The 141,623-nt window shown below is 40.4% G+C and overlaps 12 protein-coding genes and 1 pseudogene across 13 annotated transcripts; 2 read left to right on the top strand and 11 right to left on the bottom strand.

Moving 5' to 3' along the window:
- Positions 1-11,559: 11,559 nt before the first annotated feature.
- On the bottom strand, positions 11,560-18,062 carry cd8b (cd8 beta). Its single transcript, XM_030768007.1, has 5 exons — positions 18,017-18,062; positions 15,977-16,321; positions 14,805-14,894; positions 14,416-14,441; positions 11,560-11,676 (listed from the first exon to the last, which is right to left on the bottom strand). The coding sequence occupies exons 1-5, from the start codon at positions 18,060-18,062 to the stop codon at positions 11,560-11,562; spliced, it is 624 nt and encodes a 207-aa protein (XP_030623867.1).
- Positions 18,063-22,553: 4,491 nt separating this feature from the next.
- On the bottom strand, positions 22,554-27,082 carry zmat1 (zinc finger matrin-type 1). Its single transcript, XM_030769760.1, has 7 exons — positions 26,929-27,082; positions 25,257-25,363; positions 24,853-24,936; positions 24,602-24,737; positions 24,222-24,485; positions 23,804-23,894; positions 22,554-23,691 (listed from the first exon to the last, which is right to left on the bottom strand). The coding sequence occupies exons 1-7, from the start codon at positions 27,080-27,082 to the stop codon at positions 22,611-22,613; spliced, it is 1,917 nt and encodes a 638-aa protein (XP_030625620.1). The 3' UTR covers positions 22,554-22,610.
- Positions 27,083-28,297: 1,215 nt separating this feature from the next.
- gnrh2 (gonadotropin-releasing hormone 2) lies at positions 28,298-28,991 on the bottom strand. The gene is made up of 3 exons (XM_030768525.1): positions 28,854-28,991; positions 28,470-28,553; positions 28,298-28,336 (listed from the first exon to the last, which is right to left on the bottom strand). The coding sequence occupies exons 1-3, from the start codon at positions 28,989-28,991 to the stop codon at positions 28,298-28,300; spliced, it is 261 nt and encodes an 86-aa protein (XP_030624385.1).
- Positions 28,992-34,397: 5,406 nt separating this feature from the next.
- On the bottom strand, positions 34,398-53,829 carry ptpra (protein tyrosine phosphatase receptor type A). The gene is made up of 23 exons (XM_030768247.1): positions 53,523-53,829; positions 44,413-44,459; positions 44,006-44,096; positions 43,264-43,683; positions 42,753-42,779; positions 42,113-42,203; positions 41,707-41,780; positions 41,047-41,183; positions 40,287-40,377; positions 39,956-40,032; positions 39,810-39,846; positions 39,593-39,690; positions 39,039-39,158; positions 38,704-38,870; positions 38,373-38,508; positions 37,796-37,945; positions 37,068-37,161; positions 36,813-36,889; positions 36,118-36,252; positions 35,756-35,881; positions 35,364-35,515; positions 35,117-35,252; positions 34,398-34,882 (listed from the first exon to the last, which is right to left on the bottom strand). The coding sequence occupies exons 2-23, from the start codon at positions 44,431-44,433 to the stop codon at positions 34,808-34,810; spliced, it is 2,532 nt and encodes an 843-aa protein (XP_030624107.1). The 5' UTR covers positions 44,434-44,459; positions 53,523-53,829; the 3' UTR covers positions 34,398-34,807.
- A 1,210-nt stretch (positions 53,830-55,039) lies between these two features.
- LOC115807133 (perforin-1-like) lies at positions 55,040-56,787 on the bottom strand (annotated as a pseudogene).
- A 575-nt stretch (positions 56,788-57,362) lies between these two features.
- Positions 57,363-63,614, bottom strand: idh3b (isocitrate dehydrogenase (NAD(+)) 3 non-catalytic subunit beta). Of its 2 annotated transcripts, none has more exons than XM_030768509.1 (11): positions 63,520-63,614; positions 62,793-62,966; positions 62,410-62,530; positions 62,170-62,230; positions 61,851-61,983; positions 61,481-61,614; positions 61,287-61,389; positions 61,052-61,198; positions 60,771-60,865; positions 60,339-60,399; positions 57,363-57,774 (listed from the first exon to the last, which is right to left on the bottom strand). In XM_030768509.1, exons 1-11 carry the CDS (start codon positions 63,562-63,564, stop codon positions 57,697-57,699), a joined length of 1,152 nt encoding a protein of 383 aa, XP_030624369.1. In that variant the 5' UTR covers positions 63,565-63,614; the 3' UTR covers positions 57,363-57,696. The 2 variants fall into 2 exon arrangements, with proteins under 2 accessions (XP_030624369.1, XP_030624368.1); XM_030768508.1 differs by lacking the exon at positions 57,363-57,774 and adding an exon at positions 58,171-59,533.
- Positions 63,615-63,793: 179 nt separating this feature from the next.
- p2rx4a (purinergic receptor P2X, ligand-gated ion channel, 4a) lies at positions 63,794-68,704 on the bottom strand. The gene is made up of 12 exons (XM_030768156.1): positions 68,550-68,704; positions 67,933-68,080; positions 67,177-67,248; positions 66,694-66,766; positions 66,239-66,335; positions 65,963-66,043; positions 65,688-65,829; positions 65,350-65,486; positions 65,172-65,265; positions 64,934-64,999; positions 64,593-64,688; positions 63,794-64,362 (listed from the first exon to the last, which is right to left on the bottom strand). Exons 1-12 carry the CDS (start codon positions 68,690-68,692, stop codon positions 64,339-64,341), a joined length of 1,173 nt encoding a protein of 390 aa, XP_030624016.1. The 5' UTR covers positions 68,693-68,704; the 3' UTR covers positions 63,794-64,338.
- A 1,799-nt stretch (positions 68,705-70,503) lies between these two features.
- Positions 70,504-74,294, bottom strand: gstt1b (glutathione S-transferase theta 1b). Its single transcript, XM_030767485.1, has 5 exons — positions 74,115-74,294; positions 73,028-73,115; positions 72,607-72,757; positions 72,199-72,375; positions 70,504-71,817 (listed from the first exon to the last, which is right to left on the bottom strand). Exons 1-5 carry the CDS (start codon positions 74,218-74,220, stop codon positions 71,620-71,622), a joined length of 720 nt encoding a protein of 239 aa, XP_030623345.1. The 5' UTR covers positions 74,221-74,294; the 3' UTR covers positions 70,504-71,619.
- A 470-nt stretch (positions 74,295-74,764) lies between these two features.
- Positions 74,765-76,438, bottom strand: ddt (D-dopachrome tautomerase). The gene is made up of 3 exons (XM_030768612.1): positions 76,277-76,438; positions 75,810-75,985; positions 74,765-75,346 (listed from the first exon to the last, which is right to left on the bottom strand). Exons 1-3 carry the CDS (start codon positions 76,382-76,384, stop codon positions 75,274-75,276), a joined length of 357 nt encoding a protein of 118 aa, XP_030624472.1. The 5' UTR covers positions 76,385-76,438; the 3' UTR covers positions 74,765-75,273.
- A 590-nt stretch (positions 76,439-77,028) lies between these two features.
- chchd10 (coiled-coil-helix-coiled-coil-helix domain containing 10) lies at positions 77,029-79,186 on the bottom strand. The gene is made up of 4 exons (XM_030769496.1): positions 79,039-79,186; positions 78,187-78,412; positions 77,493-77,634; positions 77,029-77,231 (listed from the first exon to the last, which is right to left on the bottom strand). Exons 1-4 carry the CDS (start codon positions 79,077-79,079, stop codon positions 77,212-77,214), a joined length of 429 nt encoding a protein of 142 aa, XP_030625356.1. The 5' UTR covers positions 79,080-79,186; the 3' UTR covers positions 77,029-77,211.
- Positions 79,187-90,227: 11,041 nt separating this feature from the next.
- On the top strand, positions 90,228-107,107 carry mmp11b (matrix metallopeptidase 11b). Its single transcript, XM_030769860.1, has 8 exons — positions 90,228-90,338; positions 98,741-99,033; positions 101,797-101,940; positions 103,986-104,119; positions 104,441-105,078; positions 105,235-105,439; positions 106,439-106,699; positions 106,980-107,107. Exons 1-8 carry the CDS (start codon positions 90,228-90,230, stop codon positions 107,105-107,107), a joined length of 1,914 nt encoding a protein of 637 aa, XP_030625720.1.
- A 5,656-nt stretch (positions 107,108-112,763) lies between these two features.
- On the bottom strand, positions 112,764-120,497 carry smarcb1b (SWI/SNF related BAF chromatin remodeling complex subunit B1b). Its single transcript, XM_030768786.1, has 9 exons — positions 120,411-120,497; positions 119,832-119,943; positions 119,512-119,641; positions 119,283-119,420; positions 117,587-117,714; positions 117,173-117,339; positions 116,167-116,357; positions 113,399-113,530; positions 112,764-113,211 (listed from the first exon to the last, which is right to left on the bottom strand). The coding sequence occupies exons 1-9, from the start codon at positions 120,492-120,494 to the stop codon at positions 113,172-113,174; spliced, it is 1,122 nt and encodes a 373-aa protein (XP_030624646.1). The 5' UTR covers positions 120,495-120,497; the 3' UTR covers positions 112,764-113,171.
- A 10,872-nt stretch (positions 120,498-131,369) lies between these two features.
- On the top strand, positions 131,370-133,380 carry LOC115808345 (beta-1,3-galactosyl-O-glycosyl-glycoprotein beta-1,6-N-acetylglucosaminyltransferase 4-like). Its single transcript, XM_030769686.1, has 3 exons — positions 131,370-131,409; positions 131,807-131,873; positions 132,102-133,380. The coding sequence occupies exon 3, from the start codon at positions 132,103-132,105 to the stop codon at positions 133,366-133,368; it is 1,266 nt and encodes a 421-aa protein (XP_030625546.1). The 5' UTR covers positions 131,370-131,409; positions 131,807-131,873; position 132,102; the 3' UTR covers positions 133,369-133,380.
- The last annotated feature ends 8,243 nt before the right edge of the window (positions 133,381-141,623 follow it).

Below are 141,623 nucleotides of genomic sequence, written 5' to 3'. Positions count from 1 at the left end.
GGAGGCGATGTCAGCATAAATTAAAATAGTACATTCGCTGACGTTGGCCAACATTTTGTATCAGATTAACGAGAACCTCATGTTCTGCAACGGCTGTGGTCATCAGATATTTGTCGTCTTATTCTAATGTTTGGCAAGCTAGCAGTTCAACCCATGTGATTAACCAGTTGATAGTCACGTTAAGATTCCACTGAGTTACGTTGTACGCACGCTATTATTTCTCGATACCTCTTAGTGTTCGTGTGATCATGCTTCGCTCAAACGATCAAAGATGAACTGGGTTTTCAATGATCTGGTAAATGGGTTTATGCCAAAACAAAATGATCTGTTTTGTTGGTTTGCCTCAGGTATGTTTGTTTCAGTGAGTAAGTAACTTAATCCATTAAAATACTTACAGGTACATTAAGACTTAAGTTTGTGAGACTATGAATTGCACCATTACAATTAAATGTTTCTGTACTTTGACTCAAGAATGATAATCAAATACTTTTACCAGCACTCTAAATAAGTAACATACATACTTTACCTCAAACATGATCGTTCCGGTGATCCGTTTTATAGGTAGGCCTATATAAATCAATTTAACGTCGTCTTACAAGATAAGTATGCACTGCTTTAAAAAATAAAAATAAAAAAGCTCTCGCTACTGCGTTACACTAAAAACGGATATTCGTGTTAAAATACGGACTCCCTCTCTCTTACTCTCCGAGTAAGTCGCAGTAACCTAAAGCACTGGAAGTCAATGTTTTGAACAGCAACCTAATCTACATCCCGTGCCCTCTTCAAAATAACAATCACCTGTGGTATCCCAAATGTCAGACATAAATTCTAATTCACCAATCAGATAGGGATACAGCTACGTAAATAGCCTACTAAATTCAATTGACTACCGACCACCCGCTGTTGTTACTACTTTGCGTTGGGTGATTTGAAGTTTCGGGTGATTTGAAGATTTGTGAAGGGAGCAATACCTGCAATATACATCTTTATAACAGCCTAACGTCTGACTTCGCCTCATCATGCTCACACAGATGTAATGAGTCAGTTAACACGTCGCGGGTAATTTGATAATTAAATGTCCGTCTGTGAAGTGTCTTTAGGAGCATGATGTAGGCTAATTTATATCAAATAGGGTGCATCTCCCCTGGTTTGGTAACTTAATAAGTGGCAATATATACAGGACAAGCACGGTTTTTATTTGTAAAAATAAACATAAATAAATAAAATAATAATAAAAACTTCAGATAATCAAATAGCCTACCCATTTTCTGAAATGGACCTTTACCGGTGCTAGTGTCAGCAAACACCGAGACTCATGACACTTTGTGAAACCACTCACTCAGACGTTATAAATTTAGAAAATTCAAAGCTATCATAATTCTGCGCTGATAACTTTCACAGGTCTCAAATGTGCTGTCCATAAGTAAGTTTATTATATTTGTTCAGTCTCATGAGGTCTTCTTTGACCTCACTTTTCCAAAGATGCTGTCCAGGCTACACATTTTAGTAACCAGTTGTTTAGTAAATCTGTCGCCAAAAATCGATGAATATGTGTTAAAGCCACAAAACACAAAATGAGCTTTTCAGCTGACTGCGTTGACCTTGGCTTGTTATGAGCGTTAACGTTGTCCTATTTCTCCCGATATGTGCAAGGGATGCTCAACTGCTCTCCTGAAACGTTTGTGGCAACTCTCTAACGTTCCAGGGTCAAACTTGACAGCAGTCCACCATATATTATGGCACACACGGGCAAACTGCATAGGAATTCTGCCCACCACGAACATGGGGAAAGACACAAGAATATGAGAAAAAATCTCAAACATTTTATAGTTCGTCAAAGCACCATTTCACGACGAGACATGACGCACATACTCCCTTGAACGAAGTTTTTACAGAAAACTGCAATACCAAGCTTACACTGATGACATGCTGCGAATTTAGCGAGTTAATAATAATAATAATAATAATAATAATAATAATAATAATAATAATACGGCTACTACATACTACTGTGTACTGTAATATTTATTATAAACATTCCTTCATGTGTTAACAGAAAAATTCTGCTGTACACCACTAGATGGCAGTAATACTCAATGCAAATCGTTAAAAAACCACATTTGAAAGTTGAAGTGAAACTAACAACAGTTTTCAGCTTCGACATAACTGTAAAATCACAACAGAAAGACATATATGGATATGTTTACAGAGAAGACAATTTGAAAGAATTTGTGAAAAGTAATTAAGAAACTGTCTCATATTACTGTCTGGAGTAACCCCCTCACCCACCCACCTAGAAAGGAAAAAAACCAGGAGGGAATATACACAGGGGCACGAGGGACTCTAACTATGCTATCACCTAAATTTCTTACTGACTGAGAAACTTTTTCCAACTTTTTGGCATTTTTTGGCAAAGTATTGGTTTACATCACATTACAGATATTAATGGAAAAACACAATAGTTAAATGGATTGGGTTTTTGTTACAATATAAATGGGTTGTTATTATTATTATTGTTATCATTATTATTATACTATATATCCGAAATAACATTAAACACATCTAATAACATTTATTTTAAAGCTATTTATTTACAGTGAAAATTTTAAGCAAACTATATAGCATCATTTAGTCTAAAAACTCTTTGAATGGTTAAAAAGATGTTTTAAAAGGTTCTCTAGTACAGATGTGTGCAGAGGGCAACATAAGAGCTGGTATAGAATTATTCTCAGGATGCAATGAATACTCGCGTAAAAGCCTCAGTGCCCAGTAAGAATTTAACAATGTTTTTCACGTGCAATGCAAGTTGAGACGTATTTTGCATTTGTTAGTATCAAAGTATGTTGTTGGTATGTCTGAAACCCCCTGTGGATCACTCAGGACTGACTCGCACAGATCACAGTGTTGAAAGAATCGAGTTGAAAGAATCAATAATCGTCTCTGAAAGGGGCAGCTCCTTCTAGATTGGAAAGAGAACAATACATTGATATGTGTCATCCACGATGCCAAATTACAGATGAAAAACATTTTAAATCAAAGAAAAATGGAAAAATGATTGAAAATCAACAGTCTGAACTTGTCAAATCAGGAACAATTTTACATCTGTATGAACAAAATTAACTATTTGACAAAAAGAAAAAAAAAACTCAAAACAAAGCAGAAATAATTCTTAACTGTTTTTCTTTGGGTGTGGTTTGTGTGTGTGCGTGCGTGCGTGTGTGTGTGTGAAAAGTTTCTCACACAAATACACCCACATCTACATACAAATAATGATTTTTGATGTACCTGACTCGACACCTTCAGTTTGGGCTCCAAGACTCTTATTTAATAATGAATGATAATTTCACATTTGATCATTTTATAAGCTTATCAACGGTTCATTTTCATACCTAATAGGCGGGATTTGGCACAACTTGGAGTCCTGAGGGACCATTTCGACGTCTGTAAGAGAGAAAGAGGGATTCACAGATCGAAAGATAATACAGTACACTCTGAATATGAAGCTCCAGACTACAAAGCATAAAATAAACAAAATAAACAAGCAGTTAAGGAAACAGTGGGGGGAAAAAACTTACTGTCTTTTGTAGTGGTGTGGGCATCTTCTTGTTCTTATACCTCAATAAAAATATTTTTAAAATGTTTATTAAACCATGAGGTTTTGAGAAACAGGAATATTTACAAGAGCTTTGTCCTAAGTGTGACTTTTGAATGTGTCCTAAAGCATTACACATGCAACACGAGGTATTTAATTACAGTTTATAACGTTTGATATATATTATTGGGCTGGACTTACGGTTGCAGTAAATTATGGTAGAAATGAGCAGAATGAGAAGGAGCCCACAGCCACCAGCCAGCGGAGCCCATTTCAGAAGACAGTCTGTACTCTGTTTGGATTTTCCTTGTGCTTGAAAAAAAAGTGTTAATTTACCACATACTAAAATCATGCTCCTTAGTTACTATAAAAACTACCACCACCGCTACTAATACTGCTGCAACAAATTATTATTATTATTCTTGTTGTTGTTATTGTTATTGTTATTATTTACTGTTGTATTTTTTCAAAATTCGTTTATTGCAGGTAATCGCACCTTTTTTAGGACAACAGGGCGTTGTAGTTGCGATCGGGGTTTTTGTCGAGCTCGTTGTTCGTGGAACCATTTTAGTCGTCCGTACTGGATCTGAGACGTAAGTCCGGGTGAGAAGCAGACACGTCAATTGAGAGGTAAATGAGATAATTCCAGCGATTAGAAAAGATTTAATTCAAAGAGGTCCCGAATATTGAATTATAAGCACTTACCCGGTTCCCCATAAATATGTGTAATGGGCCCAAAGAACAATTTATTGTTGTTAATCGTGGCACAGGTGTATGCTCCACTGTCCCGGTCCTTTTGGAATTTTAAAATAGTGATGCTATTTTTTAAAGCGTCGTAAGCGAAATTAGATTCGGGAGGAGTAACCTTCACAGTTCCAGTTTTAGTGGCTGACCCAATGAATTCCATCTCATTATTCTTCGTCTTCATTCGGAACCACATTATCGTGTTGCCCTCTCCTTTTGGTTCACATTTTATTTTAACATCGTCGCCCTCTTTGCTCACTTCACGCTCTGCGAAAAAGAATTGTCGTTGTAATGTGAGCAGACGACGATCACAGAGAAAACTGATCTATCTATCTATTTATCTATCTATCTGCTTGCACCCAAATCTTATTCACCTCTGCTGTTTTAGACCATGGTGTTGGAATGAAAAGTCTCTAACCAGAGTCATCTTTTTTATTTTGTTTCCAGTGTAACTGCTCGACAATGTAGTTATGTTGTGAATGTGTTTTGGGAATTATTTTCGAGGAAAACAAACATTGTAACAGCTTTTAAATTACACAGAAATGCCGTAATGTCAGGCAAGTCGTTATGTTCCAAATATTTTCATTAAGACGTGGTTGAAATTAGAGCTTTTGTGCCATAATGCATCAACAAAGTACTTGACTTGTTATTTCTGTACTGTCACCAATCATCAAGACACAAAGCTTTATACCGTTACATTTCGACTGAACTGTGCAGTTTTATGTTCGTCTATAAGGGGTTTTTAGTAGTAGTTTACTTACTTGAATTCCTCATATATTGTAGTATTTTGCCATATTTTGTTCTCATATTTTGGAGCTCAAGATGTAATCAAGTGCCTTTTACGAACTAAGAGTTAAAAAATAATTTGCTAGTCCACACTGTATTTAAAAAAATGTTTGCTCACCTTGAGATACAGAGAAAGATAGACAAAGAATAAGCCATCTCAGAAGCCTTTTTTCCATACTTTGTGTAGCGCAGGTCATTAAGGTCTTCCTTCTTATGCGTAAAGAACTGATTATGAAAACCTCTCTCTCTCTCTCTCTCTCTCTCTCTCTCTCTCTCTCTCTCTCCCTCTCTCTCTCTGTCTCCCTCTGTCTCTCTCTGTATCCTCCCATTACATTTATTGTATCATTCTATCGTTCTTTAGCTTGCAAGTAGTTGGGTTCAAAGCGAATTAATGGTTATTTAATTCTTAATATCTTCACAAATGGCACGCGATATTAACTAGCAAGCTGCTGTCAAATCATGCCAAGAAATACTGAGTTATCATCTTTGATAAAAGGACATTGTGCTGTAAGATTTATGTGTACTCTGTACTTACTAGCCTTACAATACAATGTTTGTTTGTTTGTTTGTTCAATGCCAGCCACAACCTAGAGTATATGTGGTTATCATAATAAAGAAGGACGTCTAAATCCCTGGGTTGACGTTTGCCCACTTCAGGGTACAGTGCAGGCCTTGGGGTGGGGGGTATCCGGTGGACTCGATCGGTCGACTCGTCATTGCGTCATCCATCGTTTAATATCAGACCAATAGGTTAGTGAGTGCGCTGAGATACTGAATGACTCTGAGAAAAGGATAAACTGGGCACCCAGCCTCGATACTTCGACTTTGCTTAGCAAGTTTCAACAGAGTGTGATAAAGGCTCGCAGACGAATTTCTGGATAAGTTAACGCCGACGAATTTGATGTGATGTGTATCAAAACTAGATGATATTAGTATTGAAATAGTTTACACCGGTAAGGTTACATATACTGGTCCTTTTTTTATTGTTTTTCCACTAGATTGTAGAATAAGCAGTGCGCAGCCTCTAGTAGGGTCATGATCGCCGATGCTGATTTTTTAAATAGAAAAAAGTCAATTAATTAGCCTTAATATGCTGATAATTTTGTCTTTGTCTTGTTCATTATTCAGTTCTAGGCCGCTCAAATTATTTAACGGGCCCAATGTAACGGAATGGTATGTATGAAGAGGGAGTGGGATGCATTTTTGAAAAAGGAGCTCTTTTTTAGTTGGTTAAAGCAACAAAACAGGAATTTTGCAGCGAGCTCTTCGTGCACCCGAGGACAGTCTACGGTGCAGTGCGTCGTGCAGAAGCCCACCAATCAGCACCCCCCAGCGCCTGAAGTCTGGGTTCGAGCGTAAACCGCAGCCCCCTCCTCAGCTACACGCTGTCAGCGTGAAGTGCATCATATCTGTGAATGAGAATATTTTGAAGCAATTAAAACGTGCACAACGCCGTATTTCCTTAAAATCATGGTGGTGCTAAAGGCAACCGTAGTAAGCACATTTAGTGGATTTGTTTGGTTTTGATGTGAAACGATGAGTTTTGCTTGTGAATTTTTGTTTCGATAAGGGATTAAAAAGACCTGTTAAAAACGCTTCCCACTCCCTCTCCATGTATACTGTTACAGTACAATGGGCCCATTAAGTAATCCTGTTAGGAGACTTTTACATTCATATTTAAATGAAAATTAATAAAATAAATAAATAATTTTATTTATGAACCAGTTAACAAAACTGATATGAATGTGTTTCATTCCGTGAATGATTGCCCTACACACTGACATAGTATCTACAAAGGCGCTGCAAGGGCAGGTGCAGGTTCAAATGAAATGATATCACTACTTTTAACCACATCCTGTAGAGCGCTTTTATGAAAGTGTATAAATGAGCAACATATAGTTGTTCGCAATTAAGATCTCCTCTGTTGGATAAATTACATCTTTTGAACGATGGAGGCGTTCCCAGGATCTTCCCACGAATTGGAGCGCAGGTTATTAAGGTCTTCCTTCCTGTGCTTAATGAACTAATAAGGAAACACCTCTTTCTCTCTTTCTCTCTCTCTCTCTCTCTCTCTCCCTCACACACACACACACACACTCATCACTTGGGGGTGACAAAGTGTTAAACATATCAAGGGTCATGTAGTGGTGCAAACGTTGCACCAGCGCCAGCGGAACTGATGCTTTCACCCAGTCGCATAAACAGCGGGCAGTGTTCGCTGTCCTTTCTTGAAGCTTTGGCTCGCTGAGGGACCCATCTCTATCTGCGGCTGAAGTGTTGAACAGAGCAAAATGGTACTTACTCATTGCATTTACAATGGCCATTAGCTCCTCTTATTTCTATCGGCTTTCCTATAAATATTATGCGTCAGTGAAGTAGTTTTGTTACGTCTGCTACACGCTGGTTTGTCTTCATGTCTGGTATGGTCTGGTACGCCAGTCCCAGGCTAAACTGATCTGAGAACTGTGCCTGTCTGAGGAGCACCAAACATTACAGTAACCTTGCACTCTTCTTCTTCTTCTTCTCCCCCTGATGATGATGATGATGATGATGGTGGTGATGATTATTATTATTATTATTATTATTATTATTATCAGAAATAGCACTGACATAGTATCTACAAAGGCGCTGCAAGGGCAGGTGCAAGTTCAAATGAAATGATATCACTACTTTTAGTTCACAGAAATCTGAGTATTTCTGTCCGAGCACGAGATTATTTCGATAGTAGTTTCGGTGACTACGCAATGCTCACACATTTTAAAAACATTACTTAACTCACTGACATTTCTCAGTAGTTTTGAGCAGAATGGTTACAGTGCCCAAATAATCTGTTTTGTAACGTTGTATCTGCGCAGACAATTGAAGTGAATAATACAGAAATACAAAAACATTGCTTGAACGTTTAGAAAATATAGATAGCCTACAACTCAGTTACCAAAAGGGAACAAATACAAAACTTTCATATATTTAGGTTTTGAATTTGTATGTTCGGTGTAACATAGCACCATTTATGCAAATGAAAAACAAGCAATAAAAAGAAAAAAGTAAAATGTCATTAGTTGGTATGATAAGCGTTATTTGCAATTACATGTTGCAACACCGAAAAGACTGAGGTCTGTATTTTGCTTTGGGGAAAAACAAAACAAAACAAAAAACTTGCAAATATGCGCATATGTAATCATAACCCAAATGTATTACCTAAAAGAGAGCAGGCCTATGAAAGTCAAAGAGATACGAGCTGAATGTGGTTCTGTTGCCCCCTACAGACAAATCATACCATTTGTGACAAGTACGAATAAATATGTTTTAGTAAGATTCTGGTCACTCGCTGAATCTGAAGCTTATAAAATAATATAAAATAAAGAGGTTGTTTTGCTCTTCGTGAAAAAAAATCACTTTTCGCACGATATTACGTTTGCACAAGAAATCTGTTTACGTTGGTTTGTTAAAAGAACTGTCTATTTATTTTAACCGTTAAACCGGTTGTTGGAATTGGCTGAGTACAGGTTCCTTTCGAAGAGTGGAAATGTTTGCTTAACGAAGGTACCTTGCACACAGGTACTATTATGTCTCTGGTACGTTGTAGGCGTAGAAAAATACACTGCGTGAATTTAGGTGTGAAAAGGGTACAAATTTAGACATAATATCGCTACTCATGTTGCAACGTGGTCTTGCGTCAGAGACTATTTTGTACACGTTGAATGGGAAAATAACGCAATTTTGGGGGCGTCGTGGTGGAGAGAAGAGAACGTGAATGTCAGACTGCGACATAACAAGAGAGAAAAACAATTCAAATGGACGAATGCATAGAACTGTAACAGTAAATGAAGTGTATATACTTTGAACACTGTAATGGCAAGTAGAAAGTCCCCATGTGCGACTGTAAACAGCTAATGGGGAGGGGGGGGGGTCACTTTTATCGTAATCTGTTTCTCTTCGAGACCTGAGTTTCATCATTAGAGGGGATTCTGTTGTTCTGAGCTCTTCAGGTGGGTGTCCAGGAAGACAGCCAGTCAAACTGAGAAATAACTTATGATTGCTAGCCCACCTTCAGTTTCCATTCACCCGGCATAAGCTTTGAGTCACTTACTCCCTCGGGGTACTTTCTCTCAGTGTGTTAATGCCTTACCTGGGGATCCCTATGTGACTCACTGAAACAGAGACAGTCTGAACCGAGAAATAGATGAGTCTGACCCAAGAACATGCCTGGCTGTTTGTGTGTGTGTGTTTGAGTGAGGGGGAACAGGGTTACCAGGGGATTCCTTAAAGAAAGAGGGACCATCTCATCTCTTTCTACCACAATAGAAGAATAGAGAATAAATCAGCAACCTACAGTGGAGAGGTTATTCAAAAAGTTACATTCAACCCTTTATTTGCTGCAAATGGCAGCAGTATATGGGTTGGATAATTTGTCAGGTTGAAACAGTTCCTCCTTCAGGTCAACTACAATGAGCACTGCCATGAGCGACATGTGGAATACTACATCTGTGACAGAGTGTCAGGAAGAGAAAGGAGAAAGTACAGAAGAGATATATCTGAAGAAATGTGAGTAGAGTGGACCAGGTGTGTTTCAGTTTCGTGAGCTTATACAAGCAGAATCAAGTTAGTGTAACATGTAACACATCTTTCTCTTGCTCTCTCTCTCTCTCTCTCTCTCTCTCTCTCTCCCTCTTTTGCTCTTTGTGATACATATACAAACTCACACACGCGTGCATGCACACACATGTACATGCACACACATGTATACCATTAGCAAAATATACTGTGCTGTTATCGTTATAAGAATTTAGATGAAATGCACCAAGGTATATGTTTCATACTCATCAGAGAATTAAATAACTAAACGACACATAGGCTACTTTGAGATTTTACTTCATGTCTGTTGTTCCATTTACCTTGGACTCAATGGTATTACTGATATTAGATGAATAAATCAGGCCAAATAAATTACTGACTGAAATATTAGTAGCGATTACTGTGCCCACCTTTATCATTTGTGTCTGTTAGTTTACGAGGTCACTGACTTTTGCTGTTGTGTGGTTGTTTTACGCAAAGTTATTATGCAAGATCATGCGTTTATGTCTCTCATAATCGAATAAGGAGCTATTCTGTCATATATTGTCGTATTTACGTATTTTAGGGCAGATGACTGTTTTAAAAAAATCAAAAACCTTTATCATAACTCACTCTTCAAAGACTCAAATGGAAGTACGTAATTAATTTCATTTTTCTTCCTACAGAGTCTCGGAAAATGCGTAGAGACATACCCTCTAACTTAAAAAGATTGTCAAAATAAGTGTAGAATGTCTTGGTTGTCTAGAATTAGAAATAATGCATAAGCATATACAGCTTATGTTGAAAATTACAGTATGAAAAGCACTGTTCATTTATGTATCATATCATTAAGAGTCACGTTGTCCTGCTCTTGGTCAAACGTCTCTTAATTTTCTTTCCATTTACAGCGAGATGTAAAGAGGTTTTGACACAGGAATATCTTTGTATTTATTCACTTGCTCTGAGATTCAGTACGGATATGAAAAATGCACACATGTTATATAGGTGCAGGTAGCCTTTTATTTTATTTGATTATTTAATACTGAACTATTGAAATGAAAGAGATTGGTGCTGGTAGCCTTTTATTTTATTTTATTATTTAATACTGAAAAGTTAAAGGCAATTAAACCATATATCAAACAAATGATCATAATCAAATGATATATAACTAATAACGTCATGTGTGTTCACTCCTCCTCATGTATACCAATAATGGATCAAATTGTTGTTTCTCACTTAAAACAGAGGTAGAGTCTGTCTCAATGTAGTGTCAATAGACTGAGATCAGTAACTGAGTAAAACAGGAAACAGACAGAGCTGTGTTGCTAATGAGACCACTTTAATAATTTCATTCGTGATGATGATGATGATGACAATAACAGTGATAATGACGAGGACGACGATGATGATGTTGGTGATGACGATGACGATTTATAATTCATGGCGTATGAATTATGATCTGGGACCTGTGATAATTTTGATTACGATTCACGATTACACATATTGTTGTTGTTGTTTTTGATGTTGTTGTTGTTGTTGTTGTAATAAAACTGCAATTATGTTTGAGTTATGGGTTGATATGGATCCCCAGGACATTTTCATTAGTGTGTGTTTTCATTTCTCTGTCCTGATGTCCTAATCCAGTCAGCCTGGAACCTGTCACAATGCACTCAATAATACGCACAGTGAAGAATTACGTGTTGTGTGACACATTGCTTTCAGTGTCAGAAGCACTCAGTCAGTCTTCACTCTAGCTTTATGTTAGTGGTCTATAGAATTTAAAATATGCACTTGACTTAAGATTTAGGTCAATCAGTCCATCCACTTACAGCAGATACTGACAAGTGACCCACTCACATTGGTTTATTACACTGGCCTAACTGTCAACAGAGAACATATATCCTCAGTGAAGAAACTGTGTAGGAAAATGGGCCGACTTGAAGACGTGTTGTTTGGGTTAGATCATTCAACACAGATTGTCTTTTTTTTTTTTTTATAAACTACAGTAGATATTTGTATTAATCCATTTGTAAAACAATATTCTGACTTGAGCAATGTGCTTTGGTTTTGTATGTTGGTTAGTCCATATGTCCTTCAGCATAATGTTCACCGTATATACCAGATGCCTCCAAAATAAAATTGGTGTAAAATAAAAATACTATGTGTGAAATTACTGTTTTCCTACACATAGTAATTTCTATTTTAATATAGATTTTACATTAAGAGCCCTGTGTTGATGTGTCTGTGTCCCCCTGGGTAAACAGCAGACTATTGTAGATGGGGAAAAAACCTGAGCTAGAAGTAGACCCGTCTGAAAGACAAACTGGTCCAGTAGCTGTTTTGGATGAAGACGGATTTATCTGCACTGAGATCTGTATTTGTCTCTGCCCCCCTTTGTTCAGAGCACTTTCAGTAATCCTCTCCCACACAACTTACAGTTTGACAGTTTTGATTATACTCAGGGGTCTCCCTGTGTATATGTTTCAATGACTCTTTAGCCAGGTGAGCTTGGCCAAATTACTTGAGTTCCCTCTGTGTGGTACACAAAAAAAAGAACTACTGTGAAAATGCTAGAAGGGCAAAAGTAACACATCGGTGTATCATGGAACTGTGTGAGCACTTGTCTCTCTCTCTCTCTCTCTCTCTCTGTGTTTCTTTCTGTCGCTCTGACTGTGGCATGGTCTGTGGTTTCTTTGTGGTCTTTTTGTATCTGCGCAGTGACGAGAAGCTCAAAGATGAGCGAGTGATGAGGGAGATAGCGTTCTCTCTTCAAAACACTCTCTCTCTCTCTCTCTCTCTCTCACACACACACACACATACACACACACACACAAACACACACACAGGAAGGGGTCGGGTACATGTCTTCAAATCCAGAGTTAAAGTGTCAGAGAAGAATTAAAATTCAATTGTTTCCTATAGTTTCCATGTGTGAAAGAATGGTGTCATAATCTATATATGTTATCTATGAGCTGCAGTCTAAAAAGTACATGTTGGAGTTGATATTTAAGACTCCAGGTACTGAGGTGCTGGGTTTTGTTAATTTGATGGCAGACTGTAGAGGTAATTGACAGAGTAGCATTTCTGTGTAAATAGAAACAAATATTGTCTCTGAAAGCATAAGACACACAGAGGAAGAGGAATACCACTTGCTACTAATGAGTGACATCTTCAAAAGAGAAACCGAGGATAACGGTCACATGCAAACCGACACACTCTCAGAAAACAACTCATATGGTAATGATGTACAACATACATAGCATGCCAGAATAAAACTTGTGACAAGCCCCAAAACTGTGACAATAAATGTTTATGGAATAATACATAACTTTCTCCCTCTTTCTCTCTGCCCCTTTTCTCTCTCGCTTTCTCTCTCTCCCTCTCTCTGGCATGTTCTCTCTCTGTATCTGTCTCTTACACACACACACACACACACACACACACGCACGCACGCACGCACGCACGCACGCACACACGCACGCACGCACACACGCACGCACACACGCACACACGCACATGAGAAAAACTGTTTAACAGACAGCACTCCACATCAAAATCATATATACAAAAGAAGAATTTTTAATAATTAACAAATCTCGGTAAACTTTACACAAAACTATATGATGCAATACAATAGAAACATGCATAAGGAGAAAATTCTACATAAGTTTCTTAAACACAACATGATGCGCTGCTTTTTTGCAAGAGGGAAAATGAATCTTATCTTGCTGATGAATAGAACTCAACATAAATTGTCTGATAAAATTTGAACTCATTTTTTCCTAAAACGGCAAAAGATAAATGTTCTCTAAAACAGCGCTGAAAGGATTTGATGAACCCATCTCTATCAATATCAGTAGGAGAGAACAGGGCAAAACCTAACATACATCTGTCATAGCACTGATATGTTATCAAGTACTGTGGAAGCTGCAATAATACATTTATATTTACATCTCTATTGACATTTTTTATTCATTCTATGAACAGCTTGAAAGTTCAAAATTCAACTTATTACTTTACAAAATATCAGTGTTGCAACTGATGAACAATAGTTTTGCTCTCCGGTGCCCTCCCTACAAGAACACGCCATTCAGAGTCCAATCAAACATAAAGAAAAACTTGAAGTATGAATGACTTTCACATCTATGAATTCAATTAAAGAAAAAATATCTTGTTTGTTTTTATTTAACTAAGTTTCTGTAAGTGACCCCATGCTGTTGTCCACACAAACAGGCTTAATGTTAAAACGAACCATTTCCATACATATGTTTAATGTGGTATGAAACAAAAAAATACTACAAACAAATCTTGTGAAATTTGCACTTCTCATAAACTGTAGCTGATCCATTTCTCAGTTTGTCTGGTGGTTGACGTGGCGGGTTGAGCTGAAAAGAGATTCTGAGGTGTCTGTTACCCCACTGACAGAACTGATCCTCTGCTTCACTTAAGCTGCTTCTTCCTAGAGATTGGAAGGCACAGGAGAAAATCAATTAAAAAACAACATTGTCATCAAAAACGAGCAATATATTGGTGCAACGAAATTCGTACACAGGGAGGGAGAGAGTGCGAGTTAGAGCAACAGACAGGCGGACAGACAGACAGACAGACAGATAGACAAACAGACAGACAGACAGACAGACAGACAGACGGACGGACGGACAGACGGGCAGACGGACAGACCGACCGACAGACAGACAGACAGACAGACAGACGGATAGACAGACAGAGACTTACCTGACGTTATGCCTGCACTTTTTGGGTAGACCTGGGGCATCAAACAATATTCACATGTAAGCAGGATAAAACTTAACAAGACAAAACAAATAAATAAATCCATTCCGACATAGAAAGCCTATCTATTTTAGAACCTTCAAGAGACCATAAATACACTTGATGACAAATTTCACAAAAACGTGAACTTTGATCTTCTTTAAACCTAGCGAGCCTCAGCGGCCCAATCTGGTTGAGGCTCAGACTAACAAAGCATCTTTCTTTAACGTAAATATTCCACTGGATTAAACTGTGGATCAAGAGAGATTTATGGATTCTGCAATCCCCAACTTTTGAAATGCAAGTGCATGTCAAGAAGTGTTCAAACATACATCATTATGCGTTTGCGTGTACTCACGGCTAAAGTAATACAAGGTGCCAGTCAGTACTACAGCCAGTGTTGCAACCAATCCAGTCAGTGTCCAGATTATCTCAGGTTCACACCCGGCTAGAAAACACGAGTCACAAAACAGAATACTGCACAACATTCAAAACCGAACCAATGCAACAAATTACCAAGCCATACGTTGAAACTTCCAGTTTAATTTTCTGCACTCTGGTAAGGGCCAAACACGCCCATAACTGGAAACATTGATAGGGGCTGCTTAAACATGTGTGTGTACCTTTAGAAGAGCCAAATGTTCTCTGATTCTTACAGCGACAGCGATTAACGGGTTTAACGGTTGGACTTGTTAGTGGAGGAGGCGATGTTGGACGGGGAACTGGAGAGGAAAGAATACAGCATTTACTGAACTGATAGAACAGTTTTTTATTTTTCATGTAAACTCAATGACAGAATATGCTATGTGTAAAATATACACTGGCTGTTTCTGAATATGAGATTATTGCCATGAAAGAGCTTCACAGCAATACATGAGACTACAACTGATACACAATTATTTCCTCTAGATTTCCAACCATCCAGTGGAAATAGAAAAAGAAAATAAAGAAAAGCCATATTAGTCGATGCATCTAATAGCTAGGGATATCGACATTAACTGTAAAAGTAACACATAGTTACACCTGAAGCAGAAATTTGTGGATGGCAGTTGCAGATTTAATAACAAATGCAATTATGTATACAAATAAATATGTCACTGGAGTACACTTTGACACAAGGAAGTTCTGCAGAAGTTACGACAGTTTTAACAAACGCAATTATTTCAGATCTTCCTTTTTATTGTTAAAGAATGGTATTGATTCAAGTCAAAACAACATATAAATTAAACTGAATTTTCTGTATTCAAGAGGCCACTTACAAATTCCATACCTCTTACAATGCGACGACAAATTCAAAGTGTGCAGCACGACCAAGCTCGAGAACAGTAGGAGGCACGTCTTCAAAGACGGCGCACAAGAATTCTCATCGCTGTCTTAGAAAAACTTCAAACCCAAACTCAGACACATTGCTCAACTGACCTCTCTTTTGCCATAGATTTACATCACATATTGACCCATCTATGGTATAAAGACCCACAGAAGTTCCTGCACAGTTCTCCTCAGTCATCGTGACTCAGTGACATGACTCACCTCCTGGCCTGATGAAGTACCCGGGCGGGTAAAGGTCTTGTTGGGATGCGCTAGTAGACTGAAGGACACAGGAATACACGCCGGTGTCATTTGGCTGAAGGTTGAGGAGACGCAGGCTGAACTGTGTCTTGACTCCTTCTCTGACCGAGCCCCTGCAGGTTTTGTTACTCACACCATCAGCGTGGAGCTCTCTTCCTGCAGAGTTATATTGCATGAGAAACTGATAGGTGCCACTCTGTTTAAGGAAGCGGTACCAGAAGACTCTCTGGCAGGTTCGGTCAGGGCACTCACAGGTCAGCGTTTCTGAGCCCCCCACCTTAGGATAAAGTTCCCTTGTTTTAGCCACTGTGGAGAAAAAAGCAAAACAAAATCAAAAAACAGTCATCAAACAGCTGTACTGTGGTGATGAGTACTGCGTAACTGATGAAACTGCTCTACAATGAGTTTGACTCTATTACATGAAATCGCACTGATACAGAGAAGCCCATGGAACAAATCACCCATACGTGAATGTTGGAATCAGACGGCCCTATTCTGAACAGTAGGTATGCAATATGAAATATGCCCTGAGCTATTTCATGTCATTAAATTATCAAGCCTTTGGTCGCTGGCCGAATACTAAAAGTCAGTGTCTGAGTGTTGAGAATATGTGTCTTGAGTGTTGAGAATATGTCTCTGAATCCTACAGTTATCTAACAGAAACCTTGTGGGCCTTGGTATGCCTTGCGGGAGATTTCAAATGTGCTAAGAAAATTGCATAACGGACATCAGAGAGACAGAACAGATGATGAAAAATTGACAAAGGAGTTTAAGATGACAAACTAAACTATTATCAAAGTTGCTGATGTGGTTGCCAATATTTTCCTTGCAGTAGTTGTGTAGTAGGAATGGAAATCGTACATGTCAGTCTCATAGAATGGAGACAGGGTATTACATAATTGCTTTCAGAATGTGGCTCTAAGTTCTCTCTCTGTTTTTTTTTTTTTTTTTTTGGAAAAACGTTTTTTCTTCTTTCTGTATCATGTGGGTTTCAGAGAAAATGCAACATATATGCTCAACAAATGAAAACACTTTCATGTTTCAAATTCTAAATATTACAATTACAGTTGAAACCTTTACAAGTTCTAAATATTACAATTACAATTGAAACAATTTACAATTACAATTTAGTTATTTGGCAGACGCTTTTTACCAAAGCGACTTACAATCAGTGCATCAGTCAGAGCCAGATTTCTTTAAAACTTCTAAATATTGCAATTGGCAGTGTTCATTTCGGAACAGGGCATCAAGTTTCAGGAGAGTAACCTCAATGTGAGATAAATCTTAATCTAACAGGGTTTGTACAGACTAAAGTTTCAGTGAGGTTCATTTCCAATATCTTGTTTGAAGCATCTAACAAACAGTACCAAACAATAAATGTTATTTCAGTTTCTTTGGCACACATCCAAAGGTTGGAAAACTCTAAAAGACCGAAAAGGATTTGTTCACATTTTCTTGAAATCAAATTAAAGGAAATATTTGCAGAAATTAAACACATTAATTCTTGGTAGCCAACTGTCATTTTCATCCGTGAATCGGAATGTGCTCTGTAGTAAAAAGATGACAGCGGTTTGAACTCTAAATGATGCCTGCCTAAAAAATCTTGAATAAGACTTGAATAAGATATCACTAAGCTACAGAGAAGTACATAGACATTGGCTCATTGTTCCAGAAGCGTGCATTTCCAAAATACACCATTTTTGTAAGGTGTACGTATGATTTGCATGTATGGGCCTAGTACACAACCACAAACACAACATCGTATATCTCTCATAACAGTCAGTTACTCCCAACAATACACTACAGCATATATAAGACAAACAATTTCCAAATGATAAACCAAATTAAGCACTGCAAACCATTCAGAGATGAGAAAAAACAATTAACCAGTAGTACAAGTCATGTTGACAGAGCTCTCGGTATTCAATAAATCAAGCAGACAACTGTTGAAACCCTGTGAATATGACATCTAAACATCTTGCTACAGTGGAGAAGCCATACCTTGTGTCCACAGGCACACCAGAGTCAATATGTGTGTGAGGGTCATTTTTGTCCGTCCCTTTGTGGGCTTTGGCAACAGAAGGTGTGTGTGTGAGTGTGTGTGTTCGATGAGCTCTGCTGCTCCTCTGCTGTCCCTCATCTACCAAACAGCAGGGCAGGAACTACATTTAACCAGGCCTGTGATGCTTCCTTAACACTCACTGAGCCTATCAGAGTGAGTCAGAGTCAGAGACATCCTCACACACACACACACACACACACACACACACGCACATACATTCATATTCACACACCCATATTTCTACATGACACACAGGAAACATAGAACAAAAAGTTAACTGGTTATCACTAACTTATTATGTATCATTATACTGTATATGTTATTATATAACATTACATTATTTGAATAACTGTGCATATTTTCATTCTCTTGGTCTCACTTCAAATCATAAAGTTAATAGTAGATGGTTCATTTCAATTGGTCTCAACCTAAATTATCATTTATTCTCACTTAATGCTCCATTCTCTAAATTATTTTGCAAAGAGCTACCAAATTTCAAAAATCAAAGTTTCCAGTTTGGAGCCACGAAACCTTTCCATCATCAAGACTATTACACAAAGCAACGGAAAGCACAGATCAAGAGATGCACCACTCTCGTCTATATCCGTAAAATTGGGCATCTGATCCTCAATGTGCAACAAGCAAAAAGTATTACACGGTCCTCCAAGTGCTTTGAGGTTTGATCTGTTTATGCCTCCTTGGCCTGATGTTGGGCATTTTACAACATGTTTTAGAACATTCTGCACACTAACAGGCATTTTAACAAATCTCAACACACACGCACAGAAGGACATTCGTGTCAAATAAAGAAATTAGTTGACTCGAAACATCAAATAGTGCCATTTTTACTAAACGCTTCAGGACAGCCTTAAAAGGGGAGTAAGCGTTAGCCGTGATGTATATCGAGAATCTTCAGTTTTGTCGGGTATTCTTTTAAGTTGTTCAAATGTGAGTTGTTTTCTTTTATTTCTCAGAGGCAAGCAGCACATGTTTACTGAACTCACATTGGCTGTGCTCATTCAAACCCCATGGCCAGGTGTGCGCCCTGACTGCCTGCTGCAGTGTGCCTGCGTGAAGCCTGCAGCTCAAACCTGCTTCAATTCTTTTATGTCTTCAGCTAGATAACCTCAAGCTTTAACACCAGACACACGGAGCAATATAGATTCAAACATCTGTTTTCACTCACTCTCTTTTCAGTTACCGTAGCGAGCACAGCAGAACTGGCTAACCTGAGAGAGCAGGTTCTACTGAGAAACGTGTTGAAAATGGAAATAGTGTTCATTCGCCAATGTCAGAGACACCTGTCCTTTTAAAAGCGAAGGCTTTGAAGCAGTGGTCTAACTAGAAAATGATTCATAGTAAGAATCTATTCATGTGCTTGAAGCTGTATGTCCCTCAAGTATATCAGGGCTCATATGATTACATCGTGTTTCTCGGAATGGAAAAGATGCATAAGCTTTAAAAATCAAGTACAGGCAATTGTACCAATTACAACTACTGGTATAGGCAGGAAACTGACCTTACCAATTCAGACTGAATCCTTATCTAACTGTTGACGTTTAGTTATTACATCCGATATATTCAGAATATGTGAAAACATATATTTGAATATTTGAATTTGAATATTTGAATACAGAATATAGAAGAACCTAAGATCTTTATTTATTTCATTTATTCACTTTTGTTGCTGCTTCAGCATTTTGTCGGCAGGACAGTACTGGATGAAACAGCACTGGCCCAAGGAGCAGTAGTGCCATACATTTCACTTTCTACCTTGAATTCTGACCTGCATATTTCACACACAATGAACACCAATCAACATTTCTGTGCTGTCTTTTTCTATGAAAACTTTGTCAAAATGTAATCATCTCTTTTTTGAAAGAAAAGTAAACGTCCAAGCATTGCAATATTTTACTACCCTGAAGTTGTGTACTGTAATACTACCATCTCATTTTCGTTAGTGTCCAATTACAAAGCATTGCCAGACAAAGGACATCAGTAGTTAGCCATACTGGTCATTTAGGTGAATATTATGGGCAAAATCTAAGCATTGGTTAGTTGTAGAATAGGAAAATGTATGATTTATACTGCAGAAGAAACTTAATAACTGTGCAATACCTAAAGGTCATCTAATGAATAGGCAAATACATTGTGAGCTGCAATAATTCTTGAACTCATAATCTATATAGGAGCAGCTTTGGTTCGACCAGGAGATAGAGTGAACGCTCCACAGGTAAAAGTCCAGTGAAGCTTAATCAACAGAAAAGAGTATTCGAGGCTCACAGAGCTGTAAGAACACCAGGTGTAAGCAAAGCTCTGTCGCATTTGAAAGCTGAAGAGGCAGTGTGGGAGTTTTTTGGGCTCCATATCTTAGGGAAAGGTTTGGGGTTCTTTGCTCAAAAACCTCACACAGGGTCTTGAGGGACCCATAAGCCTGTGTGAGGGTCTAAGAAGGAGGAGGATGTGGGCGATATGCATGTTTCTGGGGGGGTCTAAGGTGCGACAGAGAGACACAGGGAACATAACCACACAATTCTTTGAAAACAGGAGATCTCAGGGGGCTTCAGAGACTCCGTCAGGTACCGATGTGTTCGTCTCGACGGAGAGCTTTCAATTTCTGGTTACAAAAAGGTTGAGATATCTCCCAAGAAAAGTCTGTGTGAAAATACACAATATTATATTAGTCAGTCTCAAGACAATAAAAAGAAGCACATATACATTATTCCCAAACAGCTGAACTTCAGTTAACTATGACTGAAGTCGGCAGGTATCTCTGCTGCTGTACCAGTTATTCAGTATGAAACATTGAACAATTCCCAACCAGTCACCAGATCTGCACAAACCACTATCTATGAAATATACAGTGACTAGATCAAATATAATACAGCAAAAATTCAGACAAGGGACAATCCATTGTACAAAAATATGGAAATCTAAAGATATTCGAAACATATTAACATTAATGCCTGGGAGGTACAAAACGAAGCAGTTTTTTCTTCACCTTACGCTTCATTGTCACAGAGTTCATGAGACTCCGTACATTGACGATCGTACAACACATCTAATAAACTTATCATGATTGGCTAGTTTTGTTGTTTTGGTTTTTTTTGCTAGTTGTTTTTCTTTTCTTGATGGAAATTGTTACCTGATCTAACCTTGTTCTAACCTTTCGTCTCAAAGAAAAAAACAAACCGTAAAACTCTCTCTGTGTCTAGGGAGCCATGGCAACCAAGCGTCCTCATTTAAGCTAAGTGCACCTGTGATAACCAAAGCCATAAAACACACTTTCATTGGTGCCTATTTATGCTGCACAGAAATCTGCTCTGAGGGGCTTAGGCTGTGTAAACCTCAAAGCAAAGGCACTGAGAGGACTGAAAAGTTTCCACACATTAGTATGTATACAACCTCTGCAGCCAATACGTACAAGGGAACTGTCTCTACCTAAACACAGTATACTCTCTATGTTTCAATCTGTTAATGCTTACATGTTAAATGTTTAGTGAGACAGGACCTCCCTGTGTATAGTAGTCTTTTTTTTCACTAAACTGACAGCAAACCCCTAAACTACACAGGGATCCAATCCTCTAATACAACGTCACGTACTCTACTGTTTTTAATACTGTGAGACTCAGGCACAAAACACCCTCATTTGTCATGTTAGCATCTCAAAACGTCTTAGGGGGTCACATGTAGCTCAATAGCGCCCCTCTGTGGGTCAGAGGTATGTATTACATGATCAAGGTGAGGTGACACACAGTCTAGGCTGGCCTTGCGCTGGTTTCACTTTAAAGCTATAACACTGTGGATTGCTTTGAGTGGTGCGTTATACTGTAACATAGCATTAGCCTATATGCTACAGTCATTCTAAAACGTGCAAACAGCCACTTTCTGTATGAGAGTAACTGCAAGAGTTCTGTAGCAGCATTTTAGAGCAAAGTAAGTAACCATGAAAGGATTCTGGCTCCAGTTTACCATGAGATTTCAGAATACCTGAACAAAAATTGTAAACAGAATTTATTAGGTCTGAGTTAACAAATATATGGTAAGGTACATTCTCTAGAAATCAACCCAGGTGGTGACTACCTTATGTTGACAGTGCAAAAAAGATGAATGGTCAGTAGTAATTCATGCATCAAGTGTTCATTGCCCATCTCTTACACATCTCTATGGGACTCAAATTTGATCAAAACCAAGGTCAAAAAAACGATCTACACATTCATACATCATATTAAAAATCGGACTGAACTGAGACAAGACCCAATGTTCCACAGAAATTCATGTCCAGTCTTTGCTGGGTTTTCACTGAGGCGCCGTTATACAGTACTGGCGTCCATTTCAAAAGGCCTCAGCAGAATACTGAAAACGTTAAGGAAGGGTTTTCTGAGCTCAGACCAGGAGATGAAGGGGATAAATTCCAGGATGATACGGCGCGAATGCAATGCAGGTCAATGAACCATCATCCTCTAAAATGTCAGGACTTCTTTTCTGACTTGCACCTGCCCTAACAATCATATCTCATTAACCGTCAATTGTTCAGAAGAGTCCAAGAATGGTCTCATCCCACAGTTTCTCCTCCTCTGTCCTGCTGTCTCCTTTATCCGTCTTTTCCTTCGTCTTCCTTTTCTCTTTCCTGTGTTTCGATCGCTCTTCTTTTGTTTCCGCCCTCTCTTCCACGGAACCTTCTATCCTGTCTTCCGCCTCTCCTTTTTCTTTGTCGAGTCTGTCGCCTCCGGCCGCCAGGCTCTTCCCTCCGCTTTCCTCTCTGTGCCCCTTGGCGTGGTGTCCACGTTTGTGTTTCTTACTTCTCTTATTCGACCTTCTCCTCCTTTTCTCGTCCTCGGCCGACTCGCTGTCCTGATGGGTCCTCTCCCGCCGTTTCCTCCTCTCTTTTTCCTCGTCCATTCCCTCCTCATCATCCAAACTCGCTCTTCTTCTTCTTCTCTCTCTCCTCCTTGCCCTCTTCGCGTCATCTCGGTCCTCCTCGTCATCTCTTCCTCTCGTCCTCTTGTTCCTCCTTCTGTCTGTTTCCCTTTCCTCCTCCTTCTCTTCCTCCTCCTCCTCCTCCTCCTCCGGCTCTCTGATTTTCCTCCTCCTCTCCCTTCTCTTTTTCTTTCGTCTCTTCTCTCTGCTGTAATCACTGCTGTTGCTGCTACTACTACTACTTCTGCTTCTGCTGCTGCTGTAAGAGGAGGAGTCTGAGAAAGAGGAGGAGCTATAGGATTCGGGGTTCCTCCCCCTATTAAATGCCCGTCCAGTTAGGCCAGGGATGAGGGGTGGGGGAGGCACAGAATAGCCTTGGCCCCAGACGTATGGCTCAGGGCCCCTTGGACCAAACCCACAGTGGTAATTGGGAGGTGGAAATGGCGGACACCAAAGTGGGGGAGGGAAACCAGGGACAGGAGGGGTGCATGACGGAGGAGAGAGTTTCTGTGTCTGCTCCTCTCTCTGCGTGTTATCGCTCGGGTGTTGGGCTTCTCTCTCTTCCGGCTCCTTCTGTCCCATCCTGGGCTCCAGCCCTCTGGCCTTCTGCACCTGGATGTAGTCGTCCAACTCATCCTGGAAGGAGCCATAGACTTTCTTCTGAGACTTACACAGGTCAGAAACTTTCTTCTCTCTGGAAGACACAAGCACAGAGCCAAAAATTTCACAAAGTGTAATGTGAGATGATTTGGAGGTCCATGATATTGGATAAGAAGTACAATAGGATGGTATGAGTGATATCTCACTTAACACGATGCTTGTTTCCCTGCATGTGAGCTTGGAGTGGCTCCACAGAGTTGAATGTTATACAACATACTGGGCAGGTAAGGGAGTTCACTAGAGAAATGGAGAAGGGAAAGATGAGTGACAAAAAATATCAAATGAATACATTTCACCTGCTCTCTCTTTCCATGTCAAAATCACTTCTCAACCCCAAGGCCTTCTCAATCAGAGACGATCCATTAAGTATCATTTATTGCTTGTAACGGCACTGCGGAGTAGGTCAGTGTGCAATGCAAATCTAACCACAAATAACTCATTACTCTACCAGTAACAAATGGATAAATGCTAATGAAACACTGCCAAAAAAAACAAAAAAAAAACATCTACAAGTTAACACCAAGTTCAGGCCAATAGAAATGCATCAGAATGCATGCAGAGTACCCAGATCAGGCTGTTCCTGGAGCTGGTCCAGGAGCTGCTGGCGTGACTGGTTACGCTGGTGTTTCCGGCCGCTGTAGTGTTGCTGAGCCATCAGGGGATTGTTGAACGAAGCCGCGCACATTCGGCAATACTTGTTTGGGTCGCTTAAGTCCACTTCCTGGCTGCTTTGTTCAGAACTGTCCTTCAGTTCTTGACCCATCCCCTCTCTGGCGCCCTCTACTGGGCATGGGGGAGAAACCGAAGCTCCAACAGAAGACATCTCATCTGATGGAAAGAGGACATGTTCCTTTGTCAGACATGTACGTAACCTTTCACTGAGACTAAGTGACTGGTGATTTGATGTAATGAAAAGATTTGATGGTGCCACTGCTTTGACGTACCTTTTGAAGGAATTACACTGTTCTTCTTCATGTTTTTGGCATGGACTTTGCCTTCATAGTGAGACTTTGCCACCACAGGAGAACTAAACACCATGTTACACAGCTCACAGAACTTCTCTGTGTCCATAGGCACTCTCTGCCAAAAACACAAGGTCACAAAGGGGTACAGTTTGGAAAGGCTTCAACACACTCGCTCACACATACACACAACAACACCGCCGACATCTGACAGTAATGTCTCTGCGATTTACCTGAAAGCTATTAGGATCTTGGCCCTGTCTCTCACTCTTTTTTGTTTGCAAGTACAGTCGAACTCGCTGAGCGTGTTTCTTTCCCTGAAAAGACAAACAAACAGAGGAAACAGACAACTATAAACAACATTAAACAACTTGTTTCCTTTGAGCTGTGTTCAAATCTTGAGGAAACACACGCTAATTATTCATACATTCATACACAGAAATATTCCATCATTCACGAACAGATATTTCAGATGAAGTCTTACACTTACAACAGTATTATATTTCATACATGGTCTTACAAATCATGTTATTAATATACTCATTTCAGATCATATCATTTCAAAACCTTAAGCAAAATCAGTAACAGGTAAGAGTGGCAGATTAAACATCTAGAAGACAAAGCTTTTCGTGCAAACCTCATAGTGAGATATCCGCTGAGACTCAAACTGCAGAACTGCTTCACATACGTGACAAAAGTTATCAGTCAACAGACCATTCAACAAGGCATTGTCATCCAATGACTCTATGAGAAAAAAAAATCAACACATAAAAATAAACACATAAAAAAGAGCAAGTGATGGACAGCGTTGAACAAAGTGACCCAAAACGTACATGTAATGGATTCTCTGGAAAATGACATGAAACTACAGGCAGTTTTTAATTTGTATACACGATTCTCGCTCTGAAGGTGAGACCAACTGGATATTAATTATGTAGACGATAAATGACTTATAACTTTATGAAATTATTCATAATCCTTTGGAGACCGATGTGTTATGAATTCAGTGGCAGAGGGAACCAAGACATACTACAATAATAAGTGTTTAAACATACTTATTTAACAGACTTAAGTCACAAGATACGATGTTGTAAATGGTTCACACAAACAATAAACATAGAATCTCAATATTTGATTGTTATGCAGTACTGATCATAGATTATTACTATTGTAAGGACAAGGTGGGACACTCAGAAACTTCACCAACGTCTTCCCTTATTGCGTAGAATTCCCTAACCTATGATTTTGTTTTTTGTTTGTTTTTGGTTTAAGATCAGCGCATTACTACTTTGTTCATTCTTATTTACGGTGTACTTGGTTAGTGTCCTAAGAAGTTTTAAAAATAGTCCATACGATTTTTAATTTCCATATTTTTTCTTTTACTTTAATTATCTTACTTTTATTTTAAGTCCAGAGATCTCACATCTTTGGTACTAACATCAGTTTAAATACTTGTTTTGATTTAAAATTTCTGACCCATTTTTCAGTAACTTAAAATGTAGAATTCTTAACAATAAACAAAACTGCCTGTGTAGTTATGTCAGTGTTTAAGATTAAATATCTGAGTACGCTATTCTGAGAATCAAAATACAGATTCAGATCAAATACATTACAATATTAAAGAAGAAAAGGTAAATGCACTACTCTCTACCCTATAAACTAGACTGTATTTATGAAAAGACTACAACAAAAAGGATAAAACGGCAGTTTATGTTATGATAATGTACATGCAGGATAATAATTTACATGAAGGAATTTCCCTTGCATTTGGACCTTTGCGAACACAATTTAACGGCCTTCGCCGTAACATGGGGTTCTCTAGTCGCCCTGTGAGTAACATATCTTGAGTGGCATCAAAAGTCACGTTTGGAACTGATTTCTATTATAGCCAGCGTGTGATAACACACTTCGTCAGCGATTATGACCTTAGCTGACCTGGGAATTTATTATAGCTAACGTTATTACAGCGAACTTTTGGCTTGCCAGCACGTCGATTGTGGCAGAAACACAAAGGGAACCGAAGGTTGGACAGAAATGTCGACCGTCGACATTTTTGTCGGTCAGTTTCCCTTTTAAATGTCGAACGTAAGCTTTTGTTCTAGATGAATGGGTATGTATGCTAGCCACTTTAACCATAGCATTAACTCGTCAATCTCTCGCTACGAACTAGCCAAGGTGTCAGAAAGGATTTTTTTTTTTTGCATTGAGCCTCTGAACAGCTTATATGATGGTTTGTTGTCTAAGAAGAGGGATAATATCTGGCTAGGGTACCGAATTTATTCAACGTTAATCTTAAGTGATTGACTCACCTTCAACCAGGGAACTATTGGTGTTTACGTTAGTGTTTTGAACTGTTTCGGCGTCTAACAGAGAGGCCGAATTTGGACTGACTTTAACATTACTTTCGATATCTGTCTCCGCACAGTGCGGATTACACGAAAGCCTACCCTCAACTTCTGACATTCTTTCTACTAATGAAATCACTAACAACAATTTGTTAATATATTTAATCCATCGTTGGATAAAGCCACGAAGATGGAATTCGCAGCATGGGTGTAGGACACACTAGCGCAAGCAAACATTAGCGGTCTTCTTCGGTTGTGGCTAATTGCATACCGTTCTCCGTTATGACTGCGTGCTGCCACCTATTGGCCTGGAAGCAGCCGAAATTGCAAGAAGCGCTCACATACCAACCTTGCACCTATGCTAGGGTCTAAACTTATCCTTTGTCATAGTAGCTCATTTTTGTCACTCGATGTAACAGGACTTAGGATGAAAAATTAAAATTACACCTTTCTCTTTTTTATTTGTCAAACAACGAATGGTCCCCAGGGCCATTACCTATTCTCCTCCCCCACCCCCCTCTGTGCCTCATTCCTGTTCATATTCGGGAAAGGGGGAGGCAGTGAAAGAGAGAATACTGAAATTTAGCGTAACCTACAAATTCAAGGTGCATTTGTTTTAAACTTGTAATTCTTGGAACATTGTATATACAATCACACAAACAAACGGAACAAACATTGAGCAGCATGTTTTAAACTGATAATATTGCTAATTATCACGTTGTAACTACTGTTTGTCGTATAGTGCTGCTGTTCACCCCACTCAAAATCCTAAATGCAGAACACTCTCTATTTTGTCCCTCCAGAAGAGCTCTAATTAAGTGGCGTAAAATCATTCCTGGGGGACAGTTGCACGAAAACTAGCACACCCTCAAAAACAAAGCAAAAATGGGATGAGAAATCTTGGACCAGAAACTCTCCATATTCATGCTGATCAGTTAAGACTATAGAAAATGGATGTTCAGATTGTCTTGGTTTACCTCAGTCCAAATAAATCTGTATGTGAGATTGCAACTAATAACACCACCTTTATGTGTAGCCTCTGTGTGTGTGCGTCATTAGATATGCGTCATTAGATTTACGTTTCAGGAGCATATGATGCGGCCAGGGTATTTATTCGAACAAAAGATGTTAACTTGAACAATAAAAAGACCAAAAATAGCAAAATAAATATTTATTGAACAATGTAAGACTAAAGGTTCAATTTGTACACTAGTACAGTACATTCTGTCTTACAGAAAGTAAACTTATAAGAAGCAAAACCCACAGAGAACGACACCATGTTGACAAATGCTTCATTCACGGTGAAACATACACAGAACGCTGTACAAGGATGTCACTTCCTCTTCTGGAATTCTCTTGCCAACGCTTCCAGCTGTCAGTGAAAGTACATTATATGATGCATTAGCCCAACGCAACTGTAGTGAAGCAGCCCTAAATTTTTATTCTATTTTCATCCAAAATCATGTAACTCTAATAATGGTTAAGGCTTAGAGATCTGTACTCACGAGAATTGTTTTTAAGATGTTTCTTCTCTGGGGTCTCAAGTAGCTACATTCTCCTGCCTCACAGAGTTTGATCTCCTCAGAAACCTGACAATCAAAACAGAGGAGGCAGAGAAAAGCTGAGGCAAAATCCCAAGGGGACATAGTGGTGCATGGAGGCAAACATACATACTGCATGCTTTTTATGGATTTACATTAGAGAAGAACAATAATTATACAGTTTCCTGGAAAACATCTGTAATATGTTATATTTAGATTATTTGCAGCATACTCAACATTGTAATATGTTTCTGTAATACTTTGTAATATCGATTATTAACAAGAGTAAATACAGCACAATGACTCGATCCGTTGTGATGGTGACGCTTTTTGAACAAATGAACAAACCTCTGAGGTGCTGTATGAGTCTATTTCTCTCTTTCCCCCAGGGTACCAGCCATGGGACCAGTGCTGAGAAAAGGCCAACTGAGTCCCAGAACAGAGCAGCAATCCCACCAGCAGCATTAACTTGCACACACACACCATCACTGACACTACAGACAAATAGATAGATAGGAAGATAGATAAATAGAGAAAGAGAGAGAGAGAGAGAGAGAGAGAGAGAGAGAGAGAGAAAGAAAACACTCTGAGACCAGATTTAATGTTGAGTGGATGAATTATATTTTCCTCACAAATAACGTTACATGATGCATTAGCATTATCTTTTAAGGTACAGAACTGAAAAGATTTGAGATTTGATATTGTGTAATAGAAAAAGATGTTCATTAAAACTCTAAGACCTATCCTTATGCTTTATCTGAAACAATTTGTAAACAAACAGTGGATGAAGAAAACAAATGAAATTTTTTTTTTTACCTTTGTTCCTCTGAGAATTCTTCTTTTAGACTGTCTAACTGAATCCGCACAGTTACTTTACTGGGATCTGTCTGTTTCTGTAGCCCTTATCCCCTCTAATCGTTTAACGATCAAGCTGTCCTTCACCCCTTTATTACCAGATCAGCAGGACGTCAGACCCAAAAAAGTTTTTGAAAAAGACAGATTTATGATGGGTTGAGAATGATGCTCTACATCCCTCTCCTTCTCTCTCCCTTCATTTATATGTGGGAGCGTGCTCCACCCCCCCCCCCCCCGACCCCCTCAGTCCTCACGCTGATGCTGGTCATCAAGGGTCTGTTGGGAGGGGTCTTGTGCGTAAAATCAGCTCAATTCCAATTATCATCTCCAAACACTCTTGACTCCCCAGAGAACCCCCCCCCCCTGCCCCTCCGCCACCATCCCCACCCTTTGCCATCACTGCTCCCAAAACACGGACACGTACAAATATGCTCAGTGACGTCCGAACTCGTGGAAATGTGCAGACCCACTTCACACATAACACAAAACTGTAGTTGGCTGGTCTTAGAACCTGGCAGTCCTTACACTGAGATGATAACAAGCAACAGCATGTTTTTTGGTGTTACGGCTTAAGACTCAAGGACAGCAAATGACTTCCGTTCATTTATGATAAAAAATATCTCAAATGATTGTGGTCTGTTACTTCTAGATGTTGAGTTTGCTGTGTAAGGAATTCAAAATCGGTTCGGAATTTCATCATGGGGTACCTAGAGAGTGGTATATTTTTTGGTAAGGCTCTGGACGGACACACCCAAACTAACCACCTAATTACCAAGCTCTTTGTTGGTTCAATCATATGGATTAGCACTGATCTAACTGGTAAATTGATTTAACTGGTAAATTATTGTGTGCAGTAAGTCATTAATGTTTTATACAACACTGGCCTCTTTCAGCCACAGTGTCCAGAGGCCAGTGTAATGAGGTAATATCTATCCCATTTCCTCCGTCATGTCGAAAAATTGAAACAGTGCCCTGGCTTACGTCCTCCTTTCCATCCGATCTCTCAGACATAGCGTGACCCTCGGGACGACGGACAGCAGAACACAAATGCAAAAAAAAAAAAAAAAAAAAAAAAAAAGAGCGGGAGGCGGCAAGACTCTTAATTACAGAGAAGCGGTCGTTCTCCAGGGGCTCGCGGAGGGCAGATGACACGGGACTGACTAATTCTAGTGTTTAAAATGCTGATTGAGTTCCTGTCAAACAGTGTTTAAACACGCATCAGGCTCCTATTGACCAAATCTGTCCTCTGTGACCGGCTAACACGGAGCCCTGAAGATGGACATGTCTCCGGAAGCAAGGTGACATCTCAGAAACATTACTCACCTCGCGGAGCTCTGAAACGCTAAAAGACGTGAGTGAAAGCGAGAATTCTGGGAGGTAAACAACGTTATACATTTGGCGTTCGTCCAATACTCATTCAGTCAAATGCCATTGAATCACTAGAGCGAGACAATTTATTGTGTTCGCATAAAAAGTGCATTATTTTGCCATGATTTAAGATGATCTCACAAAGAGGCAATTTAATTCATTTTTCTGAGTTTTCTTTTCTGATTTTTGTTTTTTATGACGGCCACTGGTCAAACCAAAACTGCTAAGTGAATATTAAAACACATATTCTCCATTATAAAAATTATGTGGATGTAGATGTATAGTGCTGAGCTATACACACACACATGAACAAATTCAAACATAAACAAAATTCAAATGGCTAGACAAATGCTAAAATCTGAAGCACTTTTATTAGGTTGAACAGTATTTTGCTTAGAAAGGCCATTTGGCATTATATAATTATATATAATTTGTATCATATATATAATTATATATACACATATATATTCAAATTCTGAATAACAAAACACTACAAAACAAACAGATGCAAATTAAAAAATAGGATTTTAAGACAATAATATACCAAATTAAAAAGGCCAAAAAAAACCAAAAAACAAAAAACAAAACAAAACCTAATACATTTCAAAATGGTCCCAGTACAGTTTCATATACATTTATCTTAAAAAAAAAAACCAAAAAAAAAAAACCAAAAGACAGAGGAAAATAAAATAAGAAGCAAGGCAGTAGACAAGAATGAAGTATAAATAACATTACATTATGTACAGAGGGGGGCATGAGGAGAACAAAGGGGACTTAAAAGGAGCAGGGGGAGTTTTCAAGAGAGGGAAAAAAAAAAAAATTGCCAAGGGTGAACAAAAGGAAAAATTTAAAACGGGGTTGCCGGTTTTCAAAGTAATGTAACCAAAAACCGAGAGAAGCCGGAGAGATGTCAGAGGAGAGACTTAATGGGTTTGAAGAAAGGCGGGACAGGAAAGAAAGATTTACAGGAAAAAGACGAAACACAGAGATAGAGAGAAAAAGCCGTCCCTTTCTGTCTTGCCCTCCCTCTCTCCCTCCTTCTCTCTAAAGCAGGTCATGTCTCAAGTTCCTTACAGAGCAGAACATCACATTCAACTGGGAAACTGCACAGCCCTAGAGGTGCTTGGCTTCCCTTCTTAAATCAGAAGTGTATCATGGGTTTGCTGCTCCATGACTACATTAAGAGCACAATCAATTTTTGAAAGGTTTCATACAAAGGCCTCCTCTATAGCTGGGACCAAGCAGAGCCCACTGGGGACCAGCAGTGACAGTGAGGGTTCAAAGCTCAAATAAAATGGAATGTGCTTACATCATAATGCAAATGTTAGCATTAAAATAGGAATGGAAATGGAACTGGATTCTAGTGGGCAATTGGAGAGAATCCAGAAAGAGCTACAAGTCGTTTTGGACCAGGGCCAACGTGCCATGAGGGCGTTAAGGAAACTGAATGCGTTTTGATTTGGGCTCTTCAGCTCAAAAGTAGCTGACACACTTGTCAAAGCAAAACAACACAAAATAAGGAAAGAAAAAGAAAGAAGACAAGACAGGGAAAAATAAGCAACAGTAATCCAACCAACAGAACTGATGAGGCACTTTGTTAGCTAGCTGGCGTTTGCCTCCTGTTTGGGATGTGGTCTATGTTTCACCTATGTGGAAGTTGGCACAGGGTCTCTTAGAGTCCTAACTGATAGAACTGTAAGTCTTCACAATCTCTAACCATACTATCCAAGTTCATGATCATCGCAGATTGTCTCTGAGAGATTCTAACTGGAGTGTCAAAACCCAAACAGCCAGAGCTCTCGTCCCATTGGCTATAAAATATCCACCCAATCCACACCACCAGGCCCTGCACTCAGATTTTGCACTCAAATCAAATCAAATTAGGACATACTTTAAATCTTACTGAACTTTGATCACAGATGATGGGATTGGTCTTATTTTCGGTAATGGGACAAGTTGGGGGTTTGGTTCAAAGTGTCTTTGCCTCTCATAATGACCTGAGACAGACAGTCATCAAACCTCTGAATGTGCTGAAGTCAAGGTCATAGCCATATATTGAAAGCCATTTCATTCCTCCATCAGTCACCTCAACCACTCCACAGTTCACCCTGTCAAGAGCTTTAGATGCAAAGATCTAAAATGGATGCAAGAGCATTCTAACAACCTGATCTTCTACTGACAATCTCTCTAGACCACTCCAAACTCTGATTTTATCTCTTGCACAGTAGTTCAGGTAGTTCAAACTGTGCGACTGGAGTTAGGGTCATGTGGCTACATCCTTTTCTAAGTTGCTATAAACTTTAAGATAATAAGAAACAGCATGGCAGGACTCTGCAGAAAGGCTCCAAGAACATCTAAGGTGATTGGCTCAGTGAAACAGAATAGGGCTCAACAGCTCTAGCACACTGTGGGTAAGATCATATCTACACGGGCAGGAACACATGAGCAGAATTAAGAGTCTAAAGTCTGACATCTAGCAGAGCGGTCTACATGTTCACAGTACCTTGTGGAAATCGGCTGAACGTCCTTGATACACATGCATTGTGAAGAGACGAAGCAAAGCTAACCGGCAGGACAAGTGACACACGGCTGTGAAGGATTATTCCTAATGCCGGTCAACAGACGTAGACATGAAACACAAATGTCCCTTACTTGATTACAATCGTAATCGAAAAAAAGGTGCCGTTCTGAATGACCCTAACTTACAATTAAACAAACAAAAAACCCCCCCAAAAAACCAATTCTAGGTTACATTCAACGGAAATTCTAACGTCTCCATTTTTTTGTTTCTGGAATATTAGAGGAGCACTAGTAAGTGAACTGAAAAAGATTATGTCATTGTAATAAAAGACGCTGACTGAAGCACTGCGGGAGCTTGCCTTTAGCATAAGGTTACATTAGACACACCTTGACACACATCACAGGACAGGACTAATCCACAAAAGGGACTAATGACTGAATCCTAATTCTACCGGTCTCCTTGTTCCCATGTTCCCTCCTCTCTCTCGTGCCAACGGCAGAGAAGCTGTTTGTTATTTCGTGATGAGAACATGCTGACCAAACCTCAGGCTAAACTCTTAGGCACTAAGAGCATAAAGGAGTGTTTAAATGTAACACACAGAGGGAAGCTGCCAAAAAAAGACTTCAACTTGGTTGCATGGTCCGATTAAGTGTTTGTATAGCAATGTGAATATGCTAATTATGCCATGTTGAAGTCAAAAAACCAAAAAAAAACCCCAAAACACAAAACAAAAACAACAAAATTGTGATCAAAGAACCTGTAACAAAGTCTGCATGTAATTATACTGACAATCTAAAGCGGGACACGAGCCAGTCACTAGCGTTAAACCGTTCCCGTCACTCCTGTGTGTGTGTGTGTGTGTGTGTGTGTATTGTTAACAGACACAAAAGCAACACAATAAACTGTAGTAGTAGCATGAGTGTAAGAGAAAAGTTATTGACAGAACACATCATGATCACAGCCTTTTCTGGATGCACACGCGCACACACACACGCGCACACACACAGTGCTGAGGTTAGCCAATCAGCAAAAAAGCTACAGCAAGAGAGAATTGAGCTACCACTCATACAAAGTCTCAGTCACACAACTGCAGAGAGGAAAAAAAAATTCATTAAAAAAAAAAAAAAAAAAACACCAAGGAAAAAGCTTCCCCTCTGCTCCAGCTTTTTTTTTTCAACTAATATATAACCTGCTGCCTAACTGCCTCTAAAAATAACATGTGAATGGGTATGCTTATTTACATTGGGGAAAACTGTGAGAGGGCCATATTAACAAGAACAATATTACAAAATATTCAAGAAGGCATCTCTGATTTTTTTTTTTTTTTCTCTCCAAACTCCGGCACATCTTCCTCGTTTGTCCTTGTTGATTCCAACTTTTCCGTTCCCTTTTCCCCCGGTTCAGGCGTTTCGTTTTCCCCTCGGGCTGTGCCGAGCTTTTCCGTGTTTGTGTATGAGAACGTGCGCGCGCGTGTGCGTGCGTGCTTGTGTGTGTGTGTGTGTGTGTGTGTGTGAGTGTGAGTGCGCGTAGCTCCGTGTATGTCCGTTCACTCAGATCCCTACTTGAAGTTGGCGTAGTCGGAAAAGGCATCGATATACTCCTGGACCACTTTGTAGCAGAACTCGTACTGCTCCTGTGTAAAAAAAACAAACAAGAGGTAAAGGAGGCGATTTCAGAACCTGTCAAACGCGTTTAACGTTACATGGCCAAATTAAGTAGAAAAAGGAAAAAAAAAAAGTTCAGTGATGTGAAATCCCGCTGTACCGCAGTTCACTCCTGCAAGCACCGTTCTCAGGTCAGAGATAAGCAATATCAGGATTGTGTTGGAGGTAAACGTTAATAACTACGACGGAGGCTGGTCACATACCAGTGTCTGCACCATGTGAGGCCTCTGTAGTCGCAGGCTCTTGACCGTCTGAAACACGTCCAGAATGCCCTCTGCCTTCACCCTTTCCAGAACCGTGCTTAAAGCACAGAATGTTCCGGTCCGCCCCGCCCCGGCGCTGAATCGAAAAACATTAAGAGAAGTCTCCTTAGGGAACTGCAGCGTGTCTTAACATCCTTTTGATTAGGCCGAGCACTCTGATTGGCTGGGAGGTTACAGCGTGGATTACCTGCAGTGCACGGTGATTGGGTGGTTTCCAGACTGCTGCTGTTGCTTCTGCACGGCGGCGATGATGTTGATCATGCCTTTCCCGTCGGTGGGGATGCCCACCTCTGGCCAGCCGTGGAAGTGAAACTGCCTCACTGCACGGGCCTTGTTCTCCTGCAGAGAGAGAAGCAGAAAAGAAAAAAAAAAAATCATGTACGAGGAACCCAGGGGAAGACTAGAGTAAAAAAAAAAAAAGGGCTCCGTCTAAGTACAGACGCACATTTCACATTTAGACATGCCAATTCCACATTCTGTCACAGAGCAATAAAACCACAAAAGTAAAAATTGACCTTGACCTTGTCCCTTGTCTGGGTGATGGAACAGAATGTAACGTGTCATTGCTATGGGACTTACTCTGTTGTTGGTGACTAGAAGGTCTCTGACAGTATAGCTCTCGCTCTCCTCTTCTCTCTTCAACTCAATGGACATGTCTCCACACACCATCACTCCATCACTGGGCCAATACTGTGCACACTTCTCCTACAGAGAAAGATGGAGAGAGAGAGAGAGAGTGTGAATATGACAGATAAAACCAGATAGAGATGGACGTAAACACTGTCAGAGGGGACGGCCATTTTTACCACACTTAAAGTTATCCATGACAGAAAAAGAGTTATCGCTTCGACAGTCTTACGATGAAAGAAAAAGAACGGATTAAAGAAAAAAAAAAACCCGAACAGGGCACAGAGTGTAGAGCACAAAGTTCCTCCTCCTACCTGGCCTCTCTCCTCCAGTTCGGTGAGCATGACTATGGAGCAGCTCCTCCATTCCCAGATCATTCTCCAGAAATCCTCGATGGTATGCTGCAGCGGACCCTGGCTAGCCATGTACGAGTCTTTCTGCCTGTAGCCCTGCGAGCGCACACACACACACACACACACACCGACAGCATGAGTTAACAAAAAAAGCCTTTTTTCTTTTTTATTATTAATATAATCAACATTTTCAACCGTGTAATGATAATATGGTGTGAAATTTGAAGAGCTATGTAGAGAATAACAGAGAATAACAAGTTTTTATATCAAGGTTTTACATAAATGTAAAACATACAAATATACAAATATATATATATATATATATATGTACACACACGCACATATGCTGTTATATAAAGACAACAGGAACGACAAACTATTTCACTTGTTAAGAAAAAAAAAAAAAGAATGAAACACTAACGCCTCAGAGAAAATACATATGCACAGCCGTCAGCCGGTGCTGATTTCCTAATATCTGTGTGGGTGTTTGCATGATCTCATGAGCAAAAAATTCAGCAGTCCAGCTGTTCCAGAAACAAAACCAGCTAGCGGTGTGTGTTCTGCCGGCGGTGCATGAAGCCCATCTGAGCTCTGGTGAGCATTTGTAAGCTTTTGTGTGGGGTTTGAGTTAGCGCGCTGTGTTTGTGTGAACTCACGTCGATGAAGGAGGCATTAACGTAGTCTGTGTTCTCCTCACCCCTCTTCACGGGGATGATCACTCTATTAAACTCGTCTGTGAGAGAAAAGAGCCAACGGGAAAAATATGATAAATATATGAACTACATAGTGCAAACTGCAGAGGACTGAGGGGAACTTTGAAAACACACTTTGTGTGGATCACTCTTTACATGACCTATTCGCGTTCAAATACAGACAAATCAAACACACACACACACCCTGAAGTTACTCACATGGAATTATCTGCAGCACTCGATTCTTTTTCATATTGGCAGGAAGGTTTCCTGTTCTCATCTTGTCATTCTGGATCTTTATAGAGGTGAGTTTCTACACAGAGAGAGAGAGAGAGAGAGAGAGAGAGAGAAAGAGAGAGAGAGAAAGAGAGGGAGGATTCATAATGAAATGGCTCCTTGCCAGCCACCATTTTAACATCTGTTGTGTATTACATTTTTAAGGCACATAAGCTTTTGTTAAAATAATCCGAAAAGCACCAAAAAAAAAAAAAAAGAATGTCACGGCAGATGGAAAGCAAAGGAATCACAGAACGGAAAAGGCGAAGATGAAAACGTGTTTAAGAACATGTGGGAAAAGCCAAGAATAGCCAAGTCTGCAGAAGACCCTCTCAAATCACGGGAGAGAAGTAATGAAATTTATTTTTGTTTACCGGTAATACACCCCCATTCTTTTCCCCCACATATAATCAACAAGCCATCATCTCAACTACCAATAATTCCCTGAATCTGAATTCCTCCTCAAAGTCTCATCTGTCTGAGTAAGTAACTAGTGTTCTTTTTCAGTCTTTGAAATACAAAGTGTTAGAAATAAACAAAAATACTAAAGACCGACTCCAACGGGGGGGGGGGGGGGGGGGGGGGGTGGGCTGCGTTCACTGGAGAAAGTTTTGTGTTAATCATTCGAAGAAGAGTTTCAGAAATAGACGGTTTGAAAAAAGCTGATTTACCTTGAACTCAGCTTCCAGGCCACTGCAGCCAGCTCCGGGTACCGAAGCATAGAGTTTAGTCAAGTGGGACTCCAGAGACGTGACCTCCAACTCTGTGTCTCCGTACAAGTAATGCTCCAGCAAGGCCTGGAATATAAAGACATACTGCATCTGTGGAGAGAGAGAGAGAGAGAGAGAGAAAAGAGAAAAGAGAAAGAGAAAAAGAAAAAGGAAGAACAAAGAGATGTAAAGAGGTGAATGTGAGACGCAGAAAGAGAGAAAAGAGAGAAAATAGAATGAAGTGGATGACAGAGAGAAGGATACAGAGAGAAATATGTTATTACAAATTTGCAAAGCTCATTTGAACATTCGATATCCCCCTGAAGCGGCGGAGGAACTACAGCCTGAGTGTCCGTGTTGCTAATTTATGGTGGGATTTACAAAAAAAAAAAAAAAATCAGTCAAAATAAAGCTTTACATGAAGCTTACACAAAAACTGACACTGGAATCCATCCACACTACGTAACACTTGAACCTGGGGTCAGCGTGGGAATGGCTGAATTTGAATTGGGGGATGAACGATCTCATTTAAACTCACATCGGTCTGGACCATCTGACAGCGCTGGGCTCGGATCCGTGTCACAAAGCCAAAGACGTCCACTTTCCTCTCAGCTGCCATCATATCCAACATGGCATCTATCACTATGAACGTGCCTGTTCTCCCTACACCCGCACTGAGAGAGGGAGCGAGAGAAAGAGAGAGACAGAGATAGAGACAGAGAGAGAGAAAGAGAGAGAGACAGAGTGAAGGACTAAACTGGATGTTTTCTTTCACATACACACAGGAGAGTGGAGGACAATGAAAGACTATGGAGTGATAGACTAAAGGAAAAAAAAAAGAAGAAGAAAGAGAGTGTAGAGACCCTCACCTGCAGTGCACTACAATAGGCCCAGCGTATTGAGGGTTGCAGGTTTTGACTTTCTTGAGGAATTTGAGCATGCCAATAGGTGTGAAGGGGACGCCAAAGTCAGGCCAACTGGTAAAGTGAAACTGAGTGACCAGCCTCTGTGGTTTCTTCCCCGGTGGATCGCCTACCTACAGAGAGAGAGAGAGAGAGAGAGAGAGAGAGAAAACAAGAACAAAAAGACAAAAGCAAATCAGGGAGCTTCGAGTCTAGTCGTTAAGAATGTCAGAAGGCCATCTCTTACATCCCGGTAAGACGAACAGGAAAGACATTAGGGAAAGTACTGGAAAGCAGCTTACCTGCTGAATGCAGAACTTGCGGATGGTGTAGTCCACCAGCACGGTAACGTCCTCCACCGAGACGCGGATATTGCCATATGTCCAGCAGCCCTGGTCCGGCCAGTACTGAGCACACTTACACTACACAGAGCAAGCAGAAAACCAAGCACAACCATCAGCGTTATCAGCAGCAGCATCTGTCCTTCACTGGAACCACGTACCACAAAAACGCCACACATACTGAAGTCAAAGACTTTACCTTCAGCATAAACATACAATTCTCAAAACCATTCTCTCTTATTATAACCTTCATTTTTATCACGGACACTAGAAATTCTTATCGGTCATCACAATTCGTACCAATGCCTTCATCAGTGCGAGTTACGGCACTGTTTTCTCTTATCATTACCGATACAGACCATAATAACCACACAGTGATAGGATAATTATTAATCCGCGGGAAACTGCAAATAGGACTGCGATTGTTATCACATGCCGCTTACTAAAAGCAGGCCAATGAAATGCCATCACATTCGTTCTGCGTCGTAAATAACAGTGCTTTTCTATCTCTTTACCTCTTTTCTCTCTTTCAAATTGGTAACCATGACAATGGTGGCTGTGTTCTGCTCCCAAATCATTCTCCAGAAATCATTCACTGTCTCCTCCTTGGGTCCTGGAGGGGAAACATAGGGAGAGCTTTGTTTTTCTTTACGAAACCAGTCACAGTGCTCATTACACAATATTGGAAAATTTAAAACAGACTATTTTCACCAGTCATGCTACTGTTTGTACCTTGGGCAGCAATGAACTTGTTCTTCTCCTGATAGCCCTGAGAGAGGAGGAAAGAGAGAGACAGAGGAGGGAGATGGGAGTAACAGTCAGTACCGTCCATTAGATAACAGCCCCATCCCTCCTTTAACTTTTCCTTCAACACTTACATTAATGTAGGACGCATTGATGAAGTCAGAGTCTGGGACTCCTTCCAGTGGACTGAGGTGCACTCTGGAATGATCATCTGAGAGAGAGGGGGAGAGAGAGAGGGAGAGAGAGAAAGAGAGAGTTAGTTTTTTTTAAGCATTAACATTTATGCACATACGGATTTTGGCTTTGATGTGTTTTTAATAGGTGAAAGCTCAGTTGACTGAGTTAAGGCTGTACTTTGACTTCAGTATCATTTACAGGATTACTGAAATCATGACTTTTGCCCGAGAAATGCAGTGCTTGGGCCTGTCAGCTGGAGTCTGCTGATAAACTGCGGGAAGGACTCACAAGGCAGGATGTTGACATATCTGTTCTTCTCCTTGTTCTCCTCCTTAGAGGCCGCATCACATGACGCCTGGATAGGACACACTGGCAAGGCCTGAACACAACGGGCAGAGAATCAATCACAGGATCCAGAGAGGGAGAGAGAGAGAGAGTGAGTGAGTGAGTGTGAGAGTGAGAGAGAGAGAGAGAGATTAGAAGGAACACTGTTAAAACACAGAAGATCCAGCAGCTTCATACATACTATTAGCTTCAACATTAGCTAGGAATACATGGCTCTTCAACATATATATAAATAAATACTTATTGATATTAAGAATGCTCTATGGGGACTTCTTTATTGGTGTGTAACGAAACAACTAAAAAAAAACTGTCACATAAACACTAGCCTGCAAAGAACTTCAGCTCTTCTTTTTAGCAAGGACGTGAGTGTTTGTAGAATTTGTCAGGATATGAGAAAAGTGTAAAAAATGTTTTGGGAACAGATGGCTTGGAGTAATATGACACAGTCACTCCAAATGAGCCAACAAGCGTTGTGTTATATGTGTGTGGCAGCGGAATGTCACTGAGAACTGTGGAGGAAGAAGCGGCCAGATCAAACTAAACAGATCTGACAGCTTCAAATGAAAAGCTGGTTCACAGCTAAAGTGCTGACTATGCCTAAAGTGGACTGACTATCATTTTGGTGTACACCCTGGATACTCCACTGGGCAGTGGGGTCAGGGAAGCCTTGGCTTTTACAGTGAGCTTTGTAAGAAAGCCTTACATTGAATTCCTCCCGGAAGAGCTTATTGTCGTCAGCCATGCGACGGTTCATTTCCTCCTCTAGCTTGTCCACAGGAAGGGGCGGGTACTTCCTGTTTGTGCTGGGAGAGCGAGCCAATAGTGGCACACTCTGATGTTCTGTGATGTTGAGCAGGAAGGGAGGGAGAAGGAAAGGAAAGGAAAGAGTGGAAGGAACAGGAGGAGAGAGAGAGAGAGAGAGAAAGAGAGAGAGAGATGTGCAAAAAGGGTATTAAAAACATGAAACAAGCATAATATTTTAGAGAAATAAAAAGGTTTTACAAATCAATGCTATTTAAAAATGAATATACGAATATAACTATAAAAATTCATAGACCTTCCAATGCATCAGTTATACATATATACTGGCAGTTTTCGTTGTTCACAAGTTGCCCAGCAGAGGGCGACACAACACAATTCAACATCCACACAGGTGTTGAAGCCAAAATCACACATTTAGGATTGATCATTTACTTGGCCGATATTTTCTGAGTTTTGGACAAAACGGTTTAAGCAAGATCACAAAGCAGTCAAATTTCCAACTGTGATGTAAATGAAAAAAAAAACATGATCAAATCCGCTCTGAGATGGCAAGGCGAAAGGACGAAATTAAAGAAGAACTTGGAGAAGGACAAGTTTGTACCTGTGTCGTCCGCTCTGCCATTGATCAGTCTGAAAGAGTTCGAGTGGCTGCCTGCCTGCTTGTATTTCTTAAACCTGACATGCAGACAAAGTAGAAGAGAACAAAACCCAGACATTACTATGGTAACCGGTCAATTCAACGCTCGAGTCTCCTGCTGAGACTGTGGGTTTGCCAATGAATGGCTATGTGCGTGGGCTTCACCACCTTCTCTCATCTGTTCACTTATTATGATGTGAACCCACGAGTGTGTGTGTGTGTGTGTGTGTGTGTGTGTGTGTGTGAGAGATATAAGCATTTGTGTGAGTGTCTTTGTAAAAAATAAAAACAAAAAACAAAACCAAAGAAGAAACAAAAACATCATTGGGTAAACATGTATCAGTGCTAAAGTATATCAAGGTAGAACAACCTGAGCATGTAGAGGACGATGACAATGAAGACGATGACCAGCAGGGAAGACAGGGCCACCATCACTGCAATGATTGGTGTCTCATTTGGATCTGCAGGGAGGAAAAAAAAAAGGAGAAAAAAAAAAAAACTTTAAATGGAAGGAACTGTAGAAATAACACAGAGCAGTGGTGTATTAACAACCTCACGTTGGAACATTAATCTGCCGACCAGCGCGCTGCAGCACTGTTTAACGGGTATATCCTATTTTTGATTTGTCACAGACTGAATAACCTAAGTCTACAGATACCGTTTGACACATCGAGAGGCCAGGGATGGTGTATTCTGACATTCAAAGATGGGCAGTCAAAAACAAATGAATGAAAATGAAAAACTCAGCTTCATAAGTGTAAAAAAAAAAAAAGAGAGAGAAAAACAGAGAACGTAATTTGTGAAGATTCCACCTAAAAGCAGTAGTGGAGTCTGAGGAGAGCTGAACAGTCAGCTATAACAAGGTAATGTCACTAAAGCCACATACGCTACTCATCAGTGTCAAAAGTTATGAAAAATATTCCTATAAATATCCAAGTTTCAAAAGGTGCTGGCACGGTCCAAAACCGTAAGAACGGTCCAAAACCGTAAGAACGATCTCAAATTTTTACCTTCGCTATCTCCATTTCCGTCCCCCGCTGAAAAACAAAACACATCACTAGTTAAGTCAAAGCTATGCAAATCGCATTCATTCACCCTTCACACACATCAGACAAAGAACGTGTGACCACAGCTATCTAATAGAAAGCGAAAGCATCGTCAAAAACAGCTCTTTAGTCACATTCTGGAAAAAAACTTAAAAAAAAAAAAAAAAAAGAACTGGATGTTCTGTGTTTAATTTTCACTCCCTTCACACAAACACAGCGTGAAAATAATTTTCCAAGCCACCTTTAAACATTTACCATGGACAGAGTGGGAGTTATGGTGTGCGAGTGTTGAGATTTAAAGTTTAATGTGCTACTCACACTCACACTGACAGCCAAGACGCCGGCACAATCTCGCCTCCCTCAGAAACACACAGTCTCATACACATACCCCCTCTCTGTCTCACACACACACACACACACACACACACACACACACACACACACACACACACACACACACACACACACACTGTACCTGGAGCCCTGCTGGATTGAGGTGATGTGTATATCTTGGGAGACTCTGTTGTGACAGTTGGTTTTGGTGAGGGAACTTCACTGGGAGCTGGCGAGGGTACAGGTGGAGGAATAGTTGGGATGGTGCTATTCCCGTCTTTCCCATCTCCGTCCTTCGTGGTGGGTGACGGGGGCGGAGGGGGTGTTGCAGCTGTGGGCGGGGCTGGGGGTTGTGCTGTAGGGGCAGGGATAGGGTCCGGAGCAGGTGCGGGTGAAGCCGTGGGAGCTACTGCTGGGTCCTTCTCTGTTCCCTTAGTTACTGTTGTTGTGGCAACGACAGGTGGCACTGTTCTTGGTGCTGCGGTGGGAACTATCTGTGTGCCATTGATTATGTTGCGTTGTGTAACAGGAGGGTCTGTGGGCTTGGCAGTCAGGACAGGACCTGGAAGAGTGAAAAAACAGGAAGCACGGTACTTCACGCTGTCCGAAAGACAAACTGCTTGAGAGTATGTACACTGATCCAAATTCAGCAGGCTTGTTTTTAAAAATAGAAAGCGACTTTTTTTTTTTTTTTAACAGAAAGCTATTTTTGCCTCACCTTTAGGCGGAAACACTGGTATGTTTTCTTTGAGTGGTACAAATTGCACAATTTTGTACAGTAATTTACCACATTTTGATGAGCGATCGTGGCAGATATATTTCAAAGTGTTCTTAACGGTCTTGTGTTAGACCACTGAATACTGGCTTTGAGAGTGGTTCCTTACCTAGAGGGGTTCCTTGGGGTTCCTGGGCTAAGGTGAGGGCCACTAGGCCCACACTGAATAGCAGGAGCAGGGGACACATACCCATTCTGCCCTAAAAGAGATTTAAAAAAAAAAAACAGAATAAAACAAACGAAACAAAAAAACAAACAAACAGATGAGACGCTGTAAGGGTTTAGAGGACACGGTAACACCATCATTATATTCACTCCTTTTGAAGATTCAAATTCAATCTCATAAACTCAAAATATATTCCCCACTAAATGACTGGAGAACATAAAATCCCTCAAACAGAATGTTTAAGCACTAACAGCAAAATCCTTGTTACACTCGGACCTCTCAGAATGGGGGGGGGGGGGGCAGTTTAATCTAGACTATGATGTCGTCTATATAGGTGTAAATGACTTTACCTGGAGTAACGAGGTTTGCATCACTCACTCATTCGCACAATGATTTCCTACAGAAAGAAAAAAGATGGAGATCTTTCATTAGGCGAAAAAGACAACAAAACAAGAAGATAATAATGAAGACGAGGTCTCGTTTTCATCGTTTTGGCTTCTTCAGAAATATAGATAATCTCTTCTTGACAAATAAGGACACTGAAAGTCTGAGGAAAAAGTCACACGGTTTTGTCTGGACTGCCCACCGTTTCCACATTATGTCGGCGTGCTCTAACTTTAAAAATCACACCGCCGTACCGCTTCTCAGCTCCGAGCATCGTTTGACTGCGGGGGTAGGGTCTAAACCAAACCACACCACGCGTCAAAAAATGAACAGAGAGTGGCTAACTGCCAACAGCATCAGTTGGAAACATAAAAGAAAAAAAAAAAAAAAAAGAAAGTTAACACCAGTGTATACAGACAATTTCCACTGTAATCTTCCTGTGCTATATCAGGCCAGTCTCTTAAGATTTCAGATAGGGAGAAAAATGTAGGCGTAATCACATCAAAACCAAAGGCTGGAGGTTTTGCAGTACTGACTGTCAGCCTTTGGTGGAATCCCTACGGACGTCTCAGTGCCGTCTCACTGACTCAGCTGTGATAATCCACATCCTAATCTCTGGGGCATGACCCAGGCATAATCCAGTCCGTCTGGCACTCATCAGCATGTCTTACATCCAGAGAACGGAGAACGGCCACTGTTCCGCAAAGCTTACACAACAAGAGAACTGTTACTCAAACAAGTGCGGCCTGGTTCAGCCAGTGAATGAACAGTGGCTGGAATCACTATTTCTTTCGCTCCAAAATAACACACATCTATCTTAAGAGCCTAAAAGTGCAGGAGACTATTTCTAACTCCGCAGAGAGCTGCCCGGTCTCTGAGAGTATTTTAAATGACCGAAAACTGACCGGGATCAAAAGATCAACCGGCCTGTGGTAGACGGTAATGCGTCTGAGGAACTGAATGATTTGTCTCGGCTTGATTTGCTAAATATACAGCCAAGGCAAAGGCTGTATTAGCCCCCCCCCCCCCCCCTCCCCTGCCCTCCCAACACATTTCCTATCCTTTTCTCTCCCACATTTATATACCCACAGCTGATGAGATGCCCACAATTACAGCCTTGCCTTCCATGCCCAAAACTATGCCAACCCCCCCCCACCCCCCCCAGCAGCTTTAAGCCAGCCCTGTGGCTTAGTCCTGAGCACTTCCCCTCTGCAACATCCTGTGCTTGTCCTCTGTATGATAACACCCTAAATCTGGACATGAAATGCACAGTCAGGGAGGATGAGGAATTTCTACACTCAATGGCTGACCTTACAAATGTGTCTGTGGAACGTCAGTGAGGTTTAACGAAAGACTGTGTCAATTAGGTACTAACAGATACAGGTTCAGCAACAAAGAGCCAGCAGTTGGTGCAAAAAAAGACGGATTTATCCCTGACACCACGGTTAAGTTAGCCTCAATGGCTTGCTTTCTCTCTGTGATGTGTTGTTTTTAACCAACATTTTGTCAGCAAAACCACAGCGGTGTCAGATTGTCAGATTTGGTTAGTCAAATGACTGCGTCTACACATAAAAGGGACGTTCTTTAGATAAAAGATTCAATTTAATCAGCTAAATCTAAAAGGAATGAGTTTGTTCTCAGAACCTCTGAGAAGAGAGGAAGATCTGAGTCTCTCTCTCTCTCACTCTCACTCTCTCTCTCTGTCAGGAAAGGCATGAACCTGAGGGAGCACATTACTTCCTTCCTCTACTGTCTGTCTGACGGCTAGTCCTGAAAATGCCTCACTCATCCGAGAGGAGAAAATGACCCCTGACTGAGTCCCAGCCTAGTTCAACCCAACACGGTAGTATGGCTACAAATCATCGGCGGTAACAATCGCTCCTCACATAACTCTTTCAACACAGATACACTTGACTTGGCGTGCTTACCGTTCTCAAACCCTTTCATAATTATTAGCTTTTGTGTTACGGTTAAATGCACAGACAAAAACAAAATATGAAGCTACCTCAGAAGCAAGATTACATCTGTCATCTCTTGTTTCAGTCTTTCATAGTCAATGCCATTTCCTATTGGCTTTTATTTTGGAGCTAAAATAAATGGGGCGTGTAGGGGAGGTGAGAATACATTACTGTTATCCAGGCTAACATGGATGAAGTATATGCAAAACAAGCACAAGGTCCTGATTTGGCGTACGTCCAAGAGAGAAACGAGTAGAGGACAAATCAATAAGATCTGTTCCATGACCGTGGTCCACCCAGGCTCTTCACTGTGGAACTTCCTCTCGAGCGCTCGTATTCAAACGCTGTGCTAATATTCCGACTCTTAGCCGAGGAGAGCTGCACGAACGCTGAGCTCGAAAGCGCCGGAAAACGGTCAGCATTTCAATTAAGACGCCGTCGCGTTAAAATAAAACGATGAAAGAACAACTAAGTATTTCGTAGTGAGACAGATATAGAAATATATGGCACTGACAGAGAACTATATGGCACTTTGCAAAGGTTAATTTAGGTTTGAAGGAGAGGTTTTTTTGTCCCAAAATTTCTCCGAATTTTGAAAGGACAGTAGCCCATACTTTTACACCTCCTGTTCGTATGACTGTTCCCCTAACAGTAGAACGGCAAAGTCTGGTGAAGTCCCTGTCCGACCCGAATAATCCCAGTCGATTTGCTCTATTTTTTACTCTATATACTGTGAAGCATCTCATCATGTTTGGAGAAGGGCACGTGTCACTTATTTCTACATGGAACAACACAGTTCCCCAAATGACAGCAACTGTCTCCTGACAGCACGGAGAGATGGGTTTCTGTCAAACCGCCCCGGGAAAAACAAAACAAAACAAAACAAAACAAAACAGCGAATCGCGTACCCTGAAACTTTTCATGAATGGAATTCTGTAATTCTTGCAACATACAGCAAATCTGAACAAAAAAGTAGCTGCCGAAATATGCGCACTACCCTCACTTTGACCATGGATGACTCAATCGCGACTGTGTAATACAATCTCGCCACTTTCAGACTGTATAAAACCACTAGGCCTAACTGGGCCCGTTATTTTGGCATGGCATTGTACGAGAATGTACAACATAATACAATATAATATCGTGTTTTTCTTGAAAAGTATGAAATCACGGATTTATTTAAGGAAAGAAAAATGTTTCAAATAATGTCATCTGATTAAGGACATTTGGGCTACGGTAACTACCGAAGCTGAAAAGACATAATTTCATTCAATCTAAGCAGCTGAAGAGATATAATTTTCATTCCACAACTACATAGTCTAATCAGAATGAATTGTGTATGTGTGTACACGAGCTTATGCCGGTATCCGCTCTTTAAAAAGATCACATCCCACAGACCTATTCTGTGTAACGTGGTGTAAGCCTGCCTAGATCAGAGCCTCTTTGTGCTAATACACAGCCGGTGCTGAGAGTGAAGACAGTCTTTGGAGAGTACTGTAAAACTGGTCCTGAGAGTGTATTTAGCCATGTGGCTGGAGGTTTAATCAGCCTCTCCAACCAAGCCCCTCTGTCCAATCCCTGTTACACTGCATTAAATACACAGAGGATACACTGTCTCGCTCCATCCAATTAAATGTGTAAATTAAAAGACGTTTGGAATAAAAACAAAGCCACTTTGTGGCGCAGCAGGAGATGGACTAACATTCTCGTTGTAACTGTCTTCACACTCACCTCTCAGAGCCAAATGCAAACCGATCAGTTGACAAAACAGACTCATTAAGGAATACATGACACTATAGCCACATTCATCAAAAACGTAAAATTCTCAAAAAAGGGAGGTTATACGGAAAAGCCCGTTAACAGAGAACTTCTGTACGAAATGGACTGATCTCCCAAAAGATTTTAAGTCTCACATAGCCGTACAGATTCCTCTGTGCCGAATTATGGTTAAGTGCTCCAATTTTCATGACTGGGCATAATGGTTCAAGAATTTTGCTGAAAGAAAGTCTATATATCAATAGAAAAACAATCTAGCTCACACACGATACCGAGAATATATCCTATTTCTTGACCAATGTTTATTCACTTTAAGGTCTTCCAGGGAAACTGAAGTTATTCTAACTTGAACTTTTCTGTCTCCATAAATGATTCAATTTTCATTTCTGTGATTATTTATTTAGTTATAAACACATACCAAACAAGTCATGGTTTAAACCCAGACTAATGTACACAGAAGTGCGTTACCGCCTGGAGCCTGGTATAATGGTCATGAAATCACTCAGCAGTCACAGGACTGTGAGCTGTTCTCATACTGTCACACTCACATGGCATGAGCGTATTACAAACAAACAAAAATCAATCCAAAATGAGCCCAGTAATAAACCTGTTTTGACTAAACAGGTGCAGCGCTCACTTGAGATCTAACCTGAGATGGTCTGAATGAATGACTCCAACAGGGTCATTTAGGGGAGTGGGGTTTCTCCTCCCTCTCTCTCTCTCTCTCTCTCTCTCTCTCTCTCTCTGTCTGTCTCTCTACGGGGGGGGGGGGGGGGAGAACACCATCCTTGCCCAAAGGGGGGCGCTCAGTCCGGGGTGGATAACAGGCGTCTGTCTGTCCTTATTCATGGTTTATTAATACGCCAGTCTGTGTCCTGAGGGGCTTCACTATGTGACAGGAATACTCTGAATGCTCCTCTTCATCTCCGTCAAAGTAGGCCAAGCCAAGGAACAGGACGAGGCTGCAGCGGTACACAGACCACAGATTATACTCCTCACCACACATGCATCACCCACAATCCTCTCCACTTCCTTTGGGCCACTAGCCCTGCTTTCTGTTCGTTCATCTCCTGCACAAGTGCCAACAAAGCTCTAAAGAGAGGAATAAATGCCGATTTTCAGCTGTGTTACGTGTAAAAAATAAATAAATAAATAAATAAATAAAAAGTACACCAGGCAGAGGCTCTGAGAGTTCGGTAAGTGCTCGAAAGGGACAGAGTAAACACTTGTGATTCGTAGGGGTCACATGGTACATTGTGAATGAATGTTGGGGTTTCCCAAAGAATGCCCCATGGCCCTCTTCTCTAGCCACATCACAGAGAGAACAGGAAGTAGCAGCACTAATAGTGGTATTCCGCATAGTCACCGTGAACCAGAGACCACAATCCAGTGAGTCAATGGCAAGCCAACAACCTGTAATGCCCCCATAACACACTCACTGCTCCCTCAAATCCCTAGGGGTGGTCCTGAGAATGTGTCCACGCTGACTCTGGGCTCTGCTCTACGTGCTGTCCTGAAGCTCAGGAGGAAGATGACGCCCAATGCTCCACCCCTCTGCTATCTCTTGTGTCTGTAATTGGCTTATGTGCTGCATGCGAAAGCTTCAAACGGCAATGCAGAGGTACAAATAATTCTGAACTGACGCAAACGTCTCTCATTTTCACAACAGACTGAAGCTCCTCTCTTATGCAAGATTTGTGTGAGGAGGAAAAAAAAAAAAGAAAAGAAAAGAAAAGAGTTTCACGCTCTGGTAAAGTGTGCGATACGTGGAGAGGCATGAGCGTGTTCCGTTTTCTGATGGTGCAAAAATAACAGATACTGACCAAAGCCAATGCCACATAACTGTCCCTCTCTGAGATTAGCAGCCGGTCGTCACCTGCTCTGACACATATCTTTTGTGTGGGAGGACTTACTCCACTGAAATCGAAAATAACGTTTCACATGATTATAATCTCAGTTCAAAAGTGGAAAGGCCTTCTTAAACCAGATGTACAAGCAGAACCGGGATACGTTTTCAAACGGTCAATCTAAGGACCATTTTGTCCATACATAATCTTCTCTGGTCTGAGTTTACAATAATCTGTACCAAAAACTGTAAAACCAAAGGTTTGTTTGATTCAGCCTGTACTTTGGCAATTATCACTAAACGTTATGATAAAACTCCCAAATCTGATGTGCAAATCAAAGCATGCAGGGGCCTAACACACTCCTGAACTCCTGCCTATCAGCAGAACCAAAGGTGGAGAATACAGCTGGATTTCTCAGGCTTAGTCCTGTGGGGGTCAACTTTACAGCACATTTTTCCTCTGATACATCACTAAAGCATCCGATTCAACTTGTCTACTAATCATTAAACGTGTGATTAACTCACACCGTTGTGTGAGTTCAGCGCTAGAGCAAAAAAAAAAAGAAAAAAAAAAAAGGCTATCCAGTCAAGGTCCACGAGATTGAACTCAAGATAGGCTGCGCTAACAAAAGATCTCACAGACATGCAGTTACTAACACAAATGTGTGTATCATTCATAGATAAATAGATAGATAGACAGATAGATAGATAGATAGATAGATAGATAGATAGATAGATAGATAGATAGATAGATAGATTCCTTTACTGTCTTTGCACAGAGTACGACGAAATTGAGGTAGCAATCCTGTCGGTGCATTCACACATAACAAACAGCAATTGAAAATAGAAAAGAGATAAACTATACAAACTTAAGGTGCTAAATATATAAATATAATGTAAAATGTATTTTTTTTTTTTTTACTGTAACCTATAAAACAGTACGATATAAAACAATATGATTAAAAAAAAAAACATAAAGAAAAATGATTAGCAGCTGAGATACTACACTTCAGGATATTGCCCATTTGCTGAATTGCAGTGGCCCTATGCACAAGTAGTGCAGTTAGGAAAATATACATACAAGGGTGCAGTTGGAATGTAAACATCTGTGCAGCGTTCTATAAATGAAACTGTAAGTATTGTAGTAGAACAGTCCGTGTCAGCGCTTGGTAGCGTTCAGTTCTCGTATGAGCAGTGTCCACAAACAATGACACATGCATACATCCTATTGAACATACGTTCTCTGGACAAATAATTAGTCAGTCTCCTGATAACTTCCTGTAAATGAACCTTCAACTTAAACACCAAAAGCTGTCTTCCTGTCCGTATTGTCTCACAGTCACTGACAACTGCAACATTACAAAACAAACATTACGAAAAACTTCCATGATGTTATAATGTCAAAGAAAAGACAAAATGTCCATGCACAAGACATTATTCGTCTTCACTGCAATCCAAAGAAAGCAATCTGATTAGATAATCCACAGACACACATAAGGTGAAAATGGAGGAGACATACCAGTCAGAGGCAATATTAAAAAAAAATGTTCAGGACAATAACTAGTGACATGACAATGAGTAACACTGCGTCTTCACCACTTCCTGTGATTGCCAGATTTAAAGGTATATTTCATAATTTCAAGGCTTCCAGGGAGGGGTACTAACGAGTCAAGACATGACGAGTTGAGCAGGAACCTGTAGAGAAACCTGACGAAGAACAGACCAGACAAATCAAATGCTGGGTGGACTTGCAGCAGACTGACACAATAAAAAGCTTGTCGAGTACTGGGCAGGCATATTCATGCAATGCAAGAGGTTACGGTAAGAAATGCAGGGCAGAGCTGAATCAGAAACAATGTACTAGATTGCGGCGAGATTAGCCGAGTTCTGATCGAGACAAAGAACCGTACAGGTCTGACCAGAATAATCTCTGAGCGATTTGTGCCAAGCCTGGTTCATAAACTGTGTTTATTATTATTATCCAGACTTTTCTACATCAGGCCACAGTAAGCGTAACTCTTTGTTCTCCAACACTGGTCCATCTTTTTGTCATGTCTCACTTTACTATATCCACAGAACGATAAAGTGGGATCTTGTGTAGCATTTAAAGCCTGCCTTTTTGGAGCTACTATGTCCCCTAAAGTGCATTAAATTGTGTTGACGTACACCATCCTTCTAAAACCAGGAGCACATACCGTGCAAGCTTTAAAAACTACTCATTATAACATGAAGAGTTACAGTAAGAGAGAGGGAGGTGCTTAGATACCACTATCACAACAATAGGCTACCATACCAGTGTCTAAATAACAATGTATGTTTTAGGGATAAACAGCAGTCTCCAGTGCACCACCGTCCATTACTCAATTACACTGCACTCCTATGCCCTGCTGAGTCTGTACTGCCAAGTCACCACCATGAAGAGAAACAGATATAAGATAAAAATCCACTGATGCTTCATTAACTGTCTCCGAACCCAGTCAAGTTACTCCAACTTTATGTCCAACAACCAAAGCAACAGAGGACGCCAGTATCGTGTAAATAGGAAGAAAAAAAAAAACATAGGCCTATTTGATGATTTTGAAATCTCCCCTCTAGGCTGATTCTAACTTGTGGCGGAGAAAACACGACCACACACCTCCCTGTTGCTGCTGTGTTCAGCCGCAGTACACATACAGCTGGCTGGCACCAATGTTGCCGGATGGGCATCCAGAAAAAGAAAAATCGGAGCAATGCAGATGAAAATACATGAAGGCTACGAGACGGAAAAAGAGTAACATTAAAATAGAGGGGGCAAATAACCTGCAACGTCCCGATAGGTAAGAAATAACAGAAAGAACAGACAGGGTATTCAAACTGTTTTGATAGGGAATAGATGATTGTACGACCTAATTCCTGAGCTGTCCTCCACAATGCCCCAATCACCGACTCGGTAACCCCCCCTCAGCCCCCTCCAACGATACCCCCCCCCCCCATTACACACACCCTCTCAAAACATGTAGCAACAAAGCGAGGATCAATATGTGTACTTTTTCTGTCAGGTAGTCTAGTCCGACTCGAACGCACTGGACTCCCATTGTTTTTCGACGCGCTTTGTAACAATGCATGCTCACGGAACACGACCGCATTCTGGCGAAGTCTCAGTCTGATTTCAATAAAAGGTACGCTGTGCCTCTCTTCCTTTTCCCCCCTCTTCTTACCAGCCCCCCTCACAATTTTCCCTCCCTGCCTCCCAGCTACTTCTGTTAATGTTCGCGTCGCTCTAAACATAATTGGGTGCGTTCCCAGGACAACTTAAGATGCATGTAATGTTACATAAAGTGTTCTCCGTCTCTCAAATCAAGGAGCCATTTACACGAGGGGCTTTAGCTACTTGCTAACTAATGTGTGACAAACTAGAATGTGCTTACTGGTGTGACACAAGAGATACTGGACAAATCTGTGTCGGTTATCCTGAAGTTTGTAATACAGTCATTAAGCGAATAGAAAAATAACTCACCTCGACACCCCTTCCGTGTAGTGCAGCCTTAGATACGAAATAGCGTAATTTTTGTATTTCTTTCTCCACGCTCTCTTCCCCGGCCCCTGTCTCCACACCCCAGGATCCGAGAGTGTGTACGGGGTGGGGGGCCTGGGTGATTGGAATGATCTCGGACAGACGACCAATTTGAAGTGGGGCAAAAAAAATAGTGAGCTCTAGTGGTGCTCCAATAACATATTACAAGATGCCTCAAGAGTTGATATTTTTATCCTTGTTAGTTATGCTTGCCAAAGGTCTTCCCTGTTCTTTAAACAACACACGATGTATCCCACGGTTTATTCGCTGTATCCGGGCGCGTCGGCCGCTTCTCCTATTCCGCCATGTTGTGCCTCTGCGATTGGAATGGGAAGCAGCGCATTCCCAGGCCACGCCACTCCTCCCTCTTCCTCCGTTGCGCCGTCGCGACATCTGGCGGTAAATCTGGAACCACATAAGGAAAACGCATAGGACTGAAATGAACAACGGGAACGTTGAGCCTTCCGCCCAACGTGACTATGACTCTACCGTGTGGTCATTCGTAAAATTACATGTCGAAGTGGAGTCGTGTCAGCATATTAATGACGAGAACCATGAATCACAACATCCTTGACGATGACGATGAAAAAGATGATGACAGAAATAATAATGTCTGATTCAGCTGCTTGGATGGCTTACAGCAAGTCAAGTAACCCATCAGACTACACAACATGGAAGAACACTCACTCCCTTTGTAATAGGATGTGATCCCGATTTGTACTTTTCCGTCGCAGCACTTCAACATCATATTTGTTTTGTATGCTTGTATGCTCTCGTGATTTAAAAATACTCAGAGTGATTTGAGCAGTTGATAACAACATTACGAAGTATTAAATAAATTGATTATTTTGCTTCAGGACTTAAAGTCCTCTTATTAACATATAGAATTTTACATGGGCTTGCGCCTTCCTACCTGTCTGACTTAATTACACCCTACAACCAACCTCGCACCCTGCGCTCTCAAGATTCTGGGCTATTAGTCATTCCAAGAGTTAAAAAGAAGTCCGCTGGCAACCGAGCCTTTTCCTACCGCTCTCCCTTCCTCAGGAATGGTTTACCTACAGAAGTTAGGGCAAATACTCTCTATACCTTTAAAATGGGACTAAAGACGTATCTATTTTCTCGAACATAATATAATTTTGATGTGACTTTGTTATAGATATGTAAAGCCCTTTGACTATAAATAGTGATATTGGCCTCTAAATAAACTTATTATTATTATTGTTATTATGATTATTATTATTGTTACTGTTATTGTTATTATTATCAATAAGAGTTGTTCTGCAGACTGAAGAGAAGAAGAAACATTTGTCCTCGAGTACTTTGGAAATTGTTGCTTTAACACAAGTTGAAAGAGTCAAACTGTATTTGAAAATTAGTGCAATTAAATAAAACAAAATCAAAAGCCATTAAAATATTTTAATAGATCACTTTATTGAATTCTGTTGCATTCGCAAAATTCATGATCTCTGTGGTTTATAATGGGAGCACTGGTAGCCCATTAGGTGACGGTCACAGGTGAGTGTATAGGAATAGGATAACTCCCCTCGATTCAGACGACAGCTAACGGTATGTGAGCCCTCTTGCAGACGTGTGCGGCAGGTGCCCAGGTGGTCATCGTTTGTATGTGTATCTTTGTCCCATACCTCAATCACCAGCTCATGATGAGCCTCCACATGGCCCAAATCATAATGCGAGTTCCAATGTGGGTTATCATCAGACTGGATCCAGTGTGTCTGATGGAACCGATTCCAGTACCACATTTTAGCATAGGCCTCAGTCCTACCAACAGGCCCCAGGCTTTGAGGATGCTAACACAGAGATGGCCTCTCTTTGGAGAATGTGGGCAACATTCAGGTGACCCCAGGCTTTGAGGATGCTAACACAGAGATGGCCTCTCTTTGGAGAATGTGGGCAACATTCAGGTGACAGATTTGGTCTCCCAGTACACTGTTGTGGGGGGGCTTCTTCAGGTAACCCATTTCCCCGCAGATACTGTTTGACAGCACTTTTCATATTCTGACTTACTTTGGGATCAGGCATCAGCTCGTGAAGTGGGAACAGAGAATAGGAGACAATGTCTGGTGTCTCCTTCAGACTTCCCAACCAATGCCCGAACTGGGCTGAGTCATTCTTGAGCAGAGACACCTCTCCTAACCACTTATGACCTCCAAGCACCTCAGTGACATGGTTAAGATAAGACAAATGGGAACCTGTTTGAGAATCATGATTCTGAATCACTTTCTTGCATTTGCTACTAGTGGCTGAGGCATCGATGAAACCCAGGCCCACAGAGAAGCCAGTGACAATACAGTCTTTCACCTGAGACGCTGAGTGACCGTTCACCAAAGCCAGACAGGATCGGATGGAGGTGTGACGCTTCAGTCGCCCAACTACACGCACATGACGGATATAGTGTGTACAATAGATGTCAATGAAACGGTGGTACAGGTGGCGTGTGTCTGCAGTGTACTCTTGTGGGAGAGAATTCACATGCTGAAGGAACTCAGAGCTGAGCAGTGGTTGGCTTGGGACACGATAACTGGTAACAACAACAACAGCAGAAAAGGACTAGGGTTAAACATACCATAAATAACATAACAAAACACGTTCCTGAGATATTCATTTAATTGATATATCTAGTGTTGGTGATTTAAAGTGCACGACTGACTGCCAAACGAAACTGTGTTTTTTTTTTTACCTGTAGTGCGTGCAGCTAAGCTCATGAGAAGTGAATGCTGACTTGTTCACGTGAGAGATAGCGGAGGCAAACTCAACTGCAGAGGAGTGACTCCCGGCCTAGTTCATGCCTGCAAGGTCCTCCACATTCATTCCTACGCTCCAGTCGTTCTCTATGAAGGAAGAGGCGCTCAGTGCCACACTGGTCACTGACGTGAGCAGGGCACTGGAGATCTCTTGCTTGCAGCTGCTGAAGGATCGCCAGTCTAATACAGAAAGGGGCAACTTGGTTGTCGTGTAGCGGGTTCTCACAGAGGGTACAGGTGTTGCCTGGGGTCAGGTATGTCTGAACATCAATCACGTACGCTCCCTTGTGCTGGAGGGTGACGATGTCAAAGCAATCTCCAGCCAGGTTGTGTCCTGGAACAAAAGGAGCGTCCCAGCACTCCTCCAGAGTGCCCACCCGACAAGCAAGGGTGGAGTACAGGTGACAAAGGACTAGCAGGTACAGGGTTTGTATTGGTGCCATTATTTTAGGCATTTCCGTCAAAATACACACACAAAAACATGCATATATATACATGTATATGTATATATACACTCACACACTTATGCATATGATGTATTGAATTGATATAATCATGTCTAAGACTTAGCTAATACCTCACCTATACTTGTGTTTTTTCCCCCACTTTCTCCCCCCAAAAATCTTACCTGTTCATGTGTTTTCTTACACTTTCTCCCTCTCTCACCACTAGAGAGAATTAAGGTTGTGTGAAACATTCATCCTACTATCCTTTTTAAATCCTATATCAGTTTATCTACAGGACACTCTGCAAGTACTTCCACACTCTTCTTATGGCTTGGCTAGACATACTGATATTCTGCTGTTCCAGTTGTTAGACAATATACACTTGTTGCTGATAGCACAGATATGCCAGTGCATCATGTCCAAGTCTTTTACAACAAGAAAAATGCAATATCAGATGCAGCATTCACCTTTATTGATGTTTATATCTGAACAAACAGCACTTACATCTAGTAAATAAATAATAATAATAATAATAAATACCTTTGCATACACACATTGAAGTACTATCATTAAAACACGATACAAACCGACGGATCTGCGAGTAAAATGGAATGTGAATGCTTATAGTCAGGTTTTGTTGCCAGTGTCTGACCATAGACCGATGAAAGATTTGTGTGCTATTTGACAAACATCAGTAGTATAGTATGTGCTTACCGTTTAAAAAGGACAATCAACAAGTTTTAAGCTAGATTCAGAATAAACAAAATACACCTGTTTATTCTTCAGAGACTGCACAGTCAGAGTATGTTTTAGTTGTGAGCTGAAGGTGTGTGGTATTTGATTATTAATATTGTGGTGCCAGAGAGGTCCAGCAGAGAGTGCGAAGACAGAGCTGCGAGAAACAGCTCAGATGGCCAGGTTGGAGATGACCGCACGGGTGAACTCATCGCTCGAGGCATAGCCCCCAAGGTCTGCAGTTCGGACCTGCCCCATACAAAGGAACAATAGATTACACTCACACACACACACACACACACACACACACACACACACCTGCTCCTTTCGCACACATGCTTGGATAAGACATACGGACATTTTCGCAAATACTCCAACGTGTGGAAACGATGCCATGTTAGCACAAAGAACCTTGGGAAGAGACTAAAATGTCTACTCCTCCTCATAAACATACAGTTGTACTCCAAATGCCAATCTCCAAGCCCACAGTCATTAAATTCATATAAGCAAACGTAAAAGAATATTAAAACACTGAAATATTTTTACAGGCATTCACACACATCACAAAGTTAGACCTTCACACAGTTAGACTGCAGTAATTATTCAACATTACTTATGCACAGAGAAAACACAATCCAGTGTCGCTCTCTTTTCAACTTTTATTATTCTCTTTAACAGTTTGATATAGACATACAATCCATGTAGCACAAGCCATTTAAGAGAATACTAACCCTCATGAAAGACAACTGAGAGTCCTTTTGGGACTGATGTATGAAGCTCAAACCTAACAGTACACCACTGTAAACTGGAGGACAATAATGAGCAAACACTACCAGTTTGTGATGCTCTTTGTATTGAGGAATTAGCTTTTGGAAAAATAACTACTGACTGCTGGCTATGAAGAACTGTCTTTTGCTGGCAGTTTTTCTATCAGCAACGTCTAAGAATTTGAAAATCCCAGGTTTCACGTATAAAATGAGAATAGCTCACATGTGCAGAATTCCCATTCCAGAGAAGAACATTATTTTCCAGAAACACTTTATGACACCATTGATTTTTGATGAATTTCATATACAGATGAACATCGGTCCTTGTTTCCAACAAAAGAATATCATATCATCGTCATCACTGTTGCTTGATAGTAAAGGTTTTAGCATCAACCATTTCAGTCATTCATTTTCAGAAACAGAGTATCGTAGTACTCATGTAGGTGAATCAGTATGTAGTTTAGTCCAATACTGAGCAGCACTGTTTTACATGTGCTGACTGAGTCAACTGTCCCTGTGTAATGGCTCCCATAAACCTGAGAAATTTATAACAGGCTGGTGAAGAGCATTTTGAAATTGTTTTTTGGGACCAGGAATGACAATGACAAAAGGTCAGAGTCTCAGAAAGACTTGCCTCGTAAAGCAGAGGTAGCAGAAGAATAAGAGACATTTGGGATAATACAGAATAGAGTGCCAGGCAGTGTCAACAGTGCATACATGTACAAAGCAGGGTTAAAATGTAGAGTTTAGGATTGAGGGGTAAAAGCTTACACAGATACATGTCAGAAATGGAGAGAATGTCAAAGAGAAAGATGACAAAATAAATAGTGGACAAAAATGGACACGCGTAGAAACAATACGACAGGTGCCAACTGACGAGAAATGAAAAGATTAAGACCCCAAAACAATACCGAATTAGACGATTACAAAGCAAACAATGACCAAAAAGATGAGATGAAGTCAGTAGAGAAAGGAGGAGATGACAAAAAAGGGAGAGGGTTATATGCTGCAGTTGGAGATCCCGTGAGAAACCACATCTTAAGAAATAGATGCCTTTAAGAGGCATGCTGGGGAAATTGAGAAAAATCCAGAATATTTGGCAGGGTCAGGGGGGCGGTCCGGGATAAACAGAGGGGCGGGCAAACAGATCCTCAGTGAGTGGGTCGATGGCGCAGGTTGGCCACAACAGCACGGACAAAATCACCAGTAGTGCTGTAACCACCTAGGTCTCTCGTTCGCACCTGGGACACACAAACACACATTCACGCATCCACAAACATACAGGGTGTGGGTGTGAGGGGACGAGGGGCAGCAGAGAGGAAGGGAAAAGTGTTGAAGACCAATTCAGACGTTCAGCTAACCAAGGTTACGCTTTCAAATGTAATTACTCTTAAACAGACAAAACGCCACACATTTCTCACTGGCATTCAACAGCCAACCTTCCAAACAGTACAATAAAGAGGAGACAGGTGTCTGATGATTGTCTTGTGTGTGTGCTGAGCTGATGACAAATGACAAGCGAGCAGATGACAGGTAAGGACAGCTGAGTGAGACGTAATAAGCTAGCTGATGACAGCACGCTAAGGGCTGCCATGACAACGGCGCGAATGGATATCAGACGGGCATTCGTAGCAACCTCGGGATTGTTAGCGCCCCATTTTCAAACAGTGAGTGAAGTGAGACGTTAAGTCAGAAGATGGTTGTTGATAAACAAAAGGTGCTCGCTGTGAAATGCACTGTAAAGCTGGTTTAAACATGCATCGGAGACTGTGAGGTGTTACCGCTAATTGAAAAGACAAAGAGGTGAAGCAGAGTGCAGAGGTTTTAGAAATGCTATGTGAACAAGCTGTTTCCATGGTTAATGAGCAACTGTAACCCCCCTAACTGTTTTGGTTAACACAGACCATAAACCATTTAAGAATAAAGAGATAGTGACATTCGTTTGCATAAAACAAACACGCAAATCACATATAGACACTCAATTTCTTCATTTGTGCGCTTCTCTCTCTCTCTCTCTCTCTCTCTCTCACTCATACACAGTCTTACCTTGCCCTGTTTGATGACCTTCTTGACTGCCTCCGACACCATGTTTGAGTGATATTCCAGACTGAAAGACATGTAATTTCAATTCAGATCATTCTGACACAACCAAAAAAAAAGGCAAGTAAACAGAAATGCACCTAAATCCAAGAACAAGTGGAAGAGACAGTCCTTTCAAATGTGACCATTTGGAGAGAAGATATTTAGTAAAGCAAGAAATAATTACAAACTGACACCTTTCCATCAAACCCGATGATTTTAAAACTTTGTGAAAACCAAAAAATCTAACTTAGCAAAAGCATAATCAGCAAAAATGAACTCCTATTTTAAAACACTGAGGAAATATGCAAAGCAGTCATGTTCCTGATACTGGGTGAAAATCTAGCTATGAAAGATTTGCTTAATATGTGGCAATGTGCGGAGGCAGAGTGGACTCACTTGAGGTGCCGGAGCATGTTGGCTGCACTGAGCAGCATGGCAGTAGGGTTAGCAATATTCCTCCCCACTGCCTGGGCAAATGGGTGTCTGGCTCCCTGAAGTGAGACAGGAACAAATACATTACATTTCCAGTATCAACAAAACCTTACAGCAAAACCAATTAAAATCTACTCATCTTGGGTTAGAGAAGATTCAAAGAGTACACAATGTAGAAAGTAATCTATTTAAACTATTATAAAATAAGCATACAAAGACATTTGCACGCTTATCTCATTACTGACCGTCTCAAACACAGCGTACTCTGCACTGTAGCTCTCGCCTGGTACCACACCAGCTCCGCCCACCAGGCCTGCTGCCAGGTTATCGATGATGTTGCCATAGAGATTAGGCATCACCAAAACATCAAACTGATAAGGGTTCTGCACAAGCTGAGAATGAAGACCACCACATGTCAGCACCAGCTCAAACACCAAAGTCAAAAACCACACGCAGTAAGGTTAGTACAACTAGAGGTACCTGCATGCAACAGTTGTCAATGATAATATTTTCATATTTAATCTTGGGGTAAAGCTCCGCAACTTCAGCACAACTCTGCAGGAAGAGTCCATCTCCAAGTTTCCTAATGAGACAAACGGAGGTTTATATCCATAACAGCGTCGGCGAATGAGGGATGGATAAATGCAAAGCGTTCCCTTTCTTCCGCTACTTACATGATGTTGGCTTTGTGCACGGCTGTGACCTTGTTGCGGCCCTTCTTGGTTGCATAGTCGAATGCGAACTTGGCAATGCGACGGGATTTCTCTCGTGTGATGATTTTCAGACACTCTATCACTCCTTTGACGCTCTGTAACAGCAGAAGTCTTATTTAATCATAAAGTTCAAAAGTATAAACAAAGTTTGTTTGTTTTTTAACTATCCACAGTGCTGTAGGAGTTACATCATCAGCTGCTTTGGTTCACTTACATTATGTGTGGGGGGGGGGGGAAAGGTTACAAAGTCTAATAATAAGCCTGGGGGATGATCTATGGATTATCATAGCCATACTTTTAATAAAGTCTTTGATTTAATGATTAGAAGTACCTCGTGCTCCAGAGAACTATATTCTCCCTCTGTTTGTTCACGGATGATGACCAGATCTAGGTTATTGTGCCGGGTGCTGTAACCAGGAAGGCTGTTCACATGCACCACATTAGCAAACAGGTCCAACTTCCTCCTATAGAGTGACCACAAAGGAAAAAAAAAAAAAAAAAAAGCTATACTTTGTCATCATCATCAACAATATCATAGCATTATGTAAGCATGACCTGACATGTGAATTCTCTTTATTTGTGATTCTGCACAAAATAAGCATGTGACAGGTCTGACTTTGCACGACAACAAATTATCAACTACACATTACCTGAGTCTCATCTCATATGATGCCAGCTCTCCCTTGTACTCCATGGGAGTGTGAATCTTTCCTATACAAAGAAAGAATGAGAAAGCAACACATGGTCAACATCTACACATAAAATCATATCAAATGCGGTCGTCTTTATAACAGATCAAAGTTTAATCAACTACACATTGGCACAAATGTTATATTATAATGTGATCTATCAATATTGAACATTATTGCTGAAAGTGTTAGTTATATTACCCTTGATGGCGACCCTGTTGGCTTTCATAGAGGAGAGGACCTGGTCCAGCTTCTCTTCACTGGCCATGTTCTGCACCTCACTCAGGTGGAACTCCTCAAACTCCACAGGGACATCACCTGCCTGGGATGAGAAGGCCAAGGACATTAGGGTCAGAGATATGAGTGAACTTGGTTAAAGAGCATTGGGAATGGACACGTAGTGAGGGAACATAAGAAGTAGATACCTGTGATTTAAGTGAGAGAATGGTGCTGAAAATGAGGGGATTGGTATGGGGGTGGGGCAGGAGTTAAAAAGATTAAATTCTAATTGAAACATCCATTCTAGCTGACACTGAAGGAGTTGCCTGACCAAGTGAGTCCCTAATGAATGAGTGTATTAATACCTTGAAAACCTCCTTAACAGCAGTCATGAGTTCAGGTCCAACTCCATCTCCAGGTACCATGGTGACCTTGAAGGTGCTGTCAGCACGAGCTGGAGGTGTGTCCGGACTATTCTGACTGGCAGTCAGACTGAGCGATCGGGCACACAGTGGCTGTAACCATGGGCAACTGAGGCCCTGAAGAATCCAAATAAAATGTTTCAGATAGTTAACTTGAAGCTCTTAGCAGAATTAAAGGTCTCCTATGAGATATCCATCATGACACGCTCAACAAAATCTGAATTAAGTCCATTGTAGAAGAATTTCCGTTATACATTCTGGGTGGTAACCGGTCAAAAAGCTTTTATCTTAAAGGTATAGAGGATGTCGCATGTAAACTGGCTAACGGACAGCAGTTGACATTATCAGACACCCCGCGAATCACTATTGTGAGAATACGTTATTATTTGCGCTATTCTTACTTTGACTGCGAGAAGGTCCAACAAAACACATATTGTTTTCACAGATTAACATAGGCAAATTGTTATTATTAAATCAGCAGTTCAATAAACGGAACTATCTTAAGCATCTTTGATGTCAACATTTTACGTCTGTTACAACAAACGGTAAATGGTACGTCTATTATCTTTAACAGCTGTTCTTATCTTGACAGTTCGGGTCGACTCCGCAACTCTCAACGCAAAGTGATCGACGAACAAACTTTAGACCAATACACCACATCCCGACTCACCTTGGCCAATGTTACAAGGCTTCCTCGCAAGGCGGCCGCCATCATGGAGTGTAGCGTGGAAAGAACTCACTGCATTTCTCGCAGTTGAGAACGCTGTAAAGCAGCTCCGTTCTCTCGCTAAGACATTCAATTACCTTTACTGCCGCCCACTGTTGGGGAATGTGCATTGCTCGACTATTTCAAAGCGGCTGTACACCCACGACATTATCGGACTCCACCCGATCATAAAGTAATACACTCAAACATTGAAGTGAATTTTAATTTTATGTCGTTCAGTTTCTGTACGTAAAAATACAACACAGTGAACGTGTGTGTGAGATTGTTTTTCGGTGACAAAGACGATCAACTACATATTATTTAAACAACTTTCTTAGTGGTAAGTGGTAATAAAATGTAAAAACGTGTTTTATTGTCTGAAGTTCAGTTTCATACAGTTAGAACAACTTGCCTTGGAAAGTGCTAACATTTATTCCGGATAGAGCTGCCAGACATGTGACTCCATGTTCTAATCAACAATAGTGAGCAAAATGGAAAAAATAAGATGATGAATGATCGAGCATTAATATAACTGGCTGAAAGATTTCACTGTGACTGCATACTGAGCATAAATTTAACTGGCTTGATTTCACTGTGATTGCATATACTGAGCATACATTTAACTGGCTTGAAGATTTCACTGTGACTTCATATACTGAGTATAAAGCTAGGCAAACAATAAGAATATGACAGACATTGTGCAAAGCGAAAGTGCTTTTGTTTATAGTGCAACTTTGAGGGTATAGTCCTTTTATCTGATACTGGTCTGTTCTGCCATGTTGTTTACGGGATTCCATCATCAGAGAGCTGCAAACAAACAGAAACACACACACACACACACACACACACACACACACACAAACACACAGACACACACACACAGAAACACAAACACAAACAGGAATTTGGTTTATAGTTATTGCTAATGAGGAAAAAACATTTTGTCCATGCATTAACTAGATCTCAGTCACAGTGGTGGCTGGACTGGGACTAATGCAAGCATAATACATAAGAAAGTAATGCCAAACAATTCTCACCAATCCAAAGTCATCAACGTATGAATATTTCTGTTCCTTGTAGAGGTTTCTTTTTGTCATACATGTCAGGACAATCCAATCACAGACAACACTGACCTTAAAAGCATGGACAAGTATTAACATCATACTTTATGATTTAGATAAATATGCAGGATGTAAATACATGTTTGATGGCTGGTTTTCTGGACGCAGATTCCACCTAGTCCAGAACCATAATTTTTTTTTATTTTTTTTTTTACATAGAATACACAGTAAGAGCTAAATTTAGTCAATGGCTATATTTATTCTGTGTCCAGAAAACCACCCATGAATGTATTAGGAAAGCGTCAAGGGGCCTTTACCAGTCCAAGAAGTGCCAACCCAGCACCTACGTTTAGAAGTGTTGGAACAATGTTGAATTTTCCTGCCTGCACAAGAGGAGAAAGAGAGTTACAAGGAAGATTTATCAAACGATCCCTCAACATCCATTCTGAACTTTTATCAAGCCTTATAGTGGCTTGCTATACTGAGCTGCTTCTGGTCAAATGAAGACAACGTGAGACTTTGTTTCTGAACTGGTAATGTGACTTAGGAACCTACCTGACCAAACACCATCACATCAAATCGAATGCCGTATCCTTTAATCAAAGTTCTTGTTTCCTCACCGTCCCCATTTTTGTAGTATTTGGCAAATCTGTAACATTTTATACACTAACCTCAGTTATAATACAATGTATTTACTTAGAATTTGTCATATTTAATTATAACCCCACCATACCTGAAGTTATATCCTGGGGCAACATTGTGGTCTGGATCCTTATTGTCTAGTCGGCGAAAAGCGTACTTGGGCACACACCAACTTTTTGGCATGTCAAGGTCACAGTCCCACCGAATATGGACTCCCATAACTCCTCCCTTGATAAAAGAATGAATTGTTCAAAGAGCCGAGGGCCGGAGATGTGATTAAAAATAAAAGAGAAAGAATGTAGTGTGTCCAGAAGAGGAGCACTTTGTGTTTATTCCAAGGCAAGGGATACTACTCTGCAACTCTGACTAATTTTCAAAATTGAGCAAGTGTGATATTTTGTGAGAAAAACATGAAAACAAGTCTCTCACATGCACAGCCATGGTCTGAAAGTCTTCTTGAGCCTCTTCAACAATGTCCTTGAGTCTAAAGATTGGACAGTCGGGGTCTGTCTTGCGGTTGAACACACATTGACTCAAGTAGCTGCTGTTTATGTGTGGCAGAATATTTCTCCTACAGAACACATTGACAAAAAGAATGTCAGTTCAGACTCCTTTCTGGTTGCCGTGCCGGTAAATACATAAAAAAAAAAAAAAAAAAAAAAATCACACACTCTTTAGCATTAAGTAAATGAGCAGAGACTTACTTGTTAAAGTTAAATTTGGGGTATCTTACACTGTTCTTTATCAACACTGTAAAGTTTTCCGCATCTGCCAGCATTGGAGGACTGAGGTAACGAAAAACATGTTAATGAGCAGTTAGAGTGATTTCAGTATTAGACCCATGCTGTTTGAAAACTGCACTGTGGGGCCTGTTTGAGAGAGTGTGCACACAGGAATCAGTGATAGACTCTTCTTTCACAATCCAATCTCTATGCAATTCTATGTAAATGGTGTGCCAGGGGCCCCTCTGAAGTACTTACTTAGGGGGTTCAGTCGCATTCTCCAGAGGACACCAGGCCAGAACCTCACATGTCTTAACAGACTCTGAGAAATTCACACATCTACCTGTCTGCACGCCTACGAGGTCAAATGAAAAATCATTTTAAAGAAGTATATTTTTAAAAGAGGCAGTGCTAACACCATAATATGTGAGGGGTTGAGCTGAATCATAACATAATCCCCAAAACAGACTTGATTATTATTTATTGATTCAATAAAAGCACTTAAAGCTTTCAGGTAACAGATTTTCTTAAAAAAAAAAAAGCTATTAGTTTGGTGCTGTTGTTAGTAGACGCTAATTATTAACTAGCTATGGTACAGTGTTTGATTGAGGTTAAGGTTCTACACCTCATTCTTGGTTTTCATTACAATACAAACAAAAGCACACGTTGAAAATCCGAATCACAATCAGCATAAATCATCTTCCAGAACTCACCGTTTCCCTGTGTATACCTGAAGCCCTTCTTACAGTCTTTATCTGAAGAACATATGGAGGCTTGACTTGGTTTCTAGGTGCAAATAAAAAAAGGAAAGTATTTAATGTAACTCATCCAGTGATAGTATATAAGATCATTACCATCACCAAATATCCACCATGAATAAGTTGCACTACATGGACTGAGAAACATCACAGAGCTAACTGGACAAAGTATTTAAAAAGGCTTAAAGAATTTTTGAGGCTTTGTGCCAAAACAAGCAAGCCAGTCTGAGGTCAGTCTTATCTTTCTCCTTCAGAGAACTTGAAAAAAAACATCTCATTTCGAACCATTTATATAATATTCTATGCTAAAGAACTAAACCTCTTTTTTTCCCCAGTTCCTACAGTGACTATGTATTTGATTAAAGGGAAACAGATGCCTTTGTGTTTGCGCGCATTGTGAGCGTCACTGAGGAGTACTCCGCCGCTGAGATTTCTTACCTCTGCACAGGTTGTCTGTGTTTGGTTTAGAGTGACGATCAGGTTAGTCAGCACGAAAAATGAATTCTCCCCCTGTGACAGCATTGAAAGCAGTTACAGTCAGTCTAAATTCAACAAGACTATCTGTAATTCCTCCATTAACCCATTTATTGTGATATACTAAAGAGTATTTATTCAGAGACACAGATAAATAGATGGAAAGCCAGCTCTTTTTGGCGTCACTTTTTGGGGAGTGAAGGACAGGGTGCAGAGGGAAAACATCTGTTGTGGTCTTTTATTTATTCATTTTTTTCTTCTGTGGGGTTTTGAGTCCAACTTGGTCCTGAACAGTGCATGCTTTCTGTTAAAATAGGTTTTTTGTTGTTGTTGTTGTTGTTGTTGCTCTCGCTGAAATCCTTTTATCCAGCAACTTTGCAAAAGGTAGACCAAACATGGGAGTGAATATTGCCCTTACACTTAAATGAGTGAAAAAGTGTGATTTAAAAGTATTTTGAGTTGAAAATGAAAAAAGGAAGAGGAAGGGAAAAACAAACATTAATGCTAAAACTTACTCTGAAAATTAGGTTCCCTGACAGCTAGCTGTTACACCCACCAGGTCTAAATAATATGAACGTGCAAGTGTCAGGATTGCTCATATCGTTTAAGACACCAAGCCTCCCACAGTGAGATCGTGGATACACGGCACCGGTGACATGGCTGGTGGGGTTACATTAGTGTAGCCTGTACCTCCTCCTCCTCCTGACATCGTGGTGATACCTGTGGAGGAATAACGTAATCAGCTGCATCCCAGATCCGCAGTCCCAGGTCAGAGGTGTTGGTCAAAGCAATCCCCTTCACCTTGGCAGTGACAGAACTGAGAACCGTGTCGGTGTCCTGATAACCCTTCTTCAAGACGCACACATATCTAAGTGTTGTAAAGGTCACAGAGTATGGGCAACAAGGGGGTTAGAATGCGCTTTCGGATTGAGGATATACAATAAACATTTCGAATATAAATCAGGGAATGGGAGGAGTTTGACGATAGAGTGCAAATTGTGTCTTCCAGGCACAAAAACTCGAGCTGCATCGAAGGATTCCACTTCGACTATAAAGCAACATCTCGAGGCAAAGTGCTCTGCCAAGCTAGCTACGTTTACAAAATCTGACAGGTGAGATTGCTTCTAGATTAGAGGCCGATGAGAATTTTAGATTTTGAAAGCAAAAGCATCAATTTAGTGAATGCAGGCAAGCCTACGGGTCTTCTTCTAGTCGTAGTAACGCAGACCATTAACCACTAAACACTAAAAACCACTAAAACCATTAACTGTGGCTTGTGTTCGCATGAAATAATAGCACATACAATGCGGTTCTATCATTCAAGAGGACAGACTTACCCAATCACATATGCAATTACTAAGGCCTGTGTAAGGCGATTGATTGTTCCCACTTTCTTACTCCGAATCACCAATACTTTCGGCGTGAAATACTCGAAAAAACATTGACAAATGGAATCACAGCAACCTTTCTCGTGTGTCATAACTGAAGCCAACTTCACGCAACTAACAGGAACCCCAGTGAAATGCCCAAATTCGTAGCTTACTCTCAACTCGCTTGTCACATGCTTTGTTGGACATTAACTATACTCAAAAATGTCTACCGCGACTTCAGTTACTTTATACCGCCTTCCGACTATAAAAAAGTGATAAACTGAATTGATAAGCGGCCCAGATCCCTCACCACCCAACTGATTAATCACTTTTAGGTTTTCCCACACAGATTTTACTGAACATGTTCCTGTTCCTGTTCCGAGTACAAATCCAGGAAAAACCGTAACACTGGCATATATTTGTAACATTTATTTTCCCATTCCCTTTCTTTCTTTCTTTCTTTTTTTTTTTTTTGAAACAGAACACACGACCCTTGGGTACTGAATGGGCACTGTAGAAATGATGCTAAGCTCTACTGCAAGGCATAGAAAGATATACTGGTACAAATATCATTAATTAAATACCCGGTTATCACACAACACACCAGGAAATCAGTGATCTTACTATGCACAGTGAAACGCAGCCAATTATACTGGGAAATAATGGTACTACAGTTATTATATAATCAATACAGCATAAGTAGGACACTCAATACTGATTGTCGTAGTCAACGTTGTTCCTTATCATATGCACCCAGGCGGTCTCATTTTACTCCAAACATAAACACCTAACAGAATTAAAAGACCCCAGGGGCATCTTGACCACCCCATTTCCTACAACCCCCCCCACCCCCCTGCCCTGCCCCGCCCTTTCTTGCTGCTCACCTACCAGACTCATTCTGGACAAGGGGTAAATGCCACTCGGTGGTCGCTGTGCCAGTGGAACAGAACGTTGGTAAATACAAGTTATGGCAGGATGCCTCTGTAATAGCCCAGATAGCCCTATTTACTCACTTATCATCTCCGCCCTGAATGCGAGGCCAATTCTTCCTTGTGTCCAAAACTTTGGACTCACACGCTCCACACTTACCACAACCCTGGCAAACACATCACTACAGAAGTGTTCCTATGCTGAACATGGCTGTATTATACCATACCATGTGTAGGAGCCTAAATGCAGATTATGGACAAAATATGAATATTTGATTAATTGGCATACAATATTGGCATTATTTACAAGCAGATTTATTTACATTTTATATTTACAGTAATCCAATAAGTTAATTGTTTGATTTTTTGCACTTAAAAGACATATGATTGATTCAAATGCACAAGATTTCATTTGTGATATTTGGGGAATAGGCAATTGATCCCTTTGTTGTGGTAATCACATGTACCTTTAATTGCAGCTTGTTACTCTCGTGAGAGGGGGAGATCAGGCAAGACAGAGTGGAGCCACACAGTTTTTTGACCTCTCACGGTCTCTTTTTCTCATTAATTATGCCCTTTTGAATCTTGTCCATTGGTTTCGATAACCTTGCAATGAACAACGGTCTGTAAAATATTTTTGTGTCGAAGTAAACAGTTAAACTATACTGAGTGGTCTAGTGGATAAATTATTGGATGTGCACATGGACGAAGGGAGATGGTAGAGTGTCAAACTAAAGGCTACATTCATTGGAACCTACACCATGCATTTGTCTTTTTAATAACATGACGAATTTCTCAAAATGCTGTTGTCAGTTAAAAGTCAACACATCAGTAACTGATGAAGACTCCAGCATGAATTAATCAATCACTCAATTTTCAATTGTGACTACCCAGTCCTTCGAGCTGTCAGAAGTGTTTGGCTCTGCACTAAAAGAACTGCAATTTAGAGAACATTGACTGTTGAACATCAACATTTCACAATAATCATATCCTTGTGAAACCAGCATTTATTCATACACATGTGCATTGTCTAGGGAAATGAAACCCAAACGCAGAGTGTTCTGGTAAAATATATCCCATCAGGAGAACAGACTGCATTGCAAACAAAGAGGGAGAAACAAAGGAACCATTTCTCCCTTGAAGTCATTATGGAAGTCTGTAACAGTTTTTGTACTTGATATGTAGTGAGAGAACTTTTGTCAAACTGTATACACCATCTTGTGTCTCAGTGTCTCCCCAATCCTTCACCTCGAGCCACATAGCACTACACTCAAATCACTCTCCATTCTAACACCCTGGTATCAACTCCTGAGCTAATCATCAAGCCAGTAAATTAGGTCAAGCAGGTGTATTGGAGTAGGATAGAGACCGAAAATGTGCAGAACTGGAAAACCAGTCTAGGATTGGGAAATGCTGTTTTAAGGTCACTTAAACTGTTCACATTGTTAAAAGTGACTCAGCAAAAGTGTGTGTGCGTGCATTCACTTGTTTGGCGTGAGGGGAGGGGCAGATGTACATTCCTCATCTGCCAAAGGGAAATAACAAATATTCCAGTTGGATGTTCACTGGATTGCACGCTAGTCTATAGGAAACAACTTAAAATCAGATTGCATATCACTGGGGAATAGACAGGAAATCATGTTTCACAACTCATTCCCTGGAATGTAGGACAGAATTCTGCAACAATGCAAAACTGAGCTTTGGCCCATTCACTTGCCTCAGTATTTACCATTCTCAGTGCTAAAAACATATAGAATATTATGAAATCCATTAGAGTAACTTTTCAGGGGTAAATTATTCATACAATTTTATTAATATAATGAGTGTACTGAAGTTAATTAATTATATTAATGGTAAAGGGTATAAAGTGAGAACAGAGAAACATTTTATTAGTCTTTTTGAACAGATTATTTAAATTGAGACCATAAAGTTCTACACTGCAAGATGCATATGACAGTTTGACAGTATGATATCAGTCTTAATATGATATGAGATGCCATGCAAAGACATGTGATGCGCAATGTTACAATACTCAATAGAGGATAAATGCTAACAAAGAACCATTTGATCACAATCATCATATACTTTTGGACAAAATCAGCAGGATCTCAGAAGAACATCCTCAAAATTTTGGGTTTGAAGACCTGCATCTTGCTGCCATCCATGGTTTTCACCATTTCCTGGGCAGACAGTATGTGCTGGTGTGCCTCATCAAACAGGTCTTTGCCAATGGCATTCTGCACTCTCTCCTTCCAAGCATTCAGCTTTGGTCTCCCCTCAAAGACATCTACACCGGCAGCCACAGGCTGAGAGAGAGAGAGAGAGAGAGAGAGAGAGATTATCAATGAGAGTGATCATCAATTCTGTCTCCTACAACTAATTACCTATAGTCATTTCTTTTGATTTTATTATTTGTTTCATTGATGGTAGTGGGGTAAAGAAATACTATTTCAAAACATTTTGTGCTATGTCCCATATGATGAAGGCAGTGGTTATTGATTTGAAGTGCTGTAAATGTATGCTACATAATTATTTAGTGTCTGTATTCCTCTCTTAGTTTGAATTCAACACAAAATATTCAATAAATAGTGTTCACTTTAACCATTAAATAGGGAAGAATAAGAATCGAAGACTTGCGAAAACCAGGGGACCACGTGGGATTGATCCAGTCCCTTTTGTGTTCTTACCTGCATGATCTCTACAATAGCAACAAGATCAGCCAGTGAAATCTGATCTCCAGCGATGAAAGGTTTGTCCTGTAGAAACTTCTCCTCGATGAGCTTAACCGAGTTGTTCAGGTCCTCCATTGCATCATCCATCTTCTCTTTAGGAACCTCTGTCCCAATGATTTTTGGGATCAAGAGCTATGGCAAAAAAAAAAAATCTAGTCTAGTCAATAATCAAATCTAAGTATTTGTTTTTAGTATTCTTTATTACATTTCTTTCATATCTGAACATTTCACAAATGCCTCTATGGTGAAGTATTTTAACATTAAGCAGACAACACCCAAGCTAAAAACAAACTGAGATCCAAACAAAAAGTACTTGTGATTTTTCACTTGAATATAACAGCTAAACACGAGTACATCACTCACTTTGAGCCAGAATATCTTGGAGCCATGCATACGTATACCCATGTGCTGCCAGGACAGATATTCATTCACACGAGCACGTTTTTGCAAATCAGCTGGGAACCAGTGGTCTGGGGTGTGGAACTTCTCAGCCATGTATATCATAATGGCAATGCTGTAAGAGAATGATTGGATACAACATGGGATATTAAATGTAATCACATGCTCTTGCCTTTGGGGTTGACCTCGAAACCTGAGAGACCCACAAAGATATCATTGTAAGTAGGGTAATGTAACATTATCAGCTTTTATGTGAGCATATGGATGCACAATAACATTATTGTACAACATAAAAGCCCCAGCAAAAGTTCTCTGGAGACTCTAAAATAATTTATGACTTAAACCAGTAACAATGGTTGTTATTTCAGTTTTCCAGGCTGCATACCTCTCGGCCAAGCAGAAGTCTCCATCCTTCATTGCAGGTGCTTTCCTCAACAGATTAATTTTCCCAAAATCTTCACCATATTGCTCCCCTAAAGAGTAAGGAATAAATATACAGAATAAAAACATTTTAAATATTGCAATAAATGTTAATATCAAATCCTAAGTGACATCTGTTGACATGAGAACGGTAACCGGATATATAAATGATATTCATATTAGGCTTTGCAAATAAAACTCCCAAATATCTGTCCTGAATTTCTTACTGTGCCTTCATTCAGTCTGGATTTGACTTGTTATCTCACTTATATAGTTTGTATACTCAAGTCGTGACTTGACTTTAGCTACCAACAATGTAAACATCTCAAATGAAAAACAAACGAACAAACAAAAAACCCCCAGAATATCCCTCTTCTGGAATTACGTGCGCTTCATATCTGATACTAAAATACAACTTATATACATACATACATACATACATACATACTGTGGGCGTACATAAATCTATATAAAAGGGCTATACGAGGAAAGATTTAAACTACACACAAAAAAAATCATTAATACAAGTACGTGAGTAGCCTACGAATGCGAATGAGAAACAACAATTTGAAGGAACGTAACCATTTTAGGCGGAACCAGAAAGAAAGGCTCCAAACTTGAATTACTTCTTAAAATGCTTATAAATCCTGTCAGTTAAATTTCTGAAAGTAATGTGTTTAGTTGTGGAGTACAAGAGCAGAATGTCGTTTCTTCACTTTCAGTCTCTTCTCTCTTTCGATTATTGTTTCTGAGGCTGTCAAAATCGACAACTCGGGTCTTACTTTTGGTGCATAATCAATCAGACAGACAGTCGAACAGGCAAAGGCGAATCCATTGCCAGATTGAAAATAAAGAAATAAATGAATAAATAACCAAAATTGGACTGTGAATCAACTCCAAAACAAGCTAAAGCTATAGAGCTAGAGGACGAAACAGACGTTTTTAAACCGCGAGTTTGAATGTAAAATGGAGATTAGTTTATGTTAACAATAGAGATCAGTGTTTTCTTAATCGAATATCGCACACATTCACGTGCATAAAATATGCTTTACCTTCCAACAATGAAATCTTTTTAAAATCAAACTGAATGTTGTTCTTCTTGGCAAAGATATACACTGATCGGCACGGCTGTGAGAAGAGATCCAAGTAAAGCTCCATTGCCTTTGCTGAAAGCCGACGGACTTCAAGGAAAACTTGCACCTTCAATGCACTTTCTGAAGTGAAGAAAAGACATGGGCAGTACAGCTGCCTTTATACCACACCCCTATAACCTCTGCCCACACAGAACTTTAACGAGTTTGTGTAATGTCATGATAAGACTTTTTCGCCATCGCAAAGGAAAGTTTTTATTGACACATTAGACTCGGTAAAAGTTGACTGCGATTACCGTAGATGGAATGAAAACATTCGAAATAGTATAGAAGTAGCCTAATTATTTTCTGTTAGGCAGTGACTATCCCATTCCTTTCACAGAGCGCCACCTGAAGGCTATAGCCTAGGGAGTAATATGATATTTTGTTATCGCCACTATAGCTAATTGAACGTTACAATAGATGGAATTACACAAACCCGAGGCTCTCATGCATCTCTGTGAATTCTTCACTTTACGTTTCAACCCTTTATCTAATACTTATATCAGGCTTGCATACAGAAAAAAGTACCTGGTTGTACTTCATGGAAATAAGAGGTAAGACAATAGAAGTACTGAAGAAACACATCAAGCTTTTCATTTCTTTATTTCAAAAGTCACAAATAGACTTATGACCATTGAACAGAATAACAATGTGACATACAGGACAAATAGGTGATAAAATTAACTGTACTACTGTATGGAATTAGACTGGTGAACATATACAAGTAACTGAATACAATACTTGCTTGTTCTCTTTTCCTGTCACACTGTTGGGAACCACAGTGCCACCCTCTGCTGGTGGTCCAACTGAACCCTGGAGTGTACAATTCTTTACATAAAATCATCAATTTTTGAGATGTAATAGAAATCTAGTTCAATTTCATGTCTAATTTTTAGGGTGAAGTACATAATTCATTTGTGAGTTTCATTTTAGAAGGTAAAAAAAGAGAAAAGAATCAAATGATGCCTTAGAAATGCATCAAAATATTTCGCAGGTTCAGCAAGGAAATTTACGACAGAACTATATTCCAGTCTTGTAGAATGGCTTTGTCGCACTGTTTTGAGGGAATGTTGATTCTTCAGAGGAAAGACATCACAGTTCCTTTCTTCCCCACCTGCCACGGCTCCAGAGGATAAAACCTAATGACAATGCTACACAGAAAGTGTACAAAGTTTACAGGTCTTTATTCTATATATGACATATAAACAAAACTCTACTCATCATTGAGTGGTTTTAAAAATGTAAGTCTACGCATCATATTCAAATAAATTTGAGGCAAAGTTTAAAAATATTTATAATAATAACAATACATTTACAGTACATAATAATATACAATATAGTAGCTTAAGCCTTAAGAATTTCATCAAAATATTTTGATAGATTTCGTGATCTGCAAGGGGAACCTTCACATGATGAACCTACAGGCCTATTTAACTGTTCAGTTGTTAAACAGGCCTATAGGACACTTTAAGTAGCAACATTTAAGTTACACACTTAAAAACTGACAATGACTTAGTCAAACCAATATAGTCGGGCACATAGTCAATCGTAGACTATGACTATTCTCCTGCTAGAAGTCCCTCTAAAGCAAATGAAACAAATTTGTCAACTGACCGGTCTTCGCTGAGTCCCAACTCTCCAGTGAGGAACTGGAAAATTTTTGCACTGTGCGCTTTATTCTTCTCAGCGGTGTCAGTCACACCAATGGCTGACACGGAAAGCATCACACATGGAGAAGACGACCCGGCAATCCACATCGGCAAGTCAGGTTTCACCACCAGATTCATCCTCTAAAAGGAAAGGCGGTTAGACATTAATCCCACGGTTATAAATGATTATGTAATACGATGAAAACTCCAAATGTATGTGTACCGCATATATTTGCAACCGATCCATGTATGTTTGAAACTGTTCATGAGTCGCACTGAGGTCCACTACACTCTTGTTTATTATTCATTACAGGCAACAGGTTACACGGCACTAATAGTGTATATTGTTCAGGTAACACATTATCAGGCGAGATAGAAGACTGCAACGAGCAATGTCAAGACTGTAACAATCAGTGAACCACCAATACTCACGTCCTCTGGTTTTCCAAGAATGGCAGCTGTGGTAGAGCATAGTTTTTTCAAAAAATCCTCCGAAAACTTACTTGCCGGCAAATTACTTTCCAAATCAATGAACGGCATGCTTCTACTTTACAAGCGAAAGGTGACAAGAATGATACGTTCCTGCATGCGATTTTGTCCGTACCGGAAGATGATCTCTCTACCTACTTTCTCATTGGCTGATGTACAGAAACGCCTCTGCATCGCAGCCTGTGATTTGTCGTGGCAATATAACTGTATAAGACCATACTTTTCTTAAAGCACTGGGTCTGCAGATGTATCGACACTGTAATACTACAATGGGAAATGTGAGTGATGACTTACATAGAAGTTTACCGTACTTCGATGTCTCTGAATGTAGTTATTTTGTCAAATGAAACTAGGATTCCCTGTATGAATTAGACTAAACATTTTAAAGGAGTCTGATAAAGACCTGATTTGAAAACCACCGTGTCAGCAGGAATCAATCGTAAAAACGTCGAGTCCTAATTCTTATGACTTTGAATGCTGAATCAAAGTCTTTTTGTCAGACTGCCAACCCCAAATTTGTTGAGCTCACATAAATGAATGAAGTAAGATGTCACAGCAAATACATAATAAATCAGCTATGGTGGTTCTCCCATCAAGCTCCATTTTGAGACAAATTTATATTGTATGTCAGATCACTAGAAAGTGGCAGACTCAAACTTAAAAATGAAAACAAACAAACAAATAAACAGGCGCAGTAAAAGTAAATAGTAGCGCTTTTATTTTGCAATCCCATACACATAATCACACATTCAAAGAAATGCATTTCACATCCACAAACAAAACTGATACAGCTTAACTACTGGAGAGTTAGTAATTCTTGACCAGTACACTTCCTGTCTACATTCAGTGTTTTCTGAGATTGTGGTCCCGTTTCACTGTCACACCAGAGATGTCACTCCTGGAAAAGCAACATATCACATGGTCACTCCACATGCAAAACAGCAACTGTACTTGACTAAGAACAAATACTATGATTATCCGTTTCACTTTAAATTGTACAAGTCATACTGACAGAAGCGACAAATCTAAAACACAAAGCGAAACACGTACACAAGAGCACATCCCCTCTGACAAAATACAAATCTCAAGTTATTAAATCGCTAAAACTAACAGAGGTGAGTAATACTGTCCTGTGAATGTCTTGTTACGGAGGGCTTACCGTGTGTGTATTTGCATTGTTTGAGTGCCTCATTGAATCCTTCACATAAGCTGAGGTCTGCCTGTGTGGTCGCGCAGTCAAGGAACTGCCTCACCTCAAAATGACATGGACCAGGCTGGGGGGGTGCGGCGCGGGGGGGCTCCTACGACAGTTTAGAGGGAGAAAGAGAGTGGCAGAAAGGGGAAAATAAAGAGAGAAGATGAGAGAAGACGGAGAAAGGGAGAGATTAGAGAGGAGATCAGTCATCAAAGAAATATTTGATAGTTATACTTAGATAATACTTTCACAAAGTGTGAAATAATGGGTTAAGAATAAACCGCGCAACATAGCATTAACTACATCCAGCCTCTTAGTTAAGATCAGCTTACCAAGAACGGACTGGATTTTATTTCAAAAACAAACTTGAAACACCAGTTTCTTGTTTTGACACAAACATGACAGATTTTGATTAGAGCAAAGTCTATACACAAATATTTAGCTGTCCCTCCACTTAGAGTTAAAAAAATGTGTATAATATGTTCCAACATTATGAAAAACAATGTTGATCTGACATTACGTTTGAAAACTAGAGCTCCCACATTCACTCAGACTCAAAAAGCTCCACACACCAGTTCAATCTTCCTTCTATACGCCACAGAGAACTTTAGCTGGCCATCTCACAGCTGGCCCTGACTGACACCTTAATAGGTTTTACCTGGTGTGTGCTGGTGGGTTTGGCTGGCTCAGAACTGCTGCCTCCACTGAAGGCACCTGTGAGAGCACTGCCCATCACGTGTCCCACGGCCGAGCCAACCGCCACCCCGGCAGCGGTAGAGGCCATCTGGGCCATGAGCCCGGGCTGCTTGGGCTGGGCTGGAGCCGGAGCCAGTGCTGCTGGAGGAGGAGGAGCTGGAGCTGGTGTGTAAGATGGAGCTGGAGCACTAAAACAGAGGCAGATGGCATATATGTGATATATGGTGAATACAAGGCAAAGTGATTATAAATTTTGTTTCTTTATATTTTACCCATATAGACTTCAGTTCGCAATATTTTGCCCTGGATAAAATGTAACCTCGAATTTAAAACAGGTGCTTGTGATTCGTCAGTTTTGCTGAGCGAAACACTATCCATTTCCAGCAGTGGTCAGTTACAGTGAGGGTTGATTAACTTGACCTCACAGAGATTACGTTATGATGATCACAACGTGCTTAAGTTGCTTTAAGAATATTTCCAGCGTGACTGAGCAAAGACGATTGGCTTACGCACACTCAACCTTCTAAATGTGACCTTTCATCTATCTACTAAATTGAAATGCATCCAGGTAGACATGTTACCAGAATACCAGGACCACAGGATCTCAGAAACCCAGGTACGAACTTGACACATAGCCTGGAGCTACCTATTCTTAAGAAATACTGCAACGTGGTAACGAAAAACTGGACAATCAGAGAGGAGGCTCACCAACGTTAACTTACATTAGCTAAATGATTAGATAACTAGTTACATGCTGAAGCAGTTACCCGGCGTAAAGGTCAGCTGACTCTATAGTACAAAAATATCAGTTTACCTTGCTGGCGCTGAAGGGCGACTGCGACTTCCTCTGGCCATCTTTGTAGGATTATTAGAAAAATTCAATCAGCAGAGACAATGTTTGACAGTGTTTCGATAACAGTAACTTATCGTCACACCGCAAGTACACTAATGACTGGCTGTGATCCCATGCAGGAGCATAAACCCAGACCGCGAACCCAGCAACAGTAAAATTCCAAAATGGCCGCCCGAAGAATCATATATCAACATAAAAGTTGGCTTTGAAAGAAAGCCGTCTGCCGTCGTTTGTGTCTTTCATAGACGTTTTCCCGTTGGCTTTGAAAGATACAGGAGAGCTTATTACAAGACGAGAAACATCGTCTCCGAAAAGATTTGAAAGATCCATTGTCTGAATGGCTGTGTTTCAGAGAACAGGAACAAAATTATGTCACAGTCAAAATCAACTATATAGAAATAAAAAAAACTAAATTTGTACAGTGGTACACATTGCAAAGATGATAATGAAACACATGAGAAATAAGAACAAAAACACACAAAGACAGAGAGAATAGACTTCTACACTTTTATGGCAGAAGATAAAAATATTTTCATGATGCCTATAGTATGTCATGTCATGGTTAATCAGAAACGATGCTTTATATTACACTGAGACAAGAAAAAAATGCATTGTAAAACACTGCACTGCATTACAATCTACAGTTCCATTGTTAATCTTCTTGTCAACAAATCCCTCAGCTGTATCTTGTTTATGGAGTGTCTGAGGATTTTTTGAAATGTTTTTCTCTGGTAATATTGTACTATAATGGATCCAAAGATGCTCATTTATCTTGAATGTTTCCTTAATGTACTATTTATTTATCATGTGATATATTATCATTTATATCACAGTGTACGCATGTGCAACATCACGGACAGGAGCGCCACATTCCTCGCCGCTTGTGGTCTTTTATTTTGGCAAACCCATCGGTACTTCACCAACGTATTTTTAGCTTATTGTATCGTACTGTCGAAAACTTCATGGAATACATACCACACGTGTAAATGACCTTGCCTTGACAAACCATGTAAGAGCGCATTCGCGAACATACTCGAAGAGTCAGCTCGTGTTTTAAACGTAACAGTAATATGTGTTTTATATGCATGTCCCAGTTTCTTTAATTGCCCTCTGCAAAGGTCCCAAAGAAACACAGTTGTGCCAATACGCATTACTGAGATATCAAAACTCTGACATAATGAAATAAACAAAGTTGTCATTGACAGCTTTCTAGACGTTTCCTGTTCTCCGACTGACCCTATTTGATACGATTAACCTGGACTAAGAGGTTAGATAAGTATCACTTCTACACCAAGCACTGCACATTAAACACAAGTTCTGTTTTAAACGAGACACAGATTATTAATTTTGGTTGTTAATGACTTTGATCACCGAAGTTGAGTGTACTACTGCAGCATGCTTTTACGAAGTCATCTGAGGGCACAGGGCCACATATGTCTGCAGTGAAATTGGACAAATTATTTTGTTAAATTAATGTCTTTATTTCTACATTTGTGACCGCCAGATTAGCAGCATAATTTTAACATCAAGACCAGTGATATTCTCAACTATTCACAAGACGTATATCATTTTCAGTATCAGACAAGGATATTACGATATATGTTTGAGAAATTGCTCAGGGATTATATGGAAACATAAAGCTAGATTGAAACAGTTTAGAAGCGCTCCGATGGCCACTTGATGGCGCAAAGATTCAATCAATTTTGAGCGTATCGCAGATATTTTTTACTACTGTCGTATACGGGACTAACACGAACATTTTTTGGACAAGTATTTTGAGTGTGCAAAGTGTTGTTCCAAGTTATACGTTTAAGTTCCCTACGGAAATAAGATTTACACCAGATATACGGTATTGGTTTGCGGATGAAATAATACCTCAAACATGCTGGTCTACTTTTTCACCTGAATTCGGAGTACTTTTAATGATTAAAACAGCGCTGTATAATTAAATGCGAAAACTTAATCATCCTCATTAAACGAACACACTTGTGTCGTGATCAATCTCCCAAGGCGTCTGCATATAGAATGCAAACACAGAGTTTGCTGAATTTGTTTGGTCATGGATTAATTGACGTTTGGCAAGCGCGCAACATAGTATTCCGTGACAAGTAAAAGTTAGAGAATGATTAAAAAAAAATCAATTAAATCTCAGTCACAACGAGTGAAACTTTGATGCGAAGAATGACTTGCTAGTAAATACGTACTGGGAAGTCTTGATGTAATTACAAAAGCCTAGAGGGTGCTGGGACTATACTCTTGGAATAGAGATTTAGTGAATGGAGAGTAAAAGCACAGCTAAAATTCTGTGGTTCATAGGAGAGGACACATAGCAGCCGTGTTTGATGTTAGCAGAGATAAGTATGTTTGTTTCACAAAATGTACACAATATTAAATACCGAGGAATGAACTGAACAGCTGGTATGGACCATGCTCCCCTGTGGAGCCATAAACTTCAAACCTACAGATTTAAATGGAGATTTAAACAGTGACAGGACTTTACAGTACTTTGTTACATTTGTGTTTGTCTTGGTAATACTATACAATGGTGAGGAATGCAGAGGTGCAGGTAGACTGGCAGTAGACCAGCAGAAGTTTTCAATATATCAAATCCCTTCATATCGAGAGCAGTACTCACAGAGGATATATCTTAAGTGAAGATGACAATGTTTTCTCTTTGGATTAGTGCTGAATATGCTTTCTGAGGCTGAGCAATAACATTATGATTCCACAGTTCAGACCACAGCAAGTATTTGCACTTATAAAAGGATTCCGGAAACCTCAGAGATGGTTAAAACCATCCCCACACAGGAACATACCTTTTCAACTATTAGAATGTAACAATGAATGTGTTCCTCCAAAATAAATGGTTTTCTTTCTTTCTTTGTTTCTTTCTTTCTTTGTTTCTTTCTTTCTTTCTTTCTTTCTTTCTTTCTTTCTTTCTTTCTTTCTTTCTTTCTTTCTTTCTTTCAACCAATTAGGTCCGGCCTTTTAGGTTAGACGCACAAGGTCAAAGGCACTGGTCCAGAGCTCTCAGCTTTTACATAAACTAAACAAAAATGGCAGAGTGGCAGATAAACATCTTTGTTAAAATTTCTGTTTCAGCAGTGGCCAGAATTCCTGTGTGGTTACAGCTGGCTGACAAGGATCCGCTATGTGTGGGGGGTATGTAGCATGCAGGGGGACTCATCTGTAGGGAAAATGTGTATGATTCACACCCCAGTTCCCAGGGGAGGCCGGTGATTCAACGTTCATTATGCATTGTATATGGCTGTGTTTTATCTGTGTTCAACAACATCCCAGTGCCAGTGTTGTATGTTTTTTTGTTTTAAGAGCTCAACTGATGCTGTGGTTATGGAACCAGATGGTCAGATGTTGAGCCCTAAAGCACACCTGATTTCCACAGTCTCCCCAAAATAGAGGTCAAGTCACACACACCAATAGGAGGGCATACAGAGAAAAAACACATTACTTTAATTTGTTAACAGCCACGTTGAGCTCTTCCAGGTGGAGAGAATCATGCTGGAAAACAGAGAGCTCCTCTTGTCTCCTTTGGGAAAGTTTCACAAAAACTGCAAAACCATTCAAACCAAAGGGTTCAAGAACCCAGGACACCTCTCACCGCAGGGGGGACGGTGAGTGTTTAACACTTGCATTTGGTTACAAGGGAGATATCTAACATGTTTTCAGTGGATACGAGGTAGTTGATGTTGCGAGGAAATCAAAGCCGTCATTGTTGGACAACTTTAACTGTGTTGACCTCAAGAATATTCACACTGGTAAAAAACTGTAGCTGTGATAGAGCAGCCGTGAGGTGTTAGCATAATAAGATATCTAGGTTCACTTTCTGGTCTATACCATATGTAACGTGTAAAAAAAAAAGTAGGATCAAAGCAAGTTTTATTATATCCTAAGGAACAGAATGGTGATGGATGGTAATGACCAACATAAGAATACTTGTATAAAGAGTCTGGTGACTATTGTCTCTCAATACTTGCTCTCGAAGTCTTAACAAACAGAAACAATGCCACTTCTCTTTCTCTCCCTGTAGCATTCGCAGTTTTAATCATAAAGTGATGTAGACAGCTGCAGTATAATGCTCCCACCCCCCTCTCATTTTAACCCAGTACCCCACTGGATTCCACAAGCTCTTTCTTGTGGTCACTGGTGCAAGGGTAGGGGGGATTCATTGGGAGAGGGCTTCAAGAGAATGAGTCATTTCTCAAGGCACTTTTCCATGTCACAGTCTCTTGCAAGTTTAACTAAAGTCTTGGGCGTGTAGCTGGAGCAGTATTCGCAGTGGGGCTATGCACAAGGTCTGGCTTGTATTTAATCAAGCGAATAGGGGCCCCAGAATCTCCCTAAAAGGCTGACAGAAGCACAGACGTGGCTCTTCAACACAAGTGGCTCTGCAGTGGAGCCAGTACATTGGTTTTATAATGTCCTCACATCTAATGTGATGGTATCATCTGGTTCACTTTCAGCTATCAGCCCATAGAGACATGCACGACTCCTTCTTCTGGCCACTGCACAGGTATAGACATGCTCTCAATCATCAACGTTCATTTACGGAAACAAAGACATGGTTTGTGAAGATACACTTATAAACACATTCTTCAGCAGTGTTTGAAAACATTCATGCAGTTTTCAACCATGTCAGCACGTTTTATCTCTTCTTCCTCTGATGCTCAAAACCAGTTGACAGGCTTTTGCTGACAACTGTTTTTTAGTATTCTGAAAATGTAATCTCTTAACAATGGTTCCTTTTAACCTGAATGAAATCTTGATTTTGGAGTTTTAATTGGCACATGTGCACACAAACAGACAAACAGACAGACAGACAGACACACACACACACACACACACACACACACACAAGCAACTGAAGCATGCCGTAATCCTTCCTTTATAGGAAAAGTCTACATGGACACACTTATCCCAAGGTTCAATGGCCTAGTGGAATCTGAAAGTTACAGCATTGTAATTTTTTCACAGGATTCCTTGTCACTAAAATCTTTAAGGGGCATTGAAAGAGGGAAAAGATGGCTTCAAGTTGCAGTTTCAGCAATAGTTTAACCCTAATTCTCTTTTGTAGTTTTTCCATTGTAACTTCTCCTTCTCCATCATGATTAGAGATGGCCACTTAGCCTTCTCCCTCTACATCTATATATGAAAGTAGCCAGATCGTTCACTGTTAACAGCCCAAAAGCAGAAATATAGAAGCCTTTGTCTTTAAACGTGTTTTTTTTTTGTTTTTTTACTGTGGTGTACAAAAAGATTTTGTCTTATGATGTAATGACTGAATTTAATGGGGGAAATTCCTTTAAAGACATCACCTTGTTACGTCCACTTGATCCACCAAATATGACTCATTTACTTCTCTCTGAAACCAAATCCTTTACTGTTATGCCCAAGGTGAAATAACATGAAATTATTTTTGGGTTAGGAGCATAAAAATAAAGCTCAAAAGCTGTATCGAATTATGACATCTCTTGGTTGGCAAACCAGACTGCAGAATGGTTTAATTACTGTCTCTTAGCTATGAAAACTGTCTGACACCTAATCACTTTATCAAGCCTTGTCTAACCAAAGGAAAACAAAAAAAAGAAAAACATCTTTGCAGACAGTTCCACTAGTAACACTGTAAAACATGCACTTTCAAATGTAATGTTTACAATGATCTCACCCTTTGTAGAGTGTCACTGTAGATTCCAAATCTGAGTCATTAAAATTCCCAGCTTTAAGATTCCCAGCTCCTGGGACTGTTATGCTCGACTTTGTTCCCAGACTGAACCAGCCCAGCATCTACCCCCCTGGGGTATTTGGCAGGCCAAGGAATCAGTTCATTTTGGTTTGATCCAATTAAATTTTATTTGTATAGTGCTTTTCACAATGGACATTATCACAAAGTAGCTTTACAGGATGCCAGACATAATACCCCCAATGAGCAAGCCTAAGGCAACAGTGGCGAGGAAAAACTCCCTTCTACTGAGATAGGAAAAAACCTTGGGAGGAACCAAAACTCAGTAGGGGAAACCCATCCTTCTCTGGCTGGCCTGAGTGGCTAGACTAATTAATATAACAGTACATAAAAGCAATAGAAGACAAAAAGACAGATGAAAATTAGTGTTCTTAAATAATTAAAAGTATTAGAAATTTGTTAATAATCTATTTGGGAGTGTTGGTTTAACTCATAATTTGTTACGTGAGCAGAAAGCAGCAAAGATGTATGAAAGTTAGTGTCCTTAAAAATTAAAATGTTAGAGTGTTGTTAATGTTAAAAATAATGTAACCAGGAAGGTTTTGAATTAACTTAGAAACTGATACACATAAACAGGAAAACAAATGTCAGTGAGATTCCTTGAGAGTCTAAGGCATAACTTCTTCTATTGCCATTGTGTTTCATGTTTGTCGGTTTAATCCTTGTCTTTGTTTCTGTTTCTTAAAAATATCACTGTATCCTTGTTTTACTTGTAGCAAATAAAGCCACTCAGCACATGAATTTAGTGTCCTGGAGCTTGAGTGACAGCTGCTTTTCAGTGACACAGGTATGAGAGGAGACTGATCCTTAAAGAAATGAAATCTAATCAAAGTCTGTTCGAGCACTGCGGCCTTAAGGCAAATGTCAGGGGAAAAAAAGCAGCAAAGAAACACAGTAAATAAAGAAATAAAAATGCAAGATCTGTTCACCTCCCCAAAGTATTGCAATGTTGAAATCGTATTATCTTGACTTTCAGCTCGCCTTCCAGTTCTTTTCATGGATATTTGCCTTTCCTCTTATTTACTGAAATTTAAGATGAATAGTTCACTGTTGTTTTTGCATATGAAATAATAAACTATTTAATTTGTGGTATGTCTACTACTTTGAAGGAAAGAATACATTTAAGAGAAAAATGCTCTTGCTGTATAATGTCATCTCCTCATGAAATATACTGTTATTTTTAGGCTAGCTTATAGTGCCACAACTTTTCTGATGTGTATGTTTTGAAAAGTCATAGTGTATATTTCTGTATGAAGGATGTGGAAAATCAGAGCCATCTGGTTTGAAGATGAAATCAGGCTGTTCACACTTTCAGTGAACTGGATATTAGATCAATGATTAATAGTAAAACCCAGATTCCATTAAAGGCTGTGAGCTTTTACATGTTGTCTTTCCCTCCATGGTTTTCCTGGATTTTGTCATTTTGTCAACGACTGGTTCAGATGTAGCTGCATTTGCTCAACAGTTGTTTTTTTCTATCCTGTTACCATTGGGGAAACTGCAATGGCTTGAGTCAACAGCAACAACAACAACAACAAATAGGGTGATGTTACTCTCTGATATACATTCACTCAGCTATCTCTGAAATTTCAAGTTATCATTTCAATACCATGCAGCTAAAAGTAGCTAAAAGTATCGCTCCTCAATGACTTAGCTTGCCCAACTTTTGCTCTCGTAACGACTTGCCAATTAAGACATGTTTACAACTAGGAGGAACAGGACATGCCTTCTAAGAGGTCTTGGCACTGCTATCTTTGTTTGTTGTGGTAGAGGAGTACACAGAAGAGGTACCAGACTCCAGGAGGAGTCAGAGTTGAATTGCCACAAGAACTAAGCCTTTGAGTAACCTGAAAACGTTTGTGAGGAAGGTAATGGTGTGGTGTTACTCACAAACAGTGTTATTGTGGCAGAAGAGCAACGACTGTGGGATTCTGTCTCTGGTGTATTTTTTTTTTTTTTTGACTCATTGATGGGAAATCCCTGGATCCCTCCCCTCCTGACCTTGTCCAGATGTAGACTTTCATTGATTTTGCAGGTGTGCTGGTGTGTGTGTGTGTGTGTGTGTGTGAGAGAGAGAGAGAGAGAGAGGGAGAGAGATGAAGAGAGAGAGAGAGGGGTTGTGCCTTTGAAAGAGAGTCAGGATAACAATTCAAATCACAGAAAATATGTTGGAAATATTGAACAGACAACAAAAAAAACATGAGAAGTAAACACATTGCTCAGACTTTTTTTTTTAACCACTTTGTTTAACATTCCACACATAATCCTTTTGCGGGTGTTAACTAACAAAAGCATCAAATCTGTTCTATTAAGAGGAACTATGAGCGGACGCTCTGTTTACCCCTTCATTCTCACTCAGTTACCATCACCATAACAAAAGATGGAGATTTGAAAGTAAACATATGTGCGCTGGGATTAGTTACATTAGGGCTACATTGTTATGGATGTCTTTTGCAGTTAGTCCAGTGAGACACCTGGTAGCTTTTACTGATCTCTTTACCTTCACTCGCTCATCTCTGAAAGAGCTAAAATCTCAAAACTACTGCCCCCTTTTTTACACTACTGTTCAAAAGATGGATATTTAAAAAAAAAAGTATTTATGCTTTCTCTGGATTAATGCCCTGCTCTTGCTGATACACCTGGGATCAGAAATGGGTTTAAAAGCAAGAGAAAGAAAAAAAAAAAAAGAAATGTTTTCTTTTTGCCTTTTAAGTGGGTTTACGAGTCCGTCAGTAATTTGAGATGATTCAGCGTCATTGTGGTTCTCCCCACTAAAATGAGGGGTGAAGACCCAGTAAATCTCGGAGAAATCTGCCAGTGATTAAGCTGGACAGCCTTCCTCTATGCTCCAACAGCCGTTTGGAGCCGTAATTGATCATAAGTGAGTCCTTGGGGGGAAAGTCCCTACTTGCTTGCTGGTCCACATGACTTTGTTGTGGTTGGCAGTACTGGGCCTCCCCAGGGCCAGAAAGCCTTTGCTGGTCAATAGGATTTCAGGTTGAAGGGATGGATTGCTGGAGGGGCAAGGATGGTCGACAGGCAAACCAGTTGATCAAACGTAGATCAACACCTACTAACAAAAGGACAGGAAGGGTATACAATTATACCGCTGTTTTTTGCTTTCAGGACATCCTTCTTATAATTGATGAGGGTTCCCCTGAGGTCAAAAGACAAACATGCTGATACAGTGAAGTGCTCATACTCTACAGAACCACAAGGGGGTGCTAATAAAGACCTCTATAAAGTACATTGAACTCTCTAAACTCTTCACACAACATACCGTCTTGTCACCAGGTCACTTAGTCATGATTAGGCAGTGGTTATGTTCTTGGTCTTTATTGTGGTGGAGTAGAAGAGGAATCACAATGAAGAGACTGATGTTCTGTGGTCAGAGTATGAAAGTTTCTACTGCCTTTTCCCCCCTTTACAAACAAGTTGTTGTCTACACATGACCTTTGAGCCAGAGTAACAGATAATGGTCTTAAGAGTTCATTGTTCACCCTGCAGAATGTCATACACCAAACATCTGCTGTGTGGATGAAGGAAACAGTCATGTATCAGAAAAGCTGCTCAAGGTACCTCATAAGTGCGGTACAAAGATTTTTTTTTTACTTCCATGTGGAAGTGTTTTCCATCTCAATGTCACTGTGAACTCCTCTGTATCAGCCTTTTGAGAGAGAGAGGGAAAGAGAGAGAGAGAGAGAGAGAGAGAGAGAGAGAGAGAGAGTGAGTGAGAGAGAGAGAGAGAGAGAGAGAGAGAGAGAATGAGCCATAGGGAACTGATAAGAAAAATACAGCATTTAGTCTTCAGTTCTCTCTTAGTTAGCCTTTGTTTTCAAAGGCATGCATGGGTCCACTCTGTTCATGAAGCTTGTTTGAGAGTTTACCAATACTGACTGCCAAGAGCAGTCTGAGATCAATTAGCTGTGTTGTGTATTTTGGCTCGCAGTGGTGTGTGAACCTGGGATGTCTCTGGTAGAGCCGTCGTCAGTGGGCTGTTATAAAACAACTCAGTGTAAAATCCAGATGCACGCAACGTAATTAGAAGAGAGCCTTTGTTAAAACGTCCGCAGAGAAAGGAAAGGTGATGAACGAACTGGCAGAAGTTCTAAAGATAGAAAAAGATACATTTCCATCTCTAACAAATAATTATGATCAAACAAAATAAGCTATGTGCAGTCTACGCTAATACAGAAATAATTCATTTGATACACATCAAAGATATTTGAAATCCAACCGTACAGTTACAAAAAGAAAAGGAGAAAAAAACCCCACATCATCTGATGGGGGTTAAGTTTCTGTATTGCTTAGCTGCAACAATCCACTGCACTGAACGCAAAATCAAGGATTTTAGAAATAACATGATAACTACATGGCAATAAATTGGTTACAGCTTACAATGACAAACAAATTTGAGTAAATGGCAAGCATGAAACACTCACTTTGCAAAGACTTGGTGATATATTGATCTTAGAGGCACTAAAACAATTCTACAGATCACACACACACTCACACACACTGTCATCAAGGCGGGAGACTGCTTAGATGATGGTTCTGACTGATGTTGTTCAAAAGACATCAGCAACAGCCCTTTAATTTACTGATCTATTCCAAACAAACAATTTCCTCTACCATAAGTCTGACAGTAATGACACCATTCATGCACTTTAAACCAAAGCATTTGAGAAATGTGTCTACTCATTGAAAAGTGTTTTAGGGCTCTTCATACAACTTGGAGGGTTTGTCAGTTTTGAAACAAATCTCCTGTCAAAGTACTTAAAGGGAGCTACATTTAGAGAAAAGCATATTAATTTAACGGGAAACTATATTATTAGAAACTTTGTCCTTGAATTTTCCATTTGGTTGCACTATTATTTGACAGGTGTAACTGAAACGATGGTTTCATCGACGTAAGCTTATAAATGACTATTTTAGAATCTTACTTTATTGCCCAAATTAGGCTGGAAAACTCAGGAAATCAGTAACTAACAACTGAAAGTTGGAAGTGATATTCAAACTTGGTATGTTACACATTATCAAACCCTCCACGCGATCGTCAAATAAGATCATAAAATCATGCAGGAAAATATTCTGTAGTTGTTTTTTTTATTCCCAGATGCTGATTACCAACTTTCTCTGCTGCATCCTTGAAAAAATGTGTTGAGGTTGAATCACGTGAGCACTGATGAACTTCTCACTCAGGACCATAAAACTGTAATTTGAAGGAGAGAGAACAAAGAAATCAGAGAGTATAAAATCCCTCGGTAAGCCAACGCTCTTTCACTCTTGTAAGCTCCACAGCGCAGAGAGCAGTATCTCCGCCCTCTGTCTGTCCCTTGAAGTGTCCACGCGCTCAGGTGGTGTGTACGGGTCCGAATCAAATCAAAGGATGATGCTGGCCGCCCAGCTTCTCTCCGGTGCACTGCTGTTACACTTCATTCTGTCCCTCCATTCCTTGCCACTACCTGACGGGAAAGCCAGCCACAGGTACAAAGCGACAGCGGTGAGTGTTATTAAAAATGTACTATTCGTGTCAAGCTGTTCTCCTGAAGTTTTGTTGTGCATAGTTTCCCTCCCTAAGCAGCCTCCTGGATTTGGGGTAAACGGGGGAAACAAAGGAACGGATCAGAGGAACAAAGGAACGTTCTCCTGCCGATTTAGACTGCAAATAGGTTGAAGGTGGTAGTTCAGAATTCAAGAATCTAATGGTTTAAAGATAATCCAAATCTCAGGAGAGACTCAGTCGTCACAAATAGTTACTGTGTAGGCTTCCGTTTAACAGCATGGAGAGATGAAGTAGCTAGTTTAGAGAAACGCAACAAACAAGCACCGCATACTAAGCCAGTAGCGTTTAGATTGAAGGATCTCAACATGCATTTTGGAGATATGTTGTTGGTGTCAGTTGCTTGTTGCATCGGTAAACGCCGGAAATTGTGAAAAGTCGATCTCTTACACTCTAACTCGTAATTCATCCGGATTTAGGAACGAATATATGATATATAGGAATATATGTTGAAAATGACATTATTTGATTTGGAATATCCAGTTTCTAAGAATACCCCCCCCCCCCCTTTTTTAATAAATCATGATAATCATTTTGCAGTTACTCTGAAGACAGCATAGTTATGTACACAATTCACATACTACACACTTGCTGGGGAAAGGGATAATGTGTCACTTCTGAGAAAATCTGGTATACTAGAAATTTAGACACTATAGACACTATTAGTGGTCTGACATCAGAGTTCATGTCATATGCGATAATGAAGAATACAGATATACATTTCTGCTCTTTGAAATCCAAAGTTGAACAAATGAACCAATCAGATTTATAAAATAGCTTACAGCAGTGATTCTCAACTCCAGTCCTGGGGGCCCACTGTCCTGCATGTCTTTGTTTTAAATCAGGTCTGACACATCTGATTCCACTGATCAATTAATCATCAAGCCCTTGATTAGCTCAATTAACTGTGATAATGAAGAGTTAAAACAAAGACGTGCAGGACAGTGGGCCCCCAGGACTGGAGTTGAGAACCACTGGCTTACAGAATAGTTTCGTGTAGAATGGCATTGTTCAAAAATCTGTCTTGCATGATTTTTACAGCTGATTTAATTAGCATAGGAGGAACAGCAGACTGCACAGATCATTCCTGTAGCTTGCTGAAAATCTGTTTGTTTTTTTTTTTTTAGGGTAAGAGGAAAGAGCTTTGTTACTTGATGCAAGTCATGGTGCTTAGGAAAACACTGACAATACGTAGATTTGTTTAAGGGGCTGGCCAAAGGGAGTAGCTTGGAATGCCTGAGACTTTTCAGGTGATTAGCTGAGAAATGCAAGACATCGCCCATGGGTTATTGTAATGGATTCCAGAACCGTGCTTTGTGATGTTGTTGACCTCCAATCCACTTTGCAGTACGTTTTAATAAAGCATGGTACGCTTTGGAAGGTACACTTGACTGACACTGTTCCCCTTTTTTATCCACTCTCTAATACTTTGACTGGATTGACTCACACGTAACCACTAATTATGACATGTTATATCACATATTAAGCGAGCAGTTAAAATTGTTGAAACATGGTGCATTGATTAGTCATCAGGTTTTATCTATTAAGAAACCATCTAGACATGCAATTAAGGTGACGTGATACACAGATAACTGCCAAAAGAGAAAGTGTTGAGTAGAGCAGAGGTAAATATTTTGAAAGCATTTGGGTGTGGTGAACTGAGTTAATTATGGAATTGACATTTGATCAAGCTTTGTGTCAGGTCTAAAACCAGGTCAGGTCTGACCCTGTCACTCATTATTTGGCTATCATGACTTTCAAGAGTAATGACAGTTTTGGTGCCTTTGTCAAGAGCTCCAGTGAGTCCTTGATTTGTTGACGTATCAGGAGGAACAGCAGCTAAGGTGATGTTGGCATGGATATCTGGAGGAAAGAATAGGGTAAACTATGCAGACTCGTACAATGTGATGGTTTTGATAGTTTGAGATACAACACAAAACAGAAAAGCGAATCTGAAACTTCATAGAGAATGATACTCTTAGTTGGACTGCGGTGTGTAAACTCCTATTACACATAAAATGCATCTTTGTGAGTCAAGGAGTACATAAAACACAGGCACTGGTGTGTACGAAGCAGTGAAAAAAGTTGGATTGGATTAATTATCCTTCATGCTGTATTCAGCAAGCAGATGTGACACATGTGGTGTTTGCCAAAAGAGACTGGCCCACATGCTTGTTTCCAACAGTGAAGCATTCTGGTAGCTGTGATATGGTGTGTGGTGCATTTCAAGGTCCACTAGACCACTTTAAGAGTATGGCAGACACTGATAAATACAAAATCATTCCAGATAATTGCCTCCATTTCATTTTGAAGTACTTCTGTCTCAATGAGAGTTGTTCCTTACACAATGAGAACGCCTTCATCCACAGAGTGCGATTGTTCACTGATGATGAGAATAAGAACAATATTAACCTTATACTGTGGCCATGTCAGTAACCAGACCAAGCATAGTGCTGTCACCACCATCAACAAAACACCAAATGACACAAGGCCTTGTATAAGAATGGGGTATGGGTCCCTTAAGTAGAGTTTTGTAGAATCTATGGAGAGATGTGCTGAAGTTGCTCTGGTGGACCATAGTTTATATTTTGGTATGCTGTGTTTTGGTTGTTACCACTAGTATTCAACATGTAGCTGCTGTTATCTTTTATTTATTTACTTTTTTTTTTAACTTAGTTTAGGCTCAAACAGAATTAAACCGATGGCGTCCAAATGTCCTGCTGACATGCGGAATGTTGCGTAAACGTGAACTCCATGAGACAAGAGTTTCTAAGTATTAGCATGGAGGAACATGACCAAGAAAAGCTGCAGATGGCCAGTTTTCACCCAATTGGAAGAGATCCAATAACATTTCCAAGATTTCCCAGAGAGGCCGTGATAGAAAAAAGTGTCCTTCTGAAGTGGAAGTGGGAGAACAGAGAACAGTAGAGCTAGCAGATGAGATAATGGGGCGCTGAGCCATTCCTGAACTCTGTCTTCCCTCCAGAAGTGCTGATTAATCACAGACAGAATCGAACGACTAAAGGTGAAACCACATTCTCACAGAAAAACAGCAAGAAAGTAGAGGTTCTAACTTCATTCCACGGTTGTCACAGTCCATGTTGTTTCTCCTGTGGGAGGAGACCCTTGAATTAAACAACTGACAAACGTTGTAGTTATTACTTACAGTCCGGGAATCTTTCTGGGAATTCTGAGTGGCTCCACTGATGCGTAGTATGTGGAGTCAATTTGTTCTCCACTGTTGACAAAGCTCAGGATGGAGATTATGCAGGCAGGGGCAAGTCATCTGGCATGTCGAGAGGGATAAGAGACTGTCTATTTGCTGACATAGGGAAAATGGAAAGAACGAGATAGCTGGTGCGTATGCATATCCTTTGTAGTGCAGAATGTCTTTCTTACAGTATTTGACATCACTATGTTCATTGACCTACCAAGATTCACTTAATGTATCATGTACCCGAGGAATGAGCAGAGTTAAGTTGGCAACTGTTCATTTATGTCATGGCATCATCTGAGACATAATTGCAGACGGTGCTCGTGTAACAAATGGAAAATCACAAACAGCGCAAACCTTTTAGTCTGTTGCAATCTTAGCATGTTATGACTGCTGGCTAATTGATACTTGTCTGTCCAGTTTTTCTTTGATTTCTCCAAGACCACTTTCCACCTTTTCCTCCCATGCTTTATTATAAATGCTCACTGAGTTATGTCTGCTAGGAAAGTCAGATTTTCTTTCATGATGGATCTGAAGTCAGCACCAATCAGAAGATTTTTTTTTTTTGAAGCTGTGTGAAAAATGCATAAACAAAGTTTTTTAAGAGGTGAGGTCAGACAGAATCAAGTGTAATTTGTGATACTCAAACATGCAGTTACCTGCAGACATAATTGTTGCTTAGGAGTGCTTCAATGTAATATACTGCAGAGGGAAAACTTACATGACAGAGGGAAAGTCTACATTCTTATGCTATCATTTTTCACAAAGAAGATGACTTGATGCTTCAGTGGCCTCGTTTAGCGACCACTCCACATTCAGCTTACTTAGCAGACAGCAAGCTTATCAAGTTTGCTCTGATGACATGTTTCCCCGAGGTTTCTCAGACAGCCCGCAATTCAGCTCAATTGCTGTCGGACTGACAGACGTAGTTGATGAATGCCTCGCTCGGGGGTCCTTAAGAGGGTTTCAATTTGAGGTGAATGCAGAGGTAAAACAATATTAAAACAATGTTTTTGCCATGGTAGAAAACCCAAGAAGCAAGCAATTGTATTGTAATTCTATTGCAATCATTGTTTGGTTATCTCACCGAGAAAGTCAAACAAGATATCACCATCTCTAAAACAGAATCATTTGCTAAATCCACTCTGTCACACATCCGTATGCTCAGAGGACTACAACTGGTAGATTGCAGAGACCTATCATAGAGGCATGTTTGGGTTTAGTAAATAAAGTTCTTTTGGTGAGTAAGGAAGATTACTGTCATCCTTACTTTGTGCCAGCTCATTCACAGCAGCCAGCTTTAGAGGGAGAAGGAGAGACAACATTTCACTAACATGTACGATTCTATCTATCATCTCTCATCAACTTAATCCTTTTCCAGTTCCAGCTAAACAGTTTCCCTGCTCAGAATAATCACTTCAGTTGTGTAAACAACCACCAAGGCGTGCTGATCTCTGGGGACTTTTGCCTATAAATATTTATCCAAGACTGATTTCCTCAAGCCTTTGCATTCTTTATCTCAACTGTGGCCTACTTTTATCTGTCAAAGGATGCCTGACTAAGAGATGATATGACTTACCACTTTTCTTTTTTTTCCGCCATATGGTTACAGACTATAATGCACTTTGAATCCGGGGGGAGTAGCTGTTTGTTTTGTTGTTATGAATGTGTATAGATCAAAATGTTATTGGCGGTAAACTGTGAAGCACAACGATGGAGCGACAAACAATCCCATGAGCCACTTTAAAACAATGTAATCTCTGAGTCATCGGACATACAGTGGCAGAATAGAAATGTCAGGTGTTCTTTGCATATAGCTCCCTACACCTGGTGTTTTTGCTGCTGATTTGCACAGAATCGTGGCTTATACCATAGAGCTTCACAATAGAAACCTTGGTGTTTTGGTGTGTACTCAGCATCTGCAGCATGTGTTTGACTCACTCAGGAGAGAGAGCCATTCTTCCACCCATCCATCGTGCTGTAACATGTCAGTTCTTTTATTAGGGTTTCCCCAAAGGCATCTGCTACAACTTTTGAGACTTTGTACTCAAAATCCTCTGCATTCAAATGGCATTCCATTAAGCCAATATCTTATTCATATACCATGTGTAACTGGTCTTTTATTATCTGCATGAAGTGTATTCAAGAGAAGTATAAAGTGACTCTGTGTGTGGAGATGCAGTATCGTGGTTTACCAGTAGGGTCAATTATGGTAGTTGACCCATAATTGAGTTTACATATCTCTTGCTGTTGGTGTAGATGAACACTCTCAGGCCCTATTTTCTTAACCCATAGTTAGTTAACCCATGCTTTAAAACCTGTGGAATGTCAAAGTATTGATATCAATTCCTGAAGTAAATGCGTAATCAGTGGGGCTGGAAACACCAGTATAGGCCTTTTTCTCAGCTTTGAAACAGTTAATACATTTCTATCTAGTTGCTCGCAAGTCTCTTACTATAGATTGATGAGTTTACTGCTGATTGTCAGTGGGACCTCAGCACTGAGAGGTTTAGACAGAAAGGTTTCTAGGATATGTATGTACTAATCTGGCAAAATGACGAATCTGGACCAGCACCTGCAGATCTTGACAAATAATGCATTTCTAATCTTGCCTCATACCGGCGGATGATATGAAATCTCTCCCTCATTGTCCATAGTTGACTGAAGAGTTTAAAGACTTTGCTGGAATACTTAGCAATTCTTCCGATTCCAAACACCTCAATCATTCATACCATTTTACTCTTTCGAGTCTGGAGGTGGAGCATAAGTGGAGCACAGCTAAACTGGTGGGTGCAAGTCTTGTCCAATTTTAGCAAGAGAAGTAGGATGAAGTAAATGGAATAGTCTGAGAAGAAAGGTTATTCTTTCGATTCATTCCATAACTACAGTGCAACAGTGTAAGAGTTTTACTGATGTTAAGACTCGTTATGAAAGTTGCGATGTTGTGAATAGCTTTGGTCAATTTTTCCTCAAAATTGTTCATTTTGACAGCTAAGCTGAAAGACTGATGTGCCTGAAAGGGATGAATTGAAATTACAGTCTTTCCTCAAAGAATGTGGAACATAGCACTTAAAATTAAGTTTGAGGCTTTTTCTAAAGGCACTCCCAGGGAATGAATTGATAGTTTTAAAAAAGCCCTCTTGTTCTGAACACTATAGAAATCCTTTTCACTGTGCTAAACATTCAGTAGACCTTGTTCTGGAGAAGGATCCAGAGACCTTAAAACCCTTTTGGAAAAAAGACCTTCACTTCAAAAGACAGTTCATCTACACCAGAATCTGCTATGACTGTACTGTAATTAGCATAATATCTACTGGAGATTTCATCAGAAAGATTTTGTATGACTCTAAAAGTTACTTCCAGTCAAAATGTGGGTCATTACAAGTTTTGCATCATCTCCGTGTGGTTATTTTGAGAAAAATGAATCTCTTATAAAATGTGTTTGTTGCTCTTATATGACATCAATGACGAATTGGTTCGGAAAGGCTCAGAAAAGTTACATTTGTCCAGTGGCTTAATACTGTGCCAGAATGTCATAGTTTGTGAAACTCTGCAATATGAAGTTGGTGAAGACGCATTACTTGTTTCACTTGCAGGGTATATGTTTTAAATATAGAGTTATGAAGTGATAGTCATGAGGAACATTTGACTGATTTCTGTCAGAATTCAACATGTTGCCAAAAGATAGGGAAAAAAAAACTTGCCCTTCAGTGGTGTGTTTTTACTCTGGCTCAAGGGGTTAGGCACTGAGTGCTGAACCTTGACCTCTGTTGAACCTGAGGCACCCTTGTGTTTTTCTTCTATTTTGGTCATTCACTGAGTGGACCAGAAATCAGTTTGTCTTCGCTGGGAGGGTAAAGGGGACAGCAGTTCAACCCGCATAATGTCTGTCTCAACAACCACTCTCCTCTTGCCAAACTATTGCGATACAGCAAACTAGTCATTTAGACCCACTGCACAAATTATACCCATACTTTGCACACATGCCCTCTGTTTGATAACAGAGTGGTCCATGGAAAATCCATGCAATGTCAGCAGATTTATTGCTGAGACAGAAAGACAAGCAAGACCACTGTGACTACTATTTTGGCAGGGATCCATGGGATTCTTCACTGCTCTGCTGGTGTCTCTAGGTTGAAAATGCTATCAAGTTCAACAAGTCAATGCATTTTAAGGAAGGCACTTATTTGCCCCAACTCGTCCACAAATATTTGGTTGTTCTTTTTCCCCCTTTTGTCTGTTTGAATTCACTTTCAGTGAAGCTTTGGTAAGTTTAGTGAGGGAAGTCAATAAGGAGACCAATTTCCAATGTAGTGCTCATTCAAAGTCCATCAAAGGTGGTTTTTCAAATTCTTTTCAAACATTTTTTTTTTACTGTGCTCTGTCCTTATTAGAACATTCCACTGAATTTTCTATTTTCAGCTGATTAGCAGCCTGTAGGTATACATTTTAGTACACACAGAATGCCTGGTTTGTTTAGTAATCTTTTGGGGAAAAGACTCCCTGCTTCCCGGGTGATGTATTTTTTAAAGGTTTTTTTATGGCCATCCAAATTTAGGTTGTTTCTAAATTACAGCTTTTAACTGGGACCCCCAGGCTCAGGGAGGCAGAAGCTTTTTTTAAAGGCATTAAAAAAAAAAAAAGAGTTCACCCCATTCCACCCTCTGGCCCTACTACCAACCCCAAAAAGGGACAAGGGAAAGAGAGGGAGATAGATACTTTAAACCATTTCAGCTGCTCCTTAAAACAGAGTGAGTTTAAATAAGAAGCTTTAGGGTTGGGAAAGGTAATGCTCAGGACCCCCTCTACCCCTCCAGTCAGTTCTGCTTCCAGCCAATTAACAGAGCCATTTCCTTTAAATTCTGTCAAGGAAATTGAATGTGATAAAGCCTTGGGAGATTATCTGGATACAGGAAGCCCAACTTTTCACGGGAATTTCATCTGACCATATCCAAGATCTTTTGGGTTATTGTAAACTTGTTCCCTTCATTTAGTATGGCCTGACATGTTATACAAGACTCATATTCACTCAGTATTTGCATGTAACTCTTGTTAGTGGAAGCATATTTGTTCTGATTCCATATGCTTGCTAATGCAAATGACTGCTTGCTCTGGTCTGCTTTTACAGGCATGGTCCCAGAAGACTCATCACTATGGTCTGAAGAAGAGAGGGAGACTGCCACACATACAGGACACTGTGAAAGAACCTGACATTAAGAGTGGGCATACATGGACAGCACTGTCTAAGAATGGCACAGATTTTTGGAAACGACCCCGTTGTGGAGTTCCAGACTATCCCACACAGAAGGGTGCTAGTGCCCAGGACTACGGACACAAAGGCACCATGCGTGGGGGACATCACAGACAAAAACGCTTTGTACTGTATGGAGGGCGCTGGGAGAAAACTGACCTTACTTACAAGTAAGATCCCTTAATTTGTTTTTAACCATGTTTGTCTTTAGGGACTATATCAATATTTTTTTTCCTGCAGCTTTGGGATGGCCAAAAATACTAAGCAAAATTCTGTGATGCTGGATTACATGTATGTGACATTTAAAGCATATACAAGAACTTTGACCATAGGCTTTTCATGTTATGTCAGTATTTTAGCAATGGTAGGTACTGAGGCCTGACCCCATAGTGGTTACACTGGATCTAGTCTTTCATTTCACATCTCAAACCCATAAGCACAAGCAGGGACGCAAAACCAACTTTTCCACCATTTTGCTGATCCAGTGTGATTGTAATGGCACATGAAAGGTGACTTTTAAACTTGGATTACCATGGGAGTGGGACAAGGTGCATTATGTTGGTGTTCATCATGCCTAGCACTACTCCCTAACAGGTCATGTAAAGTAGAGAGTTTTTGAGGACTTTCAGTTAGTGATTTGGTAAAACAGTTGTGATTTCTTTTGAGACCTCCTTGAGTTAATGTGTCTTCAAAGAGGCTCCATTGAAGGTTATTCCACCTAAATGCCAGGTCAGTCAAGAGCTGGAATATTTCAGCAATGCTTTCTGAAAATTCACGAGATAATCTGTGTGCCATTCTGTCAGAGGATTCAAATGAAGGGGAAAAAAAAGCTTTCATCGGATCTTTGAAAATTAAAAAATGTTGATCATAGAAGACCTGTTGTTTATTTTCTGTTTGATACCCGAGCAATGTTTCAAACATTTTTTGATGACTATTATGTTTGATTCCATTTCAAACAACCTTGAAGACATACCTACTCTGAAGCAGTACTTCAAACAAAGAAACTGTGCCCCAAGTTGACTTGAGTTTCAGAGCTTCTTTTAAAGGACCTGTTTGACCGGCATGCTGACCTTTTTTCTAAGGGTCACCTCCCTGCCACTTAATGTTTTGACTGACTTGCCTCCTCTGTCTGAGTCAAAGGAGGTCTCCACCGGACATTGTCCAACCGCCTCCTCTGTAATTTAGAGTCGTTGGGGCCATGACCTTAGGAGAGGCAGACATTACAACCCAGAGCCCTCGTGCATGTCATGGCAGAGGAGCCTGCATGGTTCTAGTTTACTTCCACCGCTTAGCAGGAGGAGAGATAGCAATGGGGACGGCCGAGAGTTAAGCCCAAGAGAGAGCTAGCCTCACAGCGGCCACCACATTAATTAAGCCATGAGATTTATGGCCTGCTTGCAAAATAGCAAAAGCCACAAATCTTTCATATTCCTCTGTTCAACTTAAGCTTTGGGGCAATTTTGAGTGCACCTTGACCGTCCGATTCTCTTTTAAACACCAGTCAGAGAATCAAATGCTGCTCACCACATTTTTACCTCAGGACACAGAGAGAAAGAGAGAGACACACTGTGCTTTCCTCTTGCCTGCTTTCAACACATATCCAGTAATCAGCAGTTGCTGTTACAGCACCCTGTCTTGTAGTGCTGGCATGAGTAATGCCTCTAAGAGGTCGTTTACAGCCTAGATCCTCACCCTGTGTGATTTCTTTGTCTTTAATGAAGGATTTTACTGATGCGGCAGGAGTTGTTAGACGCCACTCCCAAGGATGGGAATGGCTCAGGTTTAATGAAAGTCTGCAGGCTCCTGGGCTGTGGTTTGGACCTTGGCCTGCACCAAGAGCACACAGTGAGTGCCACTGTGGATTATGCAGCCCTGTGCTCTCTTGTCTGGACTTGCAGGGCCTCAGAACAATGAGATGGAGGCTGCAGCTCCAACGTGTAACCCCCACCTACGTTATGTTCCGCAAACCCTATTAGGTGGCCTCATTGAAGGATGGAGTTAGCTGGGAATGAAAGCGATATAGGAGGCAACAGTTGGGCTGGCTGCAGGTCAGTGGCACCACACTGCTTAAGATACGGCGGTCTTAAAGAATGTTCTTGAAGAATCTCCCGCAGGGAAGCCTGGTGGAACACGATATTAGCTAGAGACATAACATGCCCAAGTAGTTTAAATGTTCTCCGCGTGGAGCCCTCCTCTGAAAACAAGCATACACGTCTTTGTCACTCAGCACCGTTTATAATACGGGTTCTTTGTCATTTATGTGTTGTACCTTTGTGCTTTTGTTCTTATCTCTTTATTAACTGAATATAACTCATGCTTTATTATGACAGAAAACTCCATAAATATTTTACTATCATGATTACATTGTGATTTTTAGTATGCCCCATCATAAAGTAGATAAAATTTTCCGTGTCACTTGTGCTGGGATGATTGGCAATGACACTGTGATATGGTGAAACCGAGAAATGGCATGACAAAATCATCTCTCAGTTTTGCATGGAGTTTGAACTTACCTCCTCATTCAGACACTTTCCAAGTCCTCTGTGCAGTGATTGGGTATGAAGTACTCAAAAGAATTTGAAAAGCAGATCAACTGTTGGGGATATGCTTGAGCCAGCCTGCTTATGAAGCTGGGTGGCATGTACAGAAAAAATAGTGGTTCGACTTTGGCCCTTCTTTTACAACAGCCAGATTACCCAGACTCGAATCTGTGGGTCTCAAGAATCAGCCACAATGAAAAGGCGGCAAGTACTTACGTTAAAGGATTATAGTGGAAGTGTACTAGGAACCTTAGGAACAGTTACGGGTGGTCTTTGATGTTTGTGTATTTCTCTCTTTCTCTTTCTCTTTCTCTTTCTCTCTCTCTCTCTCTCTCTCTCTCTCTCTCTCTCTCTCTCTCTCTCTCTCTCTCTCTCTCTCTCTGTCTCCCTCAGGATTGTACGCACACCATGGCAGATGAGCTTAGACAAAGTCCGAAGTGTCCTCCAGGAAGCAATGCAAGTGTGGAGTGATGTCACACCTCTGACCTTTACAGAAGTCACCAGTGGCAGAGCTGACATTGTCATTGACTTCACCAGGTAAAACACCACTTTCCTTTCTTTTTTTGTTTTTTGTTTCTTTTTTTTTTCAATCTGTGAATGTTTAATGTCAACAGAATATTCTCTTGAAACAGAAAATATACCTACATTTAATTATGATTATGTATGTAATATTAGCGAATGCGGAATACCATAAGGATATCTGACACCAAAATGATATAGCACATTCACATTTATTTGTTATCCAGAGAAATTTGCATTTCTCCACTGAGGAGAAGACAAAAACTGGGGTTAAACACCACGTTTAAGGGCACATTGGCAGATAACTATTATTCTTGAGGACTTGACATCTCAAAGCCCCAGTTACTACACTGTTTATCTCACAGCCATGCCATTTTTGCCATGACCTCTATGACCAGCAGGGCAGATTAACACAGACACTTTAGTAAAAAGGGTCTTTTAAATGAAGTCTGATAGACTGTAAATTCAGATGGTACGCACATATTTTACATATATAACCGTTTCTAAGTTCACTTCTTACAAGTATATCATAAGTGAAAGCGCGCTCCATATTGGTACTTAAAAACAATTGCAAGTACAATTACAAGTATACACTATCGTAAACTTTGTATGGAACTATATTTACAAGTACACATCTTCATAAACTTCATATGTTCTCTCATAACTTCATGAACCGCTTTCGTTAATGTTTTTAAAGGAATTTGACCCACATACCCACCATTCACTAATCTGAGTAAGTGTGTGTGTGTGTGTGTGTGTGTGTACATGTGCTTTATGATCCTCTTACTCAGACCTGTGAAATGGGGGAACGGTAGAGTGAGAGCTGTTAATTCCACACACCTGTCAGGTGTAGTAAATATTTGGTGTCTTGTTACACAGATCGAGAACCATCCCTGCTGTTCGGAAATCCCACGGTCCCTTCCCCTCCGTTCCCCCCACCTTTTCCTTTGAAATGCTGACTTGCAAACTTGGACTTGTTTTGTAGTTCTTTATTAGCAAGAAGTGCCTTCCAGGTACATTTTTCCCTCTACTGAAACTATGTAGCGTTTTGGCGCATGGAAGAGTGCCTCCAATTTCCTGACTGTAAAAGTCTTGTATTTTACAGTGTACAGTTATGCACCAAACATCCTTTTATTGCTTGTTTTCTCAGGAGGATCTTTTTTTTTTCTTTAGAGACTTTTCATTTATAAATAAATGATAATGCTACAGGCTTTATACCTGCAGAGAGATGCAGTTCTGTAATTACAAAATGAAGCCTTTGTACCTCACATAAAAACGTGACTTGCTGTTGAAATCCTGATGTTAAATTTCAGGCAGTAGCAATAACCATGAGACTCTTTGCCACACTAATGATGGACAACAGTCACCACTGGAACACATGAACATATCTCTGCATTACAAGCAGCTGGTTAAAATTGAAAACATTCATTGGCTGACAGGATGTTTACTGAATCTGGGAGCTTCAGACATCCTAACTCCTGTACTGCTGACACAAAGGAGTCCATAAGGATTTGTTAATGGTTCATATGGTGAAGTTCATAAAACTGTAGTAATAAGGTCTCCACGATCCCGTAGTTCACCTTAAACGTTTGGCCTTCAAAACTTTGGAATCTTGCCAAAACCTAGCAAGGATTTCTGGTTAATTTAATCCAAGCAGTTTTGGACCAATGGAAAATGAGACAAGGTTCTTTCATAAAGGAACGCAGTTGACCAGCTTGGTATTTGGCATCATACAAAAACACTCATTGAAGTCCTGGTAATTGTTTCTGGGAAAAGAGATGAATAGGGACGTTATATCTTATTGTGATATCAGAAATCACTTGACCTTGCATTTGTTCATGTCCATTGTAGCATTTCTGTCCGAGATCTCTAGATAATCTCATTCTGTCCTGCCAATGTTTTTAATCGAGTCCATTCCAGCCTAGAGTGAGCCCTCCAAAATGTCTTGTGACAGAAGAACAGCCTTTGAGTCTCCATGTCACTGCCATGTTGGTAATGACTTGAAAAGGATTACAGCACAGTAAAGAACATGACAGACAAGTGTGGTTTGGTTTGACACACAGGTACTGGCACGGAGATAACCTTCCGTTTGATGGCCCCGGAGGAATTCTGGCCCATGCCTTCTTTCCAAGAACCTACCGGGAAGGAGACATCCACTTTGACTATGATGAAACTTGGACTGTTGGCAACAGTATGGGTGAGTGAATGAATGAGGCACGCTGGTTTGGAGGTCATCCAAAGCAGTTGCATTCAGAAGCTCTACGTGATTTTCACTTTTAAATATTGATTACTCTCAATAATTGTTACTATTATCTTAATATATCTATACTAAACATATTAACCAAATATTTGTAATGGCCATCAAGTGGAAATCTGTAATAGTAAGTTAGTTTATTGCTTGTTTTTGTTGCTAACTTAACGTAGCATTCCTTATGTCGCATTCCTTATGTTCCTCTAAAACCTCAATACTTTACGTCATTAACACCTTCCCCTCTCCTCTGCTCTCCTCTCCTTTCAGGTACCGATCTGCTCCAGGTGGCAGCCCATGAAATCGGACATGTACTAGGCTTGCAACATTCCTTGGCACCTGGCTCTGTGATGTCACCATTCTACAGCTTTTCCTACCCACTGCAGCTGAGCGAAGATGACAAACGAGGTATTCAGTACCTCTATGGCGCCCGCCAGTCAAACGACAGAGAACAAGAAAAAGAGCGGCAGCGTGAGCTGGAACGCAAACGCGAGCTAGAACGGCAGCGCGAGCTTGAACGTGAGCAAGAACGCAAACGGGAAAGAGAACGTGAACGTGAACGGGAGCTGGAACAGGAACGGGAACGTGCACGTGAACGGGAGCTGGAACAGGAACGGGAACGTGCACGTGAACGGGAGCTGGAACAGGAACGGAAACGTGCACGTGAACGGGAGCTGGAGTTGGAGAGGGAACGGGAACGGGAACGGGAATGGGAACGTGAACAGGAGCGTGCACGAGAGCGAGAACGGCAGTGGAAATGGGAACGCGAACAAGAAAGACAAAGGGAAAGAGAACGAGAACAAGAAAGACAGTGGGAACAAGAGCGAGACCGCCAACGCCAACAAGAACTTGAGCGAGCCATAAGACCGCCTGCAATATCAGAGACCAACGAGATTTTTAGCACTGTAGTGAGTCTTTGATCCCTTGGTACTGACAACCTCACGACCTTATATGTTTGACAGCATTTTTCCATAATACTATATACCTGAGTTTTGGTTTAAAACTTACACAACTCTCCTCTCTCTCTCTCTCTCTCTCTCTCTCTCTCTCTCTCTTCCTCTCAGCCTGATGTGTGTCACACGGACTTTGATGCAGTGTCTATGATCAGAGGGGAGCTGTTTTTTTTTAAGTCAGGTTATGTGTGGCGTATCCGTGACGGACAACTTCAGGCTGGGTATCCTGCACTGGCTTCACGACACTGGAGAGGAATTCCTGATCACATTGACGCCGCTTTTGAGGATCGTTCTGGAAACATCTGGTTTCTTCAAGGTGAATGATTTGGGGTGATGTCACTTGAACTTGAGAGAAATGTTGATTTCTAACATCCTAGCAACAGAGAGGCATTTTGTAATAATCTGGGGAAAATGTATGAGGCCACACATAATGTATGATCCTTGAATTAGTCTGTCACATATTATTCTACAGGTTTGTTTCTATGAATGAGATTTTTTTGTCATGCTTCTGACATGCTTTTCATGACCCCAGGTGCATTCTGTGATATCTCATTTAACAAGCTGTAACCAAATAAAGCTGATAATAATAATATATAGCATGTATAAATCACAGTTTATACAGTCAAAAATGATGTTTTCCATTAGGAACATTTTGAACTATAGCTTTAGGCAGTATTTGATGCAAAGTTTACTTCCCTTTGTGAGACTGTGTGTCTGTGAGAGAGTGTGTGTGTGTGTGTGTGTGAATGTGAATGTATGTGTTTGTCCATACTGTTCGCCTGAAAACTCCCCACCCCAGCTCTTTGGGTGGCCTAATTATCCACCCCACTTCCTAACCCCATAAAGTAAGGAGTTAAGAGTGTGTATGTAACACAAGGTTTGTACCAGGTGGAGGAAAACGATTTTACAGCTATAAGTTTTATGTTTATTTGGTGGCTACATATGAAAAGATAAACTGAAGTTTGAGGAACATCTTGGATGCATTCAGTACAATAATCATCTGAATGTCAAAATATTTTAAGCTGAATATAAAAATCATTTAATGTGCACTTTAATTTAACGTTAAATGTTACAGCCTGCTATTCCTTTTAAGGTAAATGGCATAGAAGAAATACTCAGATAATACGACTTCAAGTATCTTAATGGCTCTTCCACCGTATCTGTAAACAAGCTGTAATAAGTTTCATCATTACCATGTATAAAACTGGCTGAGATTATACATAATGTATTCCAAATGACCCTGTACCAGAATGATCCCCAGATCAAGCAGAACCTTCATTTGAGTATGTGAGCATGATCTTTGCTGTCTGTGCAGGTCAGAGTTACTTGGTCTTCGATGCAGAGCGTCAGATTGCCGGGCCAGATTCTATACAGAGGTTGGGTCTCTCGGTTCTGGACATCCAAGCTGCTCTGATGTGGGGGGAGGATAAGGCTCAGAAGGTCTACTTCTTCAAAGAAGGCAGCTATTGGCGCTTCAACACTCAGGAGAACCGTGTAGACACAGCACACCCACGCAGCATGCAGGACTGGAGGGGCATTCCAAATGATATTGATGCAGCTTTCCAGGACCGCTATGGTAAGAGCAACGTTAGAGCCAAACCAATCAGAGAGCCATTTCTGTTCTATGAATCTAATTTTTTTTCTTCTTTGAAGTTTCCAAAACATCGTTTTCTCTGTATTATAATTTTAGAGACTTTTCTCGGCTATTTTATCCAGTAATTTAGTTGATTAAAGATAAGATTTTATTCAACATGATTCAATATAAGGTCAATGTATGTGTAAGTCTCAGGGAATTTTAGTGTTTTTTTTTTATTCTGAATTTGGAATGTGGAATTAAGCTCCGGATTTCTCTTTAGGTTATGCTCATTTTCTAAAAGGACAGCAGTACTGGAAGTTTGATCCAGTGAAAGTGAAGGCACTGGAAGGTTACCCACGCTACATTGGGATGGATTTCTTTGGCTGCTCTCCATCTATGTATCGATAGACAATAATCGTTTGTGTCTGAGCCACCAAAGAGACCATTGAAGGTAAAATGACTGCCTTCTTTCAGTGCCAAGAATTAAGAAAGCGGATAATACCCTCAGCCACAGTTATTGTATTTTTAATAAGCATTCCTCATTTATTACAAGTTAGTGTGAGGTGAACTTTGCGATTCAGAAGACCCATGACTTGGTGAGAAGAGAATATCACCACTGTTCACAGTTCTCACATGTCTCTGTGATTACCAATCTCGTTCAAATTTGTATTTTATTCTGAATGAATTGTTTAAAATGAGCACAGGGTGAGTTAACACAAAGATAACTGGTCTTACAATTGCCGAAATAGGTCACGTTAAAGAGATACTATGTACATTGAAGATGACTGATATAAAACCACATCTAGCACTGACTGTGTAGCTGCTTTGCTACGTATATGATTTGACATTCAGTTCTTTCTTATCTCTTGAGATATCCTTCTGTTTTTCCAGCTTGCAAACAGGTCTATCCTTACACAAGCCGAGTTAGGTACAGTACATTCCTTCTGCCCAGTTATGTCCCAGAACTCCAGTCACAAACAGTCTGTCTGTGGTGTTTTTGTATATCAGACACAGTGACACAGTCAGCTCATAAGCCTGTACTTGAATGGGTTTTGGGTTGAAAGTAATTACTATGACTCAAAGAGTGCTCGAGTTAGCATGTTCTGTCATTTCAAATTGACTGGAAAAATATCGACCAGCAGTAGACAACCACATAAAAGAAAGATTTAAATTGTCATTATTTTCATTTAAAAAAAAAAGAAAAAAGAATTTGTTTCTTGAGAGGTCAAAGAGAAAAAAAATGCGTTTTAGTTTTTGGATCTGTTTCTCCTTTAGAGGTAGATCAGTCAAATCAAAGATACTCTCTTCTCAGGAAAGGCATAGACCTTGACCCTTGTAATGTTTCCTTAGTTAGTGTATAGCTACTTACTTATTTATTGCTTTTGTAGTTTGTCAGCAGTATTGCCATCAGAGGACGTAATAGTCTCTGAAAAACAACACTCTTGACGCGAGATTTTTTCCTCTTTGCCAAAACATAATTAAAAGTAGTTCTTTCAAAACATGTAAAGGTGCTAAGATAAAACCAAGAAGTGAAAACATATGCCTCAAAACATCAGAACATAAATTATTCTTCCTACTTCCTCATACTGAAAGATTATGCAAGTCTTCATATCTGGCAAATATCACATCCCATAAAACAGTTAGTGGCCCACCATGCTGCCTCTACAATGGTGCTGTTCTAATTGCCCTGCACTACAGAGCCAGATTCTATAAACATTAGGTGCTTGCTCTGATTTCTAATGTTATAGGTGCAGTGCAGGACACTGATACCATGTTCTCAGTTTTTTTTTTTTAAACATGTTGTCGTATGTATACTATGATTATAACTGAACTCCTCTACATAGTGGGGCTGTGGAGGAATGTAGCCTTCATAGTCTTCACTGGCACTGGTAGTGATGATTATACTACATGGAAATGATGTGCAGGACTCAAACACTGTTATTTTAATCAATATCATGTATCCATCCATGTTTACTATTTTTATTATTATTAATGTTTTGTAATCATATTTCTTATGTAAATAAATTTGTAAAAAAATGTGTTTTATATTTTGATACCAATAAAGATTTTTCTTCTCTTGAATGTTACCAGTTCTTCTTCTGTTTCGCTGAGGAGCACCTGGACAAATGCACTCCACAAACAATACGATATAAGCTCCTCATATCTGTACCCTCAAATTTTTAAGGTCTGTGTCTTAACAGGTCTGTGTCTAAGCCTTCAGTAAGCTCTCCATGTAAGTAAGGTCTCCGTGTTCATCTTGAGAGAGGAAAGATGTCTGGGACTCTTCTCTTTGCATTAGCTGGTCTGGATCTAATCTTTTCTTGCAGGGCTCTCAGTGTGTGGAAATGCAATAGGACCGTTCCATCAGGTCCCCTGCAGAGAACATTCCAGAACCATGTTGCCTTGGTTTGTTTTTCTGACCATGGGCCCCCCTCAGCTATTGGACTTAGAAAATTTGTACGGGGGTGACATTTTCTCAACAGCACAGTGTTTTGATTTGGTTGATCTGTCATCGTCGTCCTCTAATGCGCACCCCTATTTTTTTCACTTCAGTCATTTCAGATGGTCAGCTTTACGTTAGAGACCAAAAGCCCCTGATCCCTTAAGTCATCCTGGGGATTTGCAGACTGTATTCATAATCATGTGCTTAGTGAATAGGATTTCTTAAGTTTGCTTTCTGTGTCCTCAGGCATTAAAGCCATTTTAATACAAGTCTCACAATATAGCCATGCAGCCTGATGAAAACATTTGATTTTTTTTTTTTTTTGGTTTAACGTCTTGTTCTTTTTGGTGTCGGATGACCGATCTTAAATGCCTCTACACGCAAAACAGCAATGACTACTACACTGTTACCTTTCCTCAGGTGTTTTGCTTTTGTTTGTAGCAGTCATACAAAGTTTCCCATCATAAAGCTGAAATGCCTCTAAACATGCCATTAAACAACATGACCGACCAGCTCTGTCAAAAGAGTTAAAACTGTTCACATGTGTCCTCAAAAAAGCACGACAGAATTTGACAGAAAGAAAATGAATTGCATCTTATTTGTTTTTATTGTCCCACGTGGGCTTTAAATAACACTCTCCTCTTTGATGCCGCCAGGAGGAAGAGAAGCAGATGCGCCCTCTTAGCCCGCTGGTCAATAAAATGTCCGCTCGCTCACTCACTCAGTCACTCACTCACACACTCAGTCACTCACTCACACACACACACTCTCTCTCTCTCTCTCTCTCTATAGTGTCAGGTACTAGCATTCAGAGTGTAAATCATACAAACTTTAATTGTCAGTTCTGCTTTGAGAAACAAGCATGTAAAAAGAAAAACAACTGTATTTATCAAGGCCACTGTGGGTAGAACTCTTCCAAACAGTTGTCGTCCTGTAGTTTTGCATATGTGCTGGTCTTGACAGTGAACAGTAAGAATTATATCTACACATGAACTTGAGGAACGCAGTCAAGCCTTCAGGGAAAAGCAAGCCAGTACTGGCTCATACACAGGTATGCACTTACACTTGACCTCATTACCCATGACACTTCATACAAAGATTTTTCATTCAACGCTGACAACACATTTTTGTCAAGTTTGGCAAATTTTAAATATTTACATTGTGCAGAATGTGCAGAATAGCTAATATGTTCTATGGTCACTGGAACTAGATTGGAGGGAGGTGGTCTCCCTCCAGTCTAGGCAGTGTCTTATTGAAAATATTTGTTCACTAACTTTTAACAATATAGTTTTCCTACTGTGTAGACAGTGTAGCTAATTTGTGATCACTCTTGTCTTTTTCTTCTCAGCAGAATCAAATGCTGTAAACGTACATGATGTTTTGTATCTTGTGGGATAATTGTTGGATGTGGAAAAGATAATGATTGAATTTCTGACACAATGGATGCTGACATCATGCTTACTATTCCAACATGACAGACTCAAAAAGAAAAACATTGCTTTATTTTTCTTTAAACTATCTCGGTCACTAAGGTTTCATTTTTAATTCAGATCATCAGCTTGAATTAATTTCAAATAAATGTGATCTTTTTATCACCACATTTTCCACCCAGTATCCTGCTGTTGCTTCATGTTTGTGAACTTCAGTGAGTGAGCACTAAAACGTAGAACTCGTGCACCGTCATAAACATACACTAACTGTCCACTTTGGAAACACCCACTTTGAACCTACACTCACTGGTCACCTTATGAGGTAAACCTACCTAGGTACCCTGTAGAGGTGTACAGTTACAGACTGTGGCCCCTCTATTGACTTGCACAATTTGTCAGCCACCATCTACTTTGTTAATCAATGCACAGTTTCTGAACACAGGACCACTGTTGATTGGACATGATTTAGGCGGCAGACCACTCACAACACGGCAGTGACACCGACATGGTAGTGGCATGGTAGTGGGTGTCGTGCTGGTACAATTGTTTATGGCACAACTGCATTGCTTGGGTTATTCCACACATCAGTATCACTGCAGGGTTACGAGTGGTCCAGCATACTTGGAGCCAAAATGGAACCGACAGCAGTCCCGTGGTCAAAGACTGAGCATTGACAAAGGCTAGAGAATGGCTAACACAAATTACGTATGACAACAAATGAGCCAGTCTCTTATTCTGCACCAACAATATGTATCAACAAAGTAAGTGTTTCTCATGAAGTGGCCAGCGAGTATACATAAATCTAATGACAACAAAAGCCTGGTCAAGAGTTTTGAACAGAAAACTAAAACAGAGCTGTGCGCTTTGCATCTGAAATCGATTTAATTTTACTGGTTTGTGTTGGATGAGAAAAATACACTGGCAACGTTGCAATTTATTTAATGCTGCACAGTTGCATAACATGGCTCTTGATGCTTTTGGAGAGTCATCTTGTAGCGCGCTGCTCAGTGTGAAGGGCACTAATAAAAATCAATGCAGGAATGAACTTTTACTCCTCTATCCATATTTCACTAATTAACATTATTGCTCAAATGGAAATGTTGTCCTGTTATTCAACAGCATAAATTATACGCTTTCTCTTCTTCTCCATGCATGCTGTCAACACAGCTGTGACCATGGCAGATGTTCCTCCCGTGAGCTTTATAATCAGCTCTTCTCTGATTACCACAGCGCTGTTATTGTGGTACGCTTCCCTTTGTCATCCTCTATATGCGCCTTTTCTGCCTCACTCAGCATTAGTCACAATGGTGCTGTTTATACTGGTTAAACTCAAGACAGCAACACCAGATGTTACTTATGGAGAACATAAATCTGTCTACTAAAATGGGTCAATGTAATACAGCAAGCCATGGTCTCTTTGAACTCTAACACATTCGTTTTTTTTTTGTTTTTTTTTTACCATCAAGACTATTCTCATACAAGGAAAAAGTGTTATGAGAAACGGCTTTGTTGTTCTCAGTGTATTGCGTACTATTGCATATCATAGCGAATGACAGCTTTCGCAGTAGTTCCTTTAGAACACTTTTGCAAAATGCCGTTCTGTGACATTTGCGTCGGAGTCAAAATCGCACCCCCAAAAAAAAAACAAAAACAAAAAAGATTTTACAAATGGTCTAGGATCCTCTCTGTTCCTCCACCAGTTGAATCACAGCCAGTAAACCGGTGGTCTGTGATAGACTGCCAAAGAATTACAGGAATATCTAATCTCACAAAGTTGGTGGTAAATAGGGGTGCTCTGAATGAACTGCTTCCAGTTTCTATCTTCATAAAAGATCCAGCAGCCTGCACTTCAAAAGGACAGTGGAAAATTCGGCTAGTTCTATATAGCCCCTTTAAAGTTTGGGTGCACGGACTTTGGGTTTTAACTATTTACTGACAGGCATCCAAAAGCTGGTTTGATTTATATCTATATCTATATATACACTTGGGAGTTTGAAAACCGTTCGAGGTATGAACTGGATGACATACAGACCACACAAAGGACACGTTAAAAATCGCTTTATATAGGAGGTCATAGACAAACAAAAAATTTTGGCCATTTTTCAAAAGTACTTGTGAGCAAAGGAGTGAGAGAATAAGTGAAAATACATCAATCTATTAGTAACAGTATATTTAATGGTAATAAAAAAAAGCAACGTCAAGTTCACAGGAGATAAATTCAGCACCTTTAGAAAAAAAAAGCACATTATTTCAGAAAATATCACTTGTTACTCCTCTACAATTCGTGTGTAACTAAGTTCCAAACGTCTAGATGAACTGTATATTCTCCTGAGCTCAGATCAGAAACACAGTGACTACAAAAAGTCTCTTTTTTTAAAACCGGCGCAGGTCCAGCGGAGGTCTACTAATCGTGGAGGAGTGGGACACCAACACTGATCCCCAGTTTGTGCACAGTTTGTAATGCTGTTGTTGTGGAAAAGAGAAGGTCTGTGAGCTGGAGGATTGTGATGTATGGTGTGGCGTGTCACTCCAGCAGTCCCCTGTCTTCCTGGGAGTCTTTAAGGTTGAAGCTCATCGAGAGGTAACGGAAGTCATTCTTCTACCAGGCTGGGGCAGTGTTGGCAAGTCGTCTCATCCGTCTGAAAAAGAAAAAAAAAAAAGAAGAAAAAGACATGCGAGACATTGAGTTAAACAGCACAGACAAACTACAGATAGATTTAGTCATGAAAATTAACCGATGTCAGGCCTGTAGAGACAGACTGTAGAGATTAGATCTGATAGTTTGTCTCTCTATCTCTCTCTCATGTACACAAGCTTTCCTCTTACCTTGTGTTCCTGTCCTGGTCTCTGATCTTCTTCTCCATCTCAGCATCTGTGAGTGTCTCCAGCAGGGGGCACCACTGGTCGGCATCACCTGTGTTGCGGATGGCGATCTCCACAGTAGGCAAAGGGTTCTCACTACAGGACATAACAAAGCCATCAAAAGATGTTAGGAATGAAATGCATGACAGAAATGCATCATGGGAGGCATCAGAAAGCCCTTTTTCCTCTGAAGAATCTAATGAAAAGGCACAGAGGTGATAAACCATAATCTTTACTGTTCTCAGACAAAATTTTTTAATCTAATATATGTCCTCTTTTGTTAGTCCCAGAGAAATAAATGCGAAACAAACTACTAAAAGTATAACAGGGACTTTTCACAAGTGAGCAGTGTACTCACTGTAATCACTATTTGACATACCATACAGAAATCAAACTGTTACAGCCATGCTGACACATGCAAGACCACAACCACAGCAAACCACAAAAAAGAAAAACCAAAAACATCACTGATACCCCAAGTGTTTTCTTCTTACATTATTTTCTAATTTAATTGAAAAAAATCACTGAATGTTGACAACATTACATAGCATACTTAATCAATTTAGTGCCCTTTCTATACAGACAGCAAGAATGCTAGAGTCATCATTTACTCTATTCTTATTTTGGATGTAAAATGTATTAACATAAACATTGAGTAACTTTATCCGTATTTAGGGAACGGGTTGTGAAAAGTCAAAGATAAAAATAGAAGAGATTAGAGTACTCAGCTTCCCAGGGCATGAAGTTGGGGGTGGGACTAACGTGAGGGGAAGAGGAAGGGAAGTTCAAGAAATTCACTTAGAATATTGACCTGAAATCAGACCTATTGGAACAGACAGTGGGAGAAGCAAAAAATTAGAAGATTATTGCAAAGCAAAAAAGCAAAAAAAAAAGAAAAGCGATGATGAAGTTAATGACAATAGAGAAAGAAAAAAAAACAAAACAAAAACACCACATTCAAACCGGTCATTTATATTTTTAAAATCATTAAGAATGCTGTCACAAAATCAATGCTTATAAAACCTCCAGAATTAAAAGCACTGATTGTGTGACCATAAAAAATAAAAGAAGTAAGCAACACCTTTGGTTCCAGCAAAACTGTCTTAAACCAAGCTACAACAAATGCAGTAGGATGTACCGTGCAGGACTGTGTGAGGCAGTTAAATGAATTAGACTGCATGATATTCACCCATATCACACAGAGAGCAAAATCCCCCATTACGTCCGAGCTATCGCTGGCCGTTCTGCCCTCACAGTTTATCGTCTTTTAGATAAACGCTTACTAGAGATCCTGTTGAGAATCTTTGAATTTTAAAAGATTAAAATGAAAGGTATATTAAAGGTATCTGTCCATCTATGTATTGCAAAAAAATACCCCCAAAAACCAAGATTTGTCTACCGACAGATTTAGCCATTAGGACTTTGAAATATAAAACTTGGCTCAATGAACAGTGCAGATGAGAGCGTTACTGGGCTGGTCTGTCACTGTTTGACAGATAAAAGAGATTGCTGTGAGGAGTTAACGGATGTAACATAACACACTGTGAAATACCAAGTCAGTGCTGTAAACAGGACGTGGTGTGTGTGGGTTTCTGTGTGTGTGTGTGCACTTGTTTGTGCTTGCAGTGACAATCCACATCATTAGACTTTGGGGGTAAAAGCGTGCATAAGCTGTTTTTTTTTTTCTTGGGGGTGGTGGGGTGGGGGGTGGTTAAGCTCTTCCAAATTCCAAAACATCTGCATACAAACTAAATGTACATTCCACACTTTAAACTGTATTCCAAAAACACAAATTCTGAAATACACTTGACATGTCTTAATCCAAAACCTTTCATTTCATAGTGACACAATAAAAAATATTTATTACTTTGTGTTTGGCGTTCTCTGCAGACTACTGGGAAAGACACAGCTGTGAATGTCAATATGAAACCTAACTCATCCTTTAGTGCAAACACTATTTACATTCTGAAAGAATACAAAGCAATTAAATTAAAGATAAAAACAACATACATAAGTCTTCTCCAAAATTTAGAGACTGTAATAAACATTTTATTAGAGGATAGTGCTAGTGCAGAAACTACATAAACACCTATAAATTTTGAACACTGTTTGTTTATCCAAAATGGCCTTCAATATCCAAAATTGCCTTTATAAACTGTGACTAGGTGTGAGAAAAGACTAGGGCCGCCACTAACAACTACTTTTCTATTGATTATCGACTAATTGGGTTGAATAGTCGATTAATCTATCGCACTTACGTCGTGATATTGAAGGAAAACGTGTTGTGATGAATTGAAGCCTTTTAGAAATCAAAAAGGTAAATTCATAAAAATTTAAAAGAAAAAGATTCGTTGGTTTAAAATATTGATGTCGACACATTTTTGGCGTCTACATCATCAATAACGTCAACTAATCGCGGCAGTCCTACAAAAGACATTTTTGGATAGGGCTAATGCACCAACATCAACGCAGCAGGCTCATCTCTTGAGAGATCACCGTAACACTGAATGTACTGGTCAGTGACATTTTGACCTTACATCAGTAAAACCCCTTTTGGTTCTAATTATGCTACAGGAGTCAAAGGTTACTTGTGTCACGCTCGAGAACGCTCCATGTCCTCTGGAGAGTCGTATAGAGACGGCAGTGAAGGGGGGAAAAAAAAACCCCACTTGAGTAACGGTAAATCTTTTGGTGCATGCGGTTGTGAATGCCTGCGTGTGTGGAGAGCGCACCTGAAGGCGTACGTCCGTTGGTGCCAGCTGAGCTGTCCCCGGATACTATAGGCGATAGTGGTGACAAACTCCCCACCGAGGCCCAGCTCAGAGCACAGCTTCAGGGCAAACGTCTCCGGCGAGTTCTCCTTCTCAGACATGTCCCACTCAAACTGGTCCACCAGGGAGATGTTCCCTACATGGATATTTAACTGAACAACACACAAAAAACAAATAAACAGGGCAAAGCGGGGTAAGTAATTCAACGACGCCTGGAAATAATATCAATGTTTCCTTTAATGAGTGGAGGAAAAAAAAGAAGAAAACTAATAACTTTACAGCACTTGTGACTTTTGTATGATCCCTCTGTAACCTACAGTCTTTCTGATAATGTGAGGGCATTACTGGATAATGGTGAAATGATAGAAATTCTTTAAGCTCAACATGACCCAAAACTAGTTCAAGCTACATCAAATTAATGAATAAAATGTTCCAATGTTCCTTCTGACGTCAGAGAAGGAGATGCCAACATTTTTACGGGGAATAAGTGGATGGCCTAAATTAGTGTGGCGAAATCCATTGGAATTCATTAAATTATGCCAAGTAATTAAGCAGCTATTGCTTCATATTTCTCTGCATGATGTTAGTTATCGTCTGCGTGTATCAAAGAAAATGTTATTGGACGCATTCCCTCATAGCTGGTCTGTCAGTGTTTTTACCAGTAGGATTTTTTTTTTTTTTGTTTTGGCCAGTGCTCCGTTTTGTTTGTTTGCGTAACGTTATGATTTTATAGGTCAGAGATGTTTAACTGACTGATTACGTCTTTATTTGTTTAAAAAAAACCATAAACAAGAAGCTCTTCAAAGCAGACAAACTTTCCACATGTTTGCCAGGTCACCTTAAAAAATCTCTTATCTTTAGCCTAACTGCAGTCTATTCAGATGCGCTGAATAAAGTGACTGGGTGCAGCGAGTCTGCGTTTAACAGGACTAACTGTGCCATATCCCAGTGACAGACTGAAACGTACCTTAATAATGACTCTCTGGTCAGTTTGCTCATCCAGTATACTGTCAGTGGGATATGACTCGATCTGTTGGCGGATGGCTGACGCGATGGCGGGGACGAAGGTGAGGGGGTTGAGGTCCAAATCGTCACACAGGATCTCAGCAAACATCTCAGGGGTCATCAGCTTCTCTGTGGTGTGAAGATGGAAGGGGAGGATGAAGTAGCTCGAGTAAACACAGATCACAGTTTCAGGAACTCTTCTTAATAATCACAAGGTTCAAATCGTTAGGTGGGTTCAGTCAGTAAAATTGTATCAGTCCACACACTCTTTTCCTGAAAGTCTTTCAGTGTCTTACCAAAAATCTCAATGGGGGAAAAAAAAAGAGATTATTTTTGTTTTACTGTGTCAGCATTAGATATTCTAAAGACGTCTTACCGTTCATATTCCAAGTGAAAGCGTCTCGGAGTTTCTGCCCGTCGATCTCCATATCCAGGCGAATAGGGACCAGTGTCTCTGGCTGAGCAGCATTCTCATGGATCACGGCAGGATCGTGGTCATCGAAACTACACGCGTAAGAAACGCAAACAAACTCATTATGTCAATAACATGACATGTTTCGTGTGATGGAAAAGGGATCAAAAACAGGGGAGGGAGAAAGAAATGAATGCCTCACTCTGAGATTAAAAAAAAAAAAAAACCCTCTCACAACCAACCAAACATCAACACCCCAAATTATAACTATTTGTTTTTGTTTTGTTCTCTTTTTTTTTTTTTTCAAATGCGTGGTTGTAATTGTTGTGGGTGAAAAAGACTAAAAATGACTGTTTCAGAAGTAATGACAGCACAGACAGAGACATAATAAAAACATATTTGTTTTGGCTGAAGGAAAGGCGGAAAAGGCTTACTCAGCCTTTTCGGTTAGTCACAGCTATTTCCTTAGACAAATGCCATAACAGCAGCTGCTCTGATAAGAGGCTGAACACTATAGACGATACTGTTAACACCAGACTCACAAAATGTCTCTTCCTGTATTATTCCCAAGATCTAGCAGTTTAGAAAAGGTTAAATGAACACTCTCTTTGAGCATCACTCAGACTATAGTTGTTGTTTGACTGTTTCGCATCATTATCTATATAAGAGGATGGTCCAAATTCGATTAATGACTGAGACCAAATTTCTGGCAGACAAAAAGCGGTTTGATAAGGCAGTTTTGATAAGAAGAGTTTGAAACTCGCCAAGTTCTCTCTACAGAGACAGTTGTGCCTATGAAGGGCATTTCGGTTTTTTAGAGAACCGACAGAAAAGAAGCTGAAAAGTTATACAGTGATGAATGATATGATTTCATGTGTGCTCCCAACACAAACAAGAGAGTGTCCTGATTTACTCCCAGAATATTTCATCTTCTGACCCAAAGTAACAGAGAAGACAAAAAGAGGCGCTATGTGACCAAACCACTGGATCAGTTCCCACGCACAATTCTTAGATTCACGTGGCCTTCAGACTGTTCCCACTGCCTAACACCCAAATAATTCACATCTGATATATAGGCAAGCAACGTGAAAGAAAGTCAACATAACACAGGCTACTCATAACGTGGGGAAAAAAAAAAAAAAAGAATCACATTTTTAGTGATTCTTGTGATAGCTAAATGACAAACACATCAATTAATGTCGACTCTTCTCCGACAAGCCACGAGTGAGTGAGAGCGTTCATATACGGGTAATCTCAAGGATTTGATAAATCACAGAATTTGGAGGAGGGGCTCACTCCATTTTCTCCCAATGTGGCATGTCAGATTCCCCTTACTCTCGTAAACCAAAACCACGGCACAATGTCTGGAGAAATGCGGGAGTGTACGAACTTGAGCATGCATCCTCTGATAAATACAAAGCTAACCAAACCTTCTTTACACTCCACACTATCTCCCTAAATTAAACTTCACCTACACGGACATTCCCCTAGCACAGTGAGTCACTGTCTGGCTTACCCTCCCAGAGAAATCCTCTTGGCCAACTATGCCCTTAGCTATCACCCTTCCAAAGTAATGGTAACACTGGGATTCAAACTCAGAAGTGTTGGGACCTAATGTAGTCTGTATTTTATACAGTAATGGCATAGATGCTGAACTCACCATAAGGGAAAGGTTCTCTTCTTGTCACGGCCCATACGGTTTCGGTTTATAGTGGTGGAACAAGGCACTGCATCCAGGTGATGGGAGCTGTTGGGTAAGGTGGGGACCCACTGACTGTTCCTCTTTGCCTTTTGCTCCCTGATGCAGATAGACAGGAAAACAAGACATAACTACAAATTACACAGCCTTCACAAACTCAGCGCAAAGCAGGTGAAAAGACAAAAGTTACCTGAGGTAGGCTGGTGGCTCTGTGCTGATGGATACTGCCTTGTACTTCTCATCATTCCCCTCAAAGATCTCTTCAACTTCAGACGCCTTCAGTAGAGTCACACTGGTGGCTAAAGTTGTGTAACCATGATCTAACACAAAGAAGACACTGCCGATTCTGCTGTCCAGAAGCAGAGCTATGCGACTATTACAAAGTTTAAAAAAGAGCTCTCTCTTACTTTTACAACAGCTTTCTGGACATAATACTGCAAAGGGTTTGAAAACAGTAAGGGCAAGTTATGAACAAAGGGGCAGATAGCTCGAAGGATGCGAATCACTTACCGTGCGACGATGCTACAATTTTTTTCCTTTCTTCAACTGATGCTAGCCTTCGCCAAAGAGATGGATACCTTTTATACAATGACCCCCTGAACATGCGCAGGTAGTTTCCAACCTATTGAAGAGACAGATAAAACAGTTAACAAACCCACTGAACATATGAGCGCTTCTTTATTACTAGCTAGTTGAATTACAAATCTGGGACATAACGTAGCAATTAAAATGCAGCTATGGTGCTCAGTTGCAGATCTCGAGGCAATATCCAGTTTATTTACGTTAGCTAGCAACATTAGCTACCAACGAGCATCATCGGACCTTATAGCGAAAATCTATGGTTGTGCAGTCAATCTGGCACTGGAACGTATTTTATAATACATACTATAATTGCTCATTTTAAACCACGAGTAATGGTTTCTAGTGTACAAGTATTCATTCATTCACCCACTCATTCAAGAATGGAGTCAGTACACACACAACAAAGGGTGAGCGGGACGGAGCACTGAATGTAAAAGGGAATCTTTGTTTAACAGTGATGCTTTTACCCAGACTTTCGCGATATAAAATGTACGGTGCAATACATACCTCCGATCCAATCATATAAAACTCCCCATCTTGCTCAAGCTGGAATTTTATAGGTTTTTGTCCAAAGGTTTTGCTTAGCGCCATCTTGACTACAGCGGTGCTCCGTACTGCGCATGCTCTTTTGAAATATTGAAATGGTGACAAAGCCGACGTAATAGTGCCATCAGGTGAACTATAGAGAATATTGTAGCACTGAAACGGGACTGCGGTGACTGTGGTAAGAACGTTTGCCATGTCGTGAAACTAATTAGCATATCCTGCGAATTGAGAATGTGCATTTGTGTCAGGGTTGTGTCAGTGTTAGCTGATACATCCTAAATCAAACCACAGAATATGCCTGTACCAACCTCGATATGACAAATACGATTTAAGCTTGATTCTTTCCATTTCCATGAGCTCCACTGTACTTGCTGTATGGCTCATTTTAAAATATCTTGGCCAATGTTTGTCTAACAGTTATTAGTACTCATTTATTACTCTGAAGTCGTACGCCTAGTTCTTAGAAGTCCTCTCTTCATAGAGCACATTTGAACATTTCCCTTCTTGTAAAAGTGAGGTAAATGCGTTTGGTCCCCGTAAAAGTTTGAACTTCTTGTTGAAATGAAAACTGTTCAGTTCTTTAGACAGTATATATAATGTACTTATCCACTATTACTATTTTGTTTACATCATAGTTTAACAGTTGTGTCAAAATGTTTTAAAAACACAAAATAAACAAATGAACAAAAACTCATGGAATGGTCAATATCAACTGCTATTCTGTAGCAGTAAAATGTGCTGTGTCCTTAAAGTACAGTATCCCGTTTTCACGTTGCAGGGATGTGACTTGCAGCTTATTACATTACTCCATTACATAGTTACATAGTAATGTAATTGCCAAGGATGCGATGGATAAGAGGAACAATTGTTGCTTCAGTAGCAAGCCTCACTTTAACCAGGACAGAGTGTGATCCTCACTCAGTGGCAAGCCCCACTTTAACCAGGACAGAGTGTGATCCTCACTCAGTGGGGTGGGGACAGGGGCCCGTTGAAATAATTTTGTCGCAGGCCCAGGCATCATGCATGCTGGCCCTGCACGGGAATCTGACAAGAGGGAAGAGGAAGTCGCATGTGTCAGCAGTATGCAAAAATATGACTGGTGCACAGATGACTGATATAACTACAAATGATCTGCATGTTGTCCTGGAGCAGTCACACCTGGCATGGCGCTGAGTGAATACCATGGAGCAGTGCATTGATCTCAAGTTATAAAGTCTGACGAGATGTGCAGAGAAGCGCTTTTAGCCAAATGTAAACTAAAAAAAAAAAAAAGTTAAACTCAATATGTATGTTTGTGGAACTTGTGTGCTTATTTTGCAATAAATAATAAATGATGGCCTAACTGTCATGAACAACAGACTGTTATATATACTGCTGTTTCATGGTTTTTGGTCAGTGTACTGATGTGTTCGTCTCTTCCTCTGATGAACCTTTTTTGATGTTTTTCATTCTTAGTTCATGTATATGCGTGGGGTCGCCATGTAAATAGACATGAAAACACAGAAATGGAAACAGACACCCCACGTTAAATAATTTTTGTTTTTGTTAATTATTATTTGGCCTGGACCTCCTGACATCTGAACAGGAGCGGCAAGTGAAACAGCTTCTGAGGGAGGAGAGCAGTGCTTTTTTCTCATGATGAACATGACTTGTGACGCATTCCTCCGTCACTCCAGCTCCAGATTCACCTGAATGAGCCCACACCGGTAAAGCATACGTCTACCAAAGCTTCTACATAAAGAGGTGAAGGCAGAATGTGGAAGATCTGTTAAACAGAAGAAGGATCATAAAATCCTACTCAGCACACTCGCCCATTGTGTGCACGCAAAAGAAAGATTGGAGTGTTTCTGCCTCAGCTGTGATTAACAAGAATTGAACAAAAAAAGGAAAACACCCCAGACCAGCATCCCATTCCAAACATACAACATATGCTTGAAAGACTGACCGGCAGCATCTAGTTTTCTGTCTTGGGCCAGGGCGAGGCATACCACCAAGGCTTCATGGAGGAGTCTAGCTGGCCTCTAACTGCTTTTATAATGCCTTGGGGTTTAGATGAATGGATCTGGATTCCTTTTGTCTTATCAAATGCACCTGCAGAGTTCCAAAGGAGTGTGGAAGAATGCCTGGTGATTCCGCAAGATGAAATATGTCAGTCCCATTGTATAAAGAAATATTAGAAGTCAAATGAGACCAGAATCCCCAGAATTCTGTCCAGAAGAAGTGGCAGTGCTCAGGGATTCAAGGCAGGATGGAGAGATCGAGCCACAGGTAGCTGGAGAAGAAGACAGCATGTCATCACATGGGGGGTGGGGGGGGGGGTGATAAGAAGTCAGAAGAGGTTACAGAAGCTATATCGGCTGATAAAAGTGATCAGGAAGATTCCTTGGCACCACCAGCAGCTGAAAGAAAATATCCTTTAAAAGAAAACCCAAAACGTTTTTACTTATACTTCAGGTTAACCTGTAATGGTTGATACACTAGTGTGTTGAGTGCAGGATGTTTAGCCATTCCTCTGTCGTTAGTTATAGCTTTGTTTGTGATAAGTGTATATTAGTTAGCTCTCTGACAGAGACGATTACGGCATTAGAGGTGCACATCCAGATGTTAGAGAGGGTTAGCGAGAGCGAGAGCAGCGTAGTTTCTGTAGGGGAAAGTCTGGATGCCTCAGGTAGAATTAGCAATCCCCCAACTCCCGCATCAGAGCCCTCACAGCGGGGCAAATGGGTGACGACTTGCTCAGGTTTGTTGTTGGTGGAGTGGCTGGCCGCCTTACGTCCCAGGTTGCCCTCATGTCTGTTTAACCTTCTGGCTCTCCCTTTCAGTTATGCTGTCATAGCTAGTCTTGCCGGAGTCCGTGCTTGCACTCAGCACACGACTTACATTGTCCTTAATCATTAAGTGACAATGAGCTTACTTAACAATCTCTCTCTCTCTCTCTCTTTCTCACCCTCTCTCTTTCCATTGAGCTATACATGCTCCTCCTGAGATACCAGTGATCCTGGCCCCTTCTGCTCTCCGGACTTGATCCATCCTGATTCCCTACTGCTGGTTGGAGTTCTCTGCACTTGGAAACCGCACGCAGCTGCTGAGGATAGCCCCATATGGACAACTGAAGAATACACTCAGAGCATTTCATGACTTAAATTATGCCATCTGTAAGTGCAAAACAAATTTATATGCAAAAAGAAGGACTTTCTTTTCACACTGTGAATGGCTGTTTTATGTGCTGGCCAGAGGAGGATGGGCTCCCTCTGTTTAGTCTTGGTTCCTCCCAAGGTTTCTTCCTCCTATTCACTCCATTAGGGAGTTTTTCCTTCCCACTGTTGCCTTGGGCTTGCTCACTGGGGGTTTAGGCACTGATCGCTGTAAGGCTGCTTTGAGACAATTTTGAAAAGCGCTGTACAAATAAATTGAATTAAACAGATGGCAAAGTTATTGGCAAAGACTGAAAGCTGAAGAATAGTTAATAATGTTACGTTGGAAAGTTCACAAGTAGTTTCATGTTTCTGCTGAAAGTTACAGAGTAGCATAATGTTACTGTGCAACTGACAAAGGCTAAAAGTTAATGATAGCCCAGTGGCACAGAGAAGAGTTAATGCTTTGAACAGACTTTGCCACCCTTTAGTCAAGGCCTTGTTGTTTATTTAGTGCTTGCTCTCCAAGTAACAGGCAAAAAACAAACTTTAACATTGATGTTTGATAGCATATCTGTTAAGTCAATATTTAATGGCTATTTAATGTGGTAAAGATAACATATTTTCAGTGAGGGTTCATGTGTTTATGTTGGAGGCAGTAGTAGAGGATCATGGTGTACAATGATATCTGTGACAAACCAATGGCATTAATGGAAGATAAATGTTATATAGCGTGACTAAATGAAGCATGAGTACCCAGATCAGATATGATAACGTTGATACTACCTCAAAGTAATCTAATCGGTTGGAAAACAGTGAGGTGTTTGTTGAGGTATACAATACCATTCATTTTTGGAGGGAGGAGAGTGAGGCATCACCATGACAATAGACATGTAAGCACATATATGGAAACCTTTGTGTAAACATAGACCTGGAAACAGACTTGCCCTCCAAATATTTTTGTTATTATTTTATTACTGTTGTATAAATCTATTACTGTTGTATGCATATTTGCAGATGTATGTTCATGTAAATACTTATTCGCTTGTGTTGTCCTCGTATTGCTAAGTGTAATGATATGGAGTACACACAGGGAGGCGCTACAAAGCCAGTCAATATGTCTACGAATACATGAGTCATAGAGGGCATGGAGGGGGATGTGAGAGGAAGAGGAAGAGGAAGATGAGAAGAAGAGCTGGCAGATGGCAGCTAACTGTTGAATGTGTAGTGTACCATAAAAAAAAGTTTGTTACAATAAGCCCATTGCCAATGGTACACACTTGTTAATAGTCTCATTCTTCAAGCGTGCAAGGTATAATTGTGCTGTCTCTGTAACTGAAACTGCAGGCTACTCCAGCATGAACTACCAGCTCTTTCTCAAAATCTTTTAGATCCCTTGAGTTGCTTTAGAACAAAGAAATGTCTTATAAACTGTCATTTCCCCCTCTTACATCCCATTGCCTGAAGCTGAGTGACATGGCCTGAAAGTTGCCTTTTTTTTTTCCAAAGAAGATAACTTGGCAGGAAAGGTCAAAATGTGAACTCTGTTGAGAGAAGAGCTTTCTATGTGTATTTTATGCAACTCTTGCTCTCGCTTTTTTCGTAGGTTTCTAATACTAATCTAATGTTTGCTGCAGTTTGCATTACCTGATCTGAAAGATCTTCATTTTATTTGGTGAAGGTGAAGAGAGCTCTTAGGTAAGTCCTATTACTTTATGTCTTTTCAGAGGATTAAAAAAAAAATCTTAATGGAGCAGACCAAAAGTCAAACAGGGTTGAAAAATACTTTTCAGCTTCCAGTCTCCTTCATTTCTGATAATCTTCTTCTGTTTACAAGTGCTTTGGTGTGCAGCTACACCACAGTGTTTCAGAAATGTGAAGGACACATGTAGGGCTCAATAGAGCAAATAAATTATGGCCTAGACAAGCTTCCTTCAGTGTTGAAGGAAAGAGGTCTCGGACTGAGTCGGACCCCTGTGGTATTCTGACGAGGGAATAAAAACACAGGGTCCATTATAGCTCAGCCAGGGCTGTGTGTGTGTTCAAGCACATCCACACGCGTACATGCACATGAGTGCTCGCACACACACGCACGCACGCACGCACGTGCGCGCACACACACACACACACACACACACACACACACACACACACACACACAGCCCTACACACACACACACACACAGCCCTACACATATTACTAATACATTAATATACAGTAATGCATTGCTTTTTCTGCCCTATGGGATGGCTCTCTCTGAGTTTTTTGTTTAAAACAAAGACAACATACAAATGTCGCTTGTATGTGTGAATGTGTGCCTACTGCACTCAAACAAATGGCACTTTAGGATGAAAGACAGGGATTGTGTTCGTACATGCTTGCGTAGTTGGTACAATCTGAGGAGATAAATCTGCCTACTTCATGGAGCCACCCTCCCAAGCTTTGTCTCACTGCTTACAAATGATGCAGTCATAATTGCACAATAGGATTCATATCCTGAAACAAAACTACATGCATCTGCCAAACCACTAATCAAGTCATTATGTTGGAAAGGTGTCAGGTCTCTGTCTCTGCCTACATGTCTCTTGGCCAATCAGGGCAAAGTTGGATCTGAGTGGATAATCACTTTGTTCGCCAATCATTGTGCGCAACTGTTGTGAGTTTGTTCCCTCATTGTATCTGTGTATATATACCCCTGTCTTTTCTTTTGTAACCTTGCAAAGTCTTAGCTGTATGTACAGAGCGGTGCCCTGTTCCTTGTTGCCATGTTTTCCTGTTAGCCTTGTTCCTAGTTGGCCTTGTTTCCTAGTTAGCCCCGACAGCCCTGTTCCCAGTTAGCCTTGTTTACCCTGTTCCCTTTGTTAAGCTGTGTTTCCTCTCTTTGTCCCTGTTCTCTTTTTTTTACATCCAAGCTTGTTCTTGACTTTAACTTCAGATCTGCCTGGTGTCCGGTTTATATTGTTCCAGACTTTGCCTGTTTATTGATCACAGTTGATTACGATATGGATTTCAATAGAGAACTGGAGGCATTTGCATCCAGTCTCCGACTTCACAGCACTCCATACACAGTGTGCTGCACAATGCTGCAGTGAAACAGTATCTTTAAGCGTTCAATACCCCCCCCCCCCCGCCCCCCTATCTGACAGTAAAAAAAAATTACAGGAATACTGGTCTTTAAGAGGAAATTCCTTTGGAGCAGGAAAAAAACCACCCTGCCATGGCACAAATCCAGCTTTGGTGTATGCTGACGGCAGTCGCAGGTCCCAGAAATGAATGAGCAGTTTGTTCAGTCAGGGGACCTCTGCCATTCCCCAGAATTAGAAGCGAAAAACTAAACTCCAAAAATGAACTCTAAAATGACACACTCCTTTACACAGTAAAGGTAAAGAGCTAGTACTCTTTTTCCTCCTAAGCTTGACAAACAGTTTAGAGTCAAACTATATGTATATAATGCCCACGACAACATTTAAACTGCTGTTTTACAATGAGACCTGCTATGGAACATGACTCAAACAGTTAAACACAAACGTGCATGCTCCATCCATGTATATGTGCACAAAGCACAGAAACACAGCGCAAACATTAAAATAGTGCTTTTTTTTTTTGGCTCAACAGTAACCCTGTTATCAAAATACCCAACGTATAATAACCAAAATGCATTTATGTGTTTAACACTGAGGTTATAAATCCTAAGTTTTGAGGTGAGGTCATGGTTCTGGTTATTCATTCATACATCAGTAGGAGGGTACAGTGGCAAAAATCCCAAGAGCTGTCAACTGCTAATGTGGGCCATTGCACATTACTCTGTGTAATTGGACGATAAACAGAGGATCCCTCACTTAACACTGTTTAGCTCACTCTAGCAACATCTGGATGTATTTAACTCCTACGCAGATACTAATGCAACATTTATGCCAAATTGCAAACTTGTAGTGACCAAAGATTATAAAAAGTTGAAATAAAATAATGTTTTTCAAATATGCAAAGAACTAGTTTCTCAGTGCTCCCCTCTTTTTAAGCTGATGTACAGCAGCAAGTCCACAAAGGATCTTTTTAGTGAGATAAGAAGAAAAGGTGCATTCCGAAACATGCCGCTGATAAAATTTAAGGTTATGCAGCCGCACTCTATTAGCTCCAAGGTATGAGGGGAATCAACATTTTTTTTTACCTTATTAATTACACAAAGACAATAGTACGTGTCACACCTTTTTTTTCCTCTTCTGACTAAACAATGCTCTGTTTTGTCAACTCAACAATTCATTATCTAATTATCATGTATACCGGTCTCTCATATACAAGAGTGTACTAAGCTGCATTGTTTCTGGTTAACACCTCTATTCTTGTTTACTGACCCGAGCCTACTTTCTAATTTCTGATTTTGTGTTTTGTCCATAGTGGCCTGGGCTTCCAGTTCCTTCAGTCCTGCTGTCCACTCTGCCACCAGCTCCTGTAGTCCTGTTGGCTGGGTCTGTCTGGGCCTCTGGTCCTGTCACCTGCTTTCCCCAGCGCTCCTTTCCTGTTGTTTCCAGTCCTGTCGGCCGGGTTCCTGCCTGTATTTCTCTTCTGACCAACCAGTGCTCTGCGACTCAGCAGCCACCTGCTCAACCAGTTCATTATCTAATCATATACACCTGTTCTGTGTTCATTAACTAATTAGATCTCCTGTATGTACCTCTCTGTCTTTACCATGGGAAACAACTTGACTCTCACTCAAGTGTACTGTGTTCCGGTTTAACCTGTCTGTTCCCTTTTCTCTGTTAGCATCCCTGCTCTGGTTTGCTTCTCTGTTCTTAATTAATCCATTTTGTTTCTCCCATACCATCCTGTTTACGGACAGTTCTAAGAGTGAGCGGAGGATGCAGAAATTTAATGTTTTATTGCAATGTTAGAGTGTGTGGAACATGGGCTGTTGGGTTTCGTCAGCGCGTTTCCTTTGGTTGCTCTCTCTCTCTTTCTACTCTGGTGCCAGCCCAGCTGAAGCCAGCTGGTAACCTTAGTGACGGGCGGGACCAGGCTATAAAATGGTGCTGGTCCAAGATGGCGTCCTCGTCTCCCTCCAACTGCGTACTTACCGGCACCTTGGAGTGACTAACAGCTTTGCCCGTCGCTCGCGATTCCATTTCCGATGGAACGTGTGAACTCCCTATGCCACATATATCAAAATCTGGTCCTGGAGGACTGGGGTCCTGTCGGTTTTTGTTTTCACCTCTTAGTTACCTGTTGATTTTCACCTTGAAAACAGGTGTGCACGCTTTTCTGCCAATCAAAAATTGGATTTAGTTGGTCGACAAGAAAAACTGCAGGACAATGGCCCTCAGGGACTGGATTTTGACACCTTTGCCCTACACTGCTGGCGTGAGTGGCTTTTAAACCGACGTTACCCGGTACTTACACACACTTTGCTTGTCCTTCCCGCCTTGCTCTCGAAGCTGAAGCAGCCTGCGGATTGGAAAGAACCCGCTCCTGAGACGGAACACGGCCAGTCGCTGGCCCGCTCACCCAAGAGAGAGCTCCGTTGACGCAGGGAGCCTACGTCGACTCCTATCAAAGACTGTAACTTTTAAACGAAGGATGTGCAGCAGGTGGCAATGAAGGTGGGGTTTTTGACTCTTTTATGTCTTCCATTTTTACTTGCTTTGTCTTGTAGTTTTACTGGGCTGTATTTTAGATTCGGTGCTGCTCATCCGGCGGGTAAAAGACCTCTAGTTTGCAGTGCGTATTGTGTGTAGTGCAGTCATTTGTGTAAATTTATTTATTAATGTGCTCACTGTGGTGTGGGTTGGGTTTCTTTATTTATGATTTTTGCACCTGATCATAAACTAGCTGTAATTTAGATACGATTGCTGTGGCCAACGTTTTTGTATGTTTTGCTTATCGGTTTTTACTGTTTGGTTTGATTAGCAAACTGTTCTGTTTGTGGTTCGTTTTGAATGGTTTGATGCCCGTGAGGCAGCACCCTTAGATGCCAACCTTTTAGCCCATTGTTTTAGTATTTGTGTTTTATAAATTTTATTTGCATATTTTATAACTTGTAATAAAAGCATCCTTTTATTCTCTGGATCTGGGTCTTGCTCTTGTTGTTGTCTCAGAGATGCACGGTAACCTAAACATGAGTGTAAGTGCAGCTATACTGTATACTTAGTTGTACACCCCCTCCCATTTTATGACATTTACTGTGTAACAAACTCCGCCGTTTCTAACTTTGTATTTGGATTGGATCTGGATTTTGACTTAAGGTCTGCCTGCACTTGCATACAGTCTCTCTGAATGTCCACAAATTGTTTATTTCAAAATTCTATGGGTTGGTTTGAACTCCTGTTAACAGCACGAGATCACTCTCACAAGGCACAGTGTTATGTACAGCACTGGTATTTCCAAAACAAAGACACATATGGACCTCAATATTTACATGTAGCATGATAATACTGTCTACACCAAAAGTGCATCAACAGAACACATGTAGACGGCAATGCAATTTTCCTATATTTGCCTGCAGGCACAGGTGTGCTATTGATGCTAGTCACTTGTGATAGCAGGGAGAGAACCAGTCGTCCAGTTGATTCTCCAAGCTCACGGCCAGTTGTGATCTTAATGACACCTGACCCAGCTGGTAGTAATGCTAAGATCTCAACTTGCCACCTCAGGGTGCCCAGCTGTTTTGGCTTGCATCTTGAACCAGTGGTTGAAGATCACAATCTAAGAGTTTGTGCTTTCATAGTTTACCCTTGCCGGTAATATATTTCCTTCAAAATTTCATGCTAATAGTACTTTTGTTTCTCATGAAACACTAGAACATCAAGCATATTTTTTCACTAAAGCTCCAGCCAAGCCAGCCAAACACGCCCTAGTAATGGCCCCTCTTTCAAAGTCAGTCTCCTGAGCAATCTCTTACTCTAGCCTTGCTAACTAACATAATGCCCAGGTGCTTTTTTATACATGACGGGACATTCATTGCTTCAGCAACTCAAAAACTCCACCTGTGCAGAACTATCTGCTTTCAACACATTCTGTATCCCTCTTTAAACTAGGCATTTAACCTGTACTTAAAATCTGTGTTTTGATGGGTTTATTTTGATTGATGATGGATTTTGTTCTGTGGACTTTGCTTTCCGGACATCTACAGTACATCATTGTCGTGAGAAACTGCATTCTTGTATGTGCTGTACATTTGACTCAGCTCACTCTTTAAATCCTGCATCACAAATTAAGACAAAAGACTATGTAGACTATGTTCTTTAGACTATGGAAAAGATTGAGAAAAGGTAAAGTAGCAAGAAAGCAGTGCCCATTGCTTATCTCTTGGCATTATGTGCTATAAATGGCAGCAGTGAACTGATAATAAACCTGACGAGGACTACCGTCTGTAAGTAGTTAGTTAAAAAGATTCACAAAACTGAACTTTAAATTAGAGTTTGATATGTTTCACGACAAATTCCCCCATACAACAGGTCTAAATGGTCCCATTGCATGAGCATAGTTTTGCTGTTAGCCAACCCCACCTAACATCAAACTTTTCAGTGTGCAATTCTTGGTTTAGCCACTCGATGACAAGCACTGTTCCGTGTTTATTTCAGCCTACCAACTCAAAGACCAATCATCTTAGTTTGAACGGCAGAAGCGCGTCATGTCTGATGAACGGGATACGCGTAACACTAAACTTTTTTGTCCATTTTTAGCTTTCATCGATGAAAGTAAAACCTTTCGGCAACATATTCTAATAATAAAATCGGATTATTGAGCCGTTAAATATAGGGGAAATAACAAAGACATACTCAGCTTCGGTGACTGCAGACGAGGGAAACGAAATAAACATGCTATTACCAAAGTAAGTACTCATGTTCTCTTAATTTTTTTTTAACTCCTTAGTAAGAGTGCTGGAAAACAGTTAGGAGCAAGCAGTTACCGGAAGCTGAAGTACATTTCAGGACAGTTATGGTTCTTTTGCTCATGTACTCTGTCAAAGAGCTCCAGTCCCGTTTTATCTAATTTAATGTACACTGAATCAGTACATCCTGCACTTAATCAGTTTTATTTGTTTAATTCAAAACGTAGATGCATCATGATACACCCATCTTAAGGAGTGTTTACTTTCAGATAATTATTTCCTTGAAATCGATTGGCTACCACCTCCAAGACTTTTCTTTTTTAACAAGTTCAGAAAATCTTATCCTCTCATCTATATAAAACGTTCGATTACGCAGCATAAATGCTTGATTTTACAGGATCTGTGATAGCGTTTGAAAGTATTTGATGGATTCTCGCAGAGTAGCTGGACCATTGCTACGCAAGGTAAGCGTAATGCTTTTCACATGATTCCACTGGATTTGAACGTTTAGATAAATTGATTTATTTGGATGTAGTGACAGTGTTTGAACCAGAAATTGGAAAAATTCTGCCTGTTTTCAAATTAAACTAAGACCTCGTGCTCTGTTTAGTGGATTTAATTTCGATCATGTTCACTCCGTTGTTTTACTGTTAATTCCTCATAATTAATTACACGTCTGTATTTTATTACAGAATGAGAAGATGCCTCCGTCAAAACAAAATGAAAAGGGCTCTCCTTTTGATCTTCTTGTCATCACTTTTGATGTTTTCATTGTTCATTTGTTTCTCAAAAGTTGATGACAATGGGACCACAAGAGAGATTGAGAGGTTTCAGCTGACCAAGGAACACAGCATTAACTGCTCTGCTATTTATGACATGGACCCAGTGGAGATAGGGAAGACTCTGACTCTGAGAAGGAAAAATACTTTGGTCCAAAATGATGATAGCGTAGTTAACGCAACTTCAGACTGTGGCTGGTATGTTGAATCACGAGGGTTTTCCAACATCCCTACCTCAAAAGCTGAAAAAGAATTTCCCCTGGCCTACTCTCTTGTTGTTCACAAAGATGCAGCTATGGTGGAGAGACTCCTAAGGTCAATATATGTGCCTCAAAACCTTTACTGCATTCACTATGATCAGAAATCATCTGCCCAGTTTATCTCTGCCATGCAGGGACTGTCACGGTGCTTACCTAACATTCTTATTGCATCAAAACTAGAGAGGGTGCAGTATGCCAGCATCACACGCCTTAAGGCAGATCTCAACTGTTTATCAGATCTTCTGAAGTCAGATGTAAAATGGATGTATGTCATAAACCTTTGTGGCCAGGACTTTCCCCTGCGCTCCAACTCAGAGCTTGTTGCTGATCTTAAAAGTCTGAACGGGGCCAACATGTTAGAAAGCACTCGACCCAGCGAGATGAAGAAAAAACGTTTCCAATTCCAGTATGTTTTGAAGGACTACAACTTTGAGTATCAGAAGCTTCCAGTAAAGACTTCAAAGAAAAAAGACCTGCCACCACACAACATCGAAGTGTTCGTGGGAAGTGCATACTTTGTGCTCTCCAGAGAGTTTGTGGGTTTTGTTCAAACAAGCCCCCTTGTGAAGGACTTCTTGGCCTGGTCAGAGGATACATACTCACCAGATGAGCACTTTTGGGCCACCCTGATCCGTGTTCCTGGAGTCCCTGGTGGAGTGAGTAGGTCTGACCCTGATATCACAGACTTGCAGAGTAAAGTGCGCCTGGTGAAGTGGCAGTACTTGGAGGGGTCTCTGTACCCATCTTGCACGGGGATGCATAAGCGTAGTGTATGCATCTATGGAGCAGCAGAACTACGGTGGCTCATAAATTATGGTCACTGGTTTGCCAATAAACTGGATCCCAAGGTCGACCCAGTTCTTATTGAATGTCTAGAGCAGAAAATATGGGACAGACAGCTGGTAATGAGTATGTCATAAGGCATTTTATTCCATATGCTTTTCATCTGTTAAAACACATAGACATTGGTCACTGGAGATTTGGAATGGCTGTGCTGCTGTTCGGTAAGTATATTTAACACAATTTATTGAATACTGGATGTGTATTTTGAAAATATAGTGTATCCTGGTATTAAACTTGAAATGCTAATGGAGTGTTTATGATTCGACATAAATAGCGAGTTCTGCAGTTTTTCCTCTCAGAATTATACACAAGTATAGGCGTCCTATTTCTTAAAACTGTGGACAGTCCATGAAGACAAGCTGATGTAAATGGTTGACAAATAAGAATACTCCAAAGGCTTTTGTACTGTTTGTGAACTCAAATTAGTTTGTGTTGTTTTATTTTGATGATGTGCCATCTCTTAAAACCAGTTTTCCTGATGTTTATGTAAAACAGTTGCTGGATATAAGGCACATTTTAAATAATTGAAAACTGGATTTTTTATCTATATTGTACATTTGTATTTTTAATTTCCTTGCTGTATCGTATTTGAAGGTTATTTCACAGTGTCTGCACGTTTCATATTCAGGGTCAGGAAACCCTGTGTTTTGCTGTGGTTTGCCCCTGTTTTCAATTATGTATTCCAGTTTAGCATTGTTTACTCAAGGCCCTATAAATTTTGAGGGATTTATGCATAAGGGCTTGTTTGTAAATTTCATTTTGGAGTGTTTGATAGATCACAATTTTCAAAATGTAGGTTTTGTTCTATTTTTCTGTTTATAGATTTTTTTCCTATAAAGTTAGGTGTTTTGGCAATGTGAACACTGACATGTCTGACCCATAGCTTTGAGCACCAGACTTCATTACAGAAATCTGTTACTGATGTAGAACATTCCAGAAACATTTTAGTGTTGTTACTGTTTCTCTTTTTCTTGATGTACTTTTAACCAAAGGTTGCTTTGAAGCAGTGTCATACTCTGTCTTCCTGTGTTAAAAGCCCTCGAAACCGTGTTAAACCCACAGTGGCTAATTTTGGAGGGAAAAGGTGAGTCTAACATGAATGATGCACAGAGAGGTTGGTCATTTTCAGACTAATTTCTGTTATGTTTCTTTGGTGTAACGGTAGATACTTTTGAAGATAAAGAGGATTTCTGAAATTATGAAACAATGATAATTGCACTTTCCCCAGTGTGGTCTGCCTTTATTTTTGAGAGTGTTTAAGAAAAGCAATTTGATTTTATAGCATACTGTAGCTTATTATTGCTTGGTTTTGTTTTCTCTTTTTTTGCTTTCCCCGTTTTGGAACAAATGTAAATCCACAGTAAAAATCTTTGTAACGCTGCTTAGACCTTGTGGTGATTTAGGGCTGAATGCACAGTACTTGCCAGTAAATCAGTTGTTTCCACTCTACTTTGAATCTAAGCTATCCACAGTCATAGTCACACAACTAGGCTCAAATAACAGTTTAAGTCTGGAATAGATGGACCCCCCCTGCCACCTTCAGTTCTGTTTGTCCATTAGTAGAACATACACAAGACTATGTGAGGCAACTATCTAACAAGTCAGCCTGTCAATCATTGCCCTGTTACAGCATATTCAGAGGGCAGGGAAATTTGTGTGCAATAAGTATAAGCTGAAAGCAACAGAGACAAGTGTGCTGGTTATCAGTCATGATTTATTGCGTGTAAATTTCTCCTTAAAAGGATGTCACGCTGGTGGTGTGGTGCAGAACCCATGCGCAAGACACGATGGTTGAAGGTGGCAAACGGAAGACTTTACTTAAAATGAAGACCAAAATACAAGTGCAAACTAATAACAAAAAGGTGCAGCGTGACTGTTGTGCAAACTAACACAAACAACGATAGACAAAGACAAGGCAAACACTAGGACTTAAATACAGGGGAGAACTAAACAGGGCAAAACAGGATTGGATAAAATTAACAAGGTAATAATGAGACAAAAACAGGAACAGGTGAGGGGCGGAGACAGACAAAGAACAGGAGCACAAAGACATGTCAAACCAAAAGTCCAAAATGGCGGTGCAGGTTGTGACAGAGCCCTCCCCTTAAGGGGCGGCTCCCAGACGGCCCAAAAGAAAAAGTCCAGAACAGACCGGGTGGGTGGGGGGGCGCACAGAGGGATGACCGAAGGTGCTGCAGCCGACGGGCCCCCTCTGCGGCCAAGCAGGTGAGGGGTTGGCTGGAACAGACTTTCCAAACCGGCAGAGGAACAGGAACGGAGCAGACTCTTCAAACAGCCTCGACGTCGGCTAGAGGGCTGAGCTGGGTCGGGGAAAGGGCCTCGGGAACAGGACAGGGCGTCAGCATGGGAGCTGACCAGGACAGGGCGTCAGCATGGGAGCTGACCAGGACAGGGCGTCAGCATGGGAGCTGACCAGGACAGGGCGTCAGCATGGGAGCTGACCAGGACAGGGCGTCAGCATGGGACCTGACCAGGACAGGGCGTCAGCATGGGACCTGACCAGGACAGGGCGTCAGCATGGGACCTGACCAGGACAGGGCGTCAGCATGGGACCTGACCAGGACAGGGCGTCAGCATGGGACAGCGCATCCTCCGTGGTGCGCCGGGCAGCGCATTCCTCGCGCTGGGCAGCGCACCCTCCGTGGTGCGCCGGGCAGCGCATTCCTCGCGCTGGGCAGCGCACTCTCCGTGGTGCGCCGGGCAGCGCATTCCTCGCGCTGGGCAGCGCACCCTCCGTGGTGCGCCGGGCAGCGCACCCTCCGTGGTGCGCCGGGCAGCGCACTCCTCGCGCTGGGCAGCGCACCCTCCGTGGTGCGCCGGGCAGCGCATTCCTCGCGCTGGGCAGCGCACCCTCCATGGATGGAGCCTTCGGAGTCACTGCTTGAAGAGGGGGATTCAGGGTGGCAGAGACAGGAGACCCAGGAGCGGACACAGCCCTAGAGATGGTTGGGCCCAGCACCACAGTCCATGTGGTGCCTGGGTCTAGGGCTGGGAGCCCCCCCCCAAAAAATTCCCCCCCCAGGTTAGGGGCTGGAGAACCTACCAAGAGAGGGAGCCCCACCGCACCCAGGTCAGGAGCTGGAGTCGTCTCTGCCCGGGGGACAGAAGTGTCTGCTGGGTCCTTGTTTGGTCTATCGTTCTGTCACGCTGGTGGTGTGGTGCAGGACCCATGCGCAAGACACGATGGTTGAAGGTGGCAAACGGAAGACTTTACTTAAAATGAAGACCAAAATACAAGTGCAAACTAATAACAAAACCAATAACAAAAAGGTGCAGCGTGACTGTTGTGCAAACTAACACAAACAACAATAGACAAAGACAAGGCAAACACTAGGACTTAAATACAAGGGAGAACTAAACAGGGCAAAACAGGATTGGATAAAATTAACAAGGTAATAATGAGACAAAACAGGAACAGGTGAGGGGCGGAGACAGACAAAGAACAGGAGCACAAAGACATGTCAAACCAAAAGTCCAAAATGGCGGTGCAGGTTGTGACAAAGGAATTGCAAGAGTAGGATGTATACTGCAGCTTTGTGTTCAACACAAAAACAAACCTTTGAAAAAGGGGGAGGGACATCTATTTAAAAAAAATACAGTGCATAATATTTAGCACTGGGGCAGATGTCAACACCTCATTCCATGTTAATGAACAGTATTCTTTGTTCTTCCAACTGAAGGAGCACATGTTTAGAGTCTGGATGTTGTCCAGGTGAGCTAAAAGAAAAGACTTGAGTTCAGGAGATTGCCTTTAATGTGAGATAGTAATGGAATGGAAAATGGTTGCTTTTTTCTATGGTAGATATCAGACACATATGAAAATGAGGGCTTTAATGAGTGAATGTTCTAAATTAAACCTCATTCTGTGGTTTAGTGTTGAAATTAAAATGGACTATTCCAACAGAGCTACATACTTTAAGGATCTTGTTACCAGGCCCTTGTTTGCAGAGAAACACATGTGACTTTTACAAAAATAAAAACACAAACACAAGTAGACTTTTTTGATGGTGTTTACTGATGTGCTTCCATCAGCTAAATCAATGATGATTAATCCAGTTGGAGGATGAATTTCTGGTTCCCCTCACTCCTCAAACATTCCAATGTGCACATACATTTCAACTTTACATAAAAATCTGAAATGCAACAATTAAGCAAGTAACTGAATCACACGAACTGCATAAACTTATCTTGTAAGAGTCCAGTAATATAAGTACTGTTATGACTAAGACCATTTGTTTTGGTCATTCCTTAAAAAATGGTGAGGGGGCAGTCACCTTAATACCTTCACTGCGGGACATGTGCTTTGTCCTGGGTTCCCTGCAAGATTCAGTAAGGCGAATTTGCCAAGGGAAGAAGGCTGTGTGAGGAGGCTGTGTGTTTTGCCGATGCTATAGCCGACTGGGCTGTCTTTACTTGGACAAGAGAAGGAAGCGAACTGGAAAATAGGTAGGCCTACAGGCGCAAATAGATTATTAAGAGTAGGCCTACACTAAAACAGTATTTATGAATGTATTCTTGTTAATTTGAAACCGCGTAAGCATTGGTCGGCTTGGGCCATCAATGACGATTTATTCTTTAATAGCAAGGGAAAAACTGGCGTTTACCGTTGTAGCGATTTAACTCACAATTTCCAAGCAGACGAAAAAGACCATAGAATCCTGTGATTTACTGTTTTTAGCTAGGTCGTTTTGAAGCCATATTTTTTTTAACATAACGTTACACAATCAGTACTCTATATAGCCTTCTCAAGTAACAGCCCAGAACTTAACAAGGAATTAAACAAGACTATTATCGAAGCAAATGGCACTACGAGAGATGAATTCTATAAATCGTTCATTGACATCAGCAAAATGTGGATTGGGCGAACAGAACTACCCCCAGCGAATTTAATTACTTACGCGTTTACTTTTAGATGTATGTGGCATGACGGGAAGCGTGAGGTACGGGATTCCACAGGAAAGAGGCACGTCGTATGATGGTTTGACACTTAATGAAATCACAACCAGAAATATCTCTTACGTAACATTGCCATTGTTGGGGAATTTTATGATTTGCATGAATCAGGAAAAATATACAATAAGATGTGCTTTATTTATTTATTTATTATTATTATTATTTGGGGGGAGGGGGGTCTGAAGGATCCGACGTCATTGGTGGTAAATGATGGGATTTTTTACAGCAGTGTGAAAATTACAGGTACACTCCACCAATAAAGGAACACCAGTTTCAAGTCATCTCAAATCAAGTCTTTTTTTTTTTGTCTTATGCAGTACCAGTGATTAAAACAGCAGTAACTGCATGATGTTAGTAGACAGTGATACACATCTAATGGATCCAGATGAACACAATGCTACATTTTATGTACATAGCATTCCCACATGCAAGGAGGCATCCTCATGAAAGTGTACTTTTACTTTATCGTGAGTCGTAGTTGGGACCAGCTGTAAAGTGGTGTTAAAAACACTTTAGTGGAAGAAGAAAAAGAAGTGTGACAAAAATTTTCCTCACTAACAGTTTCTCACTGGGAAACAATGTTTGGTGAGATTAATCTTGATTGCACTGCTAAAAATAATATTAAAAAACATAGGCATATGAGTGCTGATGAATACAACATTCTGACTGGTCAGTGTCAGTTGATTATTGTTATTGTATAATGACCATTCATTACTTACTACTCTTTCACAACTAATTATACGCTGCACAAAGTGTAGCCTTGACATTTATTCTAAAACATACAGTACATGCATCATATTACATACCATGGTTGTTAAGATTGTTGCATTCAAATGCATTATACAAAAAAGGTTGATCCGACAACAGGAACAATGATAATTGCATCACCTCATAGAAAAATGTAAGTACGGAAGTCTTAGAAGTCTTGGTTGAAGTTTCATTAAACATGGATTTTGAACTGTGCTGTGGTCACCTATTTAAGGAACTGTGTCTCTTGGTGTGTAAACCACAGTTTAGTATAACAGGAATGTAACAGAGCAGAGAGTTCACGGAACAGAAAGTAGTGGAAATATAAACTGTACTTTCCACGAACAGATGGTAAACAGAAATGCTAAAAACATGCTTGAAATGGACATATATGTACCGCTACCTTGATGCACAACGAAAACAAAAACAAAACAAAACAAAAACAGTTTTTACAACAGTGAAAGAAAGTCTGAAAACAGTGTAATTCACAGAAATTACACAGACTGGTAATCATCAATTGTTATCTGATTGTCCTTCTGCTAAATGGAGACATGCTTTACTAACTTTGCACATTAAAAAAAAAGACCTGGCTGCTGTTTCTAACTAAAAGAGACAGGGGGAGGAAAGGGGAGGGAGAGAAAGGAATCTCACTCCCTCTTACACACACTCCAGGAGTTTTTGGGATACTAGGGGAGTGTGTTACTAGTAAATGCGTACCTGTGTCTTTTCTTCCCCCAATTTTTTCCTCCCAAAAGTGTGATGAATATATAAACTTGTAATCAACATGTCAGCATGACTGTCCACAGATGGCTGACAGAAATGTGAAAGAGGCGTACTGGAAAGACTTCAACTTTCAACAGACCCAAATAAGACTTCAGCTAAACAGAGTTCAAAAGCCGAAAGAGAGAGAGAGAGGGAGTGTTCATTAATGAAACTGACACTACCATATGTTCAAATCAGAGAAAGGTCCTAGAATGGGAAAAGTCACAGCAGGTTAAAAATGTTGGTGTAGGGGGGAAGTGAATTGTATTAACTATACTTGAGCTAAAATATGATTCCCTTAGCACTTGAGACAGTCACTGAACCACAACATCACTCTTATTTTACTCGGAAGTCATTGAGATGTACATTCATATACAATTTCCAGAACTATTTTTCTATTTAAGTTCTTTGCAAGTGCATTTCCTTGAGGAAATGAACACTAGTTTCAAGTCATGCCAAATCAACTTCTTTTGGGTGTGTATGTGTGTCTTATGCAGTGCCAGTGCATTAGAGCAGTAACTGTATGATACAAGAAAACAGTGAAATATATCTAATGGATCCAGATGAATGCTATTACATTTAACAAACATAACATTCAAACAGACATGGAGACAGCTTTTTAAAAGTGTACTTTTATTTTACTGTGAGGGTTGGTCTGAAACCAGCTGTAAGGTGCTGTTAAAAAAGGAAGTGAAAGAAGAAGATGTATAAATGTAGTTCTATTTTTGGTGAGATCAAGCCACAATGTACTAATGAAAAACTCCAAAACTAAACAAAAGAAAACACAGGCACGTGGCCAGTGCTTGCATTTATTACATTCCACGGCTTTGCCTCAAGGACATCGTGACTGCTAAGGTACAGAGATGCAGTAGGTTGTAAGAGACAAAACGTAACGTGGACTCAAATGAAACGGAGATATTTTGTGCCTTGAGAGACACTTCCTCTACAGCCTTATCTTAGCAAAGCCAGCTTTCCTCCTTCTTAACGACCTTTTAACCTCACAAACATGAAATGAACAGAGCAGAGATCACTTCAGAACTGTATGAAAGGTTGATTATTTCCTGTCTCAAACGAAAGATTTTCTCTGTGATTCTGAACGTGATGTCACATCTTACATGATGAGTTTAACTTTTTTGCTCCTCAAGCTTGGGGTGTAATCTATACCCTGTATTATGTTTCATAGCTGACTAAGTGGCTGAAATGCAACTCCCTTTATTGTTCACGTAATGGGAAAATGGAGAGAACTGGATCTCTATTTTTACTTTCAATATAGTGATAGTGAAGTATAAAGGTATCTGATTGGGTAAAGACACATCAAATGCTTTTAAAGCAAAGTACCACAGTAAAATATCAATTTATGTTTTTGATTATTTAGTTCATTTGCACTAACATTTACATTTATTTATCTGGCAGACACATTTATTCAGAGAGACTTACATAATGGAAAAAAACAACACGTGTATTGCTAAGCTGACACAAGACAACAGACAATCCTGATGAGTAAGCACTGTGGTAGGAAGTGTCGTCATGTGGCTGTGAGTACAACACAGCAAAGGTAGAGAATCTAACAACCAGAGGCCAACTGATACATCCAATCATACAGCACAGGCTGAACCATCTTTGTACATCTTTGTACCATAATGTATGTAACTAATGTAACTAATTGTAACATAATGCTGTCCTGTTACAACATATGAAAACACTGACATATGGATGCCAGTGGTAGAGAAGAAACCATGATTTAATCATTTTTCACTAAAACTATTAGCTCTCATACAATTGAAATATTAGAACAGATATTGGCAAAACAGAGCTGTTAAAAAATGTGAATGCTAAGTTACATGGATTC

This window comes from Chanos chanos, chromosome 3 (assembly GCF_902362185.1).
Source record: "Chanos chanos chromosome 3, fChaCha1.1, whole genome shotgun sequence".
In the NCBI taxonomy this organism is placed as follows: domain Eukaryota; kingdom Metazoa; phylum Chordata; class Actinopteri; order Gonorynchiformes; family Chanidae; genus Chanos; species Chanos chanos.
This window is presented reverse-complemented; position numbering and strand designations above follow the sequence as displayed.

Excerpts from the sequence above, each read along its gene's own strand:
- cd8b (XM_030768007.1), bottom strand. The coding sequence starts at position 18,062 with ATGACCCTCACACACATATTGACTCTGGTGTGCCTGTGGACACAAG. Across the intron at positions 16,322-18,016 it reads GGTGTGCCTGTGGACACAAG|TGGCTAAAACAAGGGAACTT; the intron begins GTATGGCTTCTC and ends TTTTCTCCACAG. Across the intron at positions 14,442-14,804 it reads CACCTTGTATTACTTTAGCC|GTCTACCCAAAAAGTGCAGG; the intron begins GTGAGTACACGC and ends TTGATGCCCCAG.
- zmat1 (XM_030769760.1), bottom strand. The coding sequence starts at position 27,082 with ATGTCAGAAGTTGAGGGTAGGCTTTCGTGTAATCCGCACTGTGCGGAG. Across the intron at positions 24,937-25,256 it reads AGCGGATATCTCACTATGAG|GGAAAGAAACACGCTCAGCG; the intron begins GTTTGCACGAAA and ends TTGTCTTTTCAG. Across the intron at positions 23,895-24,221 it reads CCAGGAACAGCCTGATCTGG|TGAACTCCCTTACCTGCCCA; the intron begins GTACTCTGCATG and ends CCATTTCTCTAG.
- gnrh2 (XM_030768525.1), bottom strand. The coding sequence starts at position 28,991 with ATGGTGTGTGTGTGCAAGTTAATGCTGCTGGTGGGATTGCTGCTCTGT. Across the intron at positions 28,554-28,853 it reads ACTCATACAGCACCTCAGAG|GTTTCTGAGGAGATCAAACT; the intron begins GTTTGTTCATTT and ends TTTGATTGTCAG. Across the intron at positions 28,337-28,469 it reads ACATCTTAAAAACAATTCTC|CTGGAAGCGTTGGCAAGAGA; the intron begins GTGAGTACAGAT and ends TTTCACTGACAG.
- ptpra (XM_030768247.1), bottom strand. The coding sequence starts at position 44,433 with ATGCAAACCTCGTTACTCCAG. Across the intron at positions 44,097-44,412 it reads TGCAAACCTCGTTACTCCAG|GGCAGAATGGGTATGTGTCC; the intron begins GTAAAGTCATTT and ends AATCTCTTTTAG. Across the intron at positions 36,890-37,067 it reads AGTGCTGCAGATAATTCCAT|ACGAGTTTAATAGAGTGATC; the intron begins GTGAGTAACTTC and ends TTTCTCTCACAG.
- idh3b (XM_030768508.1), bottom strand. The coding sequence starts at position 63,564 with ATGATGGCGGCCGCCTTGCGAGGAAGCCTTGTAACATTGGCCAAG. Across the intron at positions 62,531-62,792 it reads CTGTTAAGGAGGTTTTCAAG|GCAGGTGATGTCCCTGTGGA; the intron begins GTATTAATACAC and ends TTCTCATCCCAG. Across the intron at positions 61,390-61,480 it reads GTGCACAAAGCCAACATCAT|GAAACTTGGAGATGGACTCT; the intron begins GTAAGTAGCGGA and ends TTGTCTCATTAG.
- p2rx4a (XM_030768156.1), bottom strand. The coding sequence starts at position 68,692 with ATGACACACGAGAAAGGTTGCTGTGATTCCATTTGTCAATGTTTTTTC. Across the intron at positions 65,830-65,962 it reads CCCAAATTTAACTTTAACAA|GAGAAATATTCTGCCACACA; the intron begins GTAAGTCTCTGC and ends TGTGTTCTGTAG. Across the intron at positions 64,689-64,933 it reads GGTTGGCACTTCTTGGACTG|GTCAGTGTTGTCTGTGATTG; the intron begins GTAAAGGCCCCT and ends CATGCTTTTAAG.
- gstt1b (XM_030767485.1), bottom strand. The coding sequence starts at position 74,220 with ATGGAGCTTTACTTGGATCTCTTCTCACAGCCGTGCCGATCAGTGTAT. Across the intron at positions 72,758-73,027 it reads GACTTCTGCTTGGCCGAGAG|CATTGCCATTATGATATACA; the intron begins GTATGCAGCCTG and ends ATTCTCTTACAG. Across the intron at positions 72,376-72,606 it reads CCAAGATATTCTGGCTCAAA|CTCTTGATCCCAAAAATCAT; the intron begins GTGAGTGATGTA and ends TTTTTGCCATAG.
- ddt (XM_030768612.1), bottom strand. The coding sequence starts at position 76,384 with ATGCCGTTCATTGATTTGGAAAGTAATTTGCCGGCAAGTAAGTTTTCG. Across the intron at positions 75,986-76,276 it reads TTCTTGGAAAACCAGAGGAC|AGGATGAATCTGGTGGTGAA; the intron begins GTGAGTATTGGT and ends CTTTCCTTTTAG. Across the intron at positions 75,347-75,809 it reads TTGGGACTCAGCGAAGACCG|CATTGTCATTAGGTTTTATC; the intron begins GTCAGTTGACAA and ends CTTTCTGTGTAG.
- chchd10 (XM_030769496.1), bottom strand. The coding sequence starts at position 79,079 with ATGGCCAGAGGAAGTCGCAGTCGCCCTTCAGCGCCAGCAAG. Across the intron at positions 78,413-79,038 it reads CGCCCTTCAGCGCCAGCAAG|TGCTCCAGCTCCATCTTACA; the intron begins GTAAACTGATAT and ends CCTCTGTTTTAG. Across the intron at positions 77,232-77,492 it reads ACAATGCAAATACACACACG|GAGTGACATCTCTGGTGTGA; the intron begins GTAAGCCCTCCG and ends TTGCTTTTCCAG.
- mmp11b (XM_030769860.1), top strand. The coding sequence starts at position 90,228 with ATGCTGGCCGCCCAGCTTCTCTCCGGTGCACTGCTGTTACACTTCATT. Across the intron at positions 101,941-103,985 it reads ATTGTCATTGACTTCACCAG|GTACTGGCACGGAGATAACC; the intron begins GTAAAACACCAC and ends TTTGACACACAG. Across the intron at positions 106,700-106,979 it reads AGCTTTCCAGGACCGCTATG|GTTATGCTCATTTTCTAAAA; the intron begins GTAAGAGCAACG and ends ATTTCTCTTTAG.
- smarcb1b (XM_030768786.1), bottom strand. The coding sequence starts at position 120,494 with ATGGCGCTAAGCAAAACCTTTGGACAAAAACCTATAAAATTCCAGCTT. Across the intron at positions 117,715-119,282 it reads AAGAGAACCTTTCCCTTATG|TTTCGATGACCACGATCCTG; the intron begins GTGAGTTCAGCA and ends TTACGCGTGTAG. Across the intron at positions 113,531-116,166 it reads CAACGGACGTACGCCTTCAG|TGAGAACCCTTTGCCTACTG; the intron begins GTGCGCTCTCCA and ends TATGTCCTGTAG.
- LOC115808345 (XM_030769686.1), top strand. The coding sequence starts at position 132,103 with ATGAGAAGATGCCTCCGTCAAAACAAAATGAAAAGGGCTCTCCTTTTG.